Source organism: Cheilinus undulatus, linkage group 1, assembly GCF_018320785.1.
Source record: "Cheilinus undulatus linkage group 1, ASM1832078v1, whole genome shotgun sequence".
NCBI classification, from domain to species: domain Eukaryota; kingdom Metazoa; phylum Chordata; class Actinopteri; order Labriformes; family Labridae; genus Cheilinus; species Cheilinus undulatus.
In genome coordinates, this window is record NC_054865.1 from 58,292,419 (window position 1) to 58,419,918 (window position 127,500).

At 40.9% G+C, this 127,500-nt stretch overlaps 6 protein-coding genes and 1 long non-coding RNA gene across 11 annotated transcripts; 4 read left to right on the forward strand and 3 right to left on the reverse strand.

The window, feature by feature from the left end:
- Positions 1-7,692: 7,692 nt before the first annotated feature.
- On the reverse strand, positions 7,693-14,023 carry LOC121508263. Its single transcript, XR_005991793.1, has 6 exons — positions 13,898-14,023; positions 13,670-13,752; positions 13,441-13,538; positions 10,879-11,239; positions 8,302-8,360; positions 7,693-8,210 (listed from the first exon to the last, which is right to left on the reverse strand). It is a non-coding gene; the product is annotated as an uncharacterized LOC121508263 (long non-coding RNA).
- A 5,670-nt stretch (positions 14,024-19,693) lies between these two features.
- Positions 19,694-37,512, forward strand: shcbp1 (SHC SH2-domain binding protein 1). The gene is made up of 13 exons (XM_041784740.1): positions 19,694-19,933; positions 23,133-23,351; positions 23,680-23,795; positions 24,260-24,468; positions 24,547-24,642; positions 24,722-24,952; positions 26,084-26,261; positions 29,393-29,513; positions 29,773-29,904; positions 32,407-32,525; positions 32,856-32,942; positions 35,556-35,667; positions 35,880-37,512. Exons 1-13 carry the CDS (start codon positions 19,792-19,794, stop codon positions 36,164-36,166), a joined length of 2,049 nt encoding a protein of 682 aa, XP_041640674.1. The 5' UTR covers positions 19,694-19,791; the 3' UTR covers positions 36,167-37,512.
- Positions 37,513-40,113: 2,601 nt separating this feature from the next.
- On the reverse strand, positions 40,114-56,387 carry spg21 (SPG21 abhydrolase domain containing, maspardin). The gene is made up of 9 exons (XM_041784833.1): positions 56,250-56,387; positions 54,735-54,797; positions 51,880-52,041; positions 46,293-46,373; positions 43,531-43,676; positions 43,339-43,447; positions 42,998-43,105; positions 42,776-42,916; positions 40,114-41,406 (listed from the first exon to the last, which is right to left on the reverse strand). The coding sequence occupies exons 2-9, from the start codon at positions 54,795-54,797 to the stop codon at positions 41,299-41,301; spliced, it is 918 nt and encodes a 305-aa protein (XP_041640767.1). The 5' UTR covers positions 56,250-56,387; the 3' UTR covers positions 40,114-41,298.
- A 3,283-nt stretch (positions 56,388-59,670) lies between these two features.
- Positions 59,671-62,894, forward strand: pdcd7 (programmed cell death 7). The gene is made up of 6 exons (XM_041784796.1): positions 59,671-60,115; positions 60,556-61,176; positions 61,643-61,781; positions 61,908-62,138; positions 62,215-62,302; positions 62,535-62,894. The coding sequence occupies exons 1-6, from the start codon at positions 59,780-59,782 to the stop codon at positions 62,665-62,667; spliced, it is 1,548 nt and encodes a 515-aa protein (XP_041640730.1). The 5' UTR covers positions 59,671-59,779; the 3' UTR covers positions 62,668-62,894.
- Positions 62,895-70,744: 7,850 nt separating this feature from the next.
- On the forward strand, positions 70,745-80,713 carry ubap1lb (ubiquitin associated protein 1-like b). Its single transcript, XM_041782528.1, has 6 exons — positions 70,745-70,817; positions 70,879-70,991; positions 73,692-74,297; positions 75,894-76,097; positions 79,527-79,628; positions 79,703-80,713. Exons 1-6 carry the CDS (start codon positions 70,745-70,747, stop codon positions 79,835-79,837), a joined length of 1,233 nt encoding a protein of 410 aa, XP_041638462.1. The 3' UTR covers positions 79,838-80,713.
- A 9,529-nt stretch (positions 80,714-90,242) lies between these two features.
- On the forward strand, positions 90,243-101,876 carry rasl12 (RAS-like, family 12). Of its 4 annotated transcripts, none has more exons than XM_041784941.1 (5): positions 90,243-90,612; positions 97,454-97,489; positions 97,710-97,783; positions 99,326-99,501; positions 101,073-101,876. In XM_041784941.1, the coding sequence occupies exons 1-5, from the start codon at positions 90,504-90,506 to the stop codon at positions 101,398-101,400; spliced, it is 723 nt and encodes a 240-aa protein (XP_041640875.1). In that variant the 5' UTR covers positions 90,243-90,503; the 3' UTR covers positions 101,401-101,876. The 4 variants fall into 4 exon arrangements, with proteins under 4 accessions (XP_041640875.1, XP_041640865.1, XP_041640894.1 ...); XM_041784931.1 differs by having other exon boundaries at positions 90,246-90,612; positions 97,454-97,510; XM_041784960.1 differs by lacking the exon at positions 90,243-90,612 and adding an exon at positions 95,726-96,368.
- A 1,099-nt stretch (positions 101,877-102,975) lies between these two features.
- On the reverse strand, positions 102,976-109,834 carry si:cabz01068815.1 (solute carrier family 51 subunit beta). Of its 2 annotated transcripts, none has more exons than XM_041784810.1 (6): positions 109,727-109,834; positions 107,575-107,616; positions 107,089-107,487; positions 106,750-106,866; positions 105,749-105,839; positions 102,976-105,654 (listed from the first exon to the last, which is right to left on the reverse strand). In XM_041784810.1, exons 2-6 carry the CDS (start codon positions 107,612-107,614, stop codon positions 105,282-105,284), a joined length of 1,020 nt encoding a protein of 339 aa, XP_041640744.1. In that variant the 5' UTR covers positions 107,615-107,616; positions 109,727-109,834; the 3' UTR covers positions 102,976-105,281. The 2 variants fall into 2 exon arrangements, with proteins under 2 accessions (XP_041640744.1, XP_041640753.1); XM_041784819.1 differs by lacking the exon at positions 109,727-109,834 and adding an exon at positions 107,745-107,967.
- Between the last annotated feature and the right edge of the window lie 17,666 nt (positions 109,835-127,500).

Sequence of the window (127,500 nt, forward strand, 5' to 3'; positions counted from 1 at the left end):
TTATAAAAAGGAACAATGTGCATTTTTTTACTCAAAATGATTAAATTAGCATTTTAAATTCCATCTTCACTTTGCACAATGTGGCATGAAAAACATTTAATTTCCAGAAAATTATGTTAACTAGTTCATCATTTAAATGGAACTGCTCCTTTTAAAATTAAAAGGTAATATGGAAAATGGATTAAAAAAATTCATTCAAAGGAAGATTTACTGATGTGGGTTTCATTTTTAAAGAGCTCAAAAAGTCACCTAAACCTAGGCTCGCTGGACAAGCTTCTGTAAGGGCTACCTGTCAATAATAAAACCAGAAAACTGCATAAAAATCTTTAATTAACCAACATTATCAAACAGAAACCATCTTTTCTCAGCAACATTTATTAAACAAAAACAAAACACGAGGCATAGGGAACACACAATAAGCAAGACTTTTGACAAACATGGAAACACATTTTTAAGTCGTTATTTTTTTTCCAAGTCATCAGAAGGAAACCTTAAAAATGTGGAGAAAACAATTGTTGCAGTTTAAAGTGAAAAACAAAAATCAAATAAGTTTTAATGCAGTCTATGAACTTGAACAATTTTTGACCATTCAACAGTTTTTAGATTTTATTTAACATTTTTGGTTAAAACTAGTTATTGAGAAAACCACATCCTCAAGACTGCAGATTCTACCACTCAATTATTGCACACTGTACAAATTAATACAATAGTATATTGATTCTTAAGGTTGAGATATGTGGTCTTAAACAGGCCAAAAAGAAGTGCTGAAATCTTCAGCACTGACAACATGGGAAAGACGAGGAAAAAGACGAGCTGCCGTTACTGTGGAGATAACCCGTTCCAATATAAGCGCGTTGGAATTAGAGTGCGTTTGCTACCAGTTACAGGACAAAAATGAGAGTCTGTCGACTTCTGAGCTGCTCAAGAAGTCATGAAGTGAAAGCATAAAGCTTTTTTCAGACCACAGTTACATTCTTTAAAAGGACAAACTGGCAAAAATATTTCCAATTGTTCTGAGTGATCTGTAGAGGTTTCTTGGGATGCATGATATTATCATTCTGATATCAGTATCAGCAGATAGAAATTTTGATTTCTGCTGGTATTTACCTTTTTTAGTTACCATATTTTGGCTGTGAATATCAGCATATATTGACTTTAAATTTTGGCCATATAAACTAATAAATCAGTGGAGTGTTAGGATTGTAAAACATTTAAATATTGGTATCCATATTGCCATCAGCTAGAATCAATCTGTAAACAGCAGCATAACAGAAATTGGCAAAAATCCACCATCATGCATCCCAAAGATGTTTCCTAAAGTAATCTCATATCTACTGTTCCTGCAAGCATAGTTAAGTTAAAACTGCATGGACCAATAGATGGTTGGATTAAAATTGTTAGCTGCTGGTAAAGCTACCAGAATCAGATCATTTTACTAAAGTTAGATTTATCAAAGTACAGCCAACACTTTTAATCCAACAATCTCTGCTGCTGTCACAGTCAGCAGGCAACAGGAGACACCACAGAGCTGCAGCCATTACAGTTATTAACTACACTGGGTTATTGGTCAATACCAGCTTTTACAAGACAGACTGAGAAATAATCCAGAGACTAGAGATTCTCCAGTTGTCAGTTAAAGTTCGTTGTGATAAAACATCTTTTCTGACAAATTCAAAACTTCAACAACAAAAATTAATAAATCAAAGATTAAAAGATAACATTAAATGAGGAAATGCCATTATGAAATTGTGACAAGGAAACAAGGCAGTAGGACTAAAATTGAAAAATGTAGATGTTACAAAATAAAATGATCAAGATAGTTAAACTCTAGATTATCTGTAGAATAAACTATTGACCTTATTCCTGGGGCCGCTACTGTAAATCAGAATATTGGCGAAACTTCCGGTGCTAAGGCGGAAGTACATAAATACATGTATTTTAATACAGCAGCTAACGATAGATGCTAACTACGAACCACAGTTGTTGACAGGAATTACCCGCGAATTTGTAAATATTAATACATTTTTGTAATCACACGTTCACGTTGGTTTTTTTTGTAAGCTGTAAGTAAATAAGGAGGATACCACATTATTCCTGGGGGGTCTACTGTTGTGAATGCGGGTGGAACTTCTCGTACAGTAACAATAACAGCAAAACGCAACTCTTCCAAGGGTTTACTAAAGTGATTTAGCATCAACAGTGGTGGAATAAGGATTTCAGCAACCCCACAAACTGGAAATGTTATCTGAAGGTGGTGTCCAAACTCAGTTAACAAAACGTGATCGTCTGTTACTGTACTGATACGAAGCTAATAAAGTTAGCTAAATATGCTTGCCTAGTTTATCTGAGGTAATGTCGTCACTTTGTACTCTTTAGTAGAGGGCGGAGAAATAGTAATATTGTCTCGTTTGAGGTGAAGCAGTTAAAAGTTACATATTTTAATGTCCAAATTGCTCTAATAATCACGTTTCACATCTTGTATTCAATGCAAAGTCCCATTTAGATAGAAGGGACCGAAGTTGCGTCCATATTTCACGCAAAGAATCATGGGGACTAGGGATAAAGTGGATATATTACAATAGATTTTCCCACATCCTTCAGCCCTAGTTCGTTGCCAAGTTATTCAATTGCGAGTTTTTTAGATTGCCATTTAATATGGGATTTTAAAATCCGTCATCTTGTGTGTTTATAAAAAAGAGCAATAAATGATTGTGTTTTCTAACAACCATACTGGTAGATAAGACTAGGGCTGAAAAATTCTTTAAAAAAATAACCAAATTAAAACATCTATTTTGACTTGTACTGCAAATTTGACATTTTGTGTACTAAAGGGAAAGATCAAAACGGTCAAAATCTATATAAACAGTACAAACAGATGTCTGCAAATGACTCTAGAACAACTGAAACACAAATGCTTGCATGATTAGGGGTGGGTAAAAATACCGATTAATCGACGCATCGCAATATTTCCTCCCCCAATTCAATATCGATTCACCTCCTGGCCAGTGGGGGGGTCGCTGTGCGTGGGATTTGCATTGTATGGACGGAGGCCACACTCAACCAAACAACTAACCATAACCATGTTATATGAGGTTTATCACAATTTCCAAGAGGACAGAAATATTAATTAAGTTTACATGCACTTTACTTTTTCAGTGTTTATACAGAACTGCCATGTTTTTTACTTTTGTACTCCATATGCACAAATAAGTTATTGTGCAAATTTTTATTTTCAGATGTTTTTTTGCTAAAAAATGTGAGGTGACCTATCAAATATGTTCACATGGGCATGAAAATAATTATTCAAAAAATTGTCAACAGGTTATTTGTGTATTTCTACTTCTTACTGAATCGACATTGAAGCATTTAAATCAATATCAAATTTAACTGATAACGAATCGCAACCTAAAGAATCGAAATTGAATTTAATCGTGAGGTTCTTAATACCTAGGCCTATGCATGATGTTGTGTAAACATCATAAAACGGCGTTTTGACACATTCAGGTTGAATAAAAATTCCACCTTTCGCAATCTGATAACTGCAGTGGGCCCGACTGTGATTTCATCTAAATTTTGCCCTAAAATACACTAAAAATCTAGTAAAAAACAAAAAACAAAAAAATAAAACAAGACAGAACTAAGAGTTAATAAAAATAAAACTTGTTAGGCCCATTTTTGTTTGGATTTATCTTTAACAAAATTAGTAATTAAATCCTGTTTTGCCCCTACTTCAGGGATAATGTTCTTAACTGTTAAAGACAGGAGTCTATACTGTACAGGTGTGGGACCTTCTCCCAACAAGGAGCAGTCCTCAGACATTTGTTCAGGCAGACATAGAGATATATAGTAGTAGCAGAAATGAAGCACACTGGGCTAGCACTCCTTTATAATTCAGTGAGATGACACTGCTATGCAAGGCCAAGCAAACAAGACATGCTGCGTTTCACTGTGTGCACACTGAAAGTGATCCCATGTGGAGGAATTCACTCTTTCCTTACTCAAAGTGCATTATGTTTTAAAGGCAGCTGATATAAGAAACTGGGGCTAAATTTCTGAATACATGGAAGGCTGTGAGGTTCAGGCCAACCTTTCCTAGATCAAGAGCTTCCCCCCCATCAAGGAAGCTGGGGGCCATTTTAGTAGAAGGCCCTCCGGCCTCCTTGGCCCCCCTTGCCGAGGTAGCTGGGGGCCATTTTAGTAGAAGGCCCCCAGCTTCCTCGGCAGAAGCTGCTGGGGAGGTTGTGGATGTGGCACCCAGTATCGTCCAGTCCAGGCTGCAACAGGAGGACCGAGACCCCATTGTTGCTGCCTGTAGAGCCTCTGACCACATTCAGCAGAGAGGTCAGGGCTACACCTGTACGTCGAGCTGCTGAGGAGCGCTTCAACGATCACAGAAGGCAACTCAGGCCTGAGGTAAATATCAGCATCAATGTGGCTTCCAGATGCCAGGAAACAGCCAGAGATGGAATTAAACAGAAATGGAATGTGGTAAATGTGATGTCTGTAATGGAAAGCTGTCAGACCATCACACAACCTGAACAGTGCAGAGCACAGACCCTGAGGAGGTCTTCACCAGGACACAGGTACTGGCCTCAGATTCGTCAAGTCCAGACCTATCACATGATCACCCGTGGACTTGTCAGACAAAAAAAACACAAAGGCACTGTGGGTCTGCAGTTTCAACTAAACTTCCTCACTCAAATCCAGTAATGCTTACAAAACCTACAAGTCACACAATTTAATCTACACCAACACTGTCTTGCAAGGCCAGTAAAGCCTTTATCTAACCATCTTGCTGCTTTGAAAACGGCAGGTGCAGGTGGCATCTGGTCATCCCACAGGCTCAGAATCCCGAAACCTTATAAAGGTGTACCTAACAAACCCCTGAGCCAGCAGGACAACCAGACACTACCCACAGATGCTGCATGCAAAGGGCACAAGATGCTACTCTAACAACCTGCCATCTCTGCTAATACACAGCAGTAATCCTGAGTCTATGATCATTGCTAAAACCATGTCTATCAGAAGCACCCTATCACCTAACTGTGACATGACTGGACAGACATCATGCCCCAGTGGATCACATAATAAACTAGCAATCAAAAAGACATACAAGGAGCTGGGAACAGGCACATCCCACCTGTGAAAATGTGAGTTCCTGTGCAAGGTGAAAAGATCCATCTCTGGCAAAGATGTGATCAACCACAGCCTGGTAGTCTCATTGACATTCAAGAGTCAGAATCAGAGAATCATGCACACTAATCAGTCAGCCATCTGTCTGCAGGTTGTCCTGAGGAGTCTTGTCAAACCCAAATCCCCATGCCTGGTGTCCACAAGGCCTGCGAGGCTTAAGGGAGAGTCCTGCGTCTCAGCATACAGCAACCACAGAACCATGATGCACCGAGAGCTCAGGGGTTTGTGTAAAAGGTACACAATTATATGGTTTCGGGATTCTGAGCTGTCAGCACACCAAGGCGTTCTCTGCAGTCACAGTGCGCCCAGACTCAAGACTCTACACCTCAAGCCTCACTGGCCCTGTAAAGCACCATGCACAGGGACCATGGGCGTGACAAGACCCTCCAGGATAACCCACAGACAGACAGCTAACCATCAGTGCAGATGCTTCTCTCACCCCAACCCTGAATGTAAATGAAGACCAACCAGGAAGTAGATGATCACAAGTCTGTCTGAAACATGTCTTTCACTGTGCCACAGGAAGTCAGTCTTCCACAGGTGGACAGCTCTGCTTCAGCCTTCACCCGAGCGTCTAAAGCATACATCTAAACACCTGACTACACAACCACTAAGTTATCTGCTAATTTTTTCACTCAGGTGATCTACCAGCTTCAATGGCGAACTACCCTATAGTTGAATACTGTGTTAGCTATGGCCACTCTGACAGCACAGAAACCAACAACATATAAACCCTCAGGTTCATAGCCTGCAGGCTATCCATCGCCTCATGATACTGCAGCCAAAAACTTCACACAACCATCAACTCACCATCAGACAAACCAAGAGCAGAGGCATGTCATGCCAAGAAATGCCTCTCCTCCCAAAACCTTAGACTAGGAACGCTGTAGGCCAGTAAAGCCTTTATCTAACCATCTTGCTGCTTTGAAAACGGCAGGTGCAGGTGGCATCTGGTCATCCCACAGGCTCAGAATCCCGAAACCTTATAAAGGTGTACCTAACAAACCCCTGAGCCAGCAGGACAACCAGACACTACCCACAGATGCTGCATGCAAAGGGCACAAGATGCTACCCTAACAGTCAGGCACTTATGCGCCAACACTACACCCTGTGCTACTGCCCCTGGGAAAAGAGCCTATCACCTTACCTGTGACACGACTGAAACAGCTGACTACACCTGTACCACTGGATCAAACAAGATCCCAACAAACAAACATCCCACCTGTGAAAATGTGAGTTCCTGTGCACGGTGAAAAGATCCATCTCTGGCAAAGATGTGATCAACCACAGCCTGGTAGTCTCATTGACATTCAAGGGTCAGAATCAGAGAACCATGCACACTAATCAGCCAGCCATCTGTCTGCAGGTTGTCCTGAGGAGTCTTGTCAAACCCAAATCCCCATGCCTGGTGTCCACAAGGCCTGCGAGGCTTAAGGGAGAGTCCTGCGTCTCAGCATACAGCAACCACAGAACCATGATGCACCGAGAGCTCAGGGGTTTGTGTAAAAGGTACACAATTATATGGTTTCGGGATTCTGAGCTGTCAGCACACCAAGGCGTTCTCTGCAGTCACAGTGCGCCCAGACTCAAGACTCTACACCTCAAGCCTCACTGGCCCTGTAAAGCACCATGCACAGGGACCATGGGCGTGACAAGACCCTCCAGGATAACCCACAGACAGACAGCTAACCATCAGTGCAGATGCTTCTCTCACCCCAACCCTGAATGTAAATGAAGACCAACCAGGAAGCAGATGATCACAAGTCTGTCTGAAACATGTCTTTCACTGTGCACAGGAAGTCAGCCTTCCACAGGTGGACAGCTAAACACCTGACTACACAACCACTAAGTTAACCTTTCACTCAGGTGGGTTGTAAAGGTAGCTGGTAGATCACCTAACTGTGGCCACTCAATGACCAGCACAGAAACCAAACATCACATTATCCAACACCTTTGTGTCTTGTGGTTGTGACAGTGCCGTGGAGAACCATTCCACAGGTCAGGACATGACAAAAATAATGCCAGGAACTCTCCGCCCTGGCTCAGACCACCTCGGCGTCTACAGTTGCAGCTGCCCAGGCTGTGAAACAGACCGAGGACACAGAAGACAGGAAGCAGCTGATGGAGCCTCGGCTGTGTGCCGCCTCCTGTGATCGCCGCGGTCACACGGCAGCGCGAGGTACAGGCTTAGCCCTGGCCTCCAAGCTGAATATGGTCGAAGGCACAACAGGCAGCACTAATTTTTAGTCTCGGCTGTCCTGTGGCAGCCTGGACGGGCCCTGCTGATGGTGCCACATCTCCCAAGTTTCAACTTCAATCTCACCAGCAGCTTCTGCAATTGTTATAAAATTTCATTTACACAGTTTTATCTTTTTTATTATTAAATTAAATCTTTATTATTCTATCATTATTATTTTGATTAAAGTAATACATTTTTAAGGTTATTAGACAGAGGACTTAACTTCATGTACTCTGTATTAGTTATTAAAACTTGCCTTGTAAAGACTGAGAGCCTTTTGTGAACCAAAGAACATGTGGACTGGAAAATGTCTTGAGTTTTCTTATTTATGTGGCCTACAGGAGAGAATGTTTAAATGAAGCATTTTTCTGTCTTTGCTACCAACTTACTGGCCTCTAATATCTCACAGATGTTTTATTCCTGTGACATAACTTTAAATTTTAAGAGTTAAGCAAAAAAGCGTTAAAGGGCTGAACAAGCCTGCATGCCCAGTTTTTGCTGCCATTTTTAACGCTACTTGTCCTAAGTGCACACAGTTACTGCAACAGTCTGCTGGGAAACCAGAGTGGATGTCTGGCCTTTTTAAAAAGAGGGACCCATGCCCTCCTAGTCCAGGTAGTCATTCCATGATACTCATGCAGGAGGCAGCGTCCTTGTCTTGTTTTTTTTTTTTTTTTTTAGTGTAGTGTTATCGAAGAAGGACTACACATCCAGAGGACGCTTACTGATCTGAGCGTGTCATCATCATAAATCACCACTCCATCCTCTTCAAAAGAACCTAATAAGGGGAAAATAAATAAATTATTTTAGAGTAAAGAAAACATTTCAGTTTTATTACCAATATCTTGAAGTTCAATGTAACTACTAACCTGGTATTGCATCAAGGTTCTTCATCGTCACATGAAGTCCATCACACAACAGCAGAGTGCTAAAAAAAAGACAAAAGAGGATCAGAAAATCCCAAATACACCTGCAGATGTTGAGCATTTAATTTCATACATTTAAGTAAGTTTTAACAGTAGTTTGACAGTTTCCAACTTCACCTTCTTTGCTAAAAAAAGATAAACTGCACAGCTTATTGCAAGCAACTGATTTGGTTTTTTTGCAGGGACAACTTTTCACGTCTAGAGCTGCTGCTACAGGTTAAGGCTCTTCTCAATGCCATCCGTCTTACACCGACATTAATCAAGGTTTGTTAATGGTTTTATTTTCACACAATCATGAAAAAGAGACAACAGCGTGTTAAAGTCCTAGCTGTCAGCAGTAACGAGAGCCCATGCATGGCTAACTTGATTTGTACACAAGATGTTTAAACCTTCACAGAGGATGCAAACTGACCCTCATAGTCCAGTTTTCTCAGCAGGCTCAGTCTCACAGCTGAACCTCCACAGGGTTTACTATTCAGTCAGTATGGAGATACGACGCAGAACCAAACCGTTCTGATGTTCTGTGTTAACTCTAAATTAAGGTTAGACCAGCATGGATTTTTAGGGCCGATACAGATATGAAGGAATAAAAAATATGATTTTGTGATATTTGCCAACACCACTCACATGCATCAGAGGGTCAAAATATTAGGAACACCTCTTTCAACAAAGGGAACACTCTGTAAATGTTGACTCTGACAGAGTCGATTCCTTCTTTACTGAGATTACCAAGTCAAACGTACTGAAACAGAATTCATGGTAGAGCTGATGTTGGTGTGCACTGCATGGCGTAGATGTGTCTAATAAAGTGGTCGGTGTGTGGATTTATAAAGGATTCGTTTATCATTATCTGTGATACACAAGTAGATAAGGACATCATAAAAGTCACAGGTAGACCAGAAATGCACCGCTCTAAACGTGCATTCACATTTTCTGAACCATAAAGTCATGTCGATAAGTTTCCTGGTTGAAACCAGACTCAAAAATAGGCAGAAACTGTTGTCAGTTTTTTTTCCTCTCTTTTTTTTGGTGAGAAATAACAAGACAGACGAGTGATACTGATGTGGTACATGGGAGAAAAAAATATATAAATTTAAAAAATAAAAATGTATATTTGTTAATATATATTCATAATATTAGAATATAATAAAATTATATAATAAAAATGAATTATGCAAAAATGAAAAATTAAATATACAAGAAACACATTGTTAAGACAGCAATACAGACTACTGGAGGTCTAAAGTAAGGATTTTCCAGATGGAGAACTGGTGACATTAGAGTGTTATGATCAGTATGGGGAGTTATATGCAGAGAAAAAATAATAATTTTATTATCATCATTAACAATAAAATTAAAGACAGACCAAATATATACCTATATTAATAATAATAGATAGGATTAAGGATTTTAAAAATTGGACAAAATTAAACAAGGAAATACACCAAGTGCAAATACCTTACATAAAAAGATGAATAACCCAACCAACAAAATAATAATTTTAAAACCAGCAATTTTCTTGTTTTTTTTTTCCTTTTCATTTTGATCACAAAAACAGAAAACCTTTTAAGGAAGGAGTCCAATGTTTTTTTTCAATTCTGTTATTCTTCTTTTCTTCATTTAATAAAATACTTGAGAGAAAGGAAATCATGAGACCTGTTGGGAAAGGCTGTTTTTCCATCTTTGTGCCCAAAATGAAACAAGAAAACAGCCATTTTCATTTTTTTTCCATTTATGTAAAAAACAAACAAAAATCAGGAGAAACTCTTGTTACTCGAGTTTTTTGTTTGAGTCTGGTTTCAACCAGGAAATGACCATAAATTACACTGACCTAGCTGCCTGAGTGTAATATTACTGTGAGACGCTGTATCACTACAAACGTTTTCAGCTAGCCATTTTTAACCTGGGTTATCCTGACTTTAGACTACCAGCATAAACAGGTAGTTTGACCGACACAAGGCACGGCGTGATTCAGACAGGAGGGTTGAATTGAATCAGGAAACTCATGAGTTACTGTTCATTTAACAATTTATTTATAAAAAAAACTGTTCTTTAAAAAAGATGTGATGCTCAGCCGAGCTGCTCTGGGCTGTAGTTCACTCTGCTGTAAGGTAAATAAGGAAAGGAGTCAGCGCCCTCTACTGGATTATGAATAAAACACTGACAGAGCTTAACGGATTAATGAAATAGTTAAAGCCAAAGTTCAATCAGCAGGTTATATTTGGCTGCTCATGAAGACACTATCTGTACCTTTGTAGCAGGAGAAGAGCCGTGTGGTCTGATTTACCAATGTTTAAAAGAAAGTTTTACAATATCAGCTTTGCTAAGACGTTAACTTTAGGGGGGATGTAAGCAGCTGCATAGTTGCAGACATAACATGCTTACATTGGGAATAATTTACATTTAGTTTAAGAGAGTGGGGGCACATCAAGGATTACACTATTTATCAAGCAGACAACGTCACAGCTTAGTGCACTAACAGAGCACACATATAGTGTGAAAGTCAGTCCCAGCACTTACCATCACTGGTTCTGTGGTCCAGTGCCTGTATGTGGACGAGGAGGGGAATGTTTTCCATTCCTCGGCTTGAACAAAGGCCTCTCCGCCATCCTTGGTGTCTCTTCCTCTTCTGAGTTGAAGGACCCACTGGCATGAGAAGTTCAGGGCTCCGGTTCTGGACCTCCAGGAAAGCATTTAGGGATAATTCCCAAAACAATTCACTGCGATGAGGGAATGCAGCGCTGCAGGGAACTCTGGACAGCATGAATGCATGTCAAGGTCGCCTTGGAAGTCACTTCTTATCAAGGTTGTTGCTTTTCCTCCTTCGTGTGTTCAGAGGTTTAAAAGGGCAGTCTCCCTCTCCGTGTCAATGGTCTTAACTCTGCAAAACACAACAGAACGTATTCATTATTCTCTTACTATAACAGAGGAAAGGATTTCTGCACAAGGAACCTTTGTTTCCTCCTAGTATAAAGAAAAGGTACATTTTTTAAATTCAGATGCTCTTTTGTATGAATCTTCCCGAACACACAAAATAAAAAGAACAAAATCTACATAACTTTTTATGTAATAGATCAGTGATGCTCAACGTGTGGCTCTGGAGCCACATGTGGCTCTTTTATGTCTTAATCCTAAGTATTATTCACCCATAAAACCATAAAGAAAGGAAACTTTTTTTGGCACTTTTCACCCATTTCAGCTACCTTTTGCCAGTAAATACCCTTATTTCCTCTATTTTTGCCCATTTTTAACCACTTTTTGCCACTTTTATCCCATTTTTGCCTCTTTTGCCACTTTTCACCCATTTCAACAACCTTTTGCCAATAAATACTACTTGTTTCCTATTTTTCAGCCATTGTTGCCACTCTTGATCACTTTATGCTCATTTAAGTCACTTTTTACTCATTTTTTGTCATGTATTTTGCCACTTTTGGACCTTTGATGCCATATACTCATTTTTTGTCACTTCTCACCCATTTTTGCAACTTTATGACACCTTTCCCAATTTTCCTCCCCATTTTTTACCTTTTGTCACCTATTTTTGCCACCTTTCACTTATTGTTATCGCTACTTAAAGCTGTTTTTGCCACTTTTCACCGCTCAGATTGCGGCTCTTGCAAAGGTATTTTTCAACAATTTGGCTCTTTACTTGAGCAGGGTTGAGTAACACTGTAATAGACAGAAAACTGCCATTCATTCTATTCTTACCATGAAATTCAGATGGATCATCACTTCTCTTCAACAAGACAAAAGTGGTTCACTATGTCCTTGACATGCCACAGTGATGACCATCCTGCAGAAGCAACAAGAGGGTACAGTGCTGTTAACCAGAAGATCAGCAGTCTTCAACTTATACAGGAGTAATGTATGGGTCAGTCTGGGTTAGGGCTGGGCAATTAATCACAAATTAGATTAAATCACAATATGGCATGCTGCAATTTTCAAATCGCAGACAGTGCAATATGTCTTTAACCTGAAAAGTGTCAAAATACCAGTTTGTAGAAATCTTTTTATGCTTTATACCAGTGTTACTCAACCAAAGAGCCAAATAGTTAAAAATACCTTTCTAAGAGCCACAATCTAAGTGGTGAAAAGCAGCAAAAACAGATTAAAGTAGCAATAAAAAAGGTTAAAGGTGGCAAAAATGGTCAAAAAGCAACAAAAATGGGTGAAAAGAGGCAAAAATGGGGATGAAAAGTGGAGAAAGGGTCAGAAAGTAGCAAAAATGGGTGAGAAGTGACAAAAAATTAGTTATAGTTGGCATAAAATGAAAAAAATTGGCAAAACCATGGCAAAAAAATGAGTGGAAAGTGACTAAAATGGGAAAAACTAGGGAAAAAAGTGGTATTTAACAACAATAAGAAGCTTAGATGGGTGAAAATGCAGAGAGAAATGGGATAAAAGTGACAAAAAATGGGTAAAAAGTATCAAAGAAAGTGTCAAAATGGGCAAAAAAGTAGAGAAGTGGTATCAAATGGCAAAAGATAGCCCTAATAGGCAAAAATGGGATAAAAGTGGCTAAAATGGGCAAAAAAGTAGGAAAAAAGTGGTGTTCAATGGCAAAAGGTAGCTGAAATGGGTGAAAAATGAAAAAAATGGGTGAAAAAGTAGGAAAAAAGTTCCCTTTTTAAGGTTTTCTGGGGGGATAATATTTATAATTAAGACATAAATGAGCCACGTGTTGATTATCACTGCTTTATATGTTACTCAAACCTTCAAGTATGCTTTTGATTTTATCTTTTACAAAAATCTTACTTTTCCTGCTCATGCATTTATTTTTCTTCATCAAAATGAGAAAAATATGAGAAATGATCGTCCCCTTCAATAAAACAATTTAGATCAAATTTGCTCTGTGAGCCAAAATGGCAGTAAGATATTTTTTTTCTAAATGTAGCCCTAGTTTAACTTCTTTAATATTGTACTTGTTATAATACAGAATGACTTCTGGCTGATGTTTGTTGAACAACAGAAAAAACTGAGAAAACCTAAATAATCGCATTTTAAATTCCGATTGCAATATTGCAGGAAAAAATTGCAGTTAGATTATTCTTTAAAATGGTTCAGCCCTAGTCTGGGTCATACCACAACAGTAGAGAGATTCTGCTCCCTCTCTCAGCCCAGGTCTTTGTCCAACTGCAAGGCAATCATGCTCATCACAGCAACGTGGAGGTCCAAAGCTCCTAAAAGATAGAAATTTATTTATTTATTTGCATGCAAAAAAATCTGCCCCAACCATACAAAAATTGAAACCGTCTGTTTGTAAATAACTTTGTCTGTAATGGATACAAAATTGCTGTTTTCCAGTACGCACCACGTAATGCAGATAGGTCATCACTTCTCTGCAACATGACAGATCGTTCACTATGTCCTTGACATGCCATGGTGACGTCCATCCTGCAGAAGCAACAACAGGGTACAGTGCTGTTAACCAGAAAATCAACAGCCCTCCATTTAAATAAATAAATACAATATAAAGACTAGACTCCTGCATCAATACCATCTGCAAACAACAACAATCACTAAAATAAACAGTACTTACCTGAAGTTCAGGTACTTGGGGACATTTCTGCCCCCATTCATTTGTCACAGTGTTAGTGAGGCTGTGGCGAGTCCTGCTCCCTCTCTCAGTCCAGGTCCTTGTCTGACTGGCTGCAAGACACCCATGCTCGTCAGCAACATGCAGGAGGTCCAAAGGCCCTTAAATATAGAAATCTATTTATTTGCATGCTATAAATCTGCCCTAATCACAAAAATATATATTAAAAGTCTGCATAACTTTGTAGAAAATTGGTATTTATCCTGTTCTTACCTTGGAATGCAGATAGGTCTCTGCAACAGGACAGAAGTGGTTCACGATGACATGCCATGGTGATGTTCATCCTGCAGAAGCAAAAATAATGATTACCTTCAATAAAGACAGTCTTACAAAGAGTTTTAACTCAGGATGTTCCCTGGCTTCCATTACATCATTTGGCTAAACGCACATTTAAACTGCATTTAACCGTCTAGTCTAAAAAGTAGAAAACACTGAGAAAACAGGCAAACTCCTTACAGGGTCATTGTGTTAGCGGGTATGATGTGAGCCAGATATCGGCCCAGTCCTGATGTCCAGACTTTGAGGCGTGCTCCTGCTAAGCCAATGAGGGCTCAGGGCTTTCCCATTCCTGTTTCTACCGCTTCAAGCTCTTGCAGCCTCACTCACTCAATCACTTTCATCCAGGTGCAGTCAGTTAGCCAACGAGGGCTCAGGATTTAGGGAGGAGTTTGAGATCCAGCCATACTCTGTAGAGCACTGATCATCAAATCAGGCCCCCCAAAGCTTCCTGTCTGGCCCCCAGAAGATCGTAAAATTAAGAAAAGCAGGAAAAGAAGATGTTTTAAGAATATCTTTTGGCTTTAAACGTCTGCAGCTGTTAAATTCACCCCAAAAGCAATGAATATTCAAATAGTTTTAGAGTGACTTCACATTTGATCTGGTTTTACAGAAATTCACTTGTCAGCCATTATTAGTAAATATTTTAAAAATGTGTTAAAACTGGCAAAAATGACCAGACAAAGTGATGAAAAGGGGTTAGAGAGTGGCAAAAATGGGCGATGAGATCCAAATGAGTTGTGGAGTGGAACAAAGGGACAAAAACCTGCAAAAATAAGTGGGGAGAAGAGGTAACAATGTGGAAAAACATTAGTGTTAAAGGAAATGGGGGGGAAAGTGGCAAAAAATTGTGACAGAAGTAATAAAAACTGGCGAAAACAGACAAAAAGGTGCAAAAAAGGAAAAAGGAGGGATAAGACAGGCACGAAAAGTGGTTTAAAGGAGTTAAAGAACAGCATTAAGTTGGGTTAAAGAGGCAAAAATGGTCAAAAAGTATCAAAAATGGGTTATAAGTGGCAAAATGGTGCAAAAGTAACCAATGGTAAAGTAGTGAAACCACAGGAAAGTGGGTTTAAGAGTGATTAAATAGCAAAAGTGGGTTAAATTTGGCACAAAATGTTGCAGAAATGGCAGAATGAAGCAGTGAAGTAGTGAAATGTGTTGAACATGAGTTCATATTGGTGCTAAATCATAATTGTTGAGGGCCCATTCTCTGGGATTTTCAGGAGCTCAGCCAATTCTGTGGGCATTTCTGTCTCTTTGTGGTCTGCAGCATTACATACTGGGATACATCTCACCGTTAATGCCTAAAAATGTCCTGTGTATCGAAAAAATACAAATACTAATAAGATAATGTTAATCAGAACAAAATATTGATTTAATTTTATCATTTGGAAGTCTGGCCCCCAGAGACTGTCAAGAATAAAGCTGGCCCTTGTGCAAATGTACTTGATGACCCCTGCTGTAAAGCATGGCTAAAATTAGCAGCTAGCTCTGCCAGCCTTCCTCTTTGCAGATTAATATCGTGCTTTGAAACTGCGGTAACTTGTTGAATTGCAATGCTCACCAACTTTGCTGGGTGGCAATGTTGGGAAAAATCGATTTCTCTGGTCCTGAATCTGCAGTTCTGATACTGCTGCCTGCCAGCCTGCAGATAGGGTCTATGGAAGGCAGCGGCCATTCACAGAAGCTACCGCGCCCTCTAGTGGTGGGAGGTTCACTGCAGTTTAAAATATTAGCCAGAAATATCAAGCCTGTGTTCTTAAACAATGTTAGCTAGTTTGTTCAACCGACTGTTTCACCGCTCATCTCTAGTTTTCATGTTCAAGACCTTCAGTAATGTAACAAAGGAACATTGTGCAAAAACTTCAACAGCAGCAGCCTGTAAAGGTTAAATCAGCTTCTACTGTCAGCTCGTCATTCTGAGAGACTGAACCGTTTTCAGAGCTCAAACCCAGCCCGATATGAAAGGTCAGGTTTTTAACGGATTAACTCAGTGTTACTCAACGCTGCTCAACCAAAGAGCCACACTGTTGAAAAATACCTTCGCAAGAGCCACAATCTAAGTGGTGAAAAGTGGCAAAAACAGCTTGAAGTTGCAATAAAAATAAGTAAAAGGTGGCAAAAATTGTCCAAAAGTGGCAAAGAAGTGACCAGAAAAATGAGAAAAAAGGGACTAAAATGGACATAAAGCAGTCAAGAGTGGCAAAATAGGTCAAAGACATAGGAAACAAGTGGTATTTGATGGCAAAAGGTAGCTTAAATGGGGAAAAAGTGGTGAAAACATATTGAAGAGAGGCAAAATTAGGATAAAGGTGTCAAAAAGTGGCAAGAAATGGGCAAAAAAGTGGTATTTAATGGCAAAAGGTGGATTAAATGGGCAAAAATGGTGAAAACATGGTGAAAAGGGGCAAAAATGGGCAAAAAAAGTGGTATTTATTGGCAAAAGTAACTTACATTGGTGAAAAGGGGCAAAATGGTACAAATGGGACAATTAAGTTTGGCAATTAAAGCCTTCTGTATAAGTCTAAGAAAGAAAATAATGATTGTGATTAATTTCTGAGACCAAACTTTCCCTTTTCTAAAGGTTTTCTGGGGCAATAACATTTCAAATGAAGGCGTAAAAGAGCCACATGTTGAGTATCACTGGATTAACGGATTAATCTTTGAATTAGTTCAGGGCATTCTGCCCATGAAGCACCGGACGTACAGGTAAAACGGGGAGACAGAATAAGGAAAAGCCTGTGGCTAAAATCCAAGGGCCAGACTTGAACCAGGCCTTCTTGCTTGAAAGCAGGCTGACTTCAGACCCAGGCCCCGGCTTACCTAGGGGGCTATCAGGGATGCCAGCGAAGAGGTTTCAGTATTAATGGATGACTAAGCGAGCACGTGCATGCTTTATTCCTACACTAGCAGTTAAATGAGAACACGCCGACAGCATAGCGAGCTAGCACAAGCTAACCGCCAGGATTTAGCACCCACCTGTCCAACAGAAAACAGCCCAACTCTGGGTCACTCTCCAGCCAAAGGCTCCCAAAATCCATGCTGCTCTTCATCAGCGGCTCCTCGTGTGCCAACAAGTCGGAGAAAGACAGCTTAGTTGCGGTTCTTGTTTGTGAACGAGTTCTTAGCTGCTCGTTAGGCGCTCTCACACAGGTGGGTCCGCCATGGCTGCCACATACAGACTGCCCTGTGCTGGCAACGGTTTAAATACACACCGCCCCCTACCGTTCACCACGTGAAGCACAGCCGGACTGGCTGTGACGTCACTCCGCTGCCTCAGGTCACTTCTGAGAGCTTTCATTTTGGGGCATGTATCAATAAAATGATTAAATAAATAAAATAATAAATACATAAATAAAGATTTTTTTAAAGAGAGCTTTCATTTTGGGGCATGTATCAATAAAATGATTAAATAAATAAAATAATAAATACATAAATAAAGATTTTTTTAAAGAGAGCTTTCATTTTGGGGTATGTATCAATAAAATAAATAAATAAAATAATAAATACATAAATAAAGATTTTTTTAAAGAGAGCTTTCATTTTGGGGCATGTATCAATAAAATAAATAAATAAAATAATAAATACATAAATAAAGATTTTTTTAAAGAGAGCTTTCATTTTGGGGCATGTATCAATAAAATGATTAAATAAATAAAATAATAAATACATAAATAAAGATTTTTTTAAAGAGAGCTTTCATTTTGGGGCATGTATCAATAAAATGATTAAATAAATAAAATAATAAATACATAAATAAAGATTTTTTTAAAGAGAGCATTCATTTTGGGGTATGTATCAATAAAATAAATAAATAAAATAATAAATAAATACATCAATTTTTTTTTTAAGAGAGCTTTTATTTTGGGGCATGTATAATTAAAAATAAATAAATAAATAAATAAAATATTTTTTTTTTTTTTTTTTTTTTTAAAGAGAGCTTATGTATCTTATGTATCATGTATCAATAAAATAAGATAAAATGAAATAAATAAATAGATAAATAAATAAATAAATATTTTTCAACAAAAGAGAGCTTTTTTTGGGCTGTGATGAGGAAATGTATAAGCGACAGATGGAATGAGATACAAATGATAAGATTGTTCTCTAACTTCATTTATGAGTCAAAAAATGCACAAATATTTTGGAAATTAACGTGTATTTCTGCCATTACCTTTAAAGTTTTAAAATTAGACTTTTCATTCAAAATCGTGAGTGCTAAACAAAAGAGCATTTTATAAAAATCAAAGATTTTAAAAATGTAAACAAAAATTCAAATTGATGATGGAAATTTATTGAAAAATTAAGTAGTTGAATGTTCTTTTCATTTTTGTGTCAGAAAACGCACACATGTTCTGAAAAGCAGAGCCATTGGATGAAGAGAAAGGACTCTGCCTGGGCCTTCAAGTGAGCTGATGGCATCTAGGGAGTGAACCCAACACCCAAGAAGGACGGCGCCCACTTGACAACCCAAAGGATGCCATCACTCATTTGACCATCCCACAGAGTCTCATTGGTGCCTCAAGTATTCAACGAGGGATAGCAACATCTAGTCCTACACAACAGACCTTCAAAATAGCAAAACCGTATGAGTTATGAAAGCTATTTAGCAGTACTTTTTCTGTAAAACAAAATATAAGTATTTTTCTTTTTCAATTCAATTGTGTTACGAAATTTGCATGTTGCACTGAATTTTGATTTTATTTATTTGTGACAAAAACATCCATTATTGGAACATTAAAAAGCAACTTTGTTACTGTGTTCTAATTTTCAATATAGACCTTTCATTGAATTTTGATCACCATAAACTTCCATACTGTGCTGCATCTGTGTGGCCTAAACAGTTTTTATGTTGTATACCCTTTAATATTCTTGTCACCATAGAGTAAATTAAGAGTATAACCTCTTTTCCTGCCCCCCCAATATCTACGTAACTGTAAAATGTAACATCTTAGGCCGCCTATATTAATGCACAAATCATTATATTATTAATGTTTTTAATTTGTGTATTGATTTATTTAAAATTGCATAATCACGCGTTCACGCGTCCCGGAAATCCCATGTTCCCTCGTATACTTGAATGCTTGTGAGGCGGTCTTGCCTCTGGCAATATGGCGGACGCGTTGCCGTATGACGGCAGCGGGCAAACACAGCCAAAGAGGTGTCTACGTACGCTGAAGTATGCATATTGAGAAACAGCTTGGGTCTAAAACAAAAAACATATATTGTATATATAATGTATTATTCATTACATATACAATACGTTATATATTCAGAATATATAACGTATCTAAAACATAGACATATAGTGCTAAAATAAAAGGGAGCTACAGGATTGCCCTGCGCATGCTTAGTACTCTTTTCGCTATTAGCTGATATGAGCTTCGGGGATAGAGGCGGGACTTCCGGCTTCTTTTTGTCTCTGATTGGCTGCTTCTTTCCAAACCGGGAATATTTTGAAAGTAGTTGGGTGTGACAGTTTGTTTTTCTGCTTTTCAAACCGCAGATTTCTCTCCATCATAATTTTCCGAGGTAGAAATCTTAATTTTTGATTCTTCATGGAGCAGGAGGCAGGAGGAAAGCAGGCCGCTGAAAACATCATGGCGGACATCGTGGTGGAGGATCTGGAGTCGTTCGTGAACGTTGAACTGGAGGAGAAGAACCGGTCTCCCGAACACAACACGTCCGTTATCAGTAAAGGTCTGATTAAAGCTTTATTAACTTAATATTCAGGGTTTAAATGATGGCACTGGTCCTTCTCTGCTGTCGTGTCTAGGTATTTACTGACAGTCTTAGCCCACAGAGGCGGCTGTCTGTCCTGGTGTTTGTGACGCACTTTGTTCCACCTGTGAAAACGTTAAAACGTCATCAAACCGGCTGATAATAATTTAGTAATGTCGCTGTTAATGGTAAAGAAAGGCTGGTAGAAAATGCCCTGACTGTTAAACTCACTAACAGGGCTGTAGGCTGGGTGACATATTTGATTTTTTCAGATTTATCAATCTGTTTAAAACGAGCCTAAAGTTGGAACCCTTATGATTTATACCGATATGTTTCTGTTAATTTAAACCTATATTAAAGATGCTCTACAGTAAGAATCACTGATAAAATATGCTTATTGACTACAAGATACTCTATTTGAGATAACTGGGGTAAACATGGAACTAGCATTTTATTTTTTAAACTAGATCAAAAATGCAATTTAAGCTGAAATGGCATGGGGCTGCTGGAAGCTGAATTGTGGAAGAACTGCTGGAAATAGCCTAAAAGTACAACAATAGCTGAAAATAGCATAAAATAGCTTGAAAGTAGCTAAAAAAAGGATAAAAAATAGTTGAAAGTAGCCTAAAAAAGCTGAAAATAGCATAAAATTAGCTGAAAATAGCCTGAAAGAAGCTGAAATGGCATTCAGTAGCTGAAAAAGCATAGAAATAGCTTAAAATAGCATGAAAATAGTGGGAAAATAGCATAAAAGCTGAAGAGTGTAATACCTGATTTGTGAAGAACGTGAAATCATTGCTCAAAATATAGAATTTAAAAAGCAAAATAGTTGAAAAAATATAAATAGTATAAAAAAGTTTTTAAAAATAACTGAAAATAGCACAAGAAGCTGAAGAGTATGACAGAAAAGTGAAAATAGCCCAAGGAGTGCCAAAGTTATGAGGAGTTGAAGAAAGTGCAGATTTGTGAAATTAACATTGTTAAACAAAGTTAAATATTTGAAAAATTATTAAAGTTAGAAATTAGAAAAGTCATAGCAGTCGAATGGCGAAGAAACTGTATGTTTTAAAAGTTTAAATGGTGTCGATACGACAAAGTATGAAGGAGGAGATAGCGGACATGGAAGAAGAATGATAAACAAAATGGCCGACGCTTACTCAGCATCCCCACTATTAAATGTAAAAGTATTTATATAACTTGTGAAAATCAAACCTTGTCCGAACTTGTTGGATACCACAACATCAAAAATAGAAATCCTAGAGAGCAGATATCAGGTCATTTGTCATCAAAAATTACAGGCAACTTCCTGCACATTGTCTACTGGTGCATTTGAAAATTACAATGATATTTTCTATGATGATATCGTGAAAAGGTTCTTTTTTTATCCTGTGATTTAATTCAAGAAGAGAAACTTTCATATGTTCTAGATTTGTCTCATTCAAAGTGAAATACTTAAAGACTTTTATGTTGTAATTTTACAGCTCATGAAAATCAAAACTCCACTATATGTAAATATTAGAAATATCACAAACATCAGTCCAGAAAGGCTTGATAAATGTTGACCTTCTGGTAACTTCTGCTCAGTGCTCGGTCTGACCTCCTTTTTCATGAATTTCTGGGTCTCTTCTCGTGTCGTGGAGCCAGTCAGTCCGTGGTCCTGCTGGGGGGTTATGAAGCCCAGGTTCTCTGATAGCAGCTGTCAGCTGGTCTAGATTGTTGAGTCTGGTGTCTCTCAGATTCCAGAGATCCTCTATGGGACTCAGGTCAGAATCAAACCCAGTAATACCAGGGTCAGTAAACCAGTTTCTGATAGTTCTGGTTTCAAGGTGGGGCGGTGAAAAGGGAATCAGGATCTCCATAAAGCTTCTACATGAAGGGCTCTGAAAGCTCCTGGTAGACGGCTGACAGCGTGGACTCTGGACTTGATAAAGACCAGAGGACCAACAGCAGCAGATGACATGGACCCCAAACCATCACTGACTGTGGAGACTGGGAACACTGGACTTCAAGACCTGAATGACTCTGGACCTCCCAGACTCTGGGACCTGGATTTCAAAGTGAAATTCATGATTGTTTTTTTTTTTGTTTGTTTGTTTTTTTTTTTTCTGAAACCAGGACTTTAGACTACTGGGACCACAACAGTCCAGTTCTTTTTCTCCTTAGTCCTGGTGAGACTCTAATGACATCTGTGGTTCAGGATTGGCTCGATACTTGAAGTCCATGTCTTGGACCCGTCTGTGTGGTGGCTCTTTATCCACTGACTCCAGTCTCAGCCCAGTCCTGGTGAAGCTCCCCTTGGTTCTTGAATCTGCTTAGTTTGACGATCCTCTGAAGGCTGAGCTCACCCCTGCTGGTTGGTCTCCTTTTCTTACCACTTCTCCCTTCAGTCAGCTTTCATGAATCTTCTCTGATCCAGCCTCTGAGAACAGCCTGACCTTTGACCTTCTGTGGCTTACCCTCCTTGTGAAGGATGCCAGTGATCGTCTCTGGACATCTGTCAGGTCGGCAGTCTTCTCCATGATTGTGGTTGTGTGAACTGAACCAGAGAGAGAATGAAGGCTCAGGAAACCTTTGAAAATTGCACTTTTCCACAATATTCTAATATTCAGAGAAAGTGGATTTTAGATTTTTGTGAGCTGTAATCATCAAAATGAAAACAAAAAAATCTTGAAATATTTAACTTTGTATGAGATGACTCTAGAATATGTGCAAGTTTCACTTTTTTAATTAAATAAAAGGAAAAAAATGAATTTATACATGATATTCTATATTTTTAGATGCACCTGTAGATTGCATAAATAAGCCTCATCTGTTTTCTCTTTACACATAAACCATAACCAGCATGTTGTGGCTCGTCCCAGTCCAGATGAAGCCCCTTCCTGCTCCAGGTTTAGGCGCTGAATAATAAATGTGTTTATCCCATAGGCAGATAATGTGACAGCTAGTTTATAAGATGTGCTGCAGTAAGATTTAAACAGGAGGCTCTGCTAACAACAGTCTAAATGCATCTGGTCACTAGGGATGTGTTGATTTAGATTTCCACACGGTCTCTGTCAGACTGGTCAGAGTCTCCTCTGTACTGGTTTTACTGGTCTAGCCTGTTAGAAGAACACACTGTGATAATCCATCTCCACTGGAACAAAAGTCCTCTAAGGTTGTGCCTGTACTTCTGCCTCAGCTTTGTTTCAGAATGAGGAGGAAGATGAAGGCGACAGTGATGATGAAGATGATGATGATGAGGACAGTGGCACCGACCACTTTAATTGCGCGAGGGCCGGGACTCAGCTGCAGAGGTGTGAGCGGCGATCAGGGGTGAACTCTAGCGTTCCTGACACCTTTCAGACGAGTCACCTGCTGTTCTATGAGAGGTTCAAGGCCTACCAGGACTACATGCTGGGTACAGGAGACACGCCCACATTTACACAGACCAGTCAGAATGTTGATAACAATGATGATGTTTCTGTGCAGGAGACACGCCCACATTTACACAGACCAATCAGAATGTTGATAACAATGATGATGTTTCTGTGCAGGAGACACGCCCACATTTACACAGACCAATCAGAATGTTGATAACAATGATGATGTTTCTGTGCAGGAGACACGCCCACATTTACACAGACCAATCAGAATGTTGATAACAATGATGATGTTTCTGTGCAGTAGACACGCCCACATTTACACAGACCAATCAGAATGTTGATAACAATGATGTTTCTGTGCAGGAGACTGTAAGCCCTCTGAAGTGAAGGCATTCACTGCAGATTACCTGGAGAAGGTGTTGGAGCCATGTGATTGGCTGGCTCTGTGGTGCACGGATGTCTTTGATGTTCTGGTGGAGGTGAGAGGAAGTTTGAAACGCTTGTCTGATACACACTGAAATATTATCTAGGACTGAGACCAGAGTCTGGAGTCTCGGACTGAGACCGGAGTCCAGAGGAATCTAGGACTGAGACCAGAGTCTGGAGTCTAGGACTGAGACCAGAGTCTGGAGTCTAGGACTGAGACCAAAGTCTAGAGGAGTCCAGGACTGAGCCCAGAGTGTAGAGGAGTTTAGGACTGAGACCAAAGTCCAGAGGAATCTAGGACTGAGACCAGAGTCTGGAGTCTAGGACTGAGACCGGAGTCCAGAGGAATCTCGGACTGAAACCAGAGTCTGGAGTCTAGGACAGAGACCTGAGTCTAGAGGAGTCTAGGACTGAGACCTGAGTCTAGAGGAGTCTAGAACAGGGTCATAATTGGCAGGGTCCTCTGTAGGAAAGTCCTCAGTGAGCATCTGTGTTGAGGACCTGTTGGTGTTTGCAGGTGCGGGACTTGGACCTGAAGGACTTGAAGGCATGTGTTCGGCTCACCCTTCCTCTGCAGTGTGACACACGTGGCTGTGAGCTCTCCGAGGACGCCATGATGGCTCTGCTGGAGGCCACGCAGCACAGAGTCCCTCTGCAGGAGCTGCACGTGGTCTACGACTCCTCTGGGGACTTTGACCAGACGGCCCTGGCTCTGGAGCACCTCAGGTGAGTCTCCGCAGGTCTTAACATAATCTGGCCTCACCCGCGTAAGGTGAGGTAACGCTCTTCCTCCTCTGTGTGCAGGTTCTTCTACAAACACATCTGGAGGCAGTGGGATGAGGAGGATGAAGACGATGACTTTGACTACTTTGTGCGCTGCGTGGAGCCTCGCCTGCGCCTGTGAGTGTGGATCAGGATTAAGGTCTGTCCCTCTTCTTCTTCGCTCTTCGCTCTGTTATTAACTCCTTTCTAATCCCAGGTACTATGATATCCTGGAGGACCGGGTCCCTGCAGGTCTGGTGTCAGAGTACCAGTCCTTGCTAGAGTCCTGCTCCCAGGTCTTCCAGCAGTTCAGCTCTCTACGCAGCGAGCTGGGATCAGACTCAGACTCTGAGCTCGATAACATGTCCATGATGGAGGGACTGAGGCTGTACGATCAGCTAGAGACGCTGCGCCGCAAGCTGCACATCATCGAGAACCCCCTGCTCAGGTGAGACACGCCATCATCAGATCCTCCTTACCTCTGTGCCTGCAGCATCCTCACATCATGATCTGGTTTCAACACTCTGAAACATGAAAATTCAGATGGAGGTGGGGGACTGAGGCTGCAGGACATGGTGCTAAATAACAGCATGAATGATGATGACTGATGAAGATTTAAACCCCTGTGTCCCTGCAGGTCTGGCATCAGGACTAGGACTAGGCAGTATTCATTTTTTAAATACTGTCAAAACTTCTCCAAATTTCACCAGAGTTAGGAATGACCACCAGGTGTAAAAACAATCATATTAAGCAAACAGTTTTCAGCATGCACGCCTGATAAGGGGAGAAAAGTGACAAAAAGAAGAGGCAAAAATTGGCTTAAAGCTGCAAACACTGGGAGAAAAGTGGCAAAAATGTTTGAAAATTGGCAAAATAGATGAGTTACAGGTGGCAAAAATGGGTGAAAAGTAGCAAAAAACATGGAGAAACATGAGTGAAAAGGGACTGAAATGGGCTAAAATCAGAAAAAAGGTTGAGAGCATCATAGAGTGGCAAAATGGGTAGTGGCATTTAATTGCAAAAGGCAGCTTGAATTGGTGAAAAGTAGCAAAAAGGCGAGAAAAAATGCAAATAAATCACAAAAAGCAGGATTAAAGTGTCAAAAATGGGCTAAAAGCAGTAAAAATGAAATTAAAGTAGCTAAAAATTGCAAATAAGGGCAGTGGAAATAACAGACAAGAAATAGAGGTTGACAGTTAAAGCTACTGTGTAAGTGTGGGAAACAAAATGATTAATGTGACTTGCAATGGATAATTTTTGAGGTAAAATTTTCCTTTTTAAGGTCTTCTGAGGGAATAATGTTTCAAATGAAGACATAAAAGAGCCACAAATCATCACAAATGAGCCACACGTTGAATCTTTTCACACACTGAACCCTTGAGGAGCCAAAGTTGTCACAAACGAGCCACATGAGGCTCAAGAACCCATTTCTCGCTGCCACACAAACTTCATTTTCTTCATTCTTCTATTGATGCACTCGTCTCAGCCTCGCTCTGTAGCTCTGCTCTTTGTGTCTTTCTGCTCTTTTGACCATATTTGGTAATTTTATATGAAGGATCCTCCCTCCTCCTCTTCTCAGGTACGTGCTGGGTTACAGAGGAAACAGCAGGCAGCAGTGCTTTCAGAGTCGCGGTCTGAGGGATTCAGGTGTGAAGGTGGTCCACGTGGTCACGGCGTCGTGCAGCGGCCTCCAGCTTCAGTCTCTCCTCAACGACAAACTGCTGCCTCTGAGCGCATCTGAGGACACGCAGATTCAGGTCAGAGGATATGTAGATTCTAGCGTGGCTCTGGGATTAGAGAACAACATGACACTGAAACTCTGATCAGATAAACGGATTCTTGTTTAAACTCACAGGTTAGGGGAAAAACAAGCATGTAATACCACTTTCCCACTAAAATTAGCATGTAAGAGTGGGTTTTTTAAACACGGGTAAACCCGCTAACAATCGGCAAGTGACTCCTTTCCCATTGCCAGCAGACTCGGGTCTGATCGCCAGCAGGCGAGCTGCGTGGCTGTTTTTTCCCCTCTGGTGCGTCAAGCTGATGTCATCACGTTGGAGAATTTCTCATGGATTATCCAGTAAAGTGCAGCGCTTCCTACTTATGAGTGCAGCCAAATAAAGTTAGGAGAACCTTTTCTAAACAGTGTTTCTATTTCAATTTTTCACATCTATCTGCTTCTTGGAAATATTAGGCAAACAACGATCTTTTAATGATTTAAAACAGAAACTTCAGCCTGCCGAAGTCCTCTCTCCTCCATCAGCTGTCATCCGGCTTAACAGCTGATGGAGGGGACGGCAGTTTTTAGACTGAGATTTAAGGGTGAAAACTAAAAAAAGAATTTATAGTCATTTCCACAGAGCAGACATATGATAAAGGGAAATAGAAACAACCTTTAAGAAAAGTCTCTCATTCTCCAGCTGCGTTTGTACGCAGGAGGCGCTGCGCTTCATGTGATAAACCAAGAGAAATCCAAGGCTGCAGAAGCCTGACTTGTTCACGAAAAAAATAACAGCTTTCTGCAGATATCTTCATTATGACAAGAGCGAGCCAGAAAAGCATTTTTTGTGTTTATATGTGCCGTTAAATGGTGCTGCCGTGCTGCGAAACCTCTGCCTTTACTCCTGTCTCCGCCAGCAGCAGCGCACCAGGCTTTACTGTGCAGCTGACGGGCTGAAGGTTCTGTGTAATAACAAACAAACAAAAAAAGAGGATCCATGTGATCATTTCCAAAAGGCAAATAATGCCATAAATAAATAAATCAATGAAAGGGCAATAGATTATGCCGTTTGAAAAGGATCTCTCTTTCCAGCTGCGCACAGACAGGACGCATGGCGCTTTATGAGCTAATCCATGAGATTTTAACAGGCTGAATGAGCTAAATCTGTCCTTGGGGGAAAAAATTCTCCACATATATGTTCATTATGACATGGGCATTTTTGTGTTTATATGCGCCGTTAAACTGCACTGCCGTGCTGCAAAACATCTGCCTTTAAACTCCTGCCTCCTCAGGCTTGAATGCGCAGCAGACAGAATAAAGTTTCTGTGCAACAACAACAATGAAAAGGATCTATGAGATCACAACAGGCAAGTAATAAACATATTACTTGTATTAATATTAACGTAGGCATGTCACGCCAAAGTCATCCAGTGTTCACCCGGGTGTGACGTTCCCACTGGAGCCGATCGGAGGTGAGCCGATAAAAACCTGTGTCCATTGCAGGGTCAGTTGACCCAGGTCTGAATGCCAATTAGAGCCTTTCCCACTGCCGACAGGAGCTGATTGTTAGCGGGTTTAAACGGGTTTTTCGGCCAGTGGGAAATGGTTATATCTTTGATACTTGGTATAACACACAAAAGAGTCCAACCAGGGAGCAGCAGGTGGCGCCAAATCATCAAAACAATAAAACCAAACCGACTCCTGCCTCCTCTAAACCCCCGTAATCACTTAATTAGAAATCGAAGAAGAGGAGATAAAGCCCTGGCTGCCTGCTCGCTCTGAATAGTCAAATAAAAGGACATGTAGCAGCCAGCCATGAACTAGTGCGTACATTTGGACCAGGGAAGGCTGGGAGTCAACCATGTGGGCAGTCTGATTATGCTAAGCCGGCAGGGAACCCTCTCTAGAAGCCCTCTGTCCTGTTTTAGGAGAGCGGTGGGGGTGCAGGAGCATCATAAACAATCTCTTTTTAGCTCTGTAACTCTGAGTGTAAAGCAGGGGTCATCAACCACTTTTGCACAAGGGCCAGATTTAGTCTCGACAGAGACTCTGGGGGCCGGACTTTCAAATACACAAAAATTAAATAAATATTTTGGTCTGATTAAAATATTATCGCATTAGTATTTGTACTTCTTTTCAAAACACAGGAAATGTTTAGGTATTACAGCGAGATCTATCCCTGTTATCTATAATGCAGCAGGCCACAAGAGACAGACCGGCCCACAGAACTGTCCGGGCCCCTGAAAATCCCAAATAATTGGCCCTCCCCAGCTGTGATTAAGCACTAATGATAATTTATTTTTGACACTTTTAACCCCTTTCATTACTTTATTTGGCCGTTTCTGCAACATTTTCAGCACCTCAAATTATTTTTAAAACAATTTTTGCCTCTTTAACCCATTTTTGCAACTTTCCTGCCAGTTACTGTTCCTGTGTCCCACTCTTTAACCCCTTTTCACTACTTTGCCAGGCTATTTTTGCAATATTTTTGCCACTTTTAACTCATTTTTGATAACTTTTTGCCTCTTTAAATCCATTTTTCTTTTCTGTAACCCTTTTAGACCAATTTGCCTGCACATTTTTGCCCCATTGTGCCACTCATGTATCCATTTTTGCCACTTTTTAACCTTTTTCCATTACTTTTTTGCACCATTTTTCTTACAAATAACTAATTTATTATACTTTTTGCCCCTTCTTTCCTCTTTTACCAATTTTTTGCCACATTTTTACCTCTTTTCCTGCACATTTCTGCCCCTTTGTGTCTCTCCACAACCCATTTTGCCACTCTCTAACCCCTTTTCATCACTTACTCAGGCCATTTTTGCAACATTTCTGCCAGTCTTAACCCATTTTAAAAATATATTTACTAATTATGAATGATGAGTAAATTTCTGTAAAACAGGTCAACATCAGATCATTCTAAAACTATTTCAATAGTCTTTTTTTTGATGGATTTAACAGCTGCAGACATTTGAAGCTAAAAGACACTCCTAAAACCAGAACGTCTTCCTTTCCTTCTTTTCTGAATTTAATAATCGTCTGGGGGCCGGACAGAAAGTTTTGGGGCGCCTGATTTGGCCCTCGGGCCACCAGTTGATGATCAGTGATGTAAAGGATGTGAGGTAGAGGAGGAGACCGTCCCCTCACTGGTGCTGGTGTTTTCTTCAGTTCCACAGAGATCCAGCATCAGCGGTGGACTCCAGTCACGAGGGCGATGTGGTCCTGGTCCTGCCAGGGGTCTACAGTGTGAGCAGCACCATCTTCATCCCTGACTCCATCTCTATAGAAGGTAAACACCATCAAAGCTACACATGATCCGTCTCTACTACTGACAGGAAATTCAGCATCTCCTCCTGACGTGTGCACAGGAACTGCAGCTTTACATTAGGCCTCCATAAAGCCATGCCAGCACATACACAGGCTGTGCAGGCAGCTGATGTCCTCTCTGCAACAGTGGAACCACACGCCCAGTCAATTCAGACCACAACGCCTGCTTCTCGCTGCCATCTGAAAATTTCAGACGCTCATTTCCTCCGCCATGTTTTCAGGGTACGGACCTCCTGATGAGGTGGTGATAGAGAAGAAGAACAAAGGAGACTCGTTTGTGGACTCAACGGGAGCAGAAGTCAAACTGTCCAACATCAAGTTCATCCAGCACGACGCCATCGAGGGCATCCTGTGTAAGTACTCGCTAAAACGGCGCTCTGACGTCACTGAATCTGTTCTTACGGCGGTTTTTATCAAGTCGGGGTGTGACAAGATTTCATGCCATCGGATCGAACTGTCACAAGGTTTCTCAAAGAGGTGAAAAGGGATCAGTCAGAGACGCAGAGCAGCAGCGTCTCTGTTAGCGTTGAAAGCATTAGCGTTTCAGCTAGTGAGGAAACAGAACTGATTCATGAACCCTTCAGATCACTGCTCCCTCTCCTCGCATCGTGAGCTAATCGTAGCGGTGAAATGATCCAAAGCTGCTGCTGGATACCTCTCTGTGAGGAGAATAGTGTTTATTTAGATCAGTGTCAACCCTGCTCAACCAAAGAGCCAAACTGTTGAAAAATACCTTTGCAAGAGTCACAATCTAAGTGGTGAAAAGTGGCAAAAACAGCTTTAAGTAGCAATAACAAAAAGTTAAAGGTGGCAAAAATGGTTAAAAAGCAACAAATAGGGTGAAAAGGGGTCAGAATGTAGCAAAAATGGGTAAGAAGTGACTGAAATGGGCAAAAAATAGGAAAGTGGTATTTAGTGGATAAAGGTAGCTGAAATGGGTGGAAAATGGTGCAAAGGGGCAAAAATGAAATTAAAGGGGCAATAAACAGGCAAAAGAGGAACAAGTGGTATTCAATGGTAAAAGGTAGCTTAAATGGGTTAAAACTGAGGGGGGGTGAAAAGGGGCAAAAATTTGAAAGATGTGGCAAAAAAGGTTAAAAAGTTGCAAAAAAAGTATCAAAATGAGCAGAAAAGTAGGAAAAAAGTGGTATTTAATGACAAAATGTAGCTCTAATGGGCAGAAAGTGGCAAAAATGGTGAAAAGGGTAAAAAAGTTTCCCTTTTTAAGGTTTTCTGGGGGAATGATATTTAAAATGAAGACAAAAGAGCCACACGTTGAGTATCACTGGTTTAGAGCATGAAAGCACACAGACTCACACAGAGGCTCGTAGTGTTTCTGTTTATTTTCTATCTTTGGTTCAATCACTGCTTTGACGTCTCGCTCTCATCTCACTGTCCATCACTCCTCTATAAGCTGCACGCAACATCAGTCAGAACCTTCAACCGCGGAGCACGACGGACTGTTGAATACTGCAGCGGTTAAACTGGGGTAGAGTCCACTCTTCGCTCCAGAATACTAGGACAAAGCTCCTAATAAACACGCTCTGTTTGATATCTCAAACAGACGGGGTCTGAGCATGCATGCACTCCAAAGCCCAGCAGACGCTCTACAACAGTGACACTCAACGCGTGGCTCTGGAGCCTCATGTGACTCTTTATGTCTAAATGTGAAAAATTATTCCCCCAGAAAAACTAAAAAAAACCTTTGATCTCAGAAATTATCCATTAATCAGCTTGTTTCCCACACCCACACAGCTGGCTTGAATTGCCAACCTTTTTTTCTGTTTATTTCCATTACCCTTATTTGCAATTTTTTGCCCCTTTAAATTCATTTTTACTGCTTTGAGCACATTTTTTGCCACTTGTTTTTGCCCATTTTATCCAGTTTATTCCCTTTTTCACCAGTTTGCCTCTTTTATCCTGCTTTTTGCCACTTTTTGCCCATTTAAGCTGCCTTTTGCCTGTTTTAGTACCTTTTCATTCATTTTTGACCATGTTTTAGCTGCTTTTTGACCATTTTTGCCACCTGTAACTCTTTTTTTCCCCTTATCCATTTTTTTGCCACTTTATGCCATTTTTTCCACCTTTGCCTCAACTTTTCACACCTTTTCACCCATTTTTGCCTCTTGAAATCATTTTTTTTTTTCTTATTTAAGCATACTTTTGCCACTTCTTTTAGCAAGGCCAAAAGCATAATCACAGACGGTTCCCACCCTGGCCATAAACTTGTTGCACTCTTGCCCTCTGGGAAACGCTACAGAAGCTGAAAAGCAGAACAAACAGACTTAAAAACACCTTTTTCCCTGGGCCATCAGAGCTGTTAATGCTAACACATGACTTTTCTTTTACCTACAACTTCAGTGCAATATCCCTTTAATTATTTTATGTTTTAAGCTGTTATTTGTTATTGCATGGTGCTGATTGTCTGCTCTGTGACTGTTTCTTTTTAAAGCAGCACTGTGTTATCAGATGTGGCATTTTAATTTCGTTGTACTGACCGTACAATGATAATGAAGGTGTTCTCTTCTATTCTAGTGATTTAAGACACTGCTCAACAGTTTACAGGAGATAAAAGTCCCAAAGTTGTAGAATCTGCTCACTTCCTGCCTGTGAGTGTGTGCAATCAATGACCAAAATATCAAACATACCAGAGATCCATCCGACCTGTTAGGAGTCAGTCGACCGCGGTCGCCCTACTCGTCAAACCTGACAGTATACACCCGGCTTAACTCACACACATGAACAGACGGTGTGTCAAAGCTATCTGAGAAAAAGACAGCAAGATGAAAAAATATCTACCATTATTAGCTATGGATGCTAACGTGGTGCCGTGTTCCCTGTGCGTTGTCTGCCAGGTGTTCGTCAGGGCACCCTGAACATGGAGAACTGCGTGCTGCAGTGTGAAACCACCGGAGTCATCGTCAGAACGTCGGCCTGTCTGAGCATGAACCACTGTGACCTTTACGGATCCAAGGTGACCCTCCACACACGCTCAGTTGACGTTCCTGTCTTCAAACATGCTCTGGGGTTTCAGGGTTAGAGGGGGGACAGGAAGTGGTGTTCATGAGAAACTTCTGGATAAACACAATCCTTAGTGCACTTGTTCATCACACACCAGGGTTGGAGATTAGCACCGCTTCATTGCCATGCTAGGGACTCCCTCCAGAGCAGCTGAGCCCCTGAGTTTTAGCAGAGGTTCATCTACCCTGGAGTGTAAAAATGCCTTTAGAACATCACGGACAGGAATGGGAGGGAGGGGGAGAAGACGAGAACCACAGGAGTGACGTGTCTGGGTTTTGTTCAGGGGGCCGGCGTGGAGATTTATCCAGGGAGTGTTGTCAGTCTGATCGGTAACGGCATCCATCACTGCAAGGACGGGATCCTCATCAAGGTGAGCCATGCTTCCTACATGTACACGTGTTTCACATGTTCAGAAATTTAACATGTTAAATAACTGGCCCCTATTTTTATCCCTAAATGATTAAATCTCTGTCCTGTTCATCTCTGGTGGACATCTACAAAGTCATGTCATTAAATAAAAATTTGTAATGTAAAATCTGTGAGTGCATAAATATTCCTCCTTCTAGCTAGTCTTTAGAAGTCTCCTTTGTCTGTAGTCTCAGCTCTGAGTCTGTGTGGATAGGTCTCAGTCTCAGCTCTGAGTCTGTGTGGATAGGTCTCAGTCTCAGCTCTGAGTCTGTGTGGATAGGTCTCAGTCTCAGCTCTGAGTCTGTGTGGATAGGACTCAGTCAGCTCTGAGTCTGTGTGGATAGGTCTCAGTCTCTCTGAGTCTGTGTGGATAGGTCTCAGTCAGCTCTGAGTCTGTGTGGATAGGTCTCAGTCAGCTCTGAGTCTGTGTGGATAGGTCTCAGTCTTAGCTCTGAGTCTGTGTGGATAGGTCTCAGTCTTAGCTCTGAGTCTGTGTGGATAGGTCTCAGTCAGCTCTGAGTCTGTGTGGATAGGTCTCAGTCAGCTCTGAGTCTGTGTGGATAGGTCTCAGTCTCAGCTCTGAGTCTGTGTGGATAGGTCTCAGTCTCAGCTCTGAGTCTGTGTGGATAGGTCTCAGTCTCAGCTCTGAGTCTGTGTGGATAGGTCTCAGTCTGGACTTTGACTCGGCCACTCCAGAACATTCTCCTTGTCATCTTTAAACCGTTTCTGCGTAGCTTTCTGTGGATGCTTCGGCTCATTGTCTGACTGAAGAATAAATCGTCTCTAAGCCATAGTTCTCTGTCAGACTGAAGAAGATTGTCTTCAAGGATTTCCTTTATTTTGCTGCATTCATTTTACCCTCTACCTTTACAAGCCGTCCAGGGCTGCTTGCTGAGAAGTATCCCCACAGCATGATGCTGCCGAGAATTAGGGCTTAACGATTTTCAAAAATAATCTAATTGCAATTTTTTCCTGCAATATTTCAATAGTGATTTGAAATGTGATTATTTAGGTTCCTCTGTTTTTTCTGTTGTTCAACCAACATCAACCAGAAATCATTCTATATAATAAACAAGTAAAATATAAGAGAAGTTAAACTAGGGCTACATTTAGAAAAAAAATATCTTACTGCCATTTTGGCTCATAGAGCAAATTTAATATCACTTGCTTTATTGAAGGGGACGATCATTTCTCATATTCTTCTCATTTTGATGAAGAAAAATAAATGCATGAGCAGGAAAAATAAGATTTTTGTAAAAAAAAAAAAAAAAAATCAAAAGCATACTTGAAGGTTTGAATAACATATAAAGCAGTGATAATCAACACGGGCTCTTTTGTCTTAATTCTAAATATTATTCCCCCAGAAAACATTGAAAAAGGGAACTTTTTTTCACTTTTCACCCATTTTAGCTGTCATTTGCCATTTGATACCACTTTTTCCTCTACTTTTTGCTCATTTTGACACTTTTTTTTATACTTTTTACCCTTTTTTGTCACTTTTATCCCATTTTTGCTCCTTTTCTCTCTGCATTTTCACCCATTTAAGCTACTTATTGTCATGAAATACCACTTTTTTCTAGTTTTGCCCATTTTAGTCACTTTCCTCTCATTTTTTTGCTATGCTTTTGCCACTTTTGTACCATTTTTTGCCAACTGTAACTCAATTTTTGTCACCTTTCACCCATTTTTGCTACTTTCTGACCCTTTTTCCACTTTTCATCCCCATTTTTGCCCCTTTTGACCCATTTTTGTTGCTTTTTGACCATTTTTGCCACCTTTATCTTTTTTTATTGCTACTTTAATTTGTTTTTGCCACTATTCACCACTTAGATTGTGGCTCTTGTGAGGTATTTTTCAACTATTTGGCGCTTTGGTTGAGTGACACTGGTATAAAGCATAAAAAAGATTGTATCAAACTGGTATTTTGACACTTTTCAGGTTAAAGAAATATTGCACTGTCTGCGATTTGAAAATTGCAGCATGCCATACTGCGATTCAATCTAATTTGTGATTAACTGCCCAGCCCTACTGAGAAGCATCCCCACAGCACGATGCTGCCACCACCACCCCCACTGCTCCACAGTGGGGGTGGTGTGCTTGTCTTGGCATCTTGTCTGATGGTCTAAAAGCTCCATTCTGGTCTCATCAGACCAAAGAACTTACTTCCTCTTGACCATGGAGTCTCCCACAGTCCTTTTGGTGAACTCTAGTCCAGACTGAATCTGAGTTTTCTTCAACAGTGTCTTTCTCGTTGCCACTCTCCCATAAAAACTATTTTAATTCACTACCACATGTATTTGAAGAAATCTGAGTAAAATATACGCCTGTTTTCATAACCTGTGTGTTCACTACAATAATTACTTTTGTGTTCAGGTCATCACTGTAGTATTTTATTTGATTCTGTTGGTTTTTAGGCCAAACTCTGATGGAAGATACCGGTTTGTTCTTTCTCTGATATCTTGAGTAACTGTCCAGTTTGGATGATTAGTAATAATTTGTCTGAGAGACTAAAGTCATCCATCACCGGTTCCTGTTATTGATAACTGATTGGGATTTTTCGTGTTTGACTGTGCAGGACTTTGCCGATGAGTTAGACGTGATGCCGTCCATCACCATGGAGAACAACGTGATCCACAACAATGAAGGATACGGAGTGATTTTAGTGAAACCAAATGATGGAGAAGCAGGTAGGCGGCGCTCATGATCACATAGTCAGATCTACTCACTGACATCTGAAAATATCAGATGGGTTTTTCCTCATCCACGGGGAAAAACAGGAAATTTGGGAGTGGGATAGATGGAACGCTGTCCACTAGTGTTTATTTGGAGTATTACCGGCTCACTTCACTGCGGCATTGACTGAACACGGATTTATTAACGTCCCTCCTTCTGTTCTCAGGAGACTCTGCTGGACCCCACTCTGACCCCCCCTCGGCAACGACCCCCACCCTGACAGTCAGTGGCCCCGCCCAACAGGAGTCTGCAGAAAACAACAACAGTACAGAGGGCGGGGCCTCCACCTCAGGCAGAAAGTGGACCTTCAGCCGTCAGCTGAGCAGAACCAAGGAGACTTCCTGTGTGAGCCGAGCAGTCCAGGACCTGAAGGAGCACCAGGTGTTTGTGTCGGTCCAGGGGAACCAGTTCAGACGGAATGGACTGGGGGACTACGGCACCTTCTTTTACTGAGACAAACACGGACCAGGACCTGAAACTGGGGTCAATCAGGACTAACACACAGAGACTGAGGCCTTAAACTGGGTCTATCACGACTAACACACAGAGACTGAGGCCTTAAACCGGGTCTATCAGGACTAACACACAGAGACTGAGGCCTTAAACCGGGTCTATCAGGACTAACACACAGAGACTGAGGCCTTAAACCGGGTCTATCAGGACTAACAGCTCTAGATTTTTTCATTTCTTTCCCTCTGGTCTGACATGAGGTTTTTGTTTCTGGTTCTGACTCCTGAGTCTGTCCTTAGAGATGCTGATGAAACAGGAAGTAGGACATGATGAGCCAGGAGGGACGCTGGTCTTAAACTCCAGCGGTCGTTGACTTAGACAAAGCTGAAGATGTCAGACAGGCATTATTAGGGATGTGCATTCAAATGAAAATACTTTTCCAAAGCTGCTTTCAACCATTCAAAGAGATGGACCACTACATCTGTTAGCTTGATGCTAACACATTATGGAGTTTGTCATTAACTGGCTAACAGATTTAGCTTTTGCACTAATGTTAACATAAGGAGCAAAATCATGAAGGCCAGCCCCGCCCTGTATGTTCTTAGGTAGCGCATTGGCAAAGGTGTAAGTGAAACCGATTGTTCCACTCCGGGGTCAGGTCGGGGTGGCTGCGGCTAAACGAGTCCGCCTGGACATCAGTCTCCGTAGCGTTGTTTTCCAGCTCCTCCTGGGGGATCCTGCGGTGATCCAAGGACAGATGGGATAGAAAATCTCTCAGAGGGATCACTGATATAGAAATGTTTAGTCAAATAGATGGCGAAAATAGCTATGCTAAATCTCTTAGCCTTCTAATGGTGATTTCCATTATGTGTTAGCATCAAGCTAACAGAGTCAGATGTCCATCCTGAATGATCCCTGGTGACTTTAAAAGAGTCATTCTGGTTGACATGCCCATCCCTAGCTAACAGATAATGTTTTTATGGTATTTATTCTTCGTGCTGCAGACGCTGAAATGTTTTATTGTTTTATTGTGATGTAAAAACTCACGGGGCACTTTAGGATCACGTGGTGATTGGAGGTCGTTGGCTGCACTGGTTGAATTCACACATCTGTTCGTATAAAGTTTCCTCCTCAGATGTGGGCTGGTTTGGTTAGGATTCACACATGAACTTTGTTTTCTCCAGTTAAAGACGTTTTGGGTGTTTGCTGAAGAGTTTTTCTTGTTGGGAGTTTTCAAGTCTGAAAGGGTTGTTCATTATTGTTTTAATTTTTCACTGTGTGAAGATGCAAGTCTTTGATTTAGTGCTTGAATGAATTTCCTGCAGATTAAAGTGTCTGTATAAACTTTCTGTGGTGTTTCTGCTGATTATTGTTAGATCAGTAATTTCATATTTATCATCCTTCAAAAGTCCTTATACAGAACACGACAAGGGAATTTATTTCTGATGTTGTAACAGAATTTTAGCTCAGGTTCCTCCTCTGAGTGTGAATTAATGAGAGAAACTTACTTTTACAACTGTAGCATCAGGCTGCAGCATAAAAAGATGATAAAAAGGGGGTCTGAATGACCTGTAGAAACATCAGGCCCCCCAAAGCTTCCTGCCCAGCCCCTGAGAGATCACTAAATTCAGAAAAGGAGGAAACGAAGATTGTAAGAGTATCCTTTTGCTTTAAATGTCTGCAGCTGTTAAATCCATCCCACAAACAATTAACATTAAAATAGTTTTAGAATGACTGACCATTTGATCTGTTTTTACAGAAATTTACTGTCAAAATTAGTCGATGTTTAAAAAATGGTAAAGGTTGGCAGAAGTGTTGCAAAAATTGGCAGAAAAAGTTGTGAAAAGAGGCTAAAATGTGTCAAAAATGGTAAAGGAGATAAAAAGGGGCAAAAGGTATCAAAATTTGGTTACAAATGACCAAAAAAATAGTGCAAGAAAGTAAAAAGGGGTTAAAAAGTGGCAAAAATGGATAAAAGAGTGGCATGAAGGGGACAAAACATGCAGAAAAAGTGGTTTAAAGGGGGTTAAAATTATGCAAAAATTGGGCTAAAGAGGCAAAAAGTATCAAAAAGGGGTTAAAAGTGTCAAAATGGGTTAATATTGGTGCTAAATGACAATTAGGGAGGGCCCATTCTCTGTGATTTTCAGGGGTCCAATCCTGTTGTCAGGCCTGCTGCATTCTAGATAACAGGGTTAGATCTGACTGCTGATGACTAAAAATGTCCTGTAGTTTAAATGAAAATACAAATATTACTTCAGTAATATTTCAATCAGACCAAAATGTTCATTTAATTTTTTTGTATTTAAAGTCCGGCCCCCAGAGTTTCTGTCGAGACTAAATCTGGCCCTCGTGCATATGGACTTGATGAACCCTGACCAAGATGTCGTGATTTAGCTCTCCTGAGTGCACCGCCAGGCTTAGAGGAGGATCGGCACAACCCCCGTCATGCTCTGGATGTCTCTGCATGTAACCGGGGGTAAGGGGTGGCTGTGACGAGCAAGCACAGCCTAGGACAGTGGTTCTCAACCTTGGACACACTGAAGGGGGGTCTCCAAATGCCCTAAAAAAACTAAGAATATTTTTTAAATTACACTATTGCTACTTTACACCAATTTTGCCAAATTTTAACCCCTTTTCATAATTTTTCCCACCAATTTTAACACATTTTTGCCACTCAACACCTATTTTTGTCGATTTTAAACCCTTTCCACCATTTTTTTCTGTTTTTGCCGCTGTTATTGCTACTATTATTAACTTTTTACACCCAGTGTTTCCCATTTTAACTTCATTTCACTATCTGATATGCCCATTTTGGCTAGTTTAACACACTTCTGACATTATTTGCCTATTTTTTCTTTCTCAGTTAACTCTCTTTTTTTGCCAGTTTGTTAATTTTTCATTTCATTTCATCACATTTCCACCCATTTTTGCCAATTAAAAGCTATTTCAGCCACTTTTTAACTCCTTTTTACCACTATTTATGCCCACTTTTGCCACTTTAACCCATTTTTGGCTTTTTCTGTAATTTTTTTGCTTCTTCTAATCCTTTTTTGTTACCTTTAAAATAAATTTCACCACCATTCCACCAGTTTTTGCCATTATCAACCCATTTTCACAATATTTTTTTGCCACTTTTTGCCCATTTAAACTACCTTTTGCCATAACATACCACTTGTTTCCTCTTTTTTTGCCACTCTTGACCCTTCTTTGGCCCATTTGAGTCACTTCTCACTCATTTCTGCTACTTTCTGACCCTTTTCCCACCCCCACCCCCCACCCATTTTTTTTATTTTTTTTTTTTTTGCTGCTTTTTGACCATTTTTGCCACCTTTAACCTATATTTATTGCTACTTCAAGCTGTTTATGCCACTTTTCACCTCTTAGATTGTGGCTCTTGCAAAGGTATTTTTCAACTATTTTGCTCTTTGGTTGAGGGTTGAGTAACACTGCTCTATAGCATAGTCCCCATAGTAACTATAAGGTTATCCATTTAGCTCCATGCACCGCAGAGGTTAGCAAAGCAAATCACCTTTTTTCTGGTTTATGGTTCCATGCCTCCCCTGAAGCTCTGTGGCGCCCCCCAGGGGAGGCCTTACACTTTGAAAACCACTGCTCTACTGGCTGATGACTTGAGAAATATTCTGTGATTTGCATTAATATTTAGGAAAATAAGAGAAAAATGTCATTTGCTTAATAATGTGGAAAGCTGTGTAAAATCTTGTTTTCATTTATTAGCGAGACCAAACAGAACAGTGTCTGGTAACAGCTGAGTGTAGCAGAGTCAATCATACTTCCATAAATAAATGGATCCTCCCTCTGCTCCCTACTTTACTGGTATCCAGTTAAATATCCCCCTGAACCAGCTCAACCGTGCAGGTGAACCTATCAAATGTTGTCATATCCGTCTGTGATTTCTGTTTCATGAGACAATAAAGAGGAGGCGGCTGTTACAGAAGGCACATCACATATTTTCATTTATTTAGAAACAGAAAGTAAAGAGAGACAGCTGCAGGCAGGCTGACGGAGGCTTGTGTAGAAACAGGAAGTGACTGTTTTTAAATAGAAAGGAAGAAACATCCAGAGACATTTTCACCTGCCTTTGAATTCCAGTTCATTTAAAGAGAGCCGGTGTTTCACTGCCTGCTGTTTGACAGTTTTCACAGCAGAGGGCCGGGCAGAATATGGAGTTACTAGGATTTATTAGTTCTCTAATCAGAGTAAGAGGAGCTATAAATGAAGTTTATGTTGATTCAAGGAGTGAAAAATCACTGCAGGCTGATTGGTCAGTCATAAGAAGGGAAGAAGCATCAAAAGTCACATGCTTGTTTTTGAAATATTTAGTCTAAATGGAAAATTTATTTGATTTAATGAGCAAAAATTCAACCACACTGATCAGTTTAATACCACAGCAGGTGGACACACACAACTGGAATATTTATTATTCTTTATGTTCAAAATTTGCAGGCAAACACCTGAGCGCTGTCGACAAACAAAACACAGATATACCGGCAAAATATTCATGCAATGTGTGCAGCTTTTGGTTCAAATCTGACTGAAGATCATGGTGTCCATGTCGTTTCTGAATAATTCAATAAATTGTCCGATATTTGGCATCCAGGACTTCTATTTTTGTCCCCATGGTATCAATCAGGTTTCAATGTGGTTTTATTTCTACAAGAATCATTTCAGAGTTGATCATTCTGGTCACGTGACCTCCATTCGTTCATTTTTTACAGACATATACTCACATTTATCATGTTTGACCATTCAGATTAGAACTAAAGGTATTATTTGGTCCATATTGCCCAGCCCTAACTCAACATGAGGATTTCATGCAGTTAGAAACGTGTGATTTAATAACGGGTAAAAAACTGAACTGAAACAGACGAGAAGGTGAGAGGTGTGTAAACAGGAAGCAGCTGGAACGGGACAGGAACAGAAAGAGTTCAGGCAGACGGGAACGGTGATCTGATTGGCTCACATAAGGCAAAGTGTCATGTGTTGTTAAAGCAGAGCACATCCTTACAAAATATTGCTTCATCTGTCAAAGGAAAACACTCTCTGCTGATTGGTTCCTGTTTGAAATGATACGTTCAGACCAGAGGAAATGTTCTCTACAGGTAAAGGTAGTCTCATTGTTCGTCACTCAGGTGAGTGGCCTGCACCTCCAGCTCCTCCGCGCTCACCATGTCCGGACTGATGGCGGCGTATCTGGTCCCGTGGAACTGACGAAGGTGGATCTGCAACATCGTCACAAAAAAAGCGGCCTTAATTCATCACATGGACAGAAAACCCACTCTATCAGAGCTCCACAGTCACCGTTTTAATGCCTCTGTTTACAAAAGTCAATTCACCAATCAAATCCTCGGGTTACGTTTCAGAAAATCCACGAACCAATCAGGGGAACCGTGATGGTAAAACATTTGATTCAGCTCGAAAAACAAGATTAAAAACAGAGAAAGGTAAAGTTATGTTAACTCTTTGGGCACCACAGTTTCTTCAAGAAAGTATTCAACTGTGATATCAAGATTTCAAAAGGCTGTAGCTTGAAAGTGGTTAGAGATAAAGGCATACTGTAAATGAGAAAACTCTTCAGTATGACCCAAAGTTTGTGGTGGGAGTAAGTTCACTCATCTAATTTGCATATTCTGACATCACCAGGCAGCCTCCACCGCCACTGCTTCTACCACGTCTGCCCCTACCTTTGCTATGTTTTTTATTCCCGCTACTTCCGTCAATATTCGTGTTTTGACCCCCCCTGCAACCCCCACCATGCCCCCACCCCGGCTACCGTGAGGAAAAGCATCAGCTTCAGTATGTGCTGCTTGTGGACTCCCATGGCGCACAGAGTCACTGGGGCTCCGACACACCACTATTACTGGATGATTGAACGTCATCGTCACAATGGTGAATATTCCTCTATTCCTCCCAGCATTGTGAGTATTCTCGCTACAGTTCGCTCTGTCTGTCTTTCATGCTCCAACTACAACCACTTCTACCACTTCCTCGTTTCCTCAACCGACGGTGCGTCTTCAAACTCTCTCTCCAAAACTGTGAATAGAAACACGCCCACAAGTGCTGCTGGGATTGAAGTTACTCATGTCCGCCATCTCCTGGTGTAAAGTAGTAACAACATTAGGCACCATACTTGCAGCTACAGCCTGTTTAATTCAGCAATGTTGCTTGTTGCAATTTTGCGACTTTGGCGCTTAAAAGTTAAATTGTGAAATGTTGCTTAAAAAGTGGAAAGAGGGGTAAATAGTGGCAATAATAATAACAACAGAGCTAACAGTAGGCAGAATAGGCAATATTTGGTTTAGAAGTGGCAAAAACAGGCAGTTTTAAATTGAGAAAAAAAATGTTTTTTAGTGGCAAAAAATGTGTTAAAATTTGGAAAAATTGGTGTAAAGTGGCAAAATTGTAATTAAAAAAAATATTTTTTGTTTTTTATGGCATCTGGAGACCCCATTTCAGTGTCTCGTGACCCTCAATGGTGTCCAGACCCCAACGTTGAGAACCCCTGCATTAGAGAATGTGAATACTGGAGCGCTGAGAGCACAGTTGCTGGGTTGTACTATGCATTTATATATAAAGTAATTATTGTAGTACCTGTATGTAAAGGTTGACCTCAGCGCTCCTGCACAGGTAGGGGAAGTTTCCTCCCGTCTTCAGGTGAGCTCGTCTGGCGTTTGGATACAGTTTGTACATCTCTTCTTTTGCCTCCAGTGACAGCGCGCTCTGGTCAAACACCTGCACACACACACCTGACGTCAGCTGACTGCAGGACTAACACACATGACTATAGTCACACAGAAACATGAACGCACTCACGTCTATTATGGTCACGGCAACATCTTTGATTTTATGAGGCTCCACGTACGAGTTCTGACAGTTTAACGTTAGCCGCGATGCTAACTCGCTTTGGTTCAGGCTCTCCAACTGCAGAAACACAATGAGGAAGGTTTAGTATAAAACAAAAGAACCCACAAAGAGACATGGAGAGACACAGCGGGACCATGGCGAGCCGACAGACAGATGGTAGAGGAGTTTTTATAATTATTCCCTGAAACCTGCAGAGAAAACTTCCTTAAAACGGATACCACAAGTATGCTAACTGGGCAGAAATGTTACCTGCCCTTATTCAAATAGATCTAATATCCACAGACACTCACCCGGTCCACCATGAAGTCGATAGCATCGGCCATCTTGGAGTCCACAGGTCCTTTTGCAAAGTTCCCCAGAACAATCTTCTTTAGCATGAAGGCAGGCATCAACCAGAAACTGCAGGTGGAGACAAACACTGCTGATGAAAGCGTCAACACTTGGGTTTTATTTACCAGTCACGATGGCGGAGAAACGCCGACCTGTTCGCCGTCCAGGTCTGGTTGAAGATGGAGGTGTCGCTGAATGAGTTACACAAGATCAGAGAGTGAACTCTGGGAGATTTGTGCGTGCATTCTGCAAACTTCTGAGCCAGGAATCCTCCCAGAGATGCCCCGAAGAGGTGGACCTGAGGGTCAGACACAGACATGGGCCTCATTAACCAAGTTTACCTCCAGGGATGAAAAATGAAACCAACAAAGACGAGCAGAAACCTGCAGCGACACCAGTGTTCATAGTTTTCTGCAGTGTTCAATCCCAGAAGATTTAAAAATGGGGCAGAGCAGCAACATCCTGTGTTGAAGGAAAAGTTTCTACCAGACGGTTCAGAACGGTAAACCTCAGAATAGTCTGTTTCCACCTGTACCCTCACATGGTGGGTGAACCGTAGAGGGTGGTCATGTGACCCCACACACAGCGGCACACAGACGCCTGCCCAAACGTGCAGGAAGCTGCGTGGTTTTAGCAGATTGCTGCTGAAGATGTGACTCTTTCTGCCCCGCTGTGACAGATTCAGTGCAAATGTCAGAGACTAAAACCACGACGGCGTTTGTCCACAACTTTTTTTCTTCAAGGAAGACGAGACAATGACTAGCTAACAACAGATTTGGTGCTGGATGGTTGGACTTTCACAGTCTCTGATACTGGTCACTAAAGTCAGTAAAAAAGGAGACAGAAACTCAAGGCATGTACGTCTTTTCTTCACTAGTTTTTATTTCTCCACTAAGTATAAACCCTCGTAAATTTTCTACCCTCTGGACACCTTCGAGGCCAAAAATGTACAAGTACAAAAAAACTGCCATTAAATCAGCATACATCAATATTTTTTCTACTTTTTTTTCAGAAATCTCCAAAACAACTTCAGACCTGCTCAAAACTACCAAACATTCAGTAATTTCAAGATTTTAACCCTTTAAATGCCAGTTTGATTATTTGAATTTTTTTTTTACTATAAAAAACACAAGACGTGAATTATCTTCCATAAAATTAATAGTGGAAAGATGGGGCTTTGGTGCTGATGAGATCCTTGGATGGGTCAAAGATTCGCAACAAAATTGATTTTATTGCTCGTGTATTTTTCATAATATTTCATAATATAACTGGCAAAAATACAAGAATTTGGTGCATGGTCCTACAATGAGTAAATGCTTGAATCTGGTGGAATGGGGTAAAAATGTAAAATTTCACCAGACTTCTTCACATTTAAATGCTGACATTAAAGAATGCATGATTTTATACTGCAGTGACAGTGAGATTAAAAAACCTGGTTTTAATGGAAGTCAATGGGGGCATTTTTGCCTCGAAGGTGTCCAGCGGGTATTTCTGACATTATGTAAAAAATATTAATGCAATCAAATCAATTTTGCTGCTAATCTTTGACCCATCCAAGACTCTCATCAGCACCAAAGCCCCATCTTTATACTATTAATTTATGGAAAATAATTCACTTTTTTTTTGTTTTTTGTGAAAAATGAAATAAACTGAATTAAACTGGCATTTAAAGGGTTAAAATCTTGAAAATTATTGAACGTTTGGTAGTTTTGAGCAGGTCTGAAGTTGTTAAAGAGATTTATAAAAAAAGTAGAACAAATATTAATGTATGCTGATTTAATGGCAATTTTTTGTACGTGTACATTTTTGCCTCAAAGGTGTAAAGAGGGTAGTAAATTAGAGGAGGGCACAAGGGTTAAGAGTGCATTAATGTGAGCAGTTCATGCTAATATTTTTTTAGAATTAAGGTTTAAAATACAAGTAAAGGCTAAAATGTCACTTTTTACTGACTAAAACTAAAGGATATTTTAAACTATAGACTAAGAATTAAATTCAAAATAGCTGCCAGAATCAACAATGGTTCGATCTACTAGCTGGTACATGTCATCACCGTCCCAAAGAGAAGCACAGGTCAGTGTTAGCGTCCCTCACAGACAGAGATGTGTCCTGGTCCATTTAAAGGGGACATATTTGACCCTTTAAGACAAATTTATATTGGTCTCTGAGGTCCCCAAAACATGCCTGTGGAGTTTGTTGCTGTAAAAACACTCCAGTATTGATTTCTGCATGTCTAAAAACCCCTCTGTTTCAGCCCTGCTCAGAACCAGCTGTTTCTGTGTCTGTGGCTTTAAATGTTACTGAGCTGTCTGACTCCGCCCCTCTCGGGAAATGGATGTGGCTCTCCTGAAGCCAGCAGAGAGGAGGATCGGGAGAGGAGGCCAGAACGGTCTTCCAACTGGGGAGGGCCAACTGAACCTGGGGGAGGGGCTAACTCACTCCCCACATGACATCATGAGGGGAAAGTCTGAGAGCGTCTTGTTTCAGCACACATTTTCTGAAAGGGGGGGTGGGGGTGGAATGATTTTTGCATAATGTGACCATTAAATCAGCCATCAACTGTTTGAAAATAACAAAATGAGAAAATGTCACTGCAGACGCTTCCTCATTATTAAAGATCACTCACAACAAAAACATGATTTTAAGGATAAATCCATTAATTTGCCATTCATCACCATGAACTCTGCTGGAAATGTTGGCTTGTGTTCAGAGACTCTAATTAGCAGGTTGGGAATCAAACTAACTAAATCAACCTCTTTTTGGCAGCAGGAGGTCATTATTTACCCAGTGTCAGTGAAACGAGAATCACTATCATTTGTTTTCATGAGTGTCGTGTCAAAGTTACTGGTGTAAGGATGAATCTGCTCCACACAGACCGTCAGGTCTTTCTTATCCACAGACATAAACTCAGACTAACCTTGTCCAGCTGTAGGTGATCCAGAAGCTTCCTGAAGCCGTCACAGAACTCCATTAAGTCCCAGTAGACCGGATACTGCAGCTGGAGAGAGCAGACATGCCAGCAGGGGGCGTTACAACCTCTATTAACTCTCACTGATGAATCAGCTCTGACTGGGTAGAACTGATGAATTATCCTATCATTCATTTAAACATAATGTTAAGAAATGGTTGCTTGAGAGCCAACAATGTCAGCACTGATGCTGTGGCTAACCACAACTAACATTCACTGTACCGTTGCTATTGTCATAAAATTGTTTCTGTGAATCATGCTGTAAATGTTCTTATGACATCTGGCAAAGGAACTGCTGATGAAAATTAGCCTCTTGGCTTACTCCGGTACATTTACATTTGTTTGAACGTTGATTAATGTACACGGTCCCTTTTCAAATAAATAAATTAATTAAAATCCATGTTTTATTTCTATTCCTGGATCATTATCCCTGGGTTTTTATCATTCATTTATTTATTTCTACTACATTATTGTTGGCTGTCCTTTCACAGACTGGGGTATCCTGGTTCTGATCTGGTTTTTAAGTAGTTTGGTCATGTAAACACGACGCTGTGATCATCAGAAACCTGATTCTGCTGCCTGGTGAGGAAAGTGGGATACTGTGGCGTTCTGGTCACTCATATACCGAGTAGGGCTGGGAAATTACTCGCAAATCATATTAAAATCGCAATATGGCCTGCGGCAATTTTCACATTGCAGATGGAGCAATAATTCTTAAACCTGAAATTTGTAAAAAAAAAATACCAGTTTAATGCAATTTTGTTTTTCAGCAGCAGAAGTTTTATGTCCTACACATTATACAAACATTCAAATGTCTTGTTTAGAATTTTTACGAATGTCCTTATTTCTTCTTTGTGTGTTTTTTTCCTTAATCAAAACGAGAATAACATAAAAATCCCTTTCAATATGGCAACTGACATCAAATTTGCAATTAGAGCAAAAATTGCAGTATTTCTTTTGTTTTTCCCCATTTTTTTTAAATCTAATGTAGTGCAGGATATGATATAGAATGAATTATTGTTTGTGTTCATTGATCAACACAGAAGATAAGGAACCTAAAAATAACTGCATATTAGGGCTGAATGATTTGCAAAAATAACCTAGTGGGGATTTTTTTCCCCAAATATTGCAATTGTGATTTAATATGCGATTATTCTCGGGTTAATCTTATGTATTTTTCAACAAATCCAATCAATAAATAATTCAATAAATAAGACCATGTGTGTTGAAAACAATTAAAGTATTTCAGAAGCAATTAATCCATAGTAGCATGAATCTAAATATGGGGGTGTAACAAGCTTTGAGCTATAAAGGAGGAAGCTGGGGTGGAGGAGGTGAAGCTTTAGTCTATACTTTAGTCTATAAAGGAGGAGGCTGGGGTGGAGGAGGTGAAGCTTTTAGCTATAAAGGAGGAGGCTGGGGTGGAGGAGGTGAAGCTTTAGTCTATAAAGGAGGAGGCTGGGGTGGAGGAGGTGAAGCTTTAGTCTATAAAGGAGGAGGCTGGGGTGGAGGAGGTGAAGCTTTAGTCTATACTTTAGTCTATAAAGGAGGAGGCTGGGGTGGAGGAGGTGAAGCTTTTAGCTATAAAGGAGGAGGCTGGGGTGGAGGAGGTGAAGCTTTAGTCTATAAAGGAGGAGGCTGGGGTGGAGGAGGTGAAGCTTTAGTCTATAAAGGAGGAGGCTGGGGTGGAGGAGGTGAAGCTTTAGTCTATAAAGGAGGAGGCTGGGGTGGAGGAGGTGAAGCTTTAGTCTATAAAGGAGGAGGCTGGGGTGGAGGAGGTGAAGCTTTAGTCTATAAAGGAGGAGGCTGGGGTGGAGGAGGTGAAGCTTTAGTCTATAAAGGAGGAGGCTGGGGTGGAGGAGGTGAAGCTTTAGTCTATAAAGGAGGAGGCTGGGGTGGAGGAGGTGAGGCTGGCTACCAGTCATCTGCTTCATTTAAAGGCTTTGTCATTTTTACGTCACTCATTTTGATTACAAAAACATTCATAAAACTTAAAAAGGAGGATTTTTGTAAATGATTATAAAAACATTGACACTTGAATGTTTGCTAAATGTGCATTACATACGGTGGCCCTGAGAGCTCACAGCACTGCAACTTAAGAAAACACATGCAAAAAGACAAAACACAAGCAAATTAAGAAAACATCTTCATCAATTTGAAAACACATGTGCAGCATTTAGAAAACACGCTGCAAAGACCAACACAACACATTAGAAAAACGCGCTGCAAATAGACCGCAACACATTAGAAAAACGCGCTGCAAATAGACCGCAACACATTAGAAAAACGCGCTGCAAATACACCGCAACACATTAGAAGAACGCGCTGCAAATAGACCGCAACACGTTAGAAAAACGCGCTGTAAATAGACCGCAACACGTTAGAAAAACGCGCTGCAAATACACCGCAACACATTAGAAAAACGCGCTGCAAATAGACCACAACACATTAGAAAAACGCGCTGCAAATAGACCGCAACACATTAGAAAAACGCGCTGCAAATAGACCACAACACATTAGAAAAACGCGCTGCAAATAGACCGCAACACATTAGAAAAACGCGCTGCAAATAGACCGCAACACATTAGAAAAACGCGCTGCAAATAGACCGCAACACAACGGAAGTGTTTCCAGAGGACACTTAAAAGTGATACACACGTTCGGACACGCTTGTTGATGTTGTTGACGCGGATTTTGAGTCACAGTGGTGTTGGAAAATGAGATAAAAAGTAAGTGTTTTTGATTAATTTTAACATTGTGATCGTATGATTCAGATATTAGCCTATTGCAGTGATCTGCTGTCAAACTATCGTTAGCCTTTTGCTTGTAATTAGCCTGCCAATTCTCGTAACCTGATGAAATAATACACACGATTTATTCACTGTGAAACCATAGACTGTATATAGTGTGAAACACGCTGTTAGCTGGCTATAGTTACTATCAGAACCCTTAATAGGGGACAAGTAAGTTAAACTACCGGTGGGTTTTGCTGACATGGTTCCACACTATATACAGTCTACGGTTTTACAGTGAATTAACCGTGTGTATTATTTCATCAGGTTATGAGAATTGGCAGGCTAATTAAAAGCAAAAGGCTAACGATAGTTTAACAGCAGATCACTGCAATAGGCTAAAATCTGAATCATGCGATCACAATGTTAAAATTAACCAAAAACACTTTTTATCTAATTGTCCAACACCACTATAACTCAAAATCCACGTCAACAACATAGATGTCAAGACGTAGATGACGCGTTCGCTATCTGATGGTACGTCTTTGGGGCCGCCATCTTGGCAAGGGCAAAAGAGTGAGAGTGCAACAGAGTTATATGGGCAGACAGCATTGAAAAAGCCAACTTCCTGTGCTGACGCCCACAGATACGATGGGTTTCTCCCTCTGATGGTAGTAGTCTGGCTTTAAATATGTACAGGACTTCCAACCGGGTTGTTTATTAAAAGTTGTTACCTTATTTAAAATACAATGCACCCGCTGTTTTGGAAGGAAATGTGGAATCTTTCACTAGGTGTAGTACTGACCGTCATCTGAATGTTAAAAGCCAGACTGGTCATTTTAATGTTGCTGGCAGAAAGCACCTCCTGGCTTTAAGTATTTATTTTTTTACTCAGTGTTATTTTAATTTCATTAAATACAATACTTAAAATATACAACTAGGTGATATAAAAGTTTTTGGGGTTAGTAAAGCACGCAGTTCTTATCGCCCACTCCAAAAATATATTTGCCTTAATTTTCTGCTGTCCCACAAACCAATAAATCAGTCATCAGAAGACTGGTATTTGACTTAAATGCAGGAAAATTCTCTCGTTTTGACGATAAGCATTATTATATGCACCACAGAGAGAGAGAGTCAGTGTGCACCGCGCTGTACAGACAGTGTGAGTATCAGTTTGATTTAGGCTTTTTAGACAACATAAAGATGATCAAAGAAGCCAGGAACATTCAGCTTTAACTTTGCTCTTTCCTTCTTTGTTTTGCCACTTTTTGTTGTACCATAAAGAAGAAAATCATGAGAAATTAGAAGTCACGTGACTCGTCGGGACTTTTACCTGTTGAGACTTTAGTTTTCCTCATGTAGTTCTCTCTCTCTCTCTGCCTCCCATCTGATGATCCGCTCAGAAAATTTTACTGGAATCTGCTAGCTCTGTGGGTGTTTCAGTCAGAAATCCATCCCCTGCATGAGTAATTAAGCCGAGATCGGCCGTTGTGTCCTCACATGGCTAATATGCACTGCAAACTCAAAAATCATCAGGTGAGAAAGGGCGTGACGACTCCCAGTGTATGCCTGCATGTAGCCTAGATTAAAGACCAGCTGCAAGATGAGAGGGAGAGAAATTATCTATATAAATCTATTTGGGGAAACAAAAACTATCTTATTATAGATTCTAAATATTCAATTACACATGTTCCCTGTACACCTCATAGACATAATAGGATTTTTAATTTAAAGTTGATCAGACCCACAATAAGTACCTCGATTTAACTCCAGTAAGTAATCAGTATGATGTTCAAGCTTTCATCTTTATAACAAAACAAATTTCATGTAGATTGGTTCAGGATTAAGCAAGGTAGGGCGGATTTTACAGGCGAAGTGGGCTTGTTTATGATGAGCGTTCACTTATCGCGCCAGTTCCAAGATGGTGGACCGGCAGATGCAGAGCGGCTACGTTTAATAGCTGTGGACGCGTCATCTACGTATCCATATCTATGGTCAACAACATCAATCAGCGTGTCCGAACGTGTGCATCACTTTTAAGTGTCCTCTGGAAACACTTCCGTTGTGTTGCGGTGTATTTGCAGCGCGTTTTTCTAATGTGTTGTGTTGGTCTTTGCAGCGTGTTTTCTAAATGCTGCGCATGTGTTGTCAAATTGATGAAGATGTTTTCTTAATTTGCTTGTGTTTTGTCTTTTTGCATGTGTTTTCTTAAGTTGCAGTGCTGTGAGCTCTCAGGGCCACGGTAATTAAATCCCTGCTGCAAAAAAAATAATTTATCAAACTGGTATTTTGACACATTTCAAGATAAAGAAATATTGAAACTTACGCGATTAGTAAAATGATATTGTGATTTAATCTAATTTGGGATTAATTTCCCAGCCCTACTGCATATGAAATCACAATCACAATATTGGGGAAAAAAACTGCAATTGGATTAATTCTGCCAATTGTTCAGCTCTAATACTGAGATGATGTCACTTCATGGTCTTCATCAAAGACCTGTCTTCAATGACATCAGAACTCTCTGGCCCTCCTCTGATTCTAACGTCTCTGTGGCGCTCCGGCCGTGGGTCAGCATCCCTGAATGCAGGTCAGACGCCACCAGCCAAGAGGCTAGCGGTGCCTCTTTAACAGCTTTTCTCCCTCATGTTGCCATAAACAGGCTTTTACAGGATACTATATCCTGAGTAAACCTGTCTCACTGATCTACAAACCGGCCTGAAGACCCTTCAGAGCTGTCCCACATATAACAAATCCTGCTGCATAACTGAGGATGTGATGCAGTGTTTGAGCGTGCGTCTCACCGAGATGACCCTGTAGCCCCACCCCGTCAGAGCTAACACCTGCTGGAAGAACACCTCGGCCGTCCCGCTGACTGGAGGGAGGAGGATGATGGGACACCTGATGCTCTTTGGGCCGGCGTCATACAGAGACCACACCTTACTGTCATCATCATCCACGATGATCTGAAAACACACAGAGTCAGCTACAGCAGAAATCCACTCAGAAATCAAGATTACAGAGATTAAACGATGTGTTTATGTGGTAAATAGAGCACCCCCCCCACCTCCTTCTGCCTATAAAAACAGACTTCATGAATGCTCTTTGTCTTGAAGACTCCCTAGTTCCCCTCTAAGGAGTATGAAAGGATTATTCACGCTCACAGCATCTGGATTGGACTGTTGTACTTCATCTTATATTGGTATTGATCGGTCGTCGTCTACAGCTGCTTCAAGATGCAGGCACACGTCTTCTGACAGGGAAGAGACGATGTGATCATATCACACACATTTTAGACTTCAACAGGGCTGTATATTTCTGAATATTTGTCTTTAATCAGCTGTTGGCCTGTGCCTGCTATCATCAGTGAAGACAAACATGTTCTGTACAGACAGTTACTCATTAACCAACACTCACAGCGATGATATCAAACCTGCAGACAGCCCAGACAGCAGCTGAGACTGTTCATGGACCAGGAGGACACTGACAGTCCCAGGACAGATCATTCTACATATGTCAAACAGATATTTCAGCTGTTAAACATTAGTCTTAAATTATGATGTGAGATTTTAGATCTGATCCTGTATGACTGCAGCAGGTTAGAACTGGTGGAAGGGTTTGATTAATGAGGACGTTTAGAGACAACCTCATCAGAGTTTTAGACATGAAGTTCAGTCTGAAACGTGTTTGTCATGATGATCTAACAGGATCTATTTCAATCAGCAGTCAGTGATGAATGTGCTGAGAAACCAGCAGCAGGTTTGTTATTCATCAGTCATGTGACCTGCTGAAGCTCACAGTGACATGCACAAATACAGAGCTGACACAGAGGCTGAAACAGGAAGGCTACACCCATGACAAAGAGAGAGAATTACAGTTATTATTGTCCCTGATGATGACTAGAATAATGGTAGAGTATTTCTTTATCAGCATCTACAACAATACAGTGAGGTAATTCAATGGTATGCTATTGTTATCTAATGAAAAATTAAAACACATACTGTTGACATCAAAACCCTCAGCTCCTCCTCTTCCTCAGAAATATCCTAACTTACCAAATGATGCACCATGGCAACCAGATTTCATGGAGTATGTCTGACAAGGCAAAAGACTGTAAGGTGCAGGTTGGAACTTAGTGGAACTGTGTTTGCTGCAGCACCATAAATTAGTGCAAAAAATCTGGGCTGCTGCCGCCTGATTGGCCTGGGCGGGATCACAAGTGGGCAATAAATAAACAGTATTAAAATCACTTTAAAACTAAAATATATTTTCAAATTATCATTGAAGAAAAGATCAGACACCATGAGATACAATAAGATACAATGATATATGATGAGAAAAGAAAAGAGACAAGAGAAAAGAAAAAAAAGATAAGAAAAGGAAAAACAAAAAAGAGATAAAGAAAAGAATAGAAAAATAAAAAAGAGAAAAATGAAAGAAAAGAAAGAAAGAAAAAGGAAAGAGAGGAAAAAGAAAAGAAAAAAGAGAAAAATGAAAGAAAAAAGAAAAGAAAAGAATGGAAAAAAGAGAAAAGAAAAAGAGAAAAGAAAAAAAAGGAAAAGTAAAGCTTTCACTGATTCTCCATTGGGGGAAATTTGGTCATCACAACATTCAGGCTTCTTTCCCCCTGAAAACCTCAGAAACCAATCCTGCCCCTGTAATCATTCATTCATAATATCAGTATTTGTGTTGGGTCAGTAGCATCGGCGTATTGGTGCATCCTTTCTATCATGTTAGAGCTGAAAGTGTGTAGAGCTTTTATCAGGTTCAAATATTGAAAATATTTATTGTACCAATTTTTAACCCCTTCTCACCTATTTTTAAACCCTTTTCATCACTTTTTCCCGGCCACTTTTGCCCCTTATCAAACATTTTTGCCTCTTTTTACACATTTTTGACATTTGAAACTAATTTCTGCCACAGTTTACCCATTTTTGCCACTTTTAAACATTTTTTGCCCATTTTCACCTCTATTATAAACATTTTTGCCACCCTTTGTTGAATTTTCACCTCTTTTTTTAACCCATTCTCACCACTTCTTCTGCCCATTTCTTTTATACGTAATAATTTAACCATTTCCCCTTAAATGTCTCTCTTTTCCTTCTGCTTTATTTTCTGACGTCCTGATGTTTGTGCACATCATGGCTTTGCTCTGAAAGTCTGGCTTTACCTTACAAACAGTTTAATCCAGAGTGCCCATCCACATTGTTTACATCAGCAAAGAAAGTTTATTCTGTTTTAAGAAAAGGGGTTTAAATTTTTAAAAGTTAACATTGTGCTACAGCATGAATATTGTTATTTTTGTTGCTTTAACAAAAGTGATTATTATTCAGGTTAATAAAAAATATGGTGATCACTGCTTCACCTTACAGTGGATCATGATTTTGCCTCCATGGTCTCCAGAAAGCTCTCCCCTTTACCCCCTTTTATGTTCATAGAGCGTAAACTCTGACATATGGTAGCATTTAGGATTAAAAAAGGCGAGTTTGCAGAGCCGCTGCAGCACTGGTCAGAATTATCTCTACAAAGCTGCATGCTGTCTGGACAATATTAACTGAACAGAGATTTTATTGTAAAAAATGCATGTTAACACTTCCAAACATGGTCTCTGCTGCACAAAACTGGGATTATTAGAGATTATAAATCATGAGGTACTTACTCTCTTCAAGGGCACTGTGCTTCTGAACCAGTTATAGTCAGGAGACACTTTAATCTCGTCCATCTGAGGGAACACAGAAGTCAGAAAAGGCATTCACACTGCGTGTGCTCAAATTCACAAGTAATGTTCTTTTAAAATGTAATATTTGGATGATAATTCAGATAATTTTACAGTCTGGGGTCTGGGTAGTTTCCTTATGGTAGATTCTTCAAATCCACACATTTTTGGTCTGCATTTACCCCGTATTAATGCCATTGTTGACTTACTGTAATATGTTTACTTATGTGTATTTATTCATGATGATCCCTGCTGTTATCTCAGACACCTTTAAAGTAGTATTCTACCTTTTCTTTTACACTTTTCTCCTCATCTATGTTTCTGATATTTTGCTTTATTTTTGCTTATTGCCATGTAGCCTTAATGTTATGTTTCCGTCTTTCTTTGTGTGTATAGCAGCCAAAACTTGAATTTCCCTTAGATAAAGTAGTTATATCTATTCATGTATATTTTCATCTATATGCATGTTTAGTCTGTAGCAGTGATACTCAATGTGTGGCTCTTTAGTGATGATTTGTGGCTCTTCTATGTCTAAAGTTGAAATATTTTTCTCCCAGAAAACTTTAGAAAAGGGGAAACTTTGACCTCAGAAGTTTATCACATTAATCAGTTTGTTTCCCAGACTTATACAGAAGGCTTTAATTGTCCCATTTTTGCCACATTTATCCAATTTTTGCCCTTTTTCACCCGATTAATCTACCTTTGCTATTAAAAAAACACTTTCTCCCTATTTTTTCCACATTATTGCCACTTCTTTTTGCCACTTTTCAAACATTTAAGCTACCTTTGCCATTAAGTACCCCTTTATTCCAACTTTTTGCCCATTTTTGCCCCTTTTCAGATTTTTTTTTCCACAAATTTTCACTCATTTAAGCTACCTTCTGCCATTGAATACCACTTGTTTCATCTTTTTTTGGCCTATTTTGCCACACTTTTTGCCCATTTTAGTCACTTTTCTTTAATTTTTTGGTGAAGTTTTGGCCACTTTTGAACATTTTTGCCCCTGTAACTAATTTTTATTGCTACTTTAAGCCATACTTGCCACTTTCATCACTAGATTGTGGCTCCTGCAAAGGTATTTTTCAACTGTTTGGCTCTTTGGTTGACTAACTCTGCTCTACAGCCATTATTATACCAGTAAACTTTAAACATAACATCCAGTTGTTGTAATATTAACTTTAACCCTCCCCTGTTTAAAATAAACTCCGTGTATATTTACCAAGAGCTCCTGCTGTCATAGAGTTTAATATTAGCTTTAAATGCTAATCTGTGGTAAATAAATCAATAAATTATCTTATTTTATCTCCAGTTTAGCATCAGCCTGTTTACTCTGTTTATTTCTGTTAGCTCCTTAGCTCCGATGCTAATTTCTTAACTGTGATCCCGCTCTCGGTACTTCCGGGGTCAAACTGCTCATAAACTCGCTGACAGTAAACAGGATTTATGGGGATGTTTTACCGTGGTCGTCGCGGATGTTAGTCACCGTGTCCGATGAAGTTTATCCATAGCTGGGGAACATTTTCAGCAGCTGCCTGCCTGCCTGCCTGCCTGGTCATATGACTGTTTTCAAACACTTCCGCAAAGCTCCTGACACAGCCTCCCACAATGCACTGCGTTCGCCCGGCTATCGTTAGCCAAGTTTAGCACTCTGAATCGTCATTTAGCTCTTCAAGGAAAAAAATCTGAGAGTTAGGAATTCTTTAGAAATAAATATATTTATGTACATAAATAAATGAAATAATAATAACAGATGGCATCTTTAATGTACGGTGGCGTACTGCATTCACTTGAAAAATAAAAAATCCTTATATTGTACGACATAACTAATAAAAAAGGAATTTATCTATTTTTGATTTTCCTGTTTTTACGATCTCGTAAAAACAGGAAAATCAAAAATAGATAAATTCCTGTTTTTATGAGAAAGTACTTCATAAAAACAGGAAAAATGAAAAATGAATAAATTCCTGTTTTTACGAGACGCTATCTCATAAAAACAGGAAAAGCAAAAATAAAATTTTAAAAAATCCTGTTTTTATGAGGTAGTTTTGCCGTAAAAACAGGAGGATTTTTCAAGTGAATGCAACCGTATAAATGAGAGTTGTTGGATAAAAGTCATATTTATGAGATGATAAATCAAAATCATAGGATTAAAAAGACTAAATGAATGAGATGGATGGTCTTTACAATAAGATAAAATACAATACAAGAACTTTATTTATCCCCGAAGGGAAATTCACTCGTCTGGGATTCTCATCTGTTTACTGTAGAATTAAACAGTCTAATAGCTGATGGTAGGAAAGATTTTCTAAATCTTTCTGTCCTGCAGCGCAGGGATAGGAGCCGTCCACCACCGTTGTTTCTTTGCTCACTGAGGGAGATATGAAGTGGATGATCCATGTTTCTCAGAATGGCCTCCACCTTGCTCTCTCCTCCTCATCCTCCAATGAGTTCAGTTTGATTCCGACCACAGAGCCAGCTTTTTTAACCAGTTTTAACAGTTTGTGTTTTCCACTGCCTCCCCAGCAGACTGCAGCATAAAACAGAACACTTGCCACCACAGACTGATAAAACATCTGCAGCATCTTACTGCAGATGTCTATTGATCGGAGTCTTCTCAGGCAAAAGAGGCGGCTCTGCCCCTTTTTGTAGATGAAGTCTATGTTTTTAGACCAGTCCAACTTATTATCCAGGTGTACACTTAAATATTTATACGATGTCACCACCTCCATGTCCACGCCACAAGTGTTCACTGGCTGAAGAGCGGGTTTGGATCTGCGGACATCTATGATCATTTCCTTTGTCTTTGAGGTGTTGAGTAGGAGGCAGTTTTTGTGACTCCAGTCACTGAAGGCACTTATCAGATCCCTGTATTCGGCTTCTTGTCCATTTCTGATACATGCATGAAAACTCCTCTCTATCTTCTTTTTGTATTCCAGCTTTGCCATCTTCAGTCTCCTCTTCAACTCATGTTGCACTTGTTTGAGCCGTTCTTTGTCACCGTCTCTAAAAGCTTTCTTTTTCTGTTTGAGGATTGCCTTTATGTCGTTTGTGATCAGGGTTTGTTATTGGGGAAACAGCGAACAGTCTTTGCAGGTATGACTGTGTCTCTACAGAAGTTGATGTACTCAGTAAAACAACCTGTCTGTCAATGTTCATACTGTCCTCATCTGTTTCCAGCAGCACATTCCAGTCTGTTGATTCAAAGCAGTCCCTTAGAGCTTCACTAGCTTGAGGAGTCCATCTTCTGATTTTGACTTTAGTTGCAGGCTGCCTCAGCACACAAGGTTTGTAACAGGTCTGCAGATAAACCAAGTTATGATCTGACCTGCCCAGTGGTGGTAAGGCAGTAGCTCTGTAAGCTTCTTCGACATTGGCATACAGCAGGTCTAGGGTTTTGTTTTCTCTGGTAGGGCAGTTAACAAACTGTGTAAGGTGAGAGGAGAGGGTGACGTGGTTGAAATCTCCTGATATTATTACAGGTGCCTCAGGATGTTGAGTCTGTATCCTAGCAACAGTATCATGCAAAACATCACACGGAACCAAATCAGTTGCCTTGGGTGGAATGTATACAAGTATTGTTATGATATGACTGAACTCCTTGGGACATAATATGGCCGAAGGGCAACTGCCAACAGTTCAATATCTGGACAACACAACTTCTTAACAGTTATGTGTGAGGAGTTACACCAACTCTGGTTAACAAATACAGCCAGACCCCCTCCTTTCTTCTTGCCACTAGCTTTAGCATCTCTGTCTGACCTTATGAAAGTGAAGCCAGGTAGATCCACAGTAGAGTCCGAGTTGTTTTGATTCAACCAGGTTTCAGTAAAACACAGGAGACTGCATTCACGGTATGTTTTGTCAGTCTTCACCGATGTCTCCGGCTCGTCGCTTTTGTTTGGCAGAGAGTTGACGTTTCCCATGATGACTGATGGAAGAAAGGGCTTATATCTCCATTTCCTAGCCTTCACCTTTGCACCAGCACGGCAACCACGAAAACGCCTCAAGATGTCCACTGGAATTGGATGTTGTTGTCCAGATTTGTTCTGTCTCAATGAAAGAAGCTCCTCTCTTGAATAAACTCTTCTCCCAGCAGAAACCTCCATCAGCAGCCTACAAAACACGACAAAAATATGACAAAATACAGCAAAAATCGAAAACAGTTAAGAGACAGCAAACTTTGCAGCCAATTTCAGAGGCGCAGGTGATTTATCTTATAATTTTAACTTTTATCTAACTATTTTTACTTTTATCTTATAATTTTAACTTTTATCTATTTCAAATGTTTTCTCAGATTTTTCACTTTTGTTTCATTATTTCCACTTTTATCTCATAGTTTCTACTTCAACCACATTTTTTAGAGTTTTTATCCAGCAATCTGGTTTTCTATCCCAATATTTTATCTTTTAACTAATTATCTTGACTATTTGTCACTCATAATTTAGACAGTTTATCCCATGATCTTGACTTTTTATGTCATTATTTTGGCTTTTGAGTAATTATTTTGCCCCTTACCTCATAATTTCGACTTTCTTATTCATAAAAATGACAGTTTTTCTCAATTATCCGACTTACGAATAAATAATAATAGTAAAAAGTTAACTTCAGGCCACCCATACTTTTGTCCATATAGTGAAGCTATAAGAATGTCATCTGAAACGCCTCTAGCCTTTAGATCATTGACTGTATGCTTCAAACTTGTATAGCTAACAGCGCCGTCATCCATCCATTAGTTAATCAGTCTTTAGGGTTTTAAAAAGGAGAATACATGAGAAGAAACTGCGTCATCGTTTTGTCTCCTTTTTTCTGTTGTAGTACCATTTTAAGCCGCTCCAGCTTGTTGGCGCTGTTAGTCAGAAGTACTTTGGAAAGAGCACGGGGACCTGAAGAAGAAACAACATGGCGGCTTCTAGGAGAACTTAGCGAAAACAGAGAAGATAATCGTCAAGTTTTAAGACTTAGAATAGTCTTTATATTATTTATGCAATATGGACAACATGCAGCAGCCTTCTGGCTATTATGGCAGCTACACGGAGCCGTCGTACCCCATAAACAGATCCCCGATACCCGCTTACAGACCTCCGTACTCGGACGGGGCTCATGCACCGACACAGCCGCCTAACGCTCCTCCTCAGTGGGCTTCTCCTCAGGGATATGACGGCCACCCGTATAGGTTCGGATACGATCACCCTCCGCCTCCCATGGAAGGAAGTTTCGGGGAAGCTCGCTTCCCTCCTCCGTTCGGGTTCGACCCCTCCGTCCCACCGCCTCCTTTCGGCTACCCTCCAACCGGACCCTTCCCCGGGATGGAGCCTCCTGTCCCGGTAAACAAAGGCACAGCAGCCAAGAGCAGCCTGTTTTTACGGGATGCTATCACTGACAGTGAGCTGTAGAATGTTTCTGTGGGTGTGAGCTGCACATTCCCAGTATAAATCTATACTGGGTACGGTCTGTCACATGGGGCAGAAGGGTTTCCATATTTTCCAGAATGGGCCGCCATATGTTGAGAAATGTTTACTCTGATACGTCAGTCTGTTTGGAGGTATACCGCCACAGTCCTAGACCAGTATTCCTCAAAGGTTCAGGTATGCCGTAGGGATTTGAACAACAGTGAGCTGTTACTACAGTGATGGGGGGCTAAAGATCCTCTAGGATGTTTAATGTGGATGTTTTGGATGGATATGAATGTGGCATGCCTTGAGATTTTGGTTTGATCTCCTGTAAGCTTTAGAGCTCTGACTGTAGTCCGGTCTCATCGTTTCAGGCCCTGAATCAGCAGTTCAGACCAGATCATCAGAGTGCTCAGTATGACCCAGACACACGCCAGAATCCCCCGCTTCCTCCACGGAACGACAACCTAAACTGGAATCAAGGACCTCCAAGACGAGCTGAGGATGAAGCTGACCTTCAGAAGAACCAGGACCAGCAGTGGATCAGACGCTTCTTACAGAGCAGAGGCAAGACCTCCAGGAGCTCTCAGATCAAGGAACAGCCCCAGAGTGTCCCTGACCTGCAGCCCCGGTGCATCCCCGAGCTGAGGCGTGCTCTGTACCGGGCCGCTCAGCTGGTCTCCCAGCTGGCTGAGACCTGTGAGTCTCTAAGGAACAGCGTGCAGGAGGACTGCATGTGGGCTCGGTCTTATTCTGAGGCTCTGAAGCTGAAGAAGGAGCTGCAGGACTCACTGTCTGTTCTTGGTGATGGTGAGAACTTAGCTGGTTGGAAGACCAAACTGTCCCAGGTCGCTAAGAGGAGGTCCAGGAGGCTGAGATCACGCAGACTGCTGCAGCTGGAGGAGAACCAGAGGGCGGAACGCAGCGCTGAGAAGGAGGCAGGCATCGATAAATGGAGGCTGCAGCAGATACAGCAGGTGGAGGAGAAGAAGAAGGTGAGTACTCCAGCTCTTTAGGCTGCTGACATCGTACCAGGGATATCACAGCTTCAGTGGGTCTGAGAGAGACGATGATGAGGAGGACGATTACACCAACACACCTAATGAAGGTGTGACGGTGTGATTAAGATGATGTCAGTGATAATAAAACAGAGGATGCTTACACTCTGATTAGAAAAATCATGATAAAAATAATAAAAAATGACCCCCCCCATGACTCTGTGTTATTGTGGTGGGGGGATTGCATGAAGCATGTGTTGTCAGGGGCATTTGTGCCTGGCTGAGGCACCCAGCCCCGGATGAGAGGGAGAAAAGAAAATAAGAATCAGATCAGAAGTTCTACTGCCAAGTACATTTCCATATGCAATGAATTTGACGTGTCTGCCGAGGCGCAAAAACATCCTTAGTTTTTGTTGTCAGTAAATGAAACTAGAAGGGTTGAAGGTGTTGTGTGTCTCATCAGGAACAGGAAGTGAAGCTGGCTGCTGACTCGGTGCTCTGCGAGGTGAGGAGGAAGCAGGCAGATGTGAAGAGGATGCAGGACGTGCTTAGGGCTGTGGAGAAGCTGCGAAAACTGAGGAAGGAGGCGGCGTCCAGGAAAGGTGAGGCAGTCACACCTAATTCCCATCATGTCTTGTGTAATTCTTCTCTCTGAAGCCCAGCAGTGAGAGCCAGAGAGGGTTCAGAGATGATGAAGGTCACGCTCCTCCTGTCCGTCTGTGTCGCAGGTATTTCTACTGAGGCCGAGTGTGATGGTGCCTTCACCGAGCGCGTGGAGGAGCTCAGGGATGTGATGAAGAGGAGGACAGTGCTGTATTCAGCTGAGGAGAAGGCTCTGAGGGTGATGCTGGAGGGGGAGCAGGAGGAGGAGAGGAGGAGGGAGCAGGAGAGGAAGGTGAAGAAGGAGAGGGAGAGACAGCTGCAGAGGAAACGCAGGGTGCACGCCGTCCTGTTTGGAGGTAAAAATGTTCAGACTGTCTGAAGGCGTGAAGGCTGTACCTGTGTGAGTAACTGAACCATGTTTCTGTGTTCCAGAGGATCTTCCTGCTGACTCCCTGCTGCAGCCGTTCACTCAGTTCTACACTCAGGCTGACAGATCCCTGCACGCCCTGCTGCAGATCAGGTCCTTCTCCTCTTCCTCCCTGGTTTATTTAGATTAACTAAGGCTGTGTCCGAAATCACTCCCTATTCACCATATAGTCTACTATATAGTCCACTAAATAGAAAAGGAGTAGGGATGAGTGAGTGGTTTCAGACGCAGCCTAAATGTTCACGTGTAGTCAGAGTCAGTGATGACAGCCCGTCTGGGGTTTCCTCCAAACGATGACCGTGAAAAATCATGTTTTCATCCTCAGGAGGGAGTGGGACGTGTTCTTGGTGGAGGCGGATCATCCTGATGGCTCTTTTCTTCCTCAAACCTGGATCCTCCCTGACCCCCCATCAGACCAGGCGTGGGCCTCCGTCCTGCAGCCGGACGACTCGGACTGACAGATGCTCTGAGTCTGATCTGAATCTGAGACTAAAAAGCTGAACCTCAGACACAAACATGATGGGGTTTACATGTGACAGATCAGTCACATGATCCTGGGTTAACCTGATCATGTGACCTGATCATGTGATGTACATGCTGCGCTCTGTTTGATAATTATATTTTTTTATTTTCATAAACTCTCAAAGAGCTAAATAACTAAATAGAATAAACGATGATGACTTGATCTGTGGTTTTCTCTGTTGTGTGAGCTCTGAAACATTTCTCTGACCCTGCATCAGTTTGGGATTTAACTTCAGCAGAAACAGGAAGAAGGTTCCTGCTTCAGCAAGAAGGTTCCTGGTTAGAAATTTTAGGAAGAATGTTCCTGGTGTAGGAAGAAGGTTCCTGGTTTAGGAAGAAGGTTCCTGGTTTAGGAAAAAGGTTCCTGGTTTAGGAAGAAGGTTCCTGGTTTAGGAAGAAGGTTCCTGGTTTAGGAAAAAGGTTCCTGGTTTAGGAAGAAGGTTCCTGGTTTAGGAAGAAGGTTCCTGGTTTATGAAGAATGTTCCTGGTTTAGGAAGAAGGTTTCTGGTTTAGGAAGAAGGTTCCTGGTTTAGGAAGAAGGTTCCTGGTGACTAAATTGCCCGTAGATGTGAGTGTGAGTGATTGCTATATATGTCAGCTCATGACCAGTCCAGGGGGGTCGGATTCAGATTCAGGGGTAATCCAGTTTTAGCAGTCTACCCAGACCACGCTTACATTCACAAACAGACACCAGTAAGTAGTTGGTACCATGAGAGATGCTCATTGGCCCGTTGGCTCCCTCATGTGGTCTCTCTGGAGATGACAGACCCAGGGTCAGGTAGATGTACCTGTAAGCACCTCAGCAGAAAAGGAACCAAAGAGCCACACTAAGAAGTGAGTCAGTCTGCATTCATAGAAGTTAATACAAAGTTATCAGTCCATGAGACGGTCATCAATGTTCAACAGCCTGATGGCAGAGGGAATTTAAGATTTAGAATAGCGGTTAGTTCTCCTAAGGGGCAGATAGCTAATGAATTAAGCACAGCTGGAGTAAGACACAGGTCACACACTGGCTAAATTTAGCTGATCTAACAAAGCCAAACTGGTACCACATGAAGATCTGTGTCTGAGCTGAAAGAGCCGACTCTTCATGCTGAGCTGACCTCAGATAATCCGGATCAATACACAAAGCCGGTATTCCCATCACTACCTGGAGGCTGCATGTGCAGAGGCTGGGTTTGCTGAGGGTGGCGATGCCGTGGCGGCTGAAGGCCATGTGGTTATGTAACTGATCAGCAGCATGGAGGAACGTTCTAGTTAATGTGAGGGTGTTTCTCCTCTCAAACATTTCTCTGAAGTCAGACATGTTAGACATGCGTGTGCTCAGCCTTCATGTGTCTGGTTGTTTTTACTAACAGGATCAGAGAGTGTGATTGTCTGCCTCAGGTCACTGTCAGGCAGTAGATTAGTGGTCCAGGTGGCTCCTCTGGTTTAACCCACAGCCTCTGAGCTCTGAGTCACAAACACGCTCTGTCCACCATCAGAGAGAGAGGGCTGCACACTGAGCAGGTAAGACTGACTGGTTGTTTTACTCCACATAGCCCATCATCTATAAGGCTTTGTTAATGATACTGTATCATGTGCATGCATATTAGATGTGTTATAACCTCTATACTAAAAGATATAAAGGTGTGGATGTGGTCTGAGTTCCTCAGAGGTGCAGAAGCAGCAGACTACTGTACTCCACTGAAAGCACGTTACTTTGGTTAAATCTGCTTAAATAGAAGTAAAAGTGCTGCTCAGTAAATCTACTCAAATAAAACTGAAAAAGTAAGGAACTTAAGGATTACTCAAAGCTCTGAGTACAAAGAATTATCAACCTAATCAGGATATTTTCACACAAAAGTTAACCCTCTCAGTTCTGCATGAACACATTCAGCTTTGACAGATGATAGCAGCTTCACATTCAGAGTGTCTGAGCTTTAAGGAGCTTTCACAGAGAAATCTGATCTTTTAAGTGTACAATAAAAAACTATAGAAGCTGAATCTCTAACAGGTTGTCTGTTTTAAAGTGTAACTGAAGCTAAAGTAAACGCTTCTGCTGTTTTAGGCTGACGTGGAATCATCCTCATTCTGCTGTTTAGTGTTTAGTTGATCACTTGATGCTTTTAAATGAAAATCTAAACTTCACCAAAAATATTTATATAATAGTAAAATGATTTTAATGAACTCGCATTTTAAATGTAAATGAGGGACCTTGAATGGCCCCCTGACCCCAAATTAAGGTCCAGTCTCCTCAAAAAGCCCCAGGAGTCTCTCCATCAGTCTAATAACACAGCAGATTTCTATGGCAGACTGGAACTATAACCTGATGAATTAATGTGAGGTAAAATTATATTGAATTATTTTCATTTTGATTTTTAAAATTATTTTTATTTTCATTTTTTCAATTCCCTAAAATTCTGGATTTATTCTCAGAATTTTTTCCAGGAAATCCTGACTTGAATATCACTTAAAAAAATCAGAGTGTTTTTTTAAATGATTATTTTTAGTGTAACACCATGACAGAAAAATGAAAATGTTATTATTGACAACAAAGGGAAGCAGATAAGAAAACCAGAATAATAAGAACAAATCAGGCATTGTGAATTCCACAGTTAAAGTACAGCTACAAAAAATACCACCAAAAATAAAAATAAAAATGAATATAACATTAAAAAAAGGTAAGTAAACAAAAACAACTACATAAGTATTAATCATAGTTAAAATAATGTAAATAAATAAAGTAAATATGACAACGATTATAATTGTTTTTGCAAAGCGCTGCATCAGTAATATAAAGGAATATGTGGTGTTTTTTGTTATAATAACAATAATAATAATTATTATTATTGTTATTATTAGTATTGTTGTTATTATTATGATTATGATTACAATACAATACAATAATAACTTTATTCATCCATGAAGGGAAATTCATTATTTATTGATTATATATTATTTTATTATTTATTTATTTATTTATTTATTTATTTATTTATTTATTTATTATGATTATTATTACTACTATAACTATTATTATTATTATTTTTTACTATTATTAGTATTATTATTATTAGTATTTATTATTATGTATTGATCAATTAATTATTGAGTGATTAATTATTATTATTATTATCATAATTATTTTTATTATTATTGTTGTTGTTGTAAGCATCAGCCAATATCTGAATTTGGATTTTTTTTTTTTTTTTTTTCTCAAAATATTGACTTCCCAGAATTCAGACTTTTTCTCCCATAATAAAATTCTAACTTAAGTCAGAACTTTGAGAAAAAGGTCAGAATTGTGACATTTATTACCCCAGAATAAAAAAAACTTCTTAAATGATTAGATTAAATCAGAAATCAGTAGCCCTGATTGTCTCCAGTAGAAAGTGGATCAATAAATCCAAATCTCTGATTGAAGGAATGAACCTGTTAGAGATACTGAGCCTCTATGTTGATTGTTCTAAGTTCCCCCTGGACTAGAGACGGGTTCAGATATCAGTCCTGATGCTCTCCTCGTAGCTGAAGAAGGACCGCAGATCTACCATGTGGGTCTGTCCTGGACTCTCTGACCTTAAAAGAGAAGTTTCAGAAAACAGCTGTGTTTATGTGGTCAGTGTGTAGCTAATGTAGCATGTGTTTATGTGGTCAGTGTGTAGCTGATGTAGCATGTGTTTATGTGGTCAGTGTGTAGCTGATGTAGCATGTGTTTATGTGGTCATTGTGTAGCTGCTGTAGCATGTGTTTATGTGGTCAGTGTGTAGCTGATGTAGCATGTGTTTATGGGGTGATTGTGTAGCTGCTGTAGCATGTGTGTATCCATTAGTGTGTAGCTGCTGTAGCATGTGTTTATCCATTAGTGTGTAGCTGCTGTAGCATGTGTTTATGGGGTGATTGTGTAGCTGCTGTAGCATGTGTGTATCCATTAGTGTGTAGCTGCTGTAGCATGTGTTTATGTGGTGATTGTGTAGCTGCTGTAGCATGTGTGTATCCATTAGTGTGTAGCTGCTGTAGCATGAGTGTATCCATTAGTGTGTAGCTGCTGTAGCATGTGTGTATCCATTAGTGTGTAGCTGCTGTAGCATGTGTGTATCCATTAGTGTGTAGCTGCTGTAGCATGTGTTTATGTGGTGATTGTGTAGCTGCTGTAGCATGTGTGTATCCATTAGTGTGTAGCTGCTGTAGCATGTGTGTATCCATTAGTGTGTAGCTGTTGCAGCTATCCATTAGTGTGTAGCTGCTGTAGCATGTGTGTATCCATTAGTGTGTAGCTGTTGCAGCGTGTGCGTCTGTGTACGTCAGAGCCACAGCGGCACAATGAGATTATGGCGTGGGTGTCTGGCTGAACAGCTGCTCTGTGATCAGCTGATCTCTGCCGTCTGTTCATGTAAACATGTGCTTCATCTCTGCTCCATATAAACACACATCTGAGCCCAAAGATGGTAGAATATCAGGATATTAGCTCTGTTTGAGCCTGCTGCCTCCTCTGCACACTCCTGATTGTGTAACAGGAGACACATTTAGACCCCGAGGATTGTGGGAAAGTAAAATTAGCTGGGAGGGCTTGTGTCTGTCAGTGGGCTCAGAGGAGGCTGATCCTCTGCAGCTCTGAGCGTGTCAGCATTCACGGGTTTGAATTAAGGATCTTCACATGATGTAAACAGGCTGTGGATGAGCTTTTTCTCAGGAATCGCATGTTTGAACGTTTAATCAGGATGATCTGAGCAGCAGGAAGTAAACATCTTTAAACAGGAAGTGGTTTAAACAGAAGTAGTGTGATAACCATGCAAAAATAGATACATTAAAAAACTCACAAAACTCCGGTGAGGAATTTTTGGGTTGGCCCTTATTATGTTGGTGATGATTTTGACCCTGTTTACACCGTGCACTTACATCCATGCTGGGTCTGGGATGTCTTCATCAGGACTGGACCTACTGGCCCACTTTAACCATTAACTGGTGGAACCAGGAACAGTCTGCATGCAGGCAAAAGCATGTTTTTATTTTGTTTTGTTTTTTTTGCAGGAACTTTGAAGGTGCCCATCTTTGCAGTGATTCTGGATTTTTAAGAGCTGCTAACATCCATGATGCACAAACACACTCCAGAATGTTCTGGAACAATCTCAAAAACAGGCTCTAAACAGTGTTACTCAACCAAAGAGCCAAGTAGTTGAAAAATACCTTTGCAAGAGCCACAGTCTAAGTGGTGAACAGTGGCAAAAACGGCTTTAAGAAGCAATAAAAATAAGTTAAAGGTGATAAAAAAAAAAGGTCACCAAGCAGCAAAAATGGGGAGGAAAAATGGAAAATGGTCAGAAAGTAGCAAAAAATGGGTGAGAAGTTACAAAAAAATGAGTTACAGGTAGCAAAAAATGGTCCAAAAGTGGAAAAAACAAGGCAAAAAATGAGTGAAAAGTGGCTAAAATGGGCAAAACGCAATCAAGAATGGCAAAAAATGGGGAAAAATGAGGAAAAGGGGTATTCAATGGCAAAAAGATGCTTAAATGGGCAAAAAAGGGGGAAAAGGTCAAGAAAGGGATAAAAGTGGCAAAAATGGGCAAAAAAATAAGAAACTAGTACTATTTAATGGCAAAAAAGCAGCTTAAATGGGCAAAAAGTAGCAAAAAATGGTGGAAAAAGGGCAAAAATGGGGAAATAAGGGAACAAGTGGTATTTAATGGCAAAGGTAGTTTTAATGGGCAAAAAGTGGCAAAAAAAATTGTGACAAAAGTGGCAAAAAGTAAGAAAGAAGGGGTATGTAGTGTAACAAGGTGGCTTTAATAGGTGAAAAGTGGCAAAAAAGGTAAAAAGGGACAAAAAAATCCCTTTTTTAAGGTTTTCTGGAGGAATAATATTTAAGATTAAGACATTAAAGAGTCACATGTTGAGTAACACTGGTCTAAACAGATAAACCTGTGCTCACTGCTGGGCCGATGATAAAAAGTAGAGATGCTGGATCAGCATCTTCACTGTTGTTCTTCGGGGCGGCCATCTTTATTCTTTTGTGCCGGCTATCTACTCCGTCATACTATGTAGTATCAATGCCATTCAGACTTTAAAAAATTCAGCTTCTGTCCTGTACAATTGCTGTGACTTTTCTTATTTCTAACGTTTACACTTTTTGAATATTAAACTTTATTTAAAGAATGTTAAACAGATGGCAAGTTTCAACAAAGTTGCACTTTCTTCAACTCCTCATAACTTCAGCATTTCTTGGGCTATTTTCACTTTTAAACTTTTCAGCTTCTTGTGCTTTTATTGGCTGTTTTTAATACTTTTTTCAACTATTTATATTTTTCAACTGTTTTGCTTTTTCAAAAAAATAAAAAAGCATTATTTCAAATGGACCAGCTCTTCAAATCCTATTAGAACCCTTCCAGAATTAACCCAGTCCACCATTACAGTGGTCTGCACATTTGTGGATTTGTGCATGCGTTTGTGGATTTGTGCACATGTTTGTGGATTTGTGCATGCGTTTGTGGATTTGTGCACGCATTTGTGGATTTGTGCACGCATTTGTGGATTTGTGCATGCGTTTGTGGATTTGTGCACATGTTTGTGGATTTGTGCACATGTTTGTGGATTTGTGCACATGTTTGTGGATTTGTGCACGCGTTTTATGGATTTGTGCACGCATTTGTGGATTTGTGCACATGTTTGTGGATTTGTGCACATGTTTGTGGATTTGTGCATGCGTTTGTGGATTTGTGCACGCACTTGTGGATTTGTGCACGCATTTGTGGATTTGTGCACGCATTTGTGGATTTGTGCACATGTTTGTGGATTTGTGCACATGTTTGTGGATTTGTGCACACGTTTGTGGATTTGTGCACACGTTTGTGGATTTGTGCATATGTTTGTGGATTTGTGCACGCATTTGTGGATTTGCGCATATGTTTGTGGATTTGTGCACATGTTTGTGGATTTGTGCACATGTTTGTGGATTTGTGCATATGTTTGTGGATTTGTGCACATGTTTGTGGATTTGTGCACATGTTTGTGGATTTGTGCACATGTTTGTGGATTTGTGCATATGTTTGTGGATTTGTGCACACGTTTGTGGATTTGTGCACGCGTTTTATGGATGTGTGCACGCATTTGTGGATTTGTGCACGCATTTGTGGATTTGTGCATATGTTTGTGGATTTGTGCACACGTTTTATGGATGTGTGCACGCATTTGTGGATTTGTGCACGCATTTGTGGATTTATGCATGCACTTGTGGCTACGTGCACGCATTTGTGGATTTATGCATGCACTTGTGGCTACGTGCATGCATTTGTGGATTTGCACATAGTTTTGCAACAATAATAGCTCCATAGAAAGTCAGTATGGCCACTGGAGCTATAAAGTACATGAAATAAACACACAGCAGACACTTTACTGTCTTCATTGTAGAACTGTCTGTCTGTTGTTACACGATGAAAGCATCAGAGGTTTACTCATGGTCCTTGCATATCGTGTCTTTGGGTCGGCCATTTTGGTTTTTCAGGGCCGATGTGATACCAGTTATTAGTGGTTCATGAAACTGATAATCAATATTTGAAGCCAATTGTTTTGGCACACAAAATGTTCTTAAATTTTGCAAACATAAAATCACATGATCTGGTGATAAAAATAAACTATTTAGCCCTATCTCTATCAGCATAAGCCACACAGCAGCAGGGGGAAACAGGAAGTGCTGCTGTATGCTCACTGTGTCAGTGGCACCCAGACCTCAGTGCTGATTGGCTAGAACTCATGGGACATCTAGCCAATCAGGCTGTGTTGTGTACAGGACTTTTTGTGAGAAAGTGGAGAAACAAAGACAAAGAGGAAGACACACTCTGCAGTGAACCAAAGCAGCTGGCTTTTTTAAATCAATTTTACAGATTATTGTTGAAATACAATCGGCTGAATTCCAAACCTTTGCTTGATAATTGAACAGGCCAATAATGGTCTACCTCTGATTCTGTCACAGGTCCAGTCAGCTGGCTGTCAGTCCCTGCTCCATCACTAAAAGCCTAAAAACCCAAATAATCTCTAAAAATGTGTAAACGGGACCAACAGCAGCAGGTTTCCTCTGCTTCACTGTCCCCGGGTGGTCAGGAGTTTCAAACCTGTGAGGTTAAAGGTGCCTGTTAGAAGGACTCTCACCTGTGTGTGTTTGTGTCTGTGTGCAGTGATCAGGATGGACGGGGTCCCTCTGAAGATACCACAGACCGTCTCACAGGAAGTCAAAGATGACGTCAAAGTGAAGCTTCCTGATTATCTGACCATCCTGAGGGACACTGAGGTGAGAGGCTCTGGTTTTCAAACTGGCCACCGTCTAAAGCAGTGGTTTTCAAACTTTTTTTGCCCAAGGTACACCACATTTAAATCGATACAAAATAGGCTTTTTTAAAATAATGTTACAGTCAAGGTGGTCTATAAGGGGGCCTGAAGGGGAGAGCTTTCTGGGGTCCAGCCAACTGGGGGATCATGGAGATGGAAAAAGTGGGTAAAAGGTGTTAAAAGTGATGAAAAAAATGACAAAATTGGGCAAAAAGCAGCAAAACAAAGTCAGAAATGGGTGAAAATTGATAAAAATGTGGCCAAACAATGGGTTGAAATTGGCAAAAACCTGCTGAAAGTGTAAAAATAGTGGCAAAAATGGATTACAAATGGTCTAACAGGGTTAGATGTTGTAAAAAGGGGGTAAAAATGGGTTAAAAGTGATATCAAAGGGCAAAATTGGGCAAAAAGGTGGTCAAACAAAGGCAGAGGTGGGTGAAAATGGCAAAAAAGTGGCAAAACAGATCAAAAGTGGCAAAAAACGGTTACAGTCATAAAAGGTGGTAAAAAGGGGTCACAAGCAGCGTTTCCACTAGACTTTTTTGTCCCCGGTCAAAATGACCAGCAGTCCTCAAAAACTCCGGCCATTTAGAACAACTACCGGACATTTGCTTTAATATTAGTTTGCTGCATTAACAGCAGCAAAACGCATAAATCTGGTATTCTGTGACACATTGATACACAAGTCTGCACTAAACGGGAGAAGGACACTTAGATTAAACTTCTGCTTTATGCAAAAGCTCTGGTCAAACTTTCCCTGCAGAGTCTCCAGCAGTAATGAGCAGGCGCAGTAGAGCGATAGATTCGCTTTGACGTCATCGTGCATACATAATTAGCCATGTGCTTGGTCTGAGGAGATAAACAACCCCAGCACCAGGACAGTAGATGTAGTAAGATTAGGCAGCTTTTAGTTTATATTAACGCATTCTAGCAACTGTCTCCTAGGTTACACAGAATACAATATGCAAGTATTCAGTATTTACTTATCTGGTCATTGGCGTGTTTTCTGCCGGACGTTTTAACCGGTTATATTTTTATTTGCCAGACTTCTGCCCTTTTTACCGGCCAATGACCGGCAATTACCGGCTAACGGAAACTCAGGTTACAATAGTGGCAAAAAATGGCCACACAATAGCGAAAGTGGGCAAAAATGGGTTAAATGTGGCCAAAATGTCCAAAAAACGTGGCAAAAAATGGGCCAAAAGTAGTAACAAGAAGTGGCAATAAATGCTATAAAGCAGCAAAAGGGTTTAAGTTGTCAAAAAAGGGGCAAAAATGGGTAGATGAAATTGTCAACTTGGTTAAAAGTTGCATGAATTATAACCCAGTATACCCAGTAATAGGTTGCCATGCCTTTCAACTGTTAGCCAGGATGCTAGCAACCCAACACACTGACATCATCAATAAATCCCAATCAGGCAGGGCCCATTTGGGGTTTTTCAGTACTTGTGATAAAGTCGTAGTGATGACGTGTGGTTGTACAAATTCCCAAGGCACCGTTTGAGAACCACTAGTCTAAAGGCCACAGATCCAAACAGGAAGTGGATGGTGCAAACTTCAAAATAAAACCTCTTCACCTGTGGTAGCCTGAGTTTAAGAAGGCATGCATTTATGAGGAGCAGAACTTTGAGTTTTGAGATTTTAAAGACAAACATGCCGTTTACAAGGATCTAGGACCAGACGAACATGTTTCCCTCACAGCAGTCTAAGATTCTACGTTTTACTGTGACTAATAAATAAATAAAGCTGTAGATGTGATTTTACAATCATCATCATCTGGACTGAGAGGAGACATTTAGAGAAACACTGATTTCAGTCTGGTTCCTCATAAATATAAGACTTTATAACAGTGATAATCAACGCGTGGCTCTTTTGTGATGATTTGTGGCTCCTTTATTTCTAAATTTGAAATATTATTCCCCCAGAAAACCTTAATAAAAGGAACCTTTGACCTCAGAAATTATCCATTGCAGGGCACATTAATCAGTTTGTTTGCAACACTTCTACAGTTGGCAGTAATTGTCACCCTTATTTTTTGTCTGTATATTTCCATCGCCCTTATTTGAAATTTTTTGCCCTTTTTTTAAACTTTTGTGCCACTTTTAATCCATTTTTACTTATTTAAGCTCACTTTTTGCCACATCTATTTGCACTTTTTACCCCGTTTTTGGCCTTTTACACCAGGTTTTACCCCTTTATCCTGCTTATTGCTGTTTTTTCCCATTTCTTGCCATTTTTTGGCCCATTTAAGATGCCTTTTGCCATTAAATGCCACCCTTTCCCCTTTTTGCCACTTTTTACTGCTTTTTGCCCATTTTAGTCACCTTTCACTCATTTTTTACACTTTTTTGCTCCTTTTTGCCCATTTTTGCCTCCCTTTACTCATTTCTGCCACTTCTCTCCCAGTTTTGACCATTTTTGCCACCTTTAACAAATTCTTAGTGTCACTTTAACCCATTTTTGCCACTTTTCACCACTTCGATTGTGGCTCTTGCAAAGGTATTTTTCAACAGTTTGGCTCTTTGGTTGAGCAGGGTAGAGTAACACTGCTTTATAATCTAAAAAAATCAAAGATTTGTCTTTGACATTAACAGATCTGTTTATGTTTTAGCCCCCTCGTAGATGACCTGCAGAACTAAAACCTTGTCCCGTCTCGTTCCAGTATGAGTTCAGTCTGGAGAACTGGGTGCTCACCGGTCTGCAGAGCGGCTTCTCCAGCCAGCCACGCCCTCTGCCCCTGTCCTCGCCTTCAGGCCTGCAGCCGTCCTGTCCTCCATACTGGATGATGTTCAGCAGTCCCCAGCAGAGCCGCCTGGCCAGCCGCCACTGCTCCGACTTCTGGGAGCCCAACCCTCGGCAGCGCTCCCACAGCCTCAACCCCAAGGTTCTGCGCTCCAAGTCTGCCATGTGGGACTCTGAGGAGGAGGGAGAGAGCGCTCTGAAAGCCAAGGTCCGTCTATCAAAGAAAACCTGCCCTGATGGGAAGACTCCTGTAGCTCTGGGTCCCAGGAAAGCACAAAAAGCCTTCGTCCCAGACCTCCTGAACCCCCCCGCATGCCTCAGCAGTCTCCCACACCAGCGCAGGAAGAACCTCAGGCAGCGCTCCCTGTCCGGGCTGGACTCCTCCAAACCTGATCTCATAACAGACAGCCAGTCCAAGAAGAGCCAAGACGCCAGCACGAGAGCCTCGAACGCCAGGGCCCCCAACATCAGAGCCAATACTGTGGACCGGCCCGCCAGCATCCGCCATCCCAGCAGCACACAGAAGGTAAGAAGCTTTGCTTCATGTTAGATCCGTTTAAGGCTCATTTATGCTCTGTGTTTGATACAGACTCAGACAGACCTGCACCGGCCCACAGAACTGTCTGGGCCCCAGAGAGCTCTCCCCGTTATCCCCCCTTATGAGCAACCTTGAGCTGTAGGTCCTCTTCCTTCTTTGGTCCATAGCTCTGCAGGTTTTCTGCACAACAACAACCAAACATTTTAACACCACTGGAAATCATGTGCTGAGCAATGTCAGCTACAGGTCCATCCAGATCCAGGGAGCCTTTTTAGTGAAGACTGTATGAGCTGGGTCTGATTTATGAGCATGTTTATGGAGTTAACTCGCCTGGATAAGGATGGGATCAGAGGGAAACTGAGCTGGACCACAGTTAAACGGAACAAGACTCAAAAATCAGGAGAAACTCTCGTTATTCTGTTTTTTTCTGGACTGGTTTCTGTCCTGTGTTTCAAAGTGAAGACTTCAATGATAGAACATGTGCAGGATGCGGCCCGATAGACCCATAGAACCGAGGTTAAAATGGAGCGGATGGTCAGTAATGCAAAGATTAATCCCGGCTCCATTTCAGCTTTGTCTTTGATGTGAAACCGAACTGTCGGACCCTCATTCAGAGCCTCGGTCAGAGCCTCAGTCCAAGCCTCAGTCAGAGTTGGCCAGACCCTCGGTGGGACCCTCAGTCTGAGCCTTGGTCAGACCCTCAGGCGGACCCTCGGTTAGAGCCGCGGTCAGACCCTCGGTGGGACCCTCGGTCAGAGCTTCAATCAGAGCCTAATTCTACCCTCTAAATATGTTCACACATGGGTGTGAGAGGAGGACTTGGAATAAGGGGGAAGTTTTCATGTGGATGAAGATTTAGCCGGCCACTCACATAAATCAGACTTGAATGAAATCTAGTGTTAGTGTCTGACAGTAAAACACCGCCCTAGGTTTTCTGTGGCTCAGCGTTTTTAGATCCAGGAAGGAGAGGCTCCAGAGTCTGCAGCAGTGCTGATTCAGGTCTCTAAGCATCCTCCCGCTCCTCTCTGTCTGCTGAAGGAGGCTGAAGTCTCTCCAAGCCGTCTCATCTTTTCTCCTTCACATCTCCTGAATGTTTTCAAGGATCTGCACTCTAAATATAGAGCGTGTAAAGTCTGCTGCCTGAGTCCAGCCGGGTTAAGACCTTCATGAGGATTAGGATGAACGTCTCTACAAATGTCTTTCTCAGCAGAGCCCATTCAGCTTTACACCGGGTTGGATTCACATACTCACTCTCTCTGCAGTCTCATTTGCGCGCTTAGATGATTAGTTATAGCTCCATTAGAACATCTGATGGTCCCAGGATAGAGGTCTTAGGGACGATTGATTTAGAGACAGAAATATGTGCAACTATCTTACCACTGCACATCTAAAAAGAGCCTCTAGCTCATGTAGAGCTGTCTGCACATTCTCTCTGAAAAGAAGCCTGAGTATGTGGGGAGTGTCAGTTTATCTGGTTTTAGGGAGCATAAATGAGCCTCATCATGTTTTCTTATCTGTTAAAGTCCAGTTTCAGTCAAACGTGATTGTTTTTACTGACACACCATCTCTTTGTGTCCCCTCCAGTCTTTGAGCCCAGACTCCTGCACGCTGCCCCCTGCAGCCTCGCCCCGCTGTGCCCCCCCCTCGCCCTCAGACTCATCGGCAGAGCTTCTGTCCGCTCTGAGCCCAGAGGAAAGAGAGCTCCTGGCCGCCATCACGGCCCGAGGATACCCTCTCCGTACCGCCTTCATCGCCCTGCAGAAGACGGGCCGGCAGACCCCAGACCAGGTCGGTTTATGTCCCAAAGCTCCTCACTGACCCGGGATCAGATACAGTGCCATTAAAAAGTATTCACTCCCTCAGATGTTTTACCCTTTTATTGGTTTTATAATTCGGTCACTGTCGGAGCTTTTTCACCAGGTTATTTTCGATAATGAATTTGTTTTGTTTTTTTGGCCCTGTGCCAGATCTGACACGTTCCCATATAGGTAGAGGGTGTGCCGTTGGGGTTCATGCACCAGGAAGGGGAAGGGGATACAGGTTTTTTACCAGGTCAATGAGACGTGGCATGAAATGTTTGTTAACTTTGTTTTAGCTGAGTAAATGACAAAAAACGATGAATCCTGAGTGGAAACTGAACTTTCTTATTGCCCGTGTACAACCCAACTGGAGTGGAGCATCGTGGTCGTTTGTAAAAGTTAGTCCCTTTTGTTGAAACCTTTGTTTTGACAAATAGCCGCTATAGTCATGGTCTATAAGACTTGGCTATCTGACAAAAACTACAAAGTAATGCCAATTACATAAATATATGTGATGTAAAAATAAATGTGAAGGTCTCTGTCAGACTGAATAAGACTGTCTTCCAGGATTCATATTACCCTCTACCTTTACAAGCCATCCAGGGCCAGCTGCTGAGAAGCATCCCCACAGCACGATGCTGCTGAGAAGCATCCCCACAGCATGATGCTGCCACCGCCATGCTCCACAGTGCTGCCCAGCTTGACCTTGACTGTGGAGTGACACATGTGTGTGTCTACAGGGTCAAGCTGGACTCTGAATTGAGGAAAGTTATCTGATGTTTCACACAAAGGAGGATGGAGCCAGTCAGTAGGGGGGCTCTGAATACTTTGGCATCAGTTAAGGAGAGTTGTTGTGTTGTCCATTCTTATACATTCTTTTTCATTGAAAGAAAAACATCTCCAATATAAAGAACTTGAGGAGCCCATGAGGTAAACAGTGAAAAAGTAGATAAAAATAAACATGAGAGTGGGTGGGAGTGAAACTAAAATCCACAATACTAAGCCTTTATAAGCCTGGGTAAAAATAGAGCAGAGTTTCCACGGTCGCCCAGCGCTCTGTTTTCCCACAACAGAATGTGAACTCAAAGTAACCATGAGCTGGGGGTCAGTGAGAAAGGCCGTCAACAGGAAGTGATGAAGATTTACTGAAAACAGGAAGAGAGAGAGGACAAACAGCATGGAGGGGACTTTTATTTTGGTATAAAAGGAATCAGAGTGCTGCTTTGTCTGCTGGACCTCTGAGTCTAGACCGGCCTGGTCCTGGTGGTCTCATAAAGCCTGGTTCTAGGTCAGCCCCTGTGAGTCCATCAGCTGGTTTAGACCAGATCAGCTGAGGTTCACCTCCAGGTGTGTTTCTGTGGGTCAGTGGAGGAGAAATGAAGAGCAGAGAATCCTCCCACACAGATTAGATTTCACTGATGTCACACAGAACAGAGGAGGTCCCACAGGGAGCTCCACATGCCCCGGCTCTCTCTGTATCAGCTGGTTGATGAAGCCTTAAAGGGACAGTTCGGCATTTTTGAAGCGGGGTTGTTTTAGGTACTTGTCAATAGTGAGAGCCTGTCAGCTCGGCTGCTTGAAGGAGAGACTGACAGGAGTGCAGAGAGGGAAGTTAGGCTGCATGACAATGCAGAGAGCTGCTTACCTGTCATAGTGGAGCTCATTCAAAGCAGTGGTTGTCAAATGGAGTGCCTTGAGACCAGTCTAGGTGTGCCTTGGGAATCTGGCTGGACCCCTGATAAACCCCAGAGAATGGACCCTCCCCAGTAGTGCTTTACTGATGAGTGTGTGTGTTGGATCAGTAGCATTGGTGCTAGCATCCTGGCTAACAGTTACCTCATTTGGCAAGCTATTATTGAGTTGAAATTGGTGTTAAAATTATTAATTCATGCTACTTTTAACCAAGTTAACCAATGTTTCTACCCATTTTGCCACTAATGTTGTCAACTTAAACCATTTTGTGGCTTTTTTGTAATTTTGCCACTTTTTAAAAAATACTTTTGACCCATTTTTTGATACTTTTTGCTACTTTTTCCACATTTAACCCATTTTTGTTACCTTTCTGACAGTTTTTGCCAATGTTTGCTGTTATTTGGATATTTTTAACCAATTTTTTCATCACTTTTTACCATGTTTTAGCAACTTTAACCCCTTTTTGCCACCTTTCTGCCACTTGTAACCTATTTTGTCACCTTTTTGACACTTTCAACCCATTTTTGCCACCTTCTTTCTAATTTTCACTCACGTTGCCTTTGTTTGGCCACTTCTTGCCCAATTTTGCCCATTTTTAATCACTGTTAAGCCACCGTTTTACAACATTTAACCCTTTTGGCCACTTGTAACCATTTTTTGTCACCTTTTTGACCCTTTCAACATGTTTTGCCACTATTAACCAATGTTTTGGCCCTTTATGCCAATTGTTAACCATTTTTGACTTTGTCTTGCCACTTTTTACCCAATTTTGCCAAGTTTTATCATCACTTTAACCAATTTTTGCCACCTTTCAGGCACCTTTTGCCCACTTTTGCCACCCCCAGTTGTCTGGGCCCCAGAAACCTCTCCCCTGTATCCCCCTTATGGGCCGCCTTGACTGTTACATTATTTCAAAAGTGTATTTTGCATTGATATGAATATTGTGTGCCTTGAGATTTTGGCTTCAACCTTAGGTGTGCCTTGGGCGAAAAAAGTTTGAAAGCCACTGATTTAAAGAATAAAATTTTTAAAAAAGTAAGGTAAACGTCCGCTACATGAAAAAAAAATCCACAGCACTTTTACACTAACATCCACTTTGTTTAAGCTCTAGCATTAACACGATCCCCAAACTAAAGGGACTGAACACGTACAACAAGCTGCAGTTCCTGGAGTCACCACTAGAGCCTGGAAGCAGAAAACATAAATATATTTGATTATACAGAAAAATATACAGCTTTATATGTTCAAACTCAGATGCATGTAGCTGATGTGAGTATAATGGAATCAGCCAAGCACAGCCAACATAAACTACATTATATGGACAAAAGTATTCAGACACCTGACCACCTGAAGTTATGTTCAGATCCATGTAGCAGCTCTAACAGCTTCCACTCTTCCTGGAAGACTTTCCACAACATTCTGGACTGTTTCTGTAGGATTTTTTTCCCAATCCAGTTCCTCCTCTGAACACATCAAACCATGTCTTTCTAGTCCTTCCTTGTGCTCTGGAGCTCAGTCACGCTGGAACAGAAAAGGACCTTCTCTAATCTGTGGCCACACAGTTGGAAGCATAGCACACAAAGCCCACAAAGTCTTGGTGTGTCTGGGCCCTTTGTTTTAGTTTTGCCCCTGCCTCCTGAACATCGGTCCTCTACTTCCACTCTGCTGAAACAGAGGCTAGCTTTGCTAACATTGCTAACTCTCGCTGGTTTATGTGTGTCTACAGATTCTGAGTTACCTGGTGGCCTGTGATCACCTGTGCCAGCTGGGTTACGACATGGCTCAGGTAGAGGAGGCTCTGGAGATGTTCCAGAACTGTGAGACCAAGGTAAGACCCGCTGACAGATCCTCCACGCTCTCCTCCAGAGTCCGGTTCCATCGGTAATCTCTCTCTGTGTGCAGGCCCAGGAGTTCCTCCATCTGCTCAGTCAGTTCAACGAGATGGGGTTCCAGCAGAACGCCATCAAAGAGGTGCTGCTGGTCCACGAGAACCACCGAGAGCGAGCACTGGAGGAGCTGATGATGCGCGTGGCGTGATGCACATCAACCGTTTATGTTTATAAAGTCATGAAAAGTGAAATCACGTTGATACAGACAGGGATCATGATAGGCCATAATGCATGGCGGCCATGTTCCTGTGACGTCTAATCATAGAAATATATATTATAGACCTAGTTCCACTGGCTGTGTCAGCATGCTGCAGCCATGCACCAGTGCAGCCGCCATATTGGTAGTGGCAGTGTTGTCATGGTGTCGTACTGTTCTCTTCTTCATTTGTCAATAAACATCCAGGTTCTGATCACAGTTTTTATTTTATAATTTACTGATTAACAACCAGAGCTGAAAAGTAAGAGATTAGACCACAGTTCCTGTAAAAAAAACATGTTAGCCCTTCAGCTACTATCAGATCAAAACTAGCGATAGCATCCTAGCTTAAATTTGCAATGGTGTCGCTCTATTCTAGCTCTTTCCTCAAACATCATCCGTTCTCATAGCTGTTTTTAGCTCGGCTCGACCAACGCTCTCGGCTCGCTGAAGCCTTCTTCTTCTACTCAACAGAATGTGAGCGTGTCTCCATTCAACAGTCCCACCGTTAGCCAGATAATCTTCTTTAAACTTGCAGATGACCCACTATTCTGCAGAATTGGTGAGAAAAAACCCGACATCCCTGACTTTAAAACATTCCATCCATGCATTTTAGGATGATGTCATCCTTTAAAGCTCCTAAAATATTCCATCATTGCACTTAAAGATTTCATTCTTTAAAGCCTATATAATATTCCATTCTTACTTTGACACATGGCATTCATTAAAGCTTACAAAATATTCCATTCTTGCTTTTAAATATGTCATTCATTAAAGCTTACAAAATGTTCCATCCTTGCCTTTAAAGATGATGTCATCCTTAAAAGTGCAAAAATTCCATCCTTCTTTAAGATGTCATTCTTTAAAACTTTAAAAGCATTCCATCCTTGCCTCTAAAGATGATCATTCATTTAATACTATAAAACAACACAACCTTGCTTTTAAATGTCATTCTTTAAAGCTAATAAATCATTCCATCCCTGTCTTTAAGGATGATCATTCATTAAATACTATAAAATATTCCATCCTTGCTTTTAAATGTCATTCTTTAAAGCTTATAAAACATTCCATCCTTGCCTTTAAAGATTTTGTCATTCTTTAAAGCTTATAAAATATTTCATCCTTGCCTTTAAAGATTTTGTCATTCTTTAAAGCTTATAAAATATTTCATCCTTGCCTTTAAAGATTTTGTCATTCTTTAAAGCTTATAAAACATTCCATCCTTGCCTTTAAAGATAACTTCAACTTTTTTCCAAACCAAACAGATGATTAAAATCAAAGTTCAGCCCTGTGCGCTGTCTGTAAAGACAGGAACTCTCTGACCACAGCTGTTTTTCTCGGCCTCAGTGTTTTCATGACTAACAGTACGACACGACTTTAGTTTCCCAGTTTCCTGTGATGTCACAGGAACATGGCGCCGAGTATTATGGTCTGTACTACCACTGAAGATGGACAGTGGCCTTCTAAACTCAGAGATATTTATTCCTGTGGATGAAGACGATGATGATGATGATGATGATCCAAGCCAACATTTGTATTCATGTGTCAGTAACTTCTCTGTTAGTGGATGACTTCCTCTTATATTGATGTAAACAGTTACTGGATTAAAGACCGTCACACGGAGCCAACTTTCTGTTTTTATTTGACTGTCTCACTGAACCTGGTCAGACCTGGGTCAGGGTCCATCAGGATCAGGTTTCTACAAACATGAACGCAGCTTCACCGACCTCTGAGCAGACCTTAGAGCACATGGATCCCCTCATAGGTATGAGACTCTGCATAAATAATACATAGAAGTTAAAATTAAAACTGTCCAGGTAAGAAAGAGGAGCAGGATCAACAACACAGATCAATCTCAGTACTCATCACAGTCCAGTCTGCTTTAGCTCTGGTATGTAAATATCAGTGTGTTCACTGCCTAACGGTGGTAAACGAACCAAAATAAAGGATCCGTATGGTCCTGGCCTCAGTTATACCCAGTGCCGTGGTTCATACTGCTGCGTTGAGGTTTGACGTTCATTTCAGCGTTGATGTTCATAAGTCAGAGCTTTACATCTGCAGCACGTCTAGAGACTAAGACTAGACTAGTATGTGCATCTCTCAGCTACAACAGACAGGAAGGTGAAAACCAACATTTACAGAGCTGTGGAAGGGTAAATAAATACAAAGTCAGTTTTATACAATGATTTCATTTATTAAGTGAAAAAGCCATACAAACCTATCTAGGCCTATGACAACCTGACCCCCCCACTCCCGCACACACACACACACACACACACACACACCTTGTGATTATCTGTCTTTTTTTTTCTTAAGAAAACTAAAATTTAAGAGGATGCTCTTTAACTGTTCAACCTTGTCATGGTTTTAGAGAATTGATTTTATGGTCTTGGCCTTGACTCTGTCTTGGTCTTGACTCGGTCTCGACTGGTACGACTGGTCTGACTGGTCTGACTGGTAGGACTGGTAGTTTTTAGGTGAAGTGATAGAGACAGTAGAGCACCAGGTTTACTTTTAAACGTGTAAATCTGAATTATAACCAGTTATCCATCATCATGCAACCTCTACAGCAGCGGTTCTCAAACGATGAGGCGAGTCACGCTGGAACGTCCTGAAGAGAGTATTTCTGGATTCTATCAATGATTAAGATAAACTCACTATATCATCAGCTATCAAAATATTTATGAAGCAGACAACCTCGTACACGTAGCTGGTTTACAACCCCGCAAAGGAGGAGAAAGAAGAAGAAGAAGCTACCATGGCAACCACTGGGGTTATGACCTGAGCGGAGATTGTTTTTGTTTTGACCTGGGAAAAAGTCCATCCTGCAGCCATGGATGATTAAAATCACTTTTCAGATGTCAGCAACTTCGCTCTTCATATCTGCACATCTACTACAGCTCAGAGGATTAAATGGGCTCCACCGCACAGATACAGCGGTTTCTGAGGTGACAGGAGACTTTTACTGCCTTTGCTCCTCCTCTCACTTACGCCAACTTGTGTTCATCTGTAAGGTGAGTCACAGCAGACCGTTTATTGACTGGATTCTGATGATTTACGCCCTTTATTGAGGAAAAATGTGAACAAACTGCCACGCTGTGGAAAGAAGTTTAGTTTTTACGATTACATCATAAAGCTGATACGGCGCTCTGTCCCGTATCTGGGCGCTGTTGCATTCACATCTCATCCGAACCGAGCAAGAATCCATTTGAATCGCGCCCGAGACCACCTCCCCATGTGGGCTGGGCCCAATCCTGAACCAGGACTTAACCATCATGTGTCCAGCCTAGGATACCCAGCTCTGAGCCGGTCTCATGTGCCATCAGGACACTGTGGCGAGATTCTGAGATGGCTTCTGATGTCTCTAAAGATTCGGTTCTTGTTCTGATCCATGGATTTCTCCGGGACGTCGGTTCTGGTCTTAGGCAGCCTCAGTAGAAACGTATAAATGGACCCGATCCTTCCGAAGCCCTTCATTTGGCGTTTCAGCCTCCACGTTTGGTCCTCTACGGCAAACTCCATGGTCGCCTGTCGGCTCAGAGTAAACACGGAGTCTCCTCGGACCACGGCGGTGAACAGAGAACTCTTACTGTTTCCATACAGACCCAACATGGCCGTCCACTGACCCGAGCTGAGGCTGTAGCGGTCCATCACACACTGAAGGAAGTCCTCACACGGCCCGTTACGCATCACGTAAAGATTGTCCTTGTGGGCCACCATATGGAGGCCGTAACTGTTCTGGCGTACGAGGGTGGCGACCAGCAGCCACCTGTCGTGTTCAGGTTCGTACTCGTGGATATCGGTGGCCCCCTGGCCCCTCCAGAGACAGATGAAGATTCTGTTCATGGTTATAGCAGAGACGACCGAGGTCGCGGGGGAGGGGAGGGGGGACACGGAGCACCAGGTCCCATCAGAGATGGTAAATTTCTCCACGGAGGAAAGCATCTTCATGTTGGACTCGCCCCCCAGCGCGTACAGGCAGCCATCATGACCAATCAGAGTGAAGTTGTATCGTAGCTCTTGGGGGCCAGGGACCGTGGTCCAGGCGTCACCTTCAGGACAGTAACAGAAACCCGTCTCCACCACCTTCTTGCTCACGTCGTGCACCCCCCCCATGATGTAGAGCTTGTTGTCGAGGACGGCCAGACCGGCCATGGTGGTGCTGCTGCTCACGGGGAGGTGGGTCAGGACCCTCCAGTCTCTGCTGCTCTCGTCCAGGTAGCAGACCGTCCTCTGCTCGTCCCGCATCAGCTCAGACGACGGCGAGTGGCTGCACACGGCCACGTAGCTGCGGGGCTGCAGGGACTCGATGTAATCCACCAGGGCGCGGGGTAAGGACTGGAGCTCCTCCTGCAGGACAGGATGCAAGGATTAGAGATTTCTACAGGGAAAGGCAATGAGTCCAGCCTTTTCAAACAGTCATTAAGCCATCAATATGTCATCAAACTGGCGTTTAAAGGGTTAAAAATCTGAGGCTAAATAGTTCTAAGGCTCTTTTCTACACCTGGAGCAGCAACGTGCTTACACTCAGACACCATGACATCCTAAACCCCAGCTAACACCGGGTCAACATGATGGACCGACCTGCAGGCAGGGCTGGGTGACCAGAAACCATCTCTGTTGTTGTTTTAGACTGATGGTAAGAGAGGGTGGTCATGTGACGTCACAGAATCTCTGCGGTTCCAGCAGAAAAGAGGAGCTGGTAACAGAAATCAGAGTAAACGGCTTTATTTCAGCTAAAAAGCGCCGTCTTTTTCATGACTCCATGTTGATGATGTTCCCCGTGGTCGGTCCAGACCCTCAGCTGATAGAATCTGTTCATAGAAATGTTTGGAGCCGTAGCGCTCATTAATAAAGACGCCAGATAAGCTGGACTGCTACAGTAGATACAGCCAGCATTCAGGTAGAGATGAGTATAATCTAAACCCCCTCCATCTGTATTCTGACTTAATTAAGTTTTCTTTTATTTTTTCCTCGTGTTTCCCAGTCTTGTCATTTCCTGTTTACTTTGTTTACTTACCTTGTGTCTCTCTCCCAGATCACTCCTTTCTGCCCATCCATACCTGTTCCCTGCGTCTGCAATCACCTCATGTGTTTCACCTACGTGTGACTGAGTGTCTCCACCTGGTGATTCTCTGGGCTGTCTTCCCTCTCTTTGTGTATTTATATCCAGTGATAATGGATTATGTTTTATAGCTGTATAAACAGTCCTGATGTCACGGCTCTGGCTGCCTCCTGGTTTCTGTTCTGTGTTTGTGTGCCACACCTGACAATCAGCTATCAAGCACCTGGTTGGAACATCTGGATCACACACCTGCATTCCATCTCCTCATCTGCCCCAGTACAAGAAGCCTGCTTTAGTCTCCTCTCATCACCAGATAATAATAATAACAATTATTATCAATATCAATATTAATAAGAATTTATTTATTATTATGACTGATTTGTTATTATAGTTATTACCATTATTAAAATCAATATCAAAATTATTATTATTATTTATATTGTTATTATTTATATTGTTATTATTATTATTTATATTATGTTATATTATTATTATTATTTATATTATTATTATTATTATTATTATTATTATTATTATTATATTATTTATATTATTATTATTTATATTATTATTATTATTATTTATATTATTATTATTATTATATTTATATTATTATTATTTATATTATTATTATTATTATTTATATTATTATTATTATTATATTTATATTATTATTATTTATATTATTATTATTATTATTTATATTATTATTATTTATATTATTTTTATTATTATTTATTTTATTATTATTTATATTATTATTATTATTGTGTTCAGATCCTGCTACCTCTGTTGTTAAGACATTTTTGTGAAATAGTTGGCTGATGTGTAGGAAGAATAATGGAAGAATCAAACTAATGGGTTTTAACTGTTCCACTGTAAACAGCTTGCTGTGTTCTGGTGCCCTTTTTAGCGTTTCGGCCCTCGTCCCACACCTGTCCTGTTTCTGCCACTGTGACCATGTTTGATTGAATCTCCATTATTTCATTGATCATGGCGTCTAAAAGAACAGAAACTTCATTTTCTGAAATGTTGTAGACACGCTGATGCTATTTAGAAAGTGTGCAGATGTTTGTGTGTAACTTTTGATCGTTTAACACCAATATTGGGCATCTAGGACTTCTATTTCCATTGCTGTGGTATCAAACAGGAATCACTGGATTTTTTATAAAGTAAACTAAAAGATAATTCCCCATTCAGACCAGAATGACTCCTAGTTTTTATTTTTAACCAACATCTGCTATACTGGTTTAGATATTCTCTCACTAGCTTGTTTAAAATAAATCCAAAAACTCCCAGTCCTACCTGCAGGTCTGGGTACAGGTCTCTGACGAACAGGGCCGAGCTGTGGGACAGATCCCAGACCCCGAAGGTGAACGCTGTGTGGTACATCAGCAGGCAGTTCTCAGAATCAATAACGTTGATCAGGTGTTTAGTGAGAGCCGGAGCCTGCAGGAAGGCGGCGCACTCGATGGTTTCTACAATCTGATCGCTGTTCAGTGAGGGCCGCTCCCCGTCCAGGACCTGCAGCAGGACCAGGAAGCCCAGACTCCCCACACATCTCAGCTGGATCTGGTCCTGTTGGCTCTCTCTCATCCCAGACTGGAACAGAGCTCTGAAGTACTCGCAGTGCTCGGCCAGAAGAGCCCGATCCACCTCAAAGGAGCTGCCGTCGACCAGCACCCTCAGGCTGCAAGAGGTCTCAAACGAACCCGGCTGGGGGGGACTGATGGACTCAGTCCAGTCCCTGTTAGACTCCATCAGGTCTCCATCAGACTCTGCCAGGTCGCCCTTGGACTCCACCAGGTCACTGCTGGACTCTATCAAGTCTCCACTGGAATCTGCCAGGTCGCTGTTAGACCGTGTAAGGTTGCTGTTGGACTCCATCAAGTCGCCGTTGGACTTTAGGTCTTGGTTGGACTCTGTCAGGTCTCCACTGGAATCTTCCAGGTCAACGCTGGACTCCATAAGGCTGCCATTGCAATGCATCAGGTCACTGCTGGACTCTGCAAGATCGCCATAGGGCTCTTTCAGGTCTTCTTTAGACTCCATCAGGACTTCACTGGACTCCATCAGGTCTCCATCCAACTGCATCAGGTCACCGTTGGGCTCAGTCGGGTTGTCGTTAGACTCAGCTAGGTTGCTATTGGACTTCATCGAGTCACTGTTGGTCTCCTTTAAGTCATGGTTAGACTCTGTTACGTCTCCACTGGAATCTTCTAGGTGGACGTTGGACTCCATCAGGTTACTGCTGGACTCTGCTAAGTCACTGTTAGACTTAGTCAGGTCTCTGTAGGACCCCATTGGGTCACAGTTGGACTGCATCGAGTCACTGCTGGACTCTGCCAGCTTGCTTGACCCCATCAGGTGGCTGTTGGACTCAGTCAGGTCAATGATAGCTTCTGCCAGGTCTCTATTAGACTCCATCAGGTCATCACTGGACTCCATGCTGGATTCTGGCAGGTTGTCCCTGAACTCCATCCAATCCCCTTTGGACTCCATTGGGCTGGCGCTGGACTCCATCCAGTCCCTTCTGGGTTCAATTTGTTCCCGGCTTGACTCTATCTGGTACCTCCTGGACTCCATCAAGTCCCAAGTGGTCTTCAGGTTGTTGTTTGACCTCATAAGATCTGTCCTGGATTCAACAAGGTCATTGCTGGACATTACGGGATCCTTCCTGGACTCCTTCAGGTCCCTCTTGGGCTCCATCGGGTCTCCATTTGACTCCATCGGGTCTCTGATGGATTCCATCTGGCCCTTCTGGGGTTCAATTTGGTCTTGGCCTGACTCCATCTGATTCCCGCTGGGCTCCATGAGGTCCCTCCTGGACTCTTTCAGGTCACTCCTTGGCTCTATGAGGTCCTGCCTGAACTCAAACGTGTCATAGCTGGACCTTATCAGGTCCCTCCTGGAGTCCATCAGGTCCCCACTGAGCTTCAGATTGTTGTTTGACTTCATTAGATCCCTCCTGGATTCTATCAAGTCACTCCTGGACTCTATCCGGTCCACCTTGGGCTCCATCAGGTCCCTTTTGGATTCCTCAACCTCCCTGATTTTGATCATCAAATCCTGTCAGAACAGAGATTGCTCCAGATTGGAGTCCTGCAGGTCCTCTGTTTCAGACACGCAGCCTAAAAACCCATGGCTGCTGTCTGTCTCTCTGCTCTGTCTCTAGATCTGTCTCTCTGCTCCGTCTCTAGATCTGTCTCTCTGCTCCGTCTCTGTGTCTCTCTGCTCCGTCTCTGTTTGTCTCTCTGCTCCGTCTCTGTTTGTCTCTCTGCTCCGTCTCTGTCTGTCTCTCTGCTCCGTCTCTGTCTGTCTCTCTGCTCTGTCTCTGTCTGTCTCTCTGCTCCGTCTCTGTTTGTCTCTCTGCTCCGTCTCTGTCTGTCTCTCTGCTCCGTCTCTGTTTGTCTCTCTGCTCCGTCTCTAGATCTGCCTCTCTGCTCCGTCTCTAGATCTGTCTCTCTGCTCCGTCTCTGTATTTCTCTCCGTCTCCCCGCTGGTGTCTGATCACAGCTCTATAGATAGCAGGCTCTCTGTGCGGCTGTGGCTCTGCTGACATGTATCTGGGACAGAAAGACGAGCCGATAATGTGATGATGGTTCATGTTGCTCTTTGTTTGTTATTGGACAGCTGAGTCTGTCCTTGGACAGCCGGTCAGTAACAATGGGAGCCCTCCTGGTCCACATGGTGGAAATGTCTCTGATTCAAGTAGTATTCATGTTCTCTAGAGTGACAAACCGCTTCTCCATCTGGCAATCTGATGGACCAGTCTGGGTTTGGTGGTTGCCAGGAGAACGGTACTTGTCTGACTGCATTGTGCTAAGTGCAAAGTTTGGTGGAGGGGGGATTATGGTGTGAGCTTGTTTTTCAGGAGCTGGGCTTGGCCCCTTAGTTCCAGTCAAAGGAACTCTGAATGCTTCAGCATACCAAGAGATTCTGGACAATTCCATGCTCCCAACTTTGTGGGAACAGTTTGGGGATGGCCCCTTCCTGTTCCAACATGACTGTGCACCAGAGCACAAAGCAAGGTCCATAAAGACATGGATGAGAGAGTTTGGTGTGGATCAACAGAGTCCTGAACCTCAACCCCATAGAACAGCTTTGGGATGAATTAGAGCGGAGACTGAGAGCCAGGCCTTCTGGTCCAACATCAGTGTGTGACCTCACAAATGTGCTTCTGAAAGAATGGTCAAAAATTCCCATAAACACACTCCTAAACCTTGCGGAAAGCCTTCCCAGAAGAGTTGAAGCTGTTCTAGCTGCAGAGGGTGGACCAACATCAGATTAAACCATATGGACTAAGAATGGGATGTCACTGAAGTTCATATGAGAGTCAAGGCAGGTGAGCCAATACTTTTGGCAATATAGAGTATTTGTGCCCTTCTTCCTCTTACTTATGATCCATTTTTGTCACTTTTCAACAGCTTTTCCCCATTTTTACAGTCTATTTCTGCTATTTTTTTTTCATATTTGCTGCAGTTTCCCTTTTGTTGCCAATTGTAATCTATTTTTGCCACTTTTAAATGTAACCCCATTTAAAAGCCCCATTCCTGCCACTCTGAGACAATTTCCTGCTACTTTTAACCTATTTGTGCCACCCTTACTCTTACTTATGATCCATTTTTGAAAGTTTTTCAACAGCTTTTCACCATTTTTGAGGCCAATTTTTGCCACTTTTTTCTTATCTTTACACATATTTGCCCAAAATTCCTTTTTTTGCCAATCGCAACGCATTTCCTGCCACTTTTAAACCGCTTTTCCCCATTTTTACCTCCCATTTTTGCCACTTTTAGGGAATTGTCTGCCACTTTTAATCTATTTTTGCCACATTTAAACTGCTGCAAGTCAAGGCAGGTGAGCGAATACTTTTGGCATCATAGTGTATGCTGGCCACATGGCTCCAGCTCTGTTAGGAAACCAACATGGATCGCTGTCATCAGGGGGATCAGGGGGTGACTCCTGTTAGAGAGCAGGGCCCTGAATGCGAGCAGGACAGGTTTGAACATCCTTTCTTTGTCATCTCCATCTCTCTCTCCTCCATCTCTGTCCTGTGTTGTCAAATAAAGACAGAAAAGCTCCACACACAATCAAAGACAGAAGCAGAGGTCCACATGTGGACACAGAAACACAGACTGATGGGAGATGCTGTGGTTTTATAGCATGAAGTCTGTGTTGTGTACAGCTGTAGAGAGCTGCATCTGTAACAGGAAAAAGGGAGGAAAAGAAAAGAAAACCCCAGAGAGTAGACCCCAGAAAGGCTGGGACAGGCCGAGAGAGGAGCCAAACAAACATCTCTGAAGTGGAGGGAAGAACTCCTGCTGGATCAGACTGCATGTTTGCTGCCAGTCTGAGAGGATCAGTGGATCCTGCACCGTTCTGCTTTAACGAGCTCCGTTTGAAGAGTTTTTCCTAAAATGGAGAGGTCATCTGTGTGCTGCTCTCCTGGGAGCTGAGGACTCTCTCAGATCAGGATCTGGACTAACACCAGTTGGATCGGTACGGACTCAAGCACAATGTAGAGACCTTAGCCGGGTTTGTGGGCTGATTATCATGTTTGGGAAAGTAAAGACGGGTCAGCCTGCAGCGACAGCAGCTCCAGACTCGGGTCCAGCCGAGTGTAACCTGGTTCTGCTGGGCATGATGGGCTCCGGGAAGTCTGGTAAGACCCACTAACATCTATAAATGAGACAAATATTTCACAGATAGAGAAGAGAGGTGGACATTTAGGACATTCAGTACTGATAAGAAATGAAGTGAATGTTCCTGAAGGGGGAGAACCCTTTTGTTTTTGTGTCGTTTCTTCTTCTTCGTCTCATAGTAACTCTTATTCTTCTGCCAGAGCGCTCAGATTCCTCTGAGATGGAATGTGCTGGAACAGGTTTCCAGACTTCATAATGCAGCATTAGTGTCTGGAACAAGCTCTTTCCTGCAAAACTAAAAGATTTCCTTGGACAAAATGACGGCAAACAAAAGTAGAATGAACACCCAGGTTATCATTATGTCTCCTTTTATTAATGATCTGTTATTTATGAATTTTACTCAGTGTGTTTTGGGTCTTTTATGTCCTATCAAGAGTCAGCTGTAGGGGGATAAAGATATTTGTGTTCATCCTGAACCGTCATGTGTCAGACATCACGCTTAAGTCCCATGACTAATATGTCTGAAGAAGGAAAGAAGCACACGTGACCTCCATACCTATCTACACCTGAATCCAGGAGACGGGAACGCTCATAACTCAAATTACAACTAAACAACAGATGAAGACGTTTGTCATACCTGCTCCTAAAGCCGGCGTCTGATTGGCTCTAAGCTTCCTGGATCCTCTCAGACTGGAGCGGATTAGGATGCAGAAGCTTCATTAAGATCTTATTTTCTTCTAAAGTAAGTGAACAGTCTCCAAGCATCATTTCATCACAAACAAACACAATTATTCTGATCCTGACCAACAGGTGGCGCTTCAAGTACTCATCAACATCTGAAGTGGCACCAAAACATTAGCTTTAGCTTTGTTAGCTTCAGTGTTAAAGTTCATGTAACTACATAAGCCAGAGTTGCTAAGTTAGCTTTAGCTTTGTTAGCTTCAGTGTTAAAGTTCATGTAACTACATAAGCCAGAGTAGCTAAGTTAGCTTTAGCTTTGTTAGCTTCAGTGTTAAAGTTCATGTAACTACATAAGCCAGAGTAGCTAAGTTAGCTTTAGCTTTGTTAGCTTCAGTGTTAAAGTTCATGTAACTACATAAGCCAGAGTAGCTAAGTTAGCTTTAGCTTTGTTAGCTTCAGTGTTAAAGTTCATGTAACTACATAAGCCAGAGTAGCTAAGTTAGCTTTAGCTTTGTTAGCTTCAGTGTTAAAGTTCATGTAACTACATAAGCCAGAGTAGCTAAGTTAGCTTTAGCTTTGTTAGCTTCAGTGTTAAAGTTCATGTAACTACATAAGCCAGAGTAGCTAAGTTAGCTTTAGCTTTGTTAGCTTCAGTGTTAAAGTTCATGTAACTACATAAGCCAGAGTAGCTAAGTTAGCTTTAGCTTTGTTAGCTTCAGTGTTAAAGTTCATGTAACTACATAAGCCAGAGTAGCTAAGTTAGCTTTAGCTTTGTTAGCTTCAGTGTTAAAGTTCATGTAACTACATAAGCCAGAGTAGCCAAGTTAGCTTTAGCTTTGTTAGCTTCAGTGTTAAAGTTCATGTAACTACATAAGCCAGAGTAGCTAAGTTAGCTTTAGCTTTGTTAGCTTCAATGTTAAAGTTCATGTACCTACATGAGCCAGAGTAGCTAAGTTAGCTTTAGCTTTGTTAGCTTTAGTGTTAAAGTTCATGTAAATACATAAGCCAGAGTAGCTAAGTTAGCTTTAGCTTTGTTAGCTTCAGTGTTAAAGTCCATGTAAGTACATAAGCCAGAGTAGCTAAGTTAGCTTTAGCTTTGTTAGCTTCAGTGTTAAAGTTCATGTAAATACATAAGCCAGAGTAGCTAAGTTAGCTTTAGCTTTGTTAGCTTCAGTGTTACAGTTCATGTAAATACATAAGCCAGAGTAGCTAAGTTAGCTTTGTTAGCTTCAGTGTTACAGTTCATGTAAATACATAAGCCAGAGTAGCTAAGTTAGCTTTAGCTTTGTTAGCTTCAGTGTTAAAGTTCATGTAAGTACATAAGCCAGAGTAGCTAAGTTAGCTTTAGCTTTGTTAGCTTCAGTGTTAAAGTTCATGTAAATACATAAGCCAGAGTAGCTAAGTTAGCTTTAGCTTTGTTAGCTTCAGTGTTACAGTTCATGTAAATACATAAGCCAGAGAAGCTAAGTTAGCTTTAGCTTTGTTAGCTTCAGTGTTAAAGTTCATGTAAATACATAAGCCAGAGTAGCTAAGTTAGCTTTAGCTTTGTTAGCTTCAGTGTTAAAGTTCATGTAAATACATAAGCCAGAGTTGCTAAGTTAGCTTTAGCTTTGTTAGCTTCAGTGTTAAAGTTCATGTAAATACATAAGCCAGAGTAGCTAAGTTAGCTTTAGCTTTGTTAGCTTCAGTGTTATGTTCATGTAACTACATAAGCCAGAGTAGCTTATTTAGCTTTAGCTTTGTTAGCTTCAGTGTTATGTTCATGTAACTACATAAGCCAGAGTAGCTAAGTTAGCTTTGTTAGCTTAATGTTAAAGTTCATGTAACTACATAAGCCAGAGTAGCTAAGTTAGCTTTAGCTTTGTTAGCTTCAGTGTTAAAGTTCATGTAACTACATAAGCCAGAGTAGCTAAGTTAGCTTTAGCTTTGTTAGCTTCAGTGTTAAAGTTCATGTAACTACATAAGCCAGAGTAGCTAAGTTAGCTTTAGCTTTGTTAGCTTCAGTGTTAAAGTTCATGTAACTACATAAGCCAGAGTAGCTAAGTTAGCTTTAGCTTTGTTAGCTTCAATGTTAAAGTTCATGTACCTACATGAGCCAGAGTAGCTAAGTTAGCTTTAGCTTTGTTAGCTTCAATGTTAAAGTTCATGTAAATACATAAGCCAGAGTAGCTAAGTTAGCTTTAGCTTTGTTAGCTTCAATGTTAAAGTTCATGTACCTACATAAGCCAGAGTAGCTAAGTTAGCTTTAGCTTTGTTAGCTTTAGTGTTAAAGTTCATGTAAATACATAAGCCAGAGTAGCTAAGTTAGCTTTAGCTTTGTTAGCTTCAGTGTTAAAGTTCATGTAAATACATAAGCCAGAGTAGCTAAGTTAGCTTTAGCTTTGTTAGCTTCAGTGTTAAAGTTCATGAAACTACATAAGCCAGAGTAGCTAAGTTAGCTTTAGCTTTGTTAGCTTCAGTGTTAAAGGTCATGTAAATACATAAGCCAGAGAAGCTAAGTTAGCTTTAGCTTTGTTTGCTTCAGTGTTAAAGTTCATGTAACTACATAAGCCAGAGAAGCTAAGTTAGCTTTAGCTTTGTTAGCTTCAGTGTTACAGTTCATGTAAATACATAAGCCAGAGAAGCTAAGTTAGCTTTAGCTTTGTTAGCTTCAGTGTTAAAGTTCATGTAAATACATAAGCCAGAGTAGCTAAGTTAGCTTTAGCTTTGTTAGCTTCAGTGTTAAAGTTCATGTAAATACATAAGCCAGAGTTGCTAAGTTAGCTTTAGCTTTGTTAGCTTCAGTGTTAAAGTTCATGTAAATACATAAGCCAGAGTAGCTAAGTTAGCTTTAGCTTTGTTAGCTTCAGTGTTATGTTCATGTAACTACATAAGCCAGAGTAGCTAAGTTAGCTTTGTTAGCTTAATGTTAAAGTTCATGTAACTACATAAGCCAGAGTAGCTAAGTTAGCTTTAGCTTTGTTAGCTTCAGTGTTATGTTCATGTAACTACATAAGCCAGAGTTGCTAAGTTAGCTTTAGCTTTGTTAGCTTCAATGTTAAAGTTCATGTACCTACATGAGCCAGAGTAGCTAAGTTAGCTTTAGCTTTGTTAGCTTCAATGTTAAAGTTCATGTAACTACATAAGCCAGAGTAGCTAAGTTAGCTTTAGCTTTGTTAGCTTCAGTGTTATGTTCATGTAACTACATAAGCCAGAGTAGCTAAGTTAGCTTTAGCTTTGTTAGCTTCAATGTTAAAGTTCATGTACCTACATGAGCCAGAGTAGCTAAGTTAGCTTTAGCTTTGTTAGCTTCAATGTTAAAGTTCATGTAACTACATAAGCCAGAGTAGCTAAGTTAGCTTTGTTAGCTTAATGTTAAAGTTCATGTAACTACATAAGCCAGAGTAGCTAAGTTAGCTTTAGCTTTGTTAGCTTCAGTGTTATGTTCATGTAACTACATAAGCCAGAGTAGCTTATTTAGCTTTAGCTTTGTTAGCTTCAGTGTTAAGTTCATGTAACTACATAAGCCAGAGTAGCTAAGTTAGCTTTAGCTTTGTTAGCTTGAATATTAAACTTAACGTGACCACATCAGCCAGTGTACTCAAGTTAGCTTTAGCTTTTTTAGCGTTAATGTTAAAGTTCATGTCACTGCATAAGCCAGAGTAGCTAAGTTAGCTTTAGCTTTGTTAGCTTTAATGTTAAAGTGAGTACGTAGCTAGAACAGTTTTGTCAGCTTCAACAAATGTAGTGAAAACTAATGTATTTAACATAGCATTGTTAGCTTTTTCTACATTACCTTTAGCTAAAGTAGCTTAGTTAACCTTAGAAAACGTAGTATTAGCTAACAGTGTGTCTCAGATCTTTTCCTTCTGTAGAGCCGTTAAACTGTCTGTCACCCACCGCCATTTAAGACAACCATTCAGCCGTCTCTGTTTTCTTCTTCTACTCTTTTTTACAGGTTATAGGTAGACGTTAGGCCACATCACCAAAGTCTGATGGCTGTTTCCTCTCACTCTTAGACTTCTGTAACTTTTCTGTTATTATTCTCATGGAGGAATAACCTTTTTGCCTTAGATTCCTTTTTCTTGATTGATAACATGTTAGTTAGCTAGCAGATGCTAATGTTAGCGCGATAGCATGCTAACAGAACGTAGTCCTCTCCAGTATGGCGTTCTCTGAGGCTCTGAAGGGTCCATCATCCACACTCAGTTCTTGGACATTTCTGAGCGTGCCGCTGTTAAACTGACTTATTACCTCTCAGTGAAGCATGCTCACCTTTGCTCTGAGAATGTTTAGCATTTAGCACAGAGGTGTGCAACCTGGGACACACTGGTAGCTTCATTAGCTTCACCTTTAGCTCTGTTAGCTACATAATTTGGGTTATGAGATTTGCAAAACTGTAATAGGTGTACAGTCTTCAGCTACGTTACCTATGTAGCTTACATAGCTAACATAGCTTCATTAGCTTAAGCCTTAGCTACATTGCTTACATAGCTTTGTTATTATTAGCCTTTACTATAGCTAAGAAATGTATTCATTACCTACATAGCTTACAGAGCCAACATAGCTTTGCTAGCTTAAGCTTTAGCTGCATTGGCTACGTAGCTCTTCCATGAATAAAACATGGGTTTATGAGATTTGAAAAACTGTGAAACATGTACAGTCTTCAGCTATGCTACCTACGCAGCTTACATAGCTAATGTAGGTTTTTAGCTTTAGCCTAGCTGTGCTAGCTGTGTAAGAAGGTTTTCATAAGGACAAGCGTTTTCCTGTCAGCAGACTGTTTACTAAACGTTTGTCGTCAGGTTTTTTACTTTAAACTTCTAGGATCCTAACTCTTACCCTAACCTTAACTGGAAGTTTAATCCAGTTTAATTTTTAAAGTTTAAGCGTGTATTTCCGTGTGGCTGATATCTGCAGTAGCCTCCAGACTGTGCTGATACTGATTGATGAAAGTGGGCGTGGCCTGTCACGTGAATACTCATTAAAAGTCGTTTGATTGGTGGTGGTACACTTACTCAGACATCCTCAGCTGACTTTTAAACATGCACACCAGATTCTGTAAATGTGATGAAGACTGTGAGGGTCCTGTCAGTGAAACGCTGCAGACGTAGAGGTGATGACATGAAGGTTTGATTGTTCTCTCTCTAGCTGGGTTTCCATTACAGTTTTTCACAAAATAAAAGCGATATTTCTTCAATTTCGATTAAGTATAATTGCGCTTTGAATGCGTTTCCACTGAAGGGAGTTTTGGGCATAGGCCTTGCAATGCTCGTAAAATCTCACCTCCCGTGAATCCGCTGCAGGGAAGCTTGTTGAAACCTGTTGTGTGTTGGTACGGTTTTGGTTACATCTACGGTGGTTGTGTTGATAATTTTGTACAAAAGACTAAGGCAACGGATGATAGTTCAGAGGTAAAGTCCATATGTACGGCAAAAGCCACGCATGAGGGTAGAAGGATGATGTTAAGAAAAGTCTCATCTCTTCTTCTGTCCACACAAACCACACAAACGCCACGTTGTGGAGTGACTGGTCATGTGACACCGTACGTCACGTCCCTTGACTTGTAAATGTGGAAAAAGTGTTTCCATTACACTTTTGCGATATATTTCGATATCAAAACGTCTGAAAAACCTCCTCATGAAAGCGTAAAAACTTTTTAGCGACATTTTAGCTTTTTTTTCGAAATTCAGGTGTTTCCATTACCAGTTTTTTATAGCGCTATTTCGATTTTGCGCATTTCCACGTGTAATGGAAACCCTGCTAATGAAATGCTGCAGATGTAGAGGTGATGACATGAAGGTTTGATTGTTCTCTCTCTGTCTCCACACAGAAGTAAAATGACGTTTCCGACTTTGTTATATTTGCATCTTAAAGGGCTTTAACCCTCATGTTTCTGCCTGACTACGTTACTATCTGAGTCTGAGTTTGTCTCTGGGTTCCTGTCAGTGATGGCTGTAAACGCTGCTAAAGCAGCTCAGAGTCAGCAACTCTCTGCAGGCTCAGAGAGATGATGCTGCAGAGATGAAGAAGAAAAAACAGAACTTAACCTGGATTTATTTCTTACTCATTTACTCTGTCTGGTGCTAATATGAATGTTAATGCAGCACTGGTTTTCTCAGGACCCTTTCTGACCCCCGTGCTCCTCTGTAGGTCCCCTAAGGGCCCCTCGGTCTCAGTTTCCCTGTGTTTGTTTTTCAGCGCTGACAGTGAAGTTCCTGACGAAGAGATTCATCAGTGAGTACGACCCTCTGCTCGGTGAGACCACACAGAGAACATCAGGGACTTTAAGATGTTAGCGGGTAGTTCATCAAAGATGTTTCTAACATGTGGACATCTTTAACGAGTGAAGCATGAGAGCAGTAACCTCTTTATGTGTAATGTGTGGGTGAATAAAACGTGCACTTCTATCTGAGACTTGAGACTAGGACATATGACGGTGGATTCTGTGTTTCAGAGGACGTGTACTGCTGTGAGCAGATGGTGGACCAGCAGCCAGTTACAGTCAGAGTGATGGATACCTGTGACCAGGTCAGCATTTATTGTTGATTATCTGACGAGTGTTTCCATGGCAACAGAAACAGGCGCTCCTAAATGAGGAGGAGACGCTCAGCAGTACCGTACTATCACTCTGAGCGTGGTCAGGATGTTAGAATGACTACTTTTGACTTAATGCTGATAAAAATCAAAAGACATTAATACCACCACAACAAGCTGGGGCAGTATTTCTAAATCCAGCTTGGGTATGTCAATGATATCCAAAATATTGACTTTGATGCATCATTAGTTTTTGTGTAGCATCCGATTTAAAATTTACTACCCTTTCGAGTCATTAAGGACAAAAACGTCCACTTCCAAAAACGGCAATAAAAATAGTTTACATTAATATTTTATTCTGCTTTTTTTTGTTTTAATCTTTTGATCAACTTCAGTTCTAATCAAACTAATCCATTATTGAATAATTTTCAGGATTTTAACCCTTTAAATGCCAGTTTGATTACAGGATGGTCATATTTTTTTCTTAAAAAACCCACAAAAAAACCCACAAGAAAAAAAAAACAGTAATTATTTTCCAGAAAACTAATGTTGGGGGGGGGGGTTCAAATCAGTTCTGGGTATGTTAAACATTATCCAAAATATTGACTTTGCTGCATTATTAGTTTTTGTGTAGCATCCGATTTAAAACTTACTACCCTTTCGAGTCACTTGTGGACAAAAACATCCCATTGACTCCCATTCAAACCACATTTTTGATCTCATAGCCATTGCATGATATAATCATTCATTCTGTAATGTTATGGTTTCATTTTTGAGAAAAATAGTCAAATTTTTCATTTTTACTGTTCATCACTAAAATCAGCCGTTTCCCCATTAATGGCCTATGCATGGAAAGTCTGTCATTTCATTAGTTTTTGTGCTTGTGTTATTGAGCTTATTAGGCTATTTCAAGATGTTTGTGTGTGTGCATGTCTGTCGGTGTGTGTGTGTGTGTGTGTGTGTGTGTGTCTTTGAATTAGACAGATTGACAGCTTAACCTCAACCTTACCCAGGTCACACATGCACTCCAAAGAGTTGACTGTGGACAAAACCAAAACAACGCTGTGAGTTTATGCACATGCTTGGAGTCCTATCAGAAACTGCCATTCAACATTTGGTTTAAGGAAGATATCACATTTTTTTCATTAAAAACAACACTGACTTTAAGTTATCAAACTGGCATTTAAAGGGTTAAATTCCTCAAAATGATTGAATGTTTGGTAGTTTTGAGCACAGCTGAAGTTGTTTAAGAGATTTATGCAAAAAAGCAGAAAAAATATTAATCTGTTAAGCTTTTATAGCAGTTTTTTGGAAGTGGACATTTTTGTCCTTAATGGCTCTAAAGGGTAGTAAATTAAAGTGATGCTGAGGGTTAAATAATGTGATCATCATTCTAAAGGCTGTCTAGGTATTTTCTCACTCATTTGAACATTTTCAGGCTTGGAGCGTCTGGTGTCTTCTCCACATCTCTCCTCATCTTAGCTGATGACCTTAAAGATAGACCGTGTCTCTGAGATTGAAACTCTGTGTTCATAGGACGGTCCGGTGAACTGTGAGCGGTATCTGTCCTGGGCCAGCGTCTTCATGGTGGTCTACAGTATCAACAACATGGAGAGCTTCAAACGCTGCCAGCTCTATCTGCACATGCTCAGTCTGCATGGGAAAACTCCCATCATCCTCCTTGGCAACAAGCTGGACATGGACCCATACAGGCAGGTATCACTGTGTCTGTCTGTGTTTATGAAGTCATAATTCTTCAGACGGCTGCGCGTCAGCAGAAACGATCCGAAAGATCCTCAGACTGACTAAAAGACAGACTAACATGCATTAGAAGAGAAAACCTGTTAATCTGAGGATTTAAAAGCCAACCCTCCTCAGTTACGCTTACGAGGTCAAGCATAAGTGCTTGTCTAGTTCCTTTACATCTGAAACATGAATGGGGCCCTCAGTGTTGACTGTAGTAGTGAATGGGGCCCTCAGTGTTGACTGTAGTAGTGAATGGGGCCCTCAGTGTTGACTGTAGTAGTGAATGGGGCCCTCAGTGTTGATTGAAGTAGTGAATGGGGCCCTCAGTGTTGATTGTAGTAGTGAATGTTGATTGTAGTATTGAATGGAGCCCTCACTGTTGATTCTTGTAGTGAATGGGGCCCTCAGTGTTGATTGTAGTAGTGAATGAGGCCCTCAGTGTTGATTGTAGTAGTGAATGAGGCCCTCAGTGTTGATTGTAGTAGTGAATGGGGCCCTCAGTGTTGATTGTAGTAGAGAATGGGGCCCTCACTGTTGATTCTTGTAGTGAATGGGGCCCTCAGTGTTGGCTGTAGTAGTGAATGAGGCCCTCAGTGTTGATTGTAGTAGTGAATGGGGCCCTCAGTGTTGATTGTAGTATTGAATGGAGCCCTCACTGTTGATTCTTGTAGTGAATGGGGCCCTCAGTGTTGGCTGTAGTAGTGAATGAGGCCCTCAGTGTTGATTGTAGTAGGGAATGGGGCCCTCAGTGTTGGCTGTAGTAGTGAATGGGACCCTCAGTGTTGATTGTAGTAGAGAATGGGGCCCTCAGTGTTGATTGTAGTCGTGAATGAAGCCCTCAGTGTTGGTTGTAGTAGTGAATGAGGCCCTCACTGTTGATTCTTATAGTGAATGGGGCCCTCAGTGTTGATTGTAGTAGTGAATGGGACCCTTAGTGTTGATTGTAGTAGTGAATGAAGCCCTCAGTGTTGGTTGTAGTAGTGAATGAGGCCCTCACTGTTGATTCTTATAGTGAATGGGACCCTTAGTGTTGATTGTAGTAGTGAATGAAGCCCTCAGTGTTGGTTGTAGTAGTGAATGGGGCCCTCAGTGTTGATTGTAGTAGTGAATGGGACCCTTAGTGTTGATTGTAGTCGTGAATGAAGCCCTCAGTGTTGGTTGTAGTAGTGAATGAGGCCCTCACTGTTGATTCTTATAGTGAATGGGGCCCTCAGTGTTGATTGTAGTAGTGAATGGGGCCCTCAGTGTTGATTGTAGTAGTGAATGTTGATTGTAGTAGTGAATGGGGCCCTCAGTGTTGATTGTAGTAGTGAATGGGGCCCTCAGTGTTGATTGTAGTAGTAAATGGGGCCCTCAGTGTTGATTGTAGTAGTGAATGGGGCCCTCAGTGTTGATTGTAGTAGTGAATGGGGCCCTCAGTGTTGATTGTAGTAGTAAATGGGGCCCTCAGTGTTGATTGTAGTAGTGAATGGGGCCCTCAGTGTTGGCTGTGTTTGGGCCCTCAGTGTCTCTTGTAACACCTGTCTGTGTGTCTCAGACAGGTGAGTCAGAGTGAGGCTGAGGCGGTGGCGTCCCGTTTCAGCTGCGTCTTCTTCGAGGTGTCGGCCTGTCTGGACTTCCTGTCTGTGCAGCACGTCTTCTTTGAGGCGGTGAGGAGGGCGAGGAAGGGGCGCGGCCACCTGGTACCAGCAGTCTGCATCAGTGAGGACAGAGCGCTTCTCCCGCCCCCCACCTTCACCACCCCGTGCTACAAGGAGCTGCCGGCGCCAACCACCGCCAAGCTGGTCACGGTGAGGACGTCCAGGGCTCAGAGCAAACGCAGAGCCACCACGCTCACCCTGCTCAAAGGATTCAAGATCTTCTGAACCCCCAGAGACCCCAGAGCTCTGACAGGGTCTGTCTGAAGAGCAGGGGGACAATTCCAAAAAAGTTGGGACATTGTGGAATATGTAGATAAAAACAGAAGTCAATGATTGTCAAATCACATAGATCCACTTTATTCACAATAGAACAAAAACAACATATCAGATGTTGAAACGACTTTTGACCATTTCATGAAAAATATCAGCTCATTTAAATTTGAACATCTCAGCTGTATTGTAGAAACACTACAGTAGTCATGAGTCTGCTGCAGGAAGTCAGCCTGGGCTTCAAGCAGAGCTTCTCGCCTGTATCCCCTTACAGTTGAGAAGGTGTGTCCTGATTGGAGGATTGACTCTGCCCGTCATTGCTCCAGCCACTCCTAGAGTTTGGTTGTTTTTACTGTCTCTTTGTACAGCACTCTGGTCTCGTACTGTTTTTAATGAGATTTATAAATAAATGTGGATTTTATTGGGCTGGATTGAGAGTCATGTCACAGTCTGTGCTTATTTTAAAGATTATTCTCTGTATCTGAAGGATAAAGGATACAGCATCATAAAACACTCCTCTGACTTCATTTGATTCAATAATCAGCACACTGGGAACAACGGCTTCATTTAGTCAGGATGGGCTTTAGAAATGAGTCAGAAAACACAAAATAATCTGATTAGACATGTGTTTGAAACTGTGGTTTATAGAGTTATCCCCAGAGATTCAGTTATTATAGGCCGACAGCTTTGATTTAGTTTAAGGACTAAAAGAAAAGGTGAAATAGAGAGATAAGAGGAGGAGGTTATGTGTTTGCTGTCAGTTTCTTTAAATGAATAAAACCTTTCTGACTGTCTTTCTTTAATGGTTTTCTTCATTTAAGTGTTTAACAAACGGCACTGTGACCTGACAGCAGTTTAATGTTAGCATAGTCAACATTTAAAGAGGCTCTATACAAGATTTAGAAAAAATATCAGTGTAGCGACACCGCCGGCCATTAGGCGAACTACAACAGCATCGTGTTGTTCGTCCACCATGGCGCGCTCCTTGCTGATGAACGAGCCTCCGGTTAATCAGCTGATACACGCAGACCAAGGTGATTTACCGGCATCATCTATACAGAGGAGGTAAGTGTGCTAACACTTTAAAGTTCCACCAACTAATAATGAAAATGAATAAAGTATATCTGAACCTCTAGTGCAGACACGGCACAAAATTAAATATTGGTTCATATGAGGCGATTAAAAAAAGATATTTTCACGACCATTTCTATGAATGAACAACTTCACTACTTAGTGCACAGTACTTAGTGTTATTGTCTTTTTATGTGTGTAATGTGTAAAGTGTATTGAATGGGACGCGTTTTAGAGCAGAAGCAGCAGGGCTAACATTGCTTAGCTCTGATAATGGAGCCTCCACCGCAGATATCAGATAGCTGACATTATGTGTTGAAGATATTTTACCAACTAAGTATCAAAAATAAACTCAGTAAGTTGAGTCCAGTGCCAGGAACAAGAAAAAGATGCAATATTATCCAGAAAACACTAAATGAGCAACATGATATTCTGGTTGTTTGGATAGCATCTTCGTAAGCAAGCTAACGTGATGTAGCATATGGTTTATACAACATAAAACACTACATTGTATTTCATGGTCCGGAGTGATGCCTTACCTTTTCAACAGAAAGACGGCCATCTCTGGATCGGTATTTATCCCGAGCGCCGAGCGAAGCTCCCTCCATGTCTCTAATGCTCCACCGACATTTATCCTCTATTTCCCCCTGCGTCGGTCACACTCTCTTTTAGCCTGACAGGCTTCAGCAGATAAAACTATCTTAGTTTTTTATGTTTTCGCAGAGTTTGTGTGGGTGTTTGGGCTGAGCTAGCAGGTCGTTTATTCGCGGAAGCAGCCTTCTCCATTCAACACGGCGTTGTCAGGTATAAACAGAGCGAGGGGGTGCACGCATTACGTAGTACCCGACGCACTTCTGTTGAGCTTTCGCAGAAAATTCGTCCCGAATTCTTCACAGAGAAACGACTCCACAGGCTGACAAAGGCAAACAAGGAAGACATAAAGAGCCTCATTCTTCACATCAGGATAAAGTGCGCACCATTATATACTCAAAAGTGGGAAGTTTTAAAGCAACAATCTGACATAGAGCCCCTTTAAAGATGGAGGTCAGACACAGAAACAGACTCTGATACCATCTACAATTTCCATCTTTATTCTCTCAATGATTTACTTTTATCGTCCTTTAACATCTTTATTTATTTATATTATTTATGTATTTCGGTCAAGGGTGCGGGGGGGGGGGGGGGGGGGTAAAAGGGCCAGTCAGACTGGGGGCCCATGGGGTTAGGAAAATCCTGGTCCTTTATAAAGTCAGGCTGCGGTAACAATAATTTTATTTTTAAGCATTCTTATTAAAGTTTTAAAGACATTTTGATTTATCTATCTTTACCCCTTAATGCCTGTTGTCGCATATTTGATACATACTTTTATGATACTTTTATCCAATCAAAATGCTCTATAAGTTACTCAAAAAAACTCCTGAATACAATCTGATGAATGATAAAAATGCCCTCAAGTGGATTATCAGTTACCAAAAACATCTAATGAATGAAATGAGATACTAAAAATATATTTGTGAAATTTTATGGAAATTTGGATTTTTTTTAAATTTTCAGTAGAAAGTTAAATGATTGTTTCAGTTCCAAAAAATTAGAAATTTCTGGCTATTATTTGTGTTTTCAGGCTTTAAGGGGTTAATCTAAACGCCCTTTTCCTAAAACAGAATCCCCTTTAAATTATGATAACAACTATAACGGGCACACTGAACCGAAAATGTGGAAAGTAAAGAAAGGAAAGACTTCAGAGCTAAACCAGGATGCCAGAAAATAAAGCAGAAAAAATGAGACATCTTTTAATGGAAAATAATTACATTATTGTGAAAAAAGACTAAAAAGTTTGGAGAAAAGTGGAGAAATGGGTTCAAACCAGCAAAAAAAAAATAAAAGAAAAAGAAAAACCAGCAAAAACTGGTGAAAACTGAGGAAAAATAGTTTAAAAATGGCAAAGAAATGGAAAAAAATAGTTAAAAGGGGCAAAAACATGTTAAAACTGGAGAAAATGATTGAAACACAAAACAAAGTGGAACATTAGCAAAAATCCAGGAAAAGCAGCAAGCAAAAATTTGTTAAAAGTGGCAAAACAGTATTAAAAAATAGGATTAAGTTGGCACAAATGTGTCAGAAGAAGCAAAACTGGGTAAAAAGAGGCCAAAAATGGGGATGGGGGGGGTTTGGGGCATAACAGGGTGAAAAACAGCAAAAATGAGTTTGAAGAAGGAAAAAAGTGAGAAAAAGGGTTAAAACAGGCAAAAAAAGTGGCATTACAGAGCAACAAATGGAAAAAACGGGCAAAAAGTGTCAACATAAGTAGCAAAAATTGGCAGACACTGTGTTGAATAGAGGTTAAAAAGTTGCACAAACAGATAATTCCAACAACAGAACCCAGGAAAACATGATCAACTTTTCAGCTCTGACATGAAGTAACTGTTAGCTAGGAGGCTAGCACCAATGCTAATGATCTAACACACACGACTGAAGAGACGCTGAAGACTAAACTATGAACACGGGTATTTCAAATATGTGGGGCTTGTGTGGTTGCATCTCATTTTTAAAATCGAGTGTATCGTATCGTGTATGGTACCTGAATCAACTCTCCGCTGTTTCTGACCACACTAACACTCCTTTATTCCTTCCACCTCTGCACTGAAATAATAAAAGCTCTGAGTCAAACTGGCGTATTCTTGCATCTTTAGACTGATGATGCCTTGTTAGCATTAGCAGCTAGGATCCAGTGAGTGGAGTGGAACATACTAACACATGTCTGATCTCTACTCCTCTGCCTTCACAGGCTCATCAGCTGACACCTCTGCATGGTCCTCCTCCTGTTTCTCCTCCTCCCCTTGCTCCTCCTGTTTCTCCTCCTCCCCTTGCTCCTCCTCTTGCTCCTCCTGTTGCTCCTCCTTTGTGTCTGGGTACAGACAGGAAGTGTTCCCGTCCTTCCATGTGACGACTATGCTCCCTGCTTTGAGCTCGCTCAGCTCCCCGTTGGGCGGCGGCGGTCTGTGCTGTACTCGTTCTGGCGAAGGTGACGGTTTACTGCTGCTGTCGTCTCTGAGCGCTGAAATGACCTGCAGCTGCTCGCCCTTGCCCATCTGAGCCAGAGCCGCCGCTGCTTTGTACTTGGCTATCTTCTTTCTGTTCCTGCAGAACCAAAGAGGAGAAGCGATTAACCCAGGAGCTTTTGAACGTAGCTTAAATCTACAGAGTCGGGTCGTTGTTTGAGATCAGGGCCTACTTGTTGGCCATGACTCCCATCCCCAGCAGCATGAAGCCAACCAGAAGGCAGACGAAGGCAAGACCCAGCAGGACGAACTTCCAGGTGGTCGCTGCAACACAAACGAGACGAGACAGAAGCTAAAGAGCAGCTCTGATGGGTCTGATATGGTCAGTATGTTTTAGATAATCCAGTTTAATTTCAGATTTTCTCTATGAATAGATCAGATTTAGGGAGTTTGGGCTCCTCCATGGTGGTCTGCTCTCACACTCCTAACGTGCACACTTGTGCATGTGCATGGGTTGATACACAAGGTGGAGGTAGATGGTTTCTAAATCCGCCAAGAAGAAGAGACAACCGTGGAAACCTTTCATGTCAACAAGAGTTTCTGCTTCATGCGCACAATGGACGCCTTCATGTGCCTCACGCCCTGAGACGCTTCAGGGATATTTCTGTATTTTTGAAATTGTTTCGTATAAGTTACTTTTGCAGACAGTGTTGACTCTTCCAACAGGAGAAACCAGGCTATGCAGATACAGCTGCTCCACATTATTCAGCCAATTTGAGGTCAAATGGGCTGAAAAACACAGTGAGTTAATCGTGCTCTATACTGGTTGATTTAAAAGCGTTTTATTTTTTACCTACAAGCTGTTGTAACGTGGGTGGAGCTGCTGTATTGTGGGTGGGGTTGTTATTTTGTGGTTGGAGCTGTTGTATTGTGGGTGGGGTTAAAAGTTTAAGGGTGGAGCTGTTGTATTGTGGGTGGGGTTAAAAGTTTGAGGGGGGAGCTGTTGTATTGTGGGTGGGGTTAAAAGTTTGAGGGGGGAGCTGTTGTTATGTGGGTGGGGTTGTTCTATTGTGTGTGGGGTTAAAAGTGTTAGGGGGGAGCTGTTGTTATTTGAATGGTGCTGTTGAGTTTAGGATGGAACTGTTGCATTGTGGGGGAAGCTGTTGTACTGTGGGTGGAGCTATGGTCCTATGGCTGGAGCTGTTGTGGGCGGAGCTTAAACTTCTGCACTTACGGTCCTCTGTGCGGTAGAACCAGCGGAGATACTCCCTCTGTTCCTCTGTCATCTTTGCACCTGCCTGCTCATCTGTGGACTCAAACTCATCTGGTTCATCAGAAGACCGCCTGGATCCTGAAGGACAATCAGAACATGGGTCATAAAATGTTTAATTAGAGATAATGAGACCAAAACCTTCTTATTTCCTCTGTTCACTGCTCATCTGGTTATGAGGAAATATGAAACTACAGCAGCTGAGTTTGAATGTAAGAGAGTTTTCACTCTGACAGAGACTGTTTCACCGTAGACTGATGCCCCGTCCCTGTTTAGGACAGGGTCATCGGGTCCCTGACTTACTCTGTCTCTCCTGGCAGATGTCCCCTCCATCCACAGACCTCCACCTGGACTGTTTGCTGTCGTGTGAGAGGACCGGACGCCGTCCATCGACGGCCAGCATCATGGACAAGTTCCTGCTGATCAGCCTGTCTCTGTCACAGTCCCACAGTAACCCTGAAGGGTCCGACCCCGGCCCTGACCCCCGCTCACTGCAGGACCGAGTACGCGGCGGTCCTGGCTGCTGGGCCCACAGACACCTGGAGGACGCCTCGTTCATGAGCATGTTCTGGTCCACCCAGACCCACTGCTGGGACACGGAGTCCAGGTTACACCTCCTGAGGACCACCTCGCCTGACGCTGCAGAGTCGTCCATGCACAGGCTTCGGCGGGTGTTATGGACCATGAAGGCTCCCGTAGGAGCTGTGACACACAGACAGAGGAATGTAAAGCATAGTCATGGACTCCAGCAGACGTAAATATCAGAGAAAGGACTGAAGAGGAACTCACCCAGCAGGAGGAGAACCAGGAGGATCCTGTCAGCAAACATGTCTGCACAGAGACAACAACACTTTAAAAACCTTCTTTATAAACACATCAACCTTTAGAACCAACAGAAAGGAGATTTTCACGTATTTGTAGAGCTAGTAATGAAGTAGCAGCTGTTTTAAAAGGCCAACCTCCTGCTGTGAGTGACAAACCATCAAACCAGAGCTGATGGGAAAGGCCTGGACGTCCTCTACAGGACTCAGCAGGCTTTAGTCTGATGACTTTAAACGTTTGAGAGACAGTCGTGGAGATTCACGTCCCTCAAAGACTAAAGCGGGTCTCTGGATCCCAGGAAGGTATAAATACTCCATGAACTGGACAGAGCGTCCTCTCTGAGGTCTGGGAGGTAAATATTAGTCTTGGAGATCCGCGAGGTTCAAAGAGCTGCTAAAGAGTCAGCCCGCAAAAACAAACAGAATCAGCCATGTGACCGAGAACTATTACATAAAAGGAGAACAAAAGGCAGAAATCTCTCAATGAAAATGTAAAAAATACACACACCAGAGAACAGGAACCTTCAAACCACAAACCAGACAAATAAATCAATCAATAACGATGTCTGACAGGAAAGATGTTTCCACTGTTGTCTCATTCTTTAGGCTTTATTCATCTCAGAGTTAGAGGAAAACTTCAAATCTTTTTCTACAAGGTAAATGTTGAGCTGGTGTTCTGCCTCTCCAGTCATCTCAGTGTGCTACTACTACTACTACTACTAATAATAATAATAATAAAAAAATAATAATGGTAATAATAATAATAATTATTATTATTATCATTGTTATTATTATTAATACATTATCATTTTTTAATAGTGGTAGTAGTATTGTCTTTATTATAATGATTGTTAATATGGATCTTAACAACAACAACAATAATGATAATAATAATAATTTTTTTATTATTATGATGATGATGAGTATTACAATTATTATTATTATCATTATTATTATTATTATTATTATCACTACTACTTTTACTATTATTTTACTTGAGCACAATAGTCTGGTACTTTTTTTTTACCTCTGCCCACATGTTCTGCACCAATGCTGCACATTATTCTCAAAGAAGTAATGAAGAAACATGACAATATTTAATAGCTGAGGAAAGGGTCAAATATGAGAGGAAATCTATAAAAGCAGAAGATAAGAGAACAGAGAACGCCATGGCGTCATTACATCATCTGTAGGCTTCAGCATCAGAAAAGAAATCCTAATCCAGGTGGGCAGAAACCAGGTTTTAATCTGGTTACGTTTATATTCGCAGACTCTATCGTCTACCAGACGCTGAGGGTTCACACTCAGAGTGGAGGATGGATCAGAGAAATGTCCCTGACAACTGAGAACAGACCGCTCATGGACTCAGTCCGCCTACATCCTTCATGGCGGTCTGCACCAGACAAGCACGTCAACATTTGATCTGAGCAGGGACTATCATGCCAGAAGGTCAGGTGCTGATTGGCTAAATGTAGCCTGTTAAATCGAACCAATCACATGTTAATTTAGTAAATAAATGTCCAGTATGGACCAGTATGAGGCACCAGCGTTTTCCCTCTGAAGTGACTTTAGATGATCAGATGTCTGGCCTGTCCAGGATCTCAGTCTTGGACGTTCTCTGCATGAATCCTCTCCAGTCAGTGAAGGTTGGACTAAAGATCGACTGAGTTAGACTTCCAGGCTCAGCTCCACCAGAACATTCATACACATTCACCAGCAGTACATGGACACATGGCTGCAGGAGCTGGGGATCAAACCCCTGACCTTCCTACTGAGAGGACTGACTCTGCCACTAAGCCACAGCCGGCCCATAGGTCCCAGAGGATGGAACAGTAAAATCTAACTTCTCTTCTGTGCACTCGTCTCTAAACTACTACTAATCTAGGACAACTAGAGACGCAAGCTTCAGTCCTTTACAGTTCCACCGTTTACAGCTCTGTGCGCCTGCTGCAGTCACATGACCTCCCACTGATGAGGAGCGCTCCGGTGGAGTCATGGCTGAAGCTGCTGAACTCAAAGTTTGACATAAAGATTAAAAAAATAAGTGAGATGATGGAAACGCCGCTGCTGTGCTAACGGCCGACCTCCAAACATGCAGAACCATGAAAGCGTGGACTCACCGGTGGGACGCTGCGTGTCTCTGAGTCGAGGAGGATGGTGTGACTGTCTGCACTCACAAAGATCTGCAACAGAACACGTCCAAAGGTTAGGGGGCGGAGCCAGCTGCAGGTGTGGTTTAACACGGGTTTATGAAGCACTGTGGCGGGTGTAAAAGTTTTATTTCCTTCTGAGTCTTTAAACCAGAGTTCAGCCTGCTCTGTGTCTTTGACCCTGTTGCCATGGTTACTGTTTAGACAGCCTGGCAGTGGCCTTGTCCGTGAGTTTGCTAAGAGACGCGTCTCATTGGTCAAGAACACGCCGCTGTGTTTATGAGAGGGAGAGGAGGGTGAACGACCTCGGTGTCAGAGCCGATCGATCAATCAGAGTTCTTTATTATTGTTTCTATATGAATCGTGTTATTGATCAGAGAGCCTCCTGCCGGTTTCATCACTGCAGAGTCTGAGGAGGAGAACAAAGATGCAGAGGAAGTTTCTAGTCAGATTAGCTTTAAGAACACTCATTTATGTACAGAGAAGCAGTAAAAGTAATCTATTACATCTCTGAGTGACTCAGAAATAACTGACAGTACTCTTACATTCCTCCTGAGATCCTCGTTACTGATTACTGATGAAAAAATCCAAACTTTAACCTGACACTACTACTGTGATACAATGTAACGGCACTATTTTATGCAGAAAAAGGTGTAAGGATACGTGAGTGATGTCAACATAAGCAGTGATGTTAGGCAGCTCTCAGTGTCATGTTAGTAAAGTTAACTAAAGTCAGTCTCCTGATGATTCTACAGAACATCTAACACAGTTTTACTCATTCCTGCTCCAGAGAGCCAAACTGTTGACAAATACCTGTGCAAGAGCCACAATCTAAGGGGTGAAAAGTGGCAAAAAGGGTTAAAGTGACAATGAAAATATGTTAAAGATGGCAAAAATGGTCAAAAAGCTGCAAAAAAAGTGGCTAAAATGGTTAAGAAGTGACAAAAGTTGCAGCTGGCAAAAATGGACAAGAAGCAGAAAACGCAGCAAAAATGAATAAAAAGTGACTAAAATGGACAAGAAGCAAAAAAACGCAGCAAAAATGAATAAAAAGTGGCTAAAACAGGCAAAAAGCAGCAAAAAGTGCTAAAAAATGGGTAACTTGGTATAAGATGTCAACAAATTGGTTAAAAATGGAAAAAATGGGAGAGAAGTGACAAAAAATGAGATAAAGGTGGAAAAAATGGGCAGAAAGCAGTGAACGTATAGCAAAAATGAGTAAAAAGTGACTAAAATTGGCAAAATGGGTTAAAGTGGCGAATAAAAATAAGTTAGAGGGGGCAAAAATGGTCAAAAACTAAAAAAATACATAGCAAAAATGAGTAAAAAGTAATTAAAATGGGCAAAAAGCAGCAAAAAAGTGGCAAAAATGGTTAAGAAGTGACAAAAGATAAGTTGCAGCTGGCAAAAATAGACAAAAAGCAGAAAACGCAGCAAAAATGAGTAAAAAGTGACTAAAATGGACAAGAAGCAGCAAAAAGTGCTAAAAATGGGTAACTTGGTATAAGATATCAACAAATTGTTTAAAAATGGAAAAAATGGGTGAGAAGTGACAAAAAATCAGATAAATGTGGAAAAAATGGGCAGAAAGCAGCGAACGTATAGCAAAAAAGAGTAAAAAGTGACTAACATGGGTTAAAGTGGCGATGAAAATAAGTTAGAGGGGGCAAAAATAGTCACAAAGCAAAAAATACAGAGCAAAAATGAGTAAAAAGTAATTAAAATGGGCAAAAAGCAGCAAAAAAGTGGCAAAAATGGAAGAAAAGGGCAAACAACTTGGTGAAAAGCGGAAAAAAATGGGTAAGAAGTGACAAAAGATAAAAGGGTCAAACAGCAGGAAAAAATGAACAAAAAGTGACTAAAATGGGCAAAAAGCAGCAAAAAGTGGTAAAAATGGGTGAAAAGGGGCAAAATTGGTATAAAATGGCAACAAACAGGCTAAAAACGACAAAAATGGGTGAGAAGTGACATAAATGAGTTAAAGGTAGAAAAAATGGTCAAAAAGCAGAAAATCTAGCAAAAAAGTTTGAAAAGTTACTAAAATGGGGGGAAAGCAGCAAAAGGGTCAAAAATGGGCAAAAAGGGGCAAAATTGGCATAAAATGACAAAAAAAAAAACCTGGGTGAAAAGTGACTAAAATGGGGAGGAAGTGACAAAAATGGACATTTAATCGCAACAAGGCAGCTTAAATAGGTAAAAAGCAGCAAATATTGATTTAAAATTGCAACAAATGGGAAAAGGGGTAAAATTGTAAATTAGGGCAATGGAAATTGCTAAAAAATGGTTGACAGTTAAGTTTGACAGTGAAAGCCTGCTGTAGGAGTCCTGATCGTTGTGACCTGACAGGGATAGTTCTGAGGTCAAAGTTCCCCTTCTTAAGGGTTTCTGGGGGAATATTTCAAACTAAAACATAAAAGAGCCACACGCTGAGTATCACTGATCTAACACCAACCCTTCTTCTAACGAGGACAGACGATCTCTCCTTTCTGCTCTTGAACACTAAAAAGGTGAAATCAGACCAAAGCAGCCACTCACAGATAAATCTGTCCAGAAGAAGACCCCAGTGGGGACCATGTCCTCCTCCATGTCTGCTGCTACAAGCCCATCTGTCCCAGCTTTTCAGGTTAGCTGTTGCTCAGGTTGATAACGGAGCTTTGGCTGTTCGCTATCACGCCACATTTAAAGCAGAGTAACTGGACTTTTACCTGATTACAATAGTCATGGACTTTTCCACCACTGCGCGAGCCTTTAGAATCCTGTCCAATCAGGTTCATTTAGCACAGGTGGACTCCAGTCAAGGTGTAGAAACATGCTAGCAAAGAGCAGAGACATGGAGGAACCTGAGCTTCATTTACAGAGGTGTTTAAAGGCTCTGAATACTGATGAAGATGTCACATTTATGTTTTTATTTGTAATCCATCTGGAGAAGAGAATCTAAAACTGTCTTTTGACTTTGTCCTGAGTGTAGATGAATGAGAATAAACATGAATTTAATGGACTGGAGCATCAGGATGAAACAGAAAGCTGAAGAAGTGTCGGGGTCTGAATACTTTCTGGATGAGCTGGATCTACCTGAACAGGTGAGAACAGGAATCATGGATGTTAGTAAGAACACATATTAAAGAGGGACTAGTCTGTGAAAGAACGAGAATTTGAGAACATCGTCAAACTAAAGAGAGAAATGTTCAGGCTCTGACTGGGCTCTACATCTGACTGGAAGTACAGAAGCTCATTTCCTCCTCCTTGAACTAAACACAGTCATCCTTATTGCTCTGTAAATCCTGATGAGGAGCTGATAAAGTCAGCTAAATATACTGGTGTCTGTGATCTGAGGCTCTCATCCCTCCGTAGTAGAAGGCAGAGGAATAATCCCATCCTCCTGTTTGAGTTCTGACAGATGACGCTCTTCATTTCTAAATCTCTGTCCTGGTAAACACTGCCCTCTAGTGTCCATATTCAAACATGTAAACTCAACCTTTTCAACAGTGAGAAATTATGGGGGGAAAAAGCACTGATGATAAATGATTTTGAGATAAGAAGAAGTCAAAATAATCAGTTTAAAGGCTCAAAATCTGAGATAAATAATCAAACAATCAAAGGTCAAAACACAAAATTAAGTGTCAATATAATGTTTTAAAAAAGGAAAATATGAAAAGAAAGTCAGAATTATTTTTTAAAGGTCAAAATAGGAGAGAGATTTTTAAATTGTGAGGCTTAAAGGTCAAAATATTTGATTAAAAATCTAAGTTAGGAGTTAAAAAGGTCAAAACATGACATAAAATTAAAAAATAATGAGTAAAACTAAAATGTTATATATGACTTAAAATTTAAAATTGTGACCGAAAACGTTAAAAAAAATGACATAAGTCAAATAAATTTGAAAAGATCAAAACATGACATAAAATTAAAAAATAATGAGTTAGATAAAAATTTAATATGACCTAAAATTCTAAGATTGTGACCTAAAGAGTTAAAAAAAGACATAAGTTAAATCTTTAAATTTGAAAAGGAAAAATATGACATAAAATTAAAAAATAATGAGTAAAAACATTTAAATATAACTTAAAATTTAAAATTGTGATCTAAAAGGTAAAAGTAATGACATAAGTCAAACCTTTAAATTTGAAAAGGTCAAAACATGACATAAAATTAAAAAATAATGAGTTAAATAAAAATTTAATGACCTAAAATTCTAAAATTGTGACCTAAAAGGTAAAAAAAAGACATAAGTCAAACCTTTCAATTTGAAAAGGAAAAATATGAGAACTTAAAAGAAAATAATAAGTTGAAGTCATTATTGTGAGATGCAAAATTGAAAAAAATGAAATAAATAATTTCTTTACCACATCATGACTTTTTATGTCATTATTTTTAGCCTTTGTTTTTTTCAATGTTTTATGATTTAAGGATTTTTAAAATCATCAAGGTTCAGTTTACAGTTTTGTACTGGAAACCTGCAGACCTTAGTGGGCCAATTATGATAAAAATATGATATGATCTTACGGGACGGATATAACCGTACAGCGGGCCGGATTTGGCCCCCGAGCCTTGAGTTTGACACTCTGCCCACATGAATCACAGAGACTTCATCTTTGTGTCAAACAATGTTTGATTTGAGAGAAAAGCAGAGCAGAACATTCTTTTACAGCCTAAGCCATGGCTGTGATATCTGATAAAGAGCTGCTGATGTTTGGTTTTTATTCCACATTTCTGTCATATTAGACTCGATGTGGAAGGACTGGAACTGATGACTCGAACATCCTGGCACTTATCCTGATAAATCACCTCAAATGGAGAATAGACTGTATGAACATTCTTTTGTCCAGGTATCCAGAGTCACATCCATGTCCAACATGACAGAAACAGAAGTGAGTCAGGAGTAGAAATGAGACAGCAGCCTGTGTTAAAGCCTGGCTTCATCTGATCTCACAGTAACAGGAGAACATCAACGGGACACAAAGTTTGATCTCTGAATGTTAAAAACGTCTTCATGTTAGAGCTGAACGGATGAAAGGAGATTTTTAACGGCTTTTCTCTCAAATCTCTGCTCACACAAATCCCCTCTACACAAACATGTCGTTCTCTGAAATAGAAACACATCAGAGAAACTGGGATTGGTGGGTTTGGCATCAACAACGTCTGGTGACAAAATAATTGGGACAGTCCCTCTGACAGAAAGATTCCCAGAGAGGATTTCTGTTGAAAAGAGGTTCAAAGTGGATGTTTTTAGAGGGTCGATTGTTGGGTTGTTTTGACCAGATTTAGCAGTAATATCACAGATAAATCAATAATCAATCATGGAACCAAACTGTAAGAAAAAACTCTACCTTTTAAACTTGTTGTGAGTGTCTTTGAAACAGAAAGTCCCTCTCTGGGTTTACCCTCTAAAATGAAGAAGAACGCAGCAGACAGAGCCGAGTAAAGCTCTACTCCTTTAAAACTTTCATTCATCACAAATCTGACTCAGATTATTCATCATTTTATCTGACTTTGGACTGCTCCACTCTCCTGTCCAGTAGGGGGCAGTACTTTAACCCCTAGAGCTCACAGCTGTTTATTCACCATCATGTCTCATCTGACTTTTTATCTTAAAAAGCTTCTAAAACATCGACCCTGTGGTGCACAGTCAAGCTCTATACATACTTTTTTTAGGACTACCTGGGCTTTAAGAACATATCTAATACAGCAGTGGTTTTCAAAGTGTGAGGCGGGCCTCCCCTGGGGGGCGCCACAGAGCTTCAGGGGAGGAGCAGAACCATAAACCTGAAAAAAGGTGATTTGCTTTGCTAACCTCTGCTGTGCATGGAGCAAAATGGATAAACTTAGAATTACTATAGGGACTATGCTATAGAACAGTGTTACTCAACCAAAGAGCCAAATTTTTGAAAAATATCTTTGCAAGAGCCACAATCTAAGAGGTGAAAAGGGGCAAAAACAGCTTGAAGTAGCAATAAAAATAGGTTAAAGGTGGCAAAATGGTTAAAAAGCAGCAAAAAATTAGTGGAGAGTGGAGAAATGGGGAGAAAAAGTGGAAAATGGCCAGAAAGTAGTAGAAATTGGTGAGAAGTGACAAAAAACTGGGTGGACAGTGACTTAAATGGGAAAAAAGCAGTCAAGAGTGGCAAAAATGGTTAAAAAAAAAAGAGGAAACAAGTGGTATGTAATGGAAAGGGTAGTTTAAATGGACAAAAAGTGGCAAAAAAATGGTAAAAAAAGGGAAAAATTTTGGATAAAAGTGGCAAAAAAAATGTTAAAAAGGGTGAAAACAAATGGTATTAAATGGCAACCGACAGGTTAAATGGATGAAAATTGGCAAAAAATTGTTAAAAAAAAAAGGGGGGGCAAAAATTGGGAAAAAGTGGCAAAAAGATGTAGCAAAAATGAGCACAAAAATTGGGGAAAAAAGGGATATTTAATGATGAAAGGTAGCTTAAATGAGCAAAAAAGTGAAAAGGGGCAAAAATTGGATAAAAGTGGAAAAAATGGGAAAAAAGAAGTTGTAAAATGGCCAAAAAATATGAAAAAGGGTTTTTAATGGTATTTTAACTGAATAAGAGAGAAAGGCAGATGTTTAAGGACATTTGCAAACCAAAATATCCAAAATATATGAATGTTAAAATGTTTGAAGATTTGACATAAATGTTTGAAATGTTGTTGTTTAATTTTTTTTTTCAATTTGAATCATTTTTGTGGGTGGGGGTCCACTGGATGGATCAGTTCTTCTTAGGGGAGGCTCACTCTTCCACACTTTGAAAACCCCCGTACTACAGGAATGTCACTTCAATTTTTAAAAAGTTATAGGACTCTAAAGACAAAAGAAAAAAACAAATCTGAATTTTGAAACTCAGATTTTTATTTGTGACTGTTACTGCCGCGGTCGTAATGTGTTCTGTTATTGTATATGTTGTATCTCTTTGTTTCCTTTGAGTTGGTTGTGCCTGCTGCGTGTGTGTGCCTGCTGCGTGTGTGTGCATGATGAGTGTGGCGAGCTTGCTACCTGTCCATCTGCTTAATTAGGAGCGCCATCGCATGCGGCTGATTGGCGGATCCGGGTCCCGTGCGGACTGGTGGTAGGCTGCTGCGGAGCTCAGCCTTATTATAAGGAGGAGATGTGACGTCACCGCGGCGCAGGGGGAACCCCGTTCCATTCACCTCCCGACCGGCCACGCCACAACACCTCCCACCTATTGTTAATTTAATCAGTGTTTATTTGTGGACCTGTTTTTAAAGGTAAAGCAGGTTCACTGCTACACGGAGAGACCCTTTAGTTTTTACAGACTCGGCTGAACCTCTCTCCTTTTTTAGTTTGGTTATCTTTGATTGCAGGTTACCATTCTTTGTTATTGAAACTCTTATGTAAAATAAACTGTATCTTTGTTAAAACCTTGGAACTTAGTCCTGTGGCTGCTTGAGAGATGGGTGAAATGGGTCCCTTTCATGTTATGTCCTGGCCACCCCTGGACAGGACGTAACAGTGACACACAGAAAACATTAATGACTAAGCCTTTTCTCTGCACAGACTTGTTCTCCATCTCTTTGGGACAAAACAGTGAAAAAATAATTTTTTTGTGATTAACAGTTTTCAAAATTTTAACATTGATACAAAGAAGGAGTCCATGCGCTTTTTCTGCAGTTAGATCCATTTGTGCCATTCCTCAAAGCAGTAGAAACACAACTGATCGACTGCCACTCCCACAGTGCATTGCGGTAAACAACATGGTGATGCCCTGGGCAAAAAGTGGAAGTGATCGAAAATGGATGAAAAAAATGGAAAAAAGAAGCTTATTATCAGATCTAACCATGTGGATTCAATCTGTAAAGACCCTGAAAATCACCAAAGTTTCAGGCTTGCTAGAACGGCGTCCTTTACAGCAACGGAGACGTCGATGGTAGCAAACGAACAACAAGATAGTCAGCTTTCAGAGGAAAAAAGAGTGTCTATGACTCATGGTTCAAAAGTTACTGTGTTAAAAACTTGTCACTTGTTATATACGACAACACCGTCCTCAGAGAGCCTGGAAAGTCAGCCAAGTTCAGGACTCACTAGAAAATGTTCTGTAAGAGCTACGAATGCATGAAGAACATGATCAGAATGGCACAACAGAGAGCTTTTAGATAAAAAACAAAAAAACGTTACCAAGTGGTTTATAAAGGGATGTGCCTGTGGCCATGTGAGCTCTAAGGGTTAAAAACAGAGACTTGAAGATGAAACTCAAAAATATAAGAACAAATGTGAGAGTCCACATTCTCTCTCTCTCTCTCTGTGAGAATTTCAAAGTTGGTTTCCTGCTCACAGATAAAGAATGTATTCAGATCCATCAGTCTGGGAGAAAACGTTGAAATGGTGACATCTGCTGGCAGAAAGCAGTGATAGCAGGAACAGGACGCCCCTAAACATGAATTTGTTTAAGAATCAAACTCCACTGATGGACTTGATTTCAGTTTATAATCCCAGAATCAGAAAAAAGAAGCTCAAACATCAGACTGTAGTAAACTTCAAAATGATTGGTTAAAATGACGATGATTGGATCTTCTGATGGATCTTTGGTTATGCTGACATGACTCATGAAAATAAAAGATGAGTCAGCATTAATCAGCTGTTTTCACACCATCAAATGTCACAACAACTCAACTCAGCTTTGTGTAAAAGCCTCCAGACCAGAGGTGGATCCATGATGGTCCTGGCTGAATTGTCAGGGTCCGGGTTTGAAATTTTCATCAGGATCTGTATTGGTATTTTATTTGATTGATCACTGATTAAATTCATTGGTTCAAAAGTCTGCTACTTTGGCTCTGCTGTGATGTGAGCCTTTCCCTCTGGCTCTGATATCTGATTGGTTAAACGCCACACATTAACAGCCAATAACCACAGGAGCCTGTCACAGTGAGAGTGTGACATCACTTCCTGTTTTCCCACCACTTCAGCGTCTCTCTCTGTGCCGTCTCTCCTGTTGATAGAGCCAGAGCTAAACTGTTGGTTTGACTTGATTTGTCATCGCTGCTGTTGTTTGGTAGCTGCTGGTTTAGACGTCTGCAGGTCATCATCAAGCACTCTGGCTCTTTAGCGCCATCTGCTGAATTATTAGCTTAGCTTAGCAGTTAGCTTCTCTGACTTGGGCTTGTTTTCTGCCTCTCCCTCTGCTGCTCTCTCCTGCCTTTGTGCTAAATGTTCAGTTCCTCGTAGCTCTCCTTTACAGACAACAGCACATGTCAGAAATAGACTTGATTTCTAGCTCTGGAGGCCAGGGTTAGAAAACGGACACGTTTATGTTCCTTAATCTAACATTTAAATGACTGAAACCAACGGCTCATCCTTACTTTAAATACATATCAGCTCCAAATATCAGTTATCTCTCTCATTAACTAATAATCTGTAACCGTATCGGCCCAGAGAGAACAATATCTGTCCACCTCTTTTCCTTTCCAGCCTAAATAACTTCACAAAGAACGGACAGACACAAAATAACAGTCAGATCAGAATAAAAGCCACCAGATATTTACAAATGAGCTGATAAAAGAAATAAAGTACAGCAAATAAACACTAAAATCCAATGATTAATAATATGAATAAAATCAGTGAAAGGAGAAAATAAAAGCAGAGATTAAACACTAGAGAAACATGGCTGTCCCATTTATTTTGGTAATGAGCTCTTTGTTAAAGATCAGGGATCAGAAAATGTTTCTCTTGGTACCGGGAGATTGCGGTGTGCCAAAGCTAGCCTCTACCAAAGTTGAGCTCACCCTGGTTCATGTATTTCCACAGGGGGGCGCTGTGACAGAAAGCTCAACATCTGTATCTAAACGGAGGCGTTCATCTTCAGTCATTGAGTCCTAAAGCAGTTTACGCTGAGAATCTGTGTTAGAATAGAAACATGAGGGAGGTCCACAGAGGAGCTGATCTCAGAGCAGTCTCATCTCCACTGGTTGGGATTGGTCTGTCAGTCTCCCAGTAACACGGCCCAGTTACAGACTCACCACACACAAGCTGCTGCTGCTGCTTCCTCCTCTCTGACCAGCAGGACCATCAGGATCCTCTCTTTAATCATCATGGCTGATATCTCCTCCATCTGAGGTTATAAAAGAGAGAGAGAGAGAGATTCCACACTGTGAGGGACTAATCACAAACTACTGCTGTTCTATTTCAAACAGGAAATATGTCACTAAACGCTCTCTTTTATTTGAAAAGGCAATATTACAAAATGTACATTATCCTGAACTCTAATCACAGGAAGTTAACATTTGAACTATTTCCACAGGAACTCTGGGAGCTTCTAACAGTGATGTTAGCCATTCGAGGGGGTACAGGGAGTATGAACGGTCTGTTGGAGTCACACAAAATCTGCACGTATTGGTGCAAGAAATCCAATCCACTTATTCCAGATTTGGTAGATTTTTTTTGTGTTTAGATCCTTAGGGAATGAGTCAATTTCTCCATTTTGTATATCTCCAAAATTATTCCATTCCAGTCTTCTAATGTGGGTGGAGCTATATTTAACCATTTTATTGTAATACATTTTTACTCGCTGCCAAAGAGCCTGCAGTAGTTTTGTATCACTCCTCTTTTTCAGACATAAAATGTAACCCAAATAAAGACTCTAAATTCAGAGGCATTTGAATGCTGAAAACCTTATTCAATGTGGTCTGAATACCAGTCCAATCTAAAGTCAGTTTGGGACAATCCCAGAATATGTGGAAGTGGTTTGCCTCTTTTGGACCACTGTGCCTCCAACATCCTCCACTTTTATTCCTGTATTTTTCTTGGTGTGGCATCTTGAAATACCTGATCCTATTTTTCCAGCAGTGTTCCCTCCAATCTCCTGAGTTTGTTGATGACCACTGAAAACAACACATTTCTTCCCTGCTTCTTTCTCCCACTTCTCTTTAACCTGTAAGCTGTTAGCATCTTTTACATTAAAAAGAGTGGTTTATAATTCAGAAATACATTTATTCAGCATTGAGGAGAAAGCAGAGTTTAAGATTTTGTAAATCTCATTTTCTGCTGTTGAAAAATCATTTCGTTTGAAATTCTGCTGGAAATAATGACGCAGTTGGAGGTATCTAAAAAGATCCTATCCTTAAGATTGTGAAAACTCTGCAATATCCCTTTATGTGTAAATGAAAGCTCTGTTGTTAGCCCCTTGTTTGTCCATTCTTCGAATCTCTTATCTCCTCTATTAGGAAGAAAATCGGTATCATAGGCACACCATCTAAAAAGGTTGAACATGTTATAAATTCCACATGAATGAACCTCCTTCTGCCATGCTTTAAGTTTCAGATCTACCCAAGGGTTTCTGATTTCCTTCATCTTGTCTGCAAGTTCTCTATCTCTCTGCCTGGAGAGGAAAATTAGCAGCCAGTCCAAATTCTAGTTCTTTCATTGAGCCTTGTATTCCTGACTGGACCAGTAAAGTAGAGGGGTTAACTGGGAGGCTTAATAATAAAATCTAAGACAAGGGAGTGACACTCCTCCCCTGCCTTTACCTAACTGTTAAATATTATATCCAATTCATGGTTTCCTTCCCTGCCAGATAAACCCAGAGATCCATTTATCCCATTCCTTGAATTGATGATGTTGACCTCTATTGGCAGAGGGGAGAAGACTCCATCTATGTAGATCTATTTAATCTTCGAGGGTAGAGGGCCATCATTTACTTGTGATAATTTGAGAGATCTTTAGTCAGTCTTATTCCTAAATATTTTAAATCTTTAGCTTCCTAATTGAGGTTCTTATCTAGAAGATTCTTTGAAGCAGTAAAGTTTAAGGTCATAACCTGAGTTTTTGATAGATTTAGTTTATAACTTGACAGTTTGCCAACATCTGTCAGGAACTTCATGAACCCCTCACATGAATCTTCTGGCTCCACCACATAAATGAACACGTCATCTGCAAATAATGCCACCTTCTGTTGAATCCCTGCCACTGTAATCCCTTTTACTTCTTCAGTCTGTCTGATTAACTGGACCAGGGCTCAATAAACCATCAAACAGGAGAAATCCCCATCAGAATAAGGGGCTGAGCTTGTTAATGTGAAAGTTTGTTAGAATGATCCACTTTAAAAGCTGTTGAACCTCATAAACTCTGACTGTAGCTGCTAACTCTTCCTGTCTCTCTGCTTTTACCTTTTAGATCAGTCCTCTTGTTTCTCAGTTATCCATAAACTTTTTTCATTGGTCCATAATGCACTCGCTGATGCGTCTGACAATACGTCAGTGTGTAAAATAATACACTCTGATGTTTTTTGTTACTATGAGAGTAGACCTGGGTGATATGACCTAAATATCATATCACAGTATTTTTCCTATCTTTGACGGTAACCGTATTATATCACAGAATTACTAAATTATAAAGAGGTAATGCTTTTAAATCCAAATTCAGGTGTTACAAACCCCCTTCCCCTTACAACAAGCCTTTCATTGGCATACTCAATGATGTCTGAGCATAGGAGAACAGAAAAAAGGATTTTTTAAGTCTCTCTGTTTCCGTCTTTCTAACTGTGCTCCTAGTTTTACGTTTCCTGCTGAGGTGTGTTAAGCTGCCATTTCCTGATGAGGCCCTTCACAACAAAAGCATTTCAGAAAAATAACAGCCGCAGACTTTTAGAACTTGATGAGAGCAGCGTGTTTCTCACTGATTTAGACGAGTTAGTAATAAGTTAAAACAATGAATAAAACAGTGAAGTTGGCTTCAAAGAAATCACAGAATATGCTAGTTTGAAAAGATGGGTTTTGAGACGGGATTTAAAAATGGAGAGAGAGTTGATGTTACGGATGTCAGCAGGGAGGGAGTTCCAAGGTCTAGGTGCAGAGCGACTAAAGGCTCTGGAGCCCATGGTGGTCAAGCGGGCGGGTGGAACGGTGAGGGCGAGGGAGGAGGAAGACCTGAGAGGGCGAGGGGGGGTGCTGATGTGACGGAGATCAGAAAGGTACGGGGGGGCGAGGTTATGTATGGCCCTGAAGGTCGGCAATAGGATCTTAAAGTTGATGCGGGAGCTGAGTGGGAGCCAGTGTAGTGTATTTATCAAAAATCTGGGTCTCTGCTCCTTTCAAGCACAGAGACCAGCACTGATCACTCTGGATGTGAGCTCTCAGCTCATGGATCAACATTTTCAACTTGAAGATTTACACTAAAAAGTCACTTTGGGAAATATCAGAGGAAATTAAAGCAGAGAAATCTAGATTTATCCAAAAAAAGACTGAACCTATGAGTGAACTGATTCAACTTTTAGCCTCTGAAATAGGACTTTCTTAGACTGCTGTCACTGAGTTACAGAAGATCAGGAAGAGGAGTGATGGACTTTAAATAACTTTACTGTATGAACCTGGACTGTAGAACAGCTGACCATTACAGAACACAGATCACTGATTTTCATTAGATCATAATCAATGATCACAGTATCTGCATGGCAGATAAATCAGCCTACATATCTGCAGTACAGATCAGAAATCTGCCTTAAACATCCACTAAATGTCCAACTGTACCCCTAACCCAGGGGGGCCGCCATGGAAGAACCTGGAATTTCAGGGGTTACATTTATAAAGGTCATGAATATTTGAGAGATGAGGAAGACTGGTCTACAAAAATGACCTAGAATGGCCGTCTGAGGCGGCAGACCCACGCCAAAGCAGCGCCACCGAGGAACTCACGCTTCCATTGATTACTATGGTCTTCAAAATTTCGAAGTCCAAGAAAAAACAAACGGGTGCGCGGATCATCACCAAAATCTATTTGATTCTTCCCTGTCACCATCCCAATATTCCCTGAAAGTTTGGTGAAGATCCGACTTTCCGTTCTCGAGTTATCTTGTACACAAACAAACAAACAAAGAAAGATACGGAACCCTTTCCATAACTCCCTGCTGATTTCATCGACGTGGGAAATGAAAACAATGACAAAAATATTATTGTATAATAATTCTACAGCCTAATGTATGAAATGAGCCGTTTTGGTTGATAAGGAAAACTAGTAACAAGTAACTGTGAGAAAACATGGTCAATAAGGGGTTAAAAATGCTCAAATATTGGTGTTTTCATTTTTATGATCAAACAAGATGTAGTCTGAAAAAATAACTCAAAGGAAGTAAAAGAAAAAGAAATCAATGTATAATAATAATTTATGAAATGAGCCATTCTGGGTCATTAGAGACAGCAATTTTGGACTTTTTCACATTTTAATGAATGTTAATGCATGAAAATTAATGTAACTGAAAATCAGCGTCACATAAAAGGCTCTGATAACCAGAAGAATATGACTCTGCACGCAGTAATATGAAAATAACTAATATTTTCCCTTTCCCCCCATCTAAAACACCAGGGATTTCCACGACAGAACCTGGACAATAAGGGTTATTTTTTCACAAACTTAGACATTTCAACTTTTATGTTAAGAAGTCAGGCTGAACGATTTTCAATAATAAACTAATTGTAATTTTTTCCTGCAATATTGCAAGTGCAATTTGAAATGTGATTGTTTAGGTTCCTCAGTTTTTCTGTTGTTCAACAAACATCAGCAAGAAATCCTTCTACATTATAACAAGTACAATATTAGAGAAGTTAAACTAGGGCTACATTTAGAAAAAACATCTTACTGCCATTTGATTTGATATCAATTGTTTTATTGAAGGGGACGATCATTTCTCATATTCTTCTCATTTTGATGAAGAAAATAAATGCATGAGCAAGAAAAGTAAGATTTTTGTAAAAGATAAAATAAAATAAAAACATACTTGAAAGTTTGAATAACATATAAAGCAGTGATAATCAACGCGTGGCTCATTTATGTCTTAATTTTAAATATTATTCCCCCAGAAAACCTTAAAAATGGAACGTCTTTTGCACCCATTTTTTGAATACCACCTTTTCCCTACTTTTTCCCATTTTTGCCACTTTTTTTGCCACTTTTATCCCATTTTTGCCTATTATGGCTATCTTTTGCCATTTGAGACCACTTTTTCTCTACTTTTTTGCCCATTTTGACACTTTTTTGATAGTTTTTACCCATTTTTGTCACTTTTATCCCATTGTTGCCCCCTTTCACCCTTTTTTATCTGCATTTTCACCCATTTAAGCTACTTATTGTCATTAAATACCACTTTTTTTCCTAGTTTTTGCCCATTTTAGTCACTTTCCACTCACTTTTTTTGCCACGGTTTTGCCATTTCTGTACCATTTTATGCCAACTGTAACTCATTTTTTGTCACTTCTCACCCATTTTTGCTACTTTCTGACCCTTTTTCCACTTTTCCTCCCCATTTTCACCCATTTTTGTTGCTTTTTGACCATTTTTGCCACCTTTAACTTATTTTCATTGCTACTTTAATCTGTTTTTGCCACTTTTCACCACTTAGATTGTGGCTCTTGTGAAGGTATTTTTAACTATTTGGTACTTTGGTTGAGTAACACTGGTATAAAGCATATAAAAGATTGTATCAAACTGGTATTTTGACGCTTTTCAGGTTAAATAAATATTTCACTGTCTGCGATTTGAAAATTGCAGCATGCGATTTAATCTAATTTGCGATTAATTGCCCAGCCCTAATAAGAAGAGACATATATTAATGTATAATACTTTATAGCCTTATGTATGAAATGAGCCATTTTGGTCAAAAGGGGTAAAAACAGGTGTAAAATTAAAGGGATGCATGAAGGTTAAATATTAAGATATGAGCTACATATTATTATATTAGGAGCAACTAACAGATAATGGTAAATCATATCAAACAAAGTTTTAAAACAAATAGTAGTTAAATATTTTCTTTCTGACCCAGAATCCAGTAAATTCTCTCATGAAGAGACTGGTAGCTGTGAATTTTAAACATGTTCACTACTGATACATGATCTAATAATCAATCAGAACCAGTGTTTATAGTTTGTTTTCAATCCGAAGAAGAAAGATTTGACCATAATTTAATGAAAATGAAGATAAGTGATGTTCCTAACTCCGCCATCTTGACAGCAGCCCTTGGTTAATGCTAACGTTAGCTCCGTCTCATCCTAACTAACTCAACTTAAACCGCTCCATTTTTGTCCTAAAACGTTAATTAATATTAATTTGATGTAAATCCAGACTTACCCACACGCCTCTCCTGTCCATGTGTCGCTGGATAGTTAGAAAATGTTGAGGTTTAATGTCATTTATCCTTCATTTTCACCAACAGACAACTCTCCAGCTGAAGGCAGAGGGAGAGCAGCGCGCGCTTCCCGCCCTTTGCGTGGTGAGTTCAGGGGCAGCTGTTGTTCTTGTAGGACTGCCGTAACGACTTTTCCTTGCCTTGGAAACACAAGTCAGGCTTGAGCAGAAAGGCAGGTGGGTTAGTTAGTCGGTAGGAAAGCAGTCATTAGTGGGGATGCTGAGCATTAACACTATTGATATTTACGTCAGCCGTTTTGTTAATTATTCTTCTTCCACGCCAGCTATCTCCTCCTTCATACTTCATACTATATCAGCAAAATAAAGTTTGAAAAATTCAGTTTCTTTGTCATTCGACTGCTATGACTTTTCCTGTTTCTAACTTCTATAATTTTTAGAATATAGCTATTTTCATGCTATTTTCTGCTATGTCTATGGTTTTTCAGCCATTGAATGCCATTTTCATTGCTTCATTGCATTTCCATTACTTTTAGGGTACTTTCAGCTATTCTTAAGCTATTTTCAGCTATTTTTAGGCTACTTTCAGATATTCTTAGACTTTTTTTGACTTTTTGCGGCTATTTTCAGCTATTTTAACCCTTCTTTTTAGCTATTGAATGCCATTTTCAGCTACCTTTATGCCATTTTATGCTATTTCTATGCTATTTTCAGGTATTTTTGTGATTTAGGACATTTTCAGCAGTTCTTCCACAATTCAGCTCTCAGCATCCCCATGCAATTTCAGCTGAAATTGCAATTTTGACCTAGTTGTAATTTGTAATGATCAAATATTAATGATAATATTAATAATAATAATGTATCAGTAATTTTTAATTAGTCATTGTAATTCTAAGTAATGTTCCATAGTTTCTTTGTGTCATTCCGTCCTCCATCCTCTCAGGCTGAGAGTCTCAGCAGCCATTGGTTAAAGTTGTTTTATTTTAAATAATTTTGTTAAACCACAATTCAAAAGTAATGTCTGATTTAATTTTCCCTACATTTTTATTTATTGTAACTTTGTCAGTTTAGAGTTATTTCACTCACTATTGTGGGTTTTCAGAATCGTACCAACTATTCTGTCCATGAGTGTGACTGATGTTTCAGTATTTTTTATTTTTGTGTGAAATAATGCTACGTTACAGTCGTGACAGCAGTGTTACAGTCAACAAATCTCTAAAATCTCTAAAATCTATCTATCTATCTATCTGTCTATCTATCTATCTATCTGTCTATCTATCTATCTGTCTGTCTATCTATCTATCTATCTATCTGTCTATCTATCTATCTATCTATCTATCTATCTGTCTATCTATCTATCTATCTATCTATCTATCTATCTATCTATCTGTCTGTCTGTCTGTCTGTCTGTCTGTCTATCTATCTGTCTGTCTGTCTGTCTATCTATCTATCTATCTATCTATCTATCTATCTATCTATCTATCTATCTATCTATCTATCTATCTATCTATCTGTCTGTCTGTCTATCTATCTATCTATCTATCTATCTATCTATCTATCTATCTGTCTGTCTGTCTGTCTATCTATCTATCTGTCTGTCTATCTATCTATCTGTCTGTCTATCTATCTATCTGTCTGTCTATCTATCTATCTATCTATC

Coding starts and splice junctions, on each gene's coding strand:
- rasl12 (XM_041784931.1), top strand. CDS start 90,504: ATGTTTGGGAAAGTAAAGACGGGTCAGCCTGCAGCGACAGCAGCTCCA. Junction 90,613..97,453: donor GATGGGCTCCGGGAAGTCTG/GTAAGACCCACT, acceptor TTTGTTTTTCAG/CGCTGACAGTGAAGTTCCTG. Junction 97,784..99,325: donor TGATGGATACCTGTGACCAG/GTCAGCATTTAT, acceptor CTGTGTTCATAG/GACGGTCCGGTGAACTGTGA.
- ubap1lb (XM_041782528.1), top strand. CDS start 70,745: ATGTGTAAACGGGACCAACAGCAGCAGGTTTCCTCTGCTTCACTGTCC. Junction 70,818..70,878: donor TGGTCAGGAGTTTCAAACCT/GTGAGGTTAAAG, acceptor GTCTGTGTGCAG/TGATCAGGATGGACGGGGTC. Junction 76,098..79,526: donor GCCGGCAGACCCCAGACCAG/GTCGGTTTATGT, acceptor GTGTGTCTACAG/ATTCTGAGTTACCTGGTGGC.
- shcbp1 (XM_041784740.1), top strand. CDS start 19,792: ATGGAGCAGGAGGCAGGAGGAAAGCAGGCCGCTGAAAACATCATGGCG. Junction 23,352..23,679: donor CTACCAGGACTACATGCTGG/GTACAGGAGACA, acceptor GTTTCTGTGCAG/GAGACTGTAAGCCCTCTGAA. Junction 32,526..32,855: donor GTGACCTTTACGGATCCAAG/GTGACCCTCCAC, acceptor GGTTTTGTTCAG/GGGGCCGGCGTGGAGATTTA.
- si:cabz01068815.1 (XM_041784810.1), bottom strand. CDS start 107,614: ATGTTTGCTGACAGGATCCTCCTGGTTCTCCTCCTGCTGG. Junction 106,867..107,088: donor CATCTGCCAGGAGAGACAGA/GTAAGTCAGGGA, acceptor ATTGTCCTTCAG/GATCCAGGCGGTCTTCTGAT. Junction 105,840..106,749: donor GTTCTACCGCACAGAGGACC/GTAAGTGCAGAA, acceptor TTTGTGTTGCAG/CGACCACCTGGAAGTTCGTC.
- pdcd7 (XM_041784796.1), top strand. CDS start 59,780: ATGGACAACATGCAGCAGCCTTCTGGCTATTATGGCAGCTACACGGAG. Junction 61,177..61,642: donor AGGTGGAGGAGAAGAAGAAG/GTGAGTACTCCA, acceptor GTGTCTCATCAG/GAACAGGAAGTGAAGCTGGC. Junction 62,139..62,214: donor GCACGCCGTCCTGTTTGGAG/GTAAAAATGTTC, acceptor TCTGTGTTCCAG/AGGATCTTCCTGCTGACTCC.
- spg21 (XM_041784833.1), bottom strand. CDS start 54,797: ATGGACGAGATTAAAGTGTCTCCTGACTATAACTGGTTCAGAAGCACA. Junction 46,374..51,879: donor GGGGCTACAGGGTCATCTCG/GTGAGACGCACG, acceptor TGCTCTCTCCAG/CTGCAGTATCCGGTCTACTG. Junction 43,106..43,338: donor TCGACTTCATGGTGGACCGG/GTGAGTGTCTGT, acceptor GTGTTTCTGCAG/TTGGAGAGCCTGAACCAAAG.